This window comes from Triticum urartu, chromosome 5A (assembly GCF_056163025.1).
Source record: "Triticum urartu cultivar PI428250 chromosome 5A, HENAU_Tu73, whole genome shotgun sequence".
Lineage (NCBI taxonomy): Eukaryota > Viridiplantae > Streptophyta > Magnoliopsida > Poales > Poaceae > Triticum > Triticum urartu.
Window position 1 is genome coordinate 598,379,807 of NC_141877.1, and position 144,179 is coordinate 598,523,985.

A 144,179-nucleotide genomic window follows, 5' to 3' on the forward strand; every position below is an offset into this window, starting at 1 on the left:
GTCCAATCTCCTCACGTGATCTAGCTGGAAACAACGAACAACACAAGGGACACGAGGTTTATACTGGTTCGGGCCACTGTTGTGGTGTAGTACTCTATTCCAGTGTGTGGTGTGGTGGATTGCCTCAAGGGCTGATGATGAATAGTACAAGGGAAGAACAGCCTCGCGAGAGGTGTTCTTGAGCTGGTGCAATGAACTGCTTGGGCGAGTTCAGTCGCCTCTCTCTCTCTCTCTGCTAGGGTTCTATCAGATCTCTAGCCGTCTCTCTTTCATCCCCCTTTTGGGTCTCTCTTCCTTCTGTGGTGGCTATCCCTATTTATAGAGGCCCTGGGCCTCTCCCCAAGTAATGAGCGGGAAAGGCGCCAACAATTGGCCATTTTGAAGGGGAACATCTAGTACAAGTTATCCTGACCAAAGGTGGTCTTCGGCTGCCAAAAGCTCCGGTGATGACGCCGTCTTGGGCTCCACGGTGACCTCCGTCCTGCCGCTCTGTTGGTCTTGGTCTCGTTGCACCGGAATGGTAACCTTTGCCCGATGCCTTGGCCTGTGCTTTCCCCCTTTGCACCAAAGGGGAAACAAGGACACTGCGCAGGCCGGCGCCCGCCTGGTCTCGATCGTCATGGCTTGCGTCACGGGCTCCTCGCGAGGTACCCCTGCCTTGATCTCTCCGCCTCCTCGCGAGCCTGCCTGATGAGGCTGCCTCTGAGGAAGCTTTCTATCATCCGCCTCGCGAGGCTTGGCCCCTCGCAAGGGTCTTGAGCTTGAGCTGATGAAGATGGGCCGCGCTGGGCCCCCACTTGAGCCATGCCGCAGGCAGGCAAGTCTGGGGACCCCCATTCCCAGAACGCCGACAGTTACAAAAGACAAGTCCCAAGTGCTTTGCAAGCAATAAACACTTGGCACTTGGGGGCTAATGTCTATCAGCGCAAAATTTTCAAAGAGAACGGCTCTTTCTAAAAAAAGTCCCAAGTGTTTTATAGGCAACAACACTCGGCACTTGGGGGCTAATTCATATTGCTTGACTTTTTTCTACAAATAAGCCGGATAAGCTGTCAACAGTCTCAGCCGAATCATGAGGGCTATACGGTTCAGTTCTATGCAGTAATTACTAGGACCGGCTCATTCATACTGATTAAACCGGCCCTTGGGGGCTACAAGTGCAAATTGAAATATTATAAGCATCCGTTTTAGTAGCAAATTGGACTTGGAGGGAGTCTAAGACAGAGGTTTCTAAGATATTCTAAGTCTATAGATCACCCAATATTTTCATAATCAGCAGACTTGGAGGCTAGCAGGGTATATAACTTATATAAGCCGGAGAACGCACCTCATATTTTTGGTGCATCTGCTTGACCATCTCAATTTCTTAATCCCGGGTAGAGTGCACTTGACTGAGATAACCAGATAAAACTTCACTAATACTCAGGTGAGCATAGTGGGAGACGTCAAACCTCACCTTCTACCTTTCCATAACTTCTTGTTTAGCAGAGTGTCTGGCAAGAACAGTTGGGTTCCTCGGTTCAACAAATCTGGTACCAGTGATTAAAACATCATCACTGTCTTTCTTTAGCGGGTTAGCTGAGCTTGACGGTTCAATACTTGATGTATCGATAGCAGTTTCGTCTGCAGATGGTTCAGGCACATCCGGTTGACCATTGGAGGCAGGGTCCTCTGGTTGTTCAGCGTGTGCTAGCACAAAAGTTGACTGCTCCGGGTCCTCAGGATGTTCTCGTAAAAGGTTTGGCTGCTCCGGTTCAGTGGTTTTTGGATTCTCAGCCGGCTTAGTCACCTTCGCTTTCTTGGGCTTTGCTTGACCGCTAAAAAAGGATTTAGACAAATCAGTATAATAATGCATATGTAAAGATATATAAGAAGGGTAGTTATTTTTACCCGGGGCGGTCTTGAAAGCCGGCAGCTGAGTTTGTGATGAATCACCAGAGGATCGGGAAATCTCCTGCAAAGATAGAATCAAAAATGAGTAATGAAAGTAATTCATTGAACAAATACAAGGGTTGAAGGTCAAAGAGAACCTCGTTCTGGTGTTTCCGAGGAGTCTTTGGTAAGCTGGAAGGTAAATCGTCATCTCCACCAGACCGGGTCTATCGGCGGCTCTCATGTTGCTGTCGTTTCAAAAGAAAATGAGGATCTAAACAAGGGGTGTGAAAACCTTACTTTACGGGTTACTCGCTGAAGTTTCTGCCTTGGTAAAGGTTCTGAGTCGGAGGAAATGATATTTACCTCTTCTTCAACTTCCTGCCTGGCCCCCGTGTCATCCTGGCAATATTCAGTGTCAATAAGGTGGTTAAAAAATAGACCAAGAGAGTCAAGGGCTACCTCCGACTCAGAGGTGTCATCTAGCTTGAGTAACTCAGAGGCGGTTGGCTTCTTCTTCATTGATTTTCTGACGGTTTTCTTGGCGGCTATCACAGCAGCTCTAGCTTTCTTGGCAGCCTCATGGTCATACTTGACTTTCCAAAAGTCAGATTTAGCCTGTGGAAGGATAGCATGTTGAAATTCATGCAAATGTTTAAACTGCTGAAGAAAAAGAAGTCAAAGGGTTTACCTTTGGCACCGGGTTAAGCTTGCAGAAAGGATTTAACCCCACTATGCTGCAGTCTTCATACTTGCTATTGACAAGAGTGGTTGCCATTTCCACAATGGCTTCTTCTGTCAGACGCAGGGAACTATGCTGTAATGGATCATATGTTCCTCCGCTATAGTTATACATCAAGCCAGACCGGCGACTCAGAGGGATGATCCGCCATGCGACCCAACAACGGATCAAATCAACTCCAGTTAAGCCGTTTCCAAGTAAGGCTTGAACTTTTTTGATTGTAGGGATAAGTTTCTTGTGTTCAGCGGCAGAAAGCTTATCAGGAAGTTGCTATTTGGCGTCAAGACGATCAGCACGGTAACCCGGCATTGGGTTTTCATCAGACGGTGAGGAATCCTTGCAATGAAACAATATCTGATTCCAGTCCTTAGGATGGCTTGGCAGAACTACAAAAGGGAAGATGGCATCCCGTCTACGTTGAATCGAAATCCCGCCAAGTTCTAAGCTGGGACCATTGATGTATTCATTCTGGCGGTTCGGGTAGAAGTATTCTCTGAAAAGCTCCACAGTAGGTTCTTCTTGAAGATAAACCTCACAGAAAACTTGGAAGTTGTAGATATTTGATATGGAATTGGGTCCGATATCTTGCGGATGAAGGTTGAAAAAATGCAGAACATCTCTAAAGAATTTTGAGCGGGGTGGTGAGAAGCCCCGATACATGTGGTCAGTGAAAACAATAAATTGACCATCCTTCGGCTGAGGTTTCACTTCAGCCGGGTCAGGAGCGCGGTAATACATGACACTTTTTTCCAGCAAGTATCCAACAGTGACAAAGTCTTTCAAAGTACTTTCAGTGACTATGAAAGGGACCCGGTTGCAAGTGGTCATCGTCTTTGGAGGCATGATGAAAGGACGATCTAAAAAGAAATAATTTGCCGGATCAAGTTAGTTGGTGGGATTAAAAATCAACAACTACAGAGCATGTTTATAATGGCGTTTTGAGTGGGGGCTAATGATATATGAGGTATAGGTAAGCCAGCGGAGTAAGCCGCCATGACCAAGATATTCAAGAATGACCAAAAACAAAATTGGCTAAGTACTGAGACAAACAAGTTCCACAGATGGAGGTTACAAATTTGGATCTACCGCTGTTTAGAAAAAGGGATAAATTCGTCTATAAAAGGCGACAGTGGAAAAAACAGAGAAGGCCTAGAAGAGATCTATCACGGTGGGGACGTGATCTAGTATTAAAACAAGTGCTAAAAACTACCACCGCGCAAGCTTTCCATATCTTTTGGACCTAATACCTGGATCTAAATAGAGGAAAAGAAGGCTGATGATGAACGTGGATGAACACCGAAGAACACCGATGAAACCCTAATGGCAGATTAGTGATGAACAGAGGAAGACTTACTGGAGCTGTAAGAGTAGGGGAGTTGCACCGCAGTTCTCTGGTCTTCTCACGGTGATGCGGCGGCCGGAGTCGAGGATGAGGACGGAGGTCGATGGCGGCAGGGTTCGTACAGGGACTATGCGTTGTGAGGAAGGAAGGAGAAGGAGAAGAATGGAAGATGGCTTTCGGGTCCTATTTATAAGGAGACAGAAACAGGCAGGAGCGAAAGACGAGGAGGCCAAATGATAGTTATCCAGCTAATTGGATGCCTTGATTTTCGAGAAGACATTAAGATAAAGATCCGTTAAGATGACGTCGTGGCGGGTTTCCGAAAATCTAGGAGATGACGTCATGGCGGGTTACAAGGTTTTCGCAGCGGGAATGAAAGGATCTTTCTAAGTCTTGAAGGTTGACATGAACGAGTCCAAATCAGCCTGGCGCCTAATGTTGGGGATACGACTATTAGGTATGACCCGCCCGGGAGGGGCCGGGTCAACCCTATGAAGATTCATCGCAATGAAGCCCAAGGTCAAATGGCGATTCATAGATAGGCTTAGTAGAGGGCCCAGACCCAAAGGCGGCTTAAAGCCCATGACTATGAACCGCCATATATGTAAACTTTGTATTGTATGGCATGTGTAAAAGTTCACCGAGCCGGATACGTTGTATAAGCCGGCCGGGACTCTGAGGGCCGTAGGGCGTCTACCCGTGTATATAAGGGGACGACCTAGCGGCGGCTTAGGGCAGGAAAGAACAGATCGAGAGCCGGGTAAAGCATAATTGATCCCTGCTCATCGAAACCCTAGCAATACCAACCAGAAAATTGACTAGGCTTTTACCTTCATCGTAAGGGGCCGAACCAGTATAAACTCCCCGTATCCTTTGTCCTGATTAACCCCTTTAAGCTAACCTCAACGCGATGGCTCCACGACTAAGTCCTCACACTAGGACATTTGTCGTGACAATTCCACGACAGTCTGTACTCTAACTAATAATTAATAAAAATGGTTGTATGCATTATTTGATGCAAAGGCCGGGGTTATCCTCCTTTCTGGAAAAAAATATGAACTTCCACATTTAAATGAGATGCATATTGATGGGAACGAATGAGTGCTACCTATGCCTGAAAGATGTGTTAGGTAATGTGTAGCACCTCCAAACAGGCCCAATGGATGCAAGAAAATCCTGTTTGGTTGCTCACTGGTGATTCATGACCCACAAGTATAGGGGATCTATCATAGTCCTTTTGATAAGTAAGAGTGTCGAACCCAACGAGGAGCAGAAGGAAATGACAAGTGGTTTTCAGCAAGGTATTCTCTGCAAGCACTGAAATTATCGGTAACAAATAGTTTTATGATAGGACAAATCGTAATGGGTAACAAGTAATAATAGTAAACAAGGTGCAGCAAGGTGGCCCAATCCTTTTTGTATCAAAGGACAAGCCTGTACGGACACTTATATAAAGCAAAGCGCTCCCGAGGACACATGGGAATTGTTGTCAAGTTAGTTTTCATCATGCTCATAGGATTCGCGTTCATTACTTTGATAATTTGATATGTGGGTGGACCGGTGCTTGGGTGCTGCCCTTCCTTAGACAAGCCTCCCACTTATGATTAACCCCTCTTGCAAGCATCCGCAACTACGAAAGAATAAATTAAGGTGAACCTAACCATAGCATGAAACATATGGACCCAAATCATCCCCTTACGAAGCAACGCATAAACTAGGGTTTAAGCTTCTGTCACTCTAGCAACCCATCATCTACTTATTACTTCCCAATCCCTTCCCCTATACTAGGCCCAAATAATAGTGAAGTGTCATGTAGTCGACGTTCACATAACACCACTAGAGGAGAGACACCATTCATCTCATTAAAATATCGAACGAACACTACTGCAGGATGCTGCTAATGCGACACTGATACGTCCATTTTGCATAATGCTTTTATATCGATATTTATTGCATTATGGGTTGTTATTACACATTATGTCACAATACTTATGCCTATTCTCTCTTATTTTACAAGGTTTACATAAAGAGGGAGAATGCCGGCGGCTGGGATTCTGGGCTAGAAAAGGAGCAAATATTAGAGACCTATTCTGCACAACTCCAAAAGTCCTGAAACTTCACGGAAGATGTTTTCCAAATATATAAAAAATACTGAGAGGAAGAACTTCACCAGGGGGCACACCCTTCCCACGAGGGTGGGGCGCGCCCTACCCCCCAGGGCGCGCCCCCTACCTCGTGGGCCCCCTGGTGGCCCTCCGGTAGCCATCTTCTGCTATATGGAGTCTTTCGATGGGAAAAAATCATAAGCCATCTTCTCGGATGAAACTCTGCCGCCACGAGGCAGAACCTTGGCGGAACCAATCTAGGGCTCTGGCGGAGCTGTTCTGCCGGGGAAACTTCCCTCCCGGAGGGGGAAATCATCGCCATCGTCATCACCAACGCTCCTCTCATCAGGAGAGGGCAATCTCCATCAACATCTTCATCAACACCATCTCATCTCAAAACCCTAGTTCATATCTCGTATCCAATTCTTGTCTTCAAGTCCGGGATTGGTGCTAGTAGGTTGCTAGTAGTGTTAATTACTCCTTGTAGTTGATGCTAGTTGGTTTAATTGGTGGAAGATCATATGTTCAGATCCTATATGCATATTAATACCCCTCTGATTATGAACATGTTTATGCTTTGTGAGTAGTTACTTTTGTTCCTGAGGACATGGGAGAAGTCTTGCTATTAGTAGTCATGTGACTTTGGTACTCGTTCGATATTTTGATGAGATGTATGTTGTCTCTCCTCTAGTGGTGTTATGTGAACGTCGACTACATGACACTTCACCATTATTTGGGCCTAGAGGAAGGCATTGGGGAGTAATAAGTAGATGATGGGTTGCTAGAGTGACAGAAGCTTAAACCCTAGCTTATGCGTTGCTCCGTAAGGGGCTGATTTGGATCCATATGTTTCATGCTATGGTTAGGTTTATCTTAATACTTTTGTTGTAGTTGCGGATGCTTGCAATAGAGGTTAATCATAAGTGGGATGCTTGTCCAAGTAAGGGCAGAACCCAAGCACCGGTCCACCCACATACCAAATTATCAAAGTACCGAACGCGAATCATATGAACATGATGAAAACTAGTTTGACGATATTCCCATGTGTCCTCGGGAGCGCTTTACATCATATAAGAGTTTGTCCAGGCTTGTCCTTTGCTAGAAAAAGGATTGGGCCACCTTGCTGCACCTTATTTACATTTGTTGCTTGTTGCTCGTTACAAATTATCTTATCACAAAACTATCTGTTACCACTTATTTCAGTACTTGCAGAGAATACCTTGATGGATACCGCTTATCATTTCCTTCTGCTCCTCGTTGGGTTCGACACTCTTACTTATCGAAAGGACTACGATAGATCCCCTATACTTGTGGGTCATCAAGACTCTTTTCTGGCGCCGTTGCCGGGGAGTGAAGCGCCTTTGGTAGGTGGAATTTGGTAATGAAAAATTTATATAGTGTGCTGAAATTTACTGTCACTTGTTACGATGGAAAGTAATCCTCTGAGGGGCTTGTTCGGGGTATCTTCACCCCGACCAGTAGAGCAAAGAGTTGCTCCTCAACCTACTGAACCTACTGAAAATGAATATGATAATGAAAATGGTTGCTTTGAAGTTCCTTTGGGCATGATAGAGAACTGCTAGCTAATCCTTTTTTAGGAGATGGAACAAAACATCCTGATGAACATTTGATATATGTGGATGAAGTTTGTGGATTATTTAAGCTTGCAGGTGTACCCGGAGATGTTGTTAAGAAGAAGGTCTTCCCCTTATCTTTGAGGGGAGATGCATCGACATGTATAGGCTATGTGATGATATGAGGTCTTGGAATTACAAATGATTGAAATTGGAATTTCATCAGAAGTTTTATCCTATGCATCTTGTTCATCGTGATCGCAATTATATATATAATTTTTGGCCTCACGAAGGAGAAAGCATCGCTCAAGCTTGGGGGAGGCTTAAATCAATGTTATATTCATGCCCCAATCATGAGCTCTCAAGAGAAATGATTATTCAAAAATTTTATGCTCGGCTTTCTGGTAACAATCGCACCATGCTTGATACTTCTTGTGCTGGCTCTTTTATGATGAAGACTATTGAATTCAAATGGGATTTATTGGAAAGAATTAAACGCAACTCTGAAGATTGGGACCTCGACAATGGTAAGGAGTCAGGTATGACACCTAGTTTTGATTGTGTTAAATCTTTTATGGATACTGATATTTTTCATAAATTTAGCACTAAATATGGACTTGACTCTGAGATAGTAGCTTCTTTCTATGAATCTTTTGCTGCTTATGTTGATCTCCCCAAGGAGAAGTGGTTTAAATATCATCCTCCCATAGAAGTAAAAGTAGTTGCACCTATTAAAGTTGAAGAAAAGACTCACTTATAATGATCCTATTGTTCCTACTTATGCTGAGAAACCACCTTTCCCTGTTAGGATAAAGGATCATGCTAAAGCTTCAACTGTAGTTCGTAAAAGCAATATTAAAACATATACACCTCCTGAGCAAGTTAAAGTTGATCCTAATATTGCTATTGTTAAAGATCTCTTGTCTGATAATATAGATGGGCATGTTATTTATTTCTGTAATGAAACTGCTAGAATTGCTAAACCCCGTGATAAAGATAAACCTAGACCTGTGGTAGGCATGCCTGTTATTTCTGTTAAAATAGGAGATCATTGTTATCATGGCTTATGTGATATGGGTCCTAGTGCTAGTGCAATACCTTATTCCTTATACAAAGAAGTTATGCATGATATTGCACCTGTTGAGATGTGAGATATTGATGTCACAATTAAACTTGCCAATAGAGATACTATTTCACCAATGGGAATTGTTAGAGATGTTGAAGTCTTGTGTGGGAAAACTAAATATCCTGTTGATTTTCTTGTCCATGGTTCCCCACAAGATAGCTTTTGTCCCATTATATTTGGTAGACCCGTCCTAAATACTGTTAATGCTACCATAGATTGCAAAAGGGATGTTGTTACTATCGGTTTAGATGATATGACTCATGAATTTAATTTTTCTAAATTTAGTAGACAACACCGCGAAGAAGAATTACCTAGTAAGGATGAAATTATTGGTCTTGCATCTATTGCCATACCTCCTAGTGATCCTTTAGGACAATACTTGATAGACCATGAAAATGATATGTCTATGAATGAAAGAAGGGAATTAGATGAAGTATTCTTTAAACAGGAACCTATTCTGAAAAACAATTTACCTATTGAAATCCTAGGGGATCCTCCTCCACCCAAGGGTGATCCCGTGTTTGAACTTAAACCGTTACCTGATACTCTTAAATATGCTTATCTTGATGAGAAAAAGATATATCATGTTATTATTAGTGCTAACCTTTCGGAACATGAAGAAGAGAGATTATTGAAAACTCTGAAGAAGCACCGTGCTGCTATTGGGTATACTCTTGATGATCTTAAGGGCATTAGTCCCACTCTATGTCAACATAAAATTAATTTGGAAGAAGATGTTAAACCAGTTCGTGATCATCAACGCCGACTGAATCCTAAAATGAAAGAAGTGGTAAGAAAGAAGATACTAAAGCTCCTTGAGGCAGGTATAATTTATCCCGTTGCTGATAGTTAGTGGGTAAGCCCTGTCCATTGTGTCCCTAAGAAGGGAGGTATTACTGTTGTTCCTAATGATAAAGATGAATTGATTCCTCAAAGAATTATTACAGGTTATAGAATGGCAATTGATTTCCGCAAATTAAATAAGGCTACTAAAAAAGATCATTACCCCTTACCTTTTATCGATCAAATGCTAGAAAGATTGTCCAAACATACACATTTTTGCTTTCTAGATGGTTATTCTGGTTTCTCTCAAATACCTGTGTCAGCCAAAGATCAATCAAAGACTATTTTTACATGCCATTTTGGTACTTTTGCTTATAAACGTATGCCTTTTGGTTTATGTAATGCACCTGCTACCTTTCAAAGATGCATGATGGCTATATTCTTTGACTTTTGTGAAAAGATTTGTGAGGTTTTCATGGACGACTTTTCCATCTATGGTTCTTCTTTTGATGATTGCTTGAGCAACCTTGATCGAGTTTTGCAGAGATGTGAAGAAACTAATCTTGTCTTGAATTGGGAAAAGTGCCACTTTATGGTTAATGAAGGTATTGTCTTGGGGCATAAAGTTTCTGAAAGAGGTATTGAAGTTGATAAAGCCAAGGTTGATGCTATTGAAAAGATGCCATGTCCCAAGGACATCAAAGGTATAAGAAGTTTCCTTGGTCATGTCGGTTTTTATAGGAGGTTCATTAAGGACTTCTCAAAAATTTCTCGGCCTTTGACTAATTTATTACAAAAAGATATACCATTTGTTTTTGATGATGACTGTGTAGAAGCATTTGAAATACTTAAGAAAGCATTGATCTCTGCACCTATTGTTCAGCCACCTGATTGAAATTTACCCTTTGAAATTATGTGTGATGCTAGTGATTATGCTGTAGGTGCTATTCTAGGACAAAGAGTTGATAAGAAACTAAATGTTATTCAATATGCTAGTAAAACTCTAGACAATGCTCAAAGAAATTATGCTACTACTGAAAAAGAATTCTTAGCAGTTGTATTTGCTTGTGATAAGTTTAGACCTTATATTGTTGATTCTAAAGTAACTATCCACACTGATCATGCTGCTATTAAATATCTTATGGAAAAGAAAGATGCTAAACCTAGACTTATTAGATGGGTTCTCTTGCTACAAGAATTTGATTTGCATATTGTTGATAGAAAAGGAGCTGAGAACCCCCGTTGCAGATAACTTGTCTAGGTTAGAAAATGTGCTTGATGACCCACTACCTATTGATGATAGCTTTCCTGATGAGCAATTAAATGTCATAACTGCTTCTCATACTGCTCCATGGTATGCTGATTATGTTAATTACATTGTTGCTAAGTTTATACCACCTAGTTTCACATACCAGCAAAAGAAAAAGTTCTTCTATGATTTGAGGCATTACTTTTGGGATGACCCACATCTTTATAAAGAAGGAGTAGATGGTGTTATTAGACGTTGTGTACCTGAGCATGAACAGGAACAGATCCTATGCAAGTGTCACTCCGAAGCTTATGGAGGACACCATGCTGGAGATAGAACTGCACATAAGGTACTGCAATCTGGTTTTTATTGGCCTACTCTCTTCAAGGATGCTCGTGAGTTTGTCTTATCTTGTGATGAATGTCAAAGAATTGGTAATATTAGTAGACGTCAAGAAATGCCTATGAATTATTCACTTGTTATTGAACCATTTAACGTTTGGGGCTTTGACTATATGGGACCTTTTCCTTCCTCTAATGGTTATACACATATTTTAGTTGTTGTTGATTACGTTACTAAGTGGGTAGAAGCTATTCCAACTAGTAGTGCTGATCCTAACACTTCTATTAAAATGCTTAAAGAAGTTATTTTTCCAAGATTTGGAGTCCCTAGATATTTAATGACTGATGGTGGTTCACATTTTATTCATGGTGCTTTCCATAAAATGCTTGCTAAATATGATGTTAATCATAGAATTGCATCTCCTTATCACCCTAAGTCTAGTGGGCAAGTAGAATTGAGTAATAGAGAACTCAAATTAATTCTGCAAAAGACTGTTAATAGGTCTAGAAAGAATTGGTCCAAGAAACTTGATGATGCATTATGGGCCTATAGAACTGCATATAAAAATCCTATGGGTATGTCTCCGTATAAAATGGTCTATGGAAAAGCATGTCACTTACCTCTCAAGCTAGAACACAAGGCTTATTGGGCTATTAAAGAACTTAATTATGATTTTAAACTTGCCGGTGAGAAGAGGTTATTTGATATTAGCTCACTTGATGAATGGAGAACCCAAGCCTACGAAAATGCCAAGTTTTCTAAAGAAAAAGTTAAAAGATGGCATGACAAAAGGATACAAAAGCGTGAGTTTAATGTAGGTGATTATGTATTGCTATACAACTCTCGTTTAAGATTTTTTGCAGGAAAGCTTCTCTCTAAATGGGAAGGTCCTTACATTATCGAGGAGGTCTACCGTTCCGGTGCCATAAAAATTAACAACTTCGAAGGCACAAATCCGAAGGTGGTGAACGGTCAAAGAATCAAACATTATATCTCAGGTAATCCCATAAATGTTGAAACCAATGTTATTGAAACCGTAACCCCGGAGGAATACATAAGGGACACTTTCCGGAACGTTTCAGACTCCGAAAAGGAATAGGTATGTGGTACGGTAAGTAAACCGACTCCAAAACAGTTTTGAAGGCAATATTTCTCCGTTTTGGAATATTTAGAAAAATAGAAAAATAAGAAGCAGTCCGGGAAGGACACGAAGCCTCCACGAGGGTGGAGGGCGCGCCCTACCCTACTGGGCGCGCCCCCCTACCTCGTGGGCACCTTGTGTGCTCTCCGGACTCCGTTCTCGTACACGACACGTATTTCGGTCGGTAAAAATTCATTATATAATCTCCCGGGGGTTTTGACTCCTGTATCACGCAATTATCTCCTGTTTGTGTTTCGACTTGTTGCTGCTGCAGATTCGAGCAGGATGTCTTCACAAGAGTCAGTCGGGGAGAGCCGGGTGTCTCATCCGGCACCGAGATCAACGACAAACGATCATGTTGACCCCTTTGGGCCAGCAACGGAGGAAGAGATGGAGGCTGATTTGAAGAGGATAGATGCCATGGAAGAGGATCAAGAAGTCACTTCCCGCCTCCAAGATGGATTCACAATGGGAGAACTGGAGAGCTCAGCTATTCCAAACTCGGTTATCCCTTCCAATGTTAGATTTCTTTCTTATGAGAATATGAAAAAGAGTGTCACTGGTTCTCCCGCAGCTATGCAGCACCCTTGGGTGCAGGGAGCTTTGGCTGTTACAGGAAAACTCCGAAAGGAAATAATGGACCTCAAGCAGCAAGTCAACAAGCTTGAGGAGGAGAACCGTATCTTGAGGGGCATCATCGCCAAGAATATCACATCACCATCCCCGAAAAAGGAGACATAATCACCTGGGTATGGGCACTCCACTTGGCAACTGCCAAGCTTGGGGGAGTGCCCCGGTATCGTATCATCATCACCTTTATCTTTACCGTTTTTCTTAGTTCGATCCTTTTGATAATAGCTTGATCTAGTAGAATAAAAGTTCTTAGTATGATCTAGTCGTGAGTTTTGCTTTATTATCTTTCTATGTAATCGAGTTCGTGAGCTATATAATAAAGATTAGTGTTGAGTCAAGGGCTTGATTATTTTGCCATGATCCTAAGTGAATAAAAAAAGAGAAAGAAATAAAAAGAAACAAAGAGATAATATGAGTCTTATGGAGAGTAATGAGCTCACATAGAAAGAGTATGATGAATAAAAGTTATTGAGGGTTGACAAACACAGTTTTGGTCATCGTTGCAATTAATAGGAAGTAATAAAGAAAGAGAGGTCTTCACATATAAATATACTATCTTGGACATCTTTTATGATTGTGAGCACTCATTAAAATATGACATGCTAAAGAGTTGACATTGGACAAGGAAGACAACGTAATGGGTTATGTTTTCTTACATCTGAGATAAATTATATTGTCTTGGATCTTCCAACATGATGAGCTTGCCTTTTCCCCTCATGCTAGCCAAATTCATTGCACCAAGTAGAGATACTACTTGTGCTTCCAAATACCCCTAAACCAGTCTTGCCATAAGAGTCCACCATATCTACCTATCGATTGAGTAAGATCCATCAAGTAAGTTGTCATCGGTGCAAGCAATAAAAATTTCTCTCTAAATATGCATGATTGATTGGTGTGGAGGAAATAAGCTTTATACGAGCATGTGATATGAAAGTAATAAAAGCGACATACTGCATAGTAAAGGTTCATATCACAAGTGGCAATATAAAGTGACGTTCTTTCGCATTAAGATTTTGTGCATCCAACCATAAAAACGCATGACAACCTCTGCTTCCCTCTGCAAAGGGCCTATCTTTTACTTTTATCTCCTACATCTCATAAGAGTCATGGTGATCTTCACCCTTACTTTTTACATTTTATCCTTTGGCAAGCACAATATGTTGGAAAGATCCTGATATATATGGCTAATTGGATGTGAGTTTTCATGAACTATTACTGTTGACATTACCCTTGAGGTAAAACGTTGGGAGGCAAAACTATAAGCCCCTATCTTTCTCTATGTCCGATTAAAACTCCATTCCCATAAGTATTGCATGAGTGTCAGCAATTGTGAAAGATTATATGATAGTTGAGTATGTGGACTTGCTGAAAAGCTCTTATACATTGACTCTTTCCTATGTTATGATAAATTGCAATTGCTTCAATGACTGAGATTGTAGTTTGTTAGTTTTCAATGAAGTTTACGATTCATACTTGATATTGTGATTGAATTATTACTCTAGCATTAGAGATTATATGACAAGAATTATATAAGTTGTTGTTCTAAGAATGATCATGATGCCCTCATGCCCGTATTTTATTTTTATCGACACCTCTATCTCTAAACATGTGGACATATTTTTCAATTTCGGCTTTTCGCTTGAGGACAAGCGAGGTCTAAGCTTGGGGGAGTTGATACGTCCATTTTGCATCATGCTTTTATATCGATATTTATTGCATTATGGGCTGTTATTACACATTATGTCACAATACTTATGCCTATTCTCTCTTATTTTACAAGGTTTACATAAAGAGGGAGAATGCCGGCAGCTCGGATTCTGGGCTGGAAAAGGAGCAAATATTAGAGACCTATTCTGTAGAACTCCAAAAGTCCTGAAACTTCACGGAAGATGTTTTCCAAATATATAAAAAAATACTGAGAGCAAGAACTTCACCAGGGGGGCCACACCCTTCCCATAAGGGTGGGGCGCGCCCTACCCCCCCAGGGCGCGCCCCCTACCTCGTGGGCCCCTTGGTGGCCCTCCGGTGGCCATCTTCTGCTATATGGAGTCTTTCGATGGGAAAACAATCATAAGCCATCATCTCGGACGAAACTCCGCCGCCACGAGGCGGAACCTTGGCGGAACCAATCTAGGGCTCTGGCGGAGCTGTTCTGCCGGGGAAACTTCCCTCCCGGAGGGGAATCATCGCCACCGTCATCACCAACGCTCCTCTCATCGGGAGAGGGCAATCTACATCAACATCTTCATCAGCACCATCTCATCTCAAAACCCTAGTTCATCTCTTGTATCCAATTCTTGTCTTCAAGTCCGGGATTGGTGCTAGTAGGTTGCTAGTAGTGTTAATTACTCCTTGTAGTTGATGCTAGTTGGTTTCATTGGTGGAAGATCATATGTTCAGATCCTATATGCATATTAATACCCCTATGATTATGAACATGTTTATGCTTTGTGAGTAGTTACTTTTGTTCCTGAGGACATGGGAGAAGTCTTGCTATTAGTAGTCATGTGAATTTGGTATTCGTTCGATATTTTGATGAGATGTATGTTGTCTCTCCTCTAGTGGTGTTATGTGAGCGTCGACTACATGACACTTCACCATTATTTGGGCCTAGAGGAAGGCATTGGGGAGTAATAAGTAGATGATGGGTTGCTAGAGTGACAGAAGCTTAAACCCTAGTTTATGCGTTGCTTCGTAAGGGGCTGATTTGGATCCATATGTTTCATGCTATGGTTAGGTTTACCTTAATACTTTTGTTGTAGTTGCGGATGCTTGCAATAGAGGTTAATCATAAGTGGGATGCTTGTCCAAGTAAGGGCAGCACCCAAGCACCGGTCCACCCACATACCAAATTATCAAAGTACCGAATGCGAATCATATGAACGTGATGAAAACTAGTTTGACGATATTCCCATGTGTCCTCGGGAGCGCTTTACATCATATAAGAGTTTGTCCAGGCTTGTCCTTTGCTACAAAAAGGATTGGGCCACCTTGCTGCACCTTATTTATTTTTGTTGCTTGTTGCTCGTTACAAATTATCTTATCACAAAACTATCTGTTACCACTTATTTCAGTACTTGCAGAGAATACCTTGCTGGAAACCACTTATCATTTCCTTCTGTTCCTCGTTGGGTTTGACACTCTTACTTATCGAAAGGACTAGATAGATCCCCTATACTTGTGGGTCATCAGACACTATGATCAGAGACCCTTCGATGAAACTGTGTGCGATGCAATAATCACAAATGGTGGTGTAAAAACTGTCAAAAAAGGTGCAAAACGTTTGTGATGACGGATGCATCAAACACGGTTCGGATTTTTAGTTGCGTGTGTGATGCAGGGCATACGGTTCAGTTCAATTAACTGTTTGCGATGAGGAGGAACAAAAGAAACAGACAGCCAGATGAAGGTGTGTGCGATATACAGCATACGGTTCACTCGGATGAACTGTTTGTGATTAGGTAACACAAAAGAAACGGGCAACCAGATGAAGGTGTGTGCGATGTACACCATACGATTCAATCGGATGAACTGTTTGTGATTAGGCAACACAAAAGAAACGGCCAGCCAGATCAAGGTGTGAGAGATATACGGCATGCAGTTCACTCGGCCTTGTCATCAGTGTGTGACCTTTGTGGCAACCGTCCACTCCCCACTAGCCTCTTCTTGTACCGTGGCAACTGTCCACCGCCTCTTCGCCTTTCCCACTCGATTTGGAACCGCTGTCGCACGCTCTTCCTCCCTCCATTTTCCTTCACCCTCCCTTCTGTCATTGTTCGATCATCTTCTCCATGGAGGGAACAGGCCGGAAACGACCCCATTATTCTTGCCCCGATCTGAAAGATGACATGGTGGAGGAACTCATTGATCGGTGCGACGTCATCACCTCGACTAGCATGGCAGGTTTGTTCAAGACCATTCTCGACTCAACTAATAACATCATTACAAGCAACCCAAGGGTCCAGGAGCGGTTTGATCTCCCCTATCTTCTTCGTCGTGACCCTGCTGACTGGCGCGTAGACGAAGGAAGACTCGCCTTGTGCAAGTTGATCCCGCTTGATAATGATATGTGTGATGTTAAGATGCCATCGCTTGAGGGCAAGGCTAGGGCAGACGCAAATGGAGATTGGGTTGTTTATATTGGGTATAACTGCGAGTGGGAACTTGTGAATGTGTACACTCGTCACCGGGTTCCACTTCCAAAAATCTCAGACTGCCCAGAGGTTGAGTACACCGGTATTCTACGTGAGTTCAAATACGATCATGGTGACTATCGTCTACGGAAGATAGCAATTTGTCGAGTTCCCAACTGCTCTTGGGATTACACGAACTATGAAGTTCTTGCTATCTTCGACAAGCTTGTTGCCATCCTTACTTCCACGCCTCGATGGATATTGCTCAAAAATCAATTTATGTACATGGATGAGTACTGTGATGCAATTCAATACTAGGGTCTTGTGTTTGCTGCCACCACTCGTGGCATTGTTTTTGCATGGAATCCTGATGCTTTCGGTATGTTTGTCTTCCACCGTAATTATAATTGTTTCATCCACATGCATGCGGGTTAGCTAGTTTCCCTTTACTAATTAACCTTCTTGTGTTTCCAAGGTCCTGTGAACATTCCACCACCTATACTTGAGAAAAATTATAACCAAGGGGGAGATGACGATGCTGATGATCACGAGCATGAGGACGAGCAAGACCCATATACTCAGTGGCGCCTGGCAACTTATTCCGATGGATCACCTCTTCTTGTCTGTATACAGGGCACTGCTGATGTTACTAAGGAAGCAGGTGTTGTCTCGCATAGTCGCACTCTCCGGACCTATTCCAACATCCGTTGCAGGGTATTCGGGATGGATACTAGTGTACTAGCGCCAACACCTTCTCCCTGGTTCAGTATTGAATGTATTGGAGGAAACTCGCTCTTCCTTGGACAAAACTATGCAATGATGGTGGAAGGCGATCCAGCTTCTGTTGACACAACATTACTACCATTTATGAGAAGCAACTATATCTATACCTCGGACATTGCTATGCTCCCCTACCATCCCAATATGGGTCCTGACATAGGCCGCTTCAGCCTGGATGATCAGTCATGCATTGGTCTCGAGATTGACAGTAGCTGGCCCTTCCCAGAGAATCACTTCTGGTTCAAAGCAAGCGTTTCCAACACCGACGAGTGGTTGATCTGAAGTTCATTTCACACTTTGTTATTTGTTGTGTGAGAAAAACTTTACTTTACTAGAATGTTTTGTTGGAAATGATCTATAATCCAACGTGTATCCTCATTGTCGTTGTGGGTTGATGACTTGTTGTATATAATCAATGGTACATTTGCATATGCGTCTATCAACTCACGCCTGCTAGTGGTGTCCATATAAACAGTGCTAGTGATTTTAGTTTCAAAAATTAGATAGTGCTAGTGATTTTTAGCTGCATATTTTGACAAATCTCAGTGTCACAAGGTTGACAAATGGCAATGTTACTAGATAAACAAATGTCAATCTTTCCAGTTTGACAAATGGCAACATACCCAAAATGACAAATGCAAATCTTACCCAATTGTTTCTACGTGGTTGCACACGGATCATGCAAAACAATTGTTTGCGTTGAAGGGATGCACAAATCCCGCACTGCGGGGGAAGACCATAGCTCTCACTTTGCATACGGGTGTTCTATCTAAAACGTTTACAATCAAGAGCTGCAGAAATCCTGCTCGGCACATTTTCCCTTGGCTTCCTAGGGAAGTTGTTGGTTTGCATACGGGTGTTCTAACTAAAACGTTTGTGATGAGTGTTTTATATTTAAATACCATTGATATTTTTTCAAAAGAAAATCGTTTGATAAGTCTGTACATTAAGAGAAAAAAAAGCAAGTTCGTTCAAACCATATCTTTTATTCAGTCACACTACGAATTTATATTCATATGATCGAGAATTCAAGATACTATATTAAACCCCAAAAAAACTATTTCCGGCGGCGGCGGAGGCGGCGTGCCGCGTCGTCGTTGTCGTTGTCGTCCTTCGGGACGCCGTTGTTGAAGCCTTCAAGGCAGCACAAAATGTTCTTCACTTATAAATCAAACATCATGTCGTCTGATACGTCCATTTTGCATCATGCTTTTATATTGATATTTATTGCATTATGGGCTGTTATTACACATTATGTCACAATACTTATGCCTTTTCTCTCTTATTTTACAAGGTTTACATGAAGAGGGAGGATCCCGGCAGCTGGAGTTCTGGGCTGGAAAAGGAGCAAATATTAGAGACATATTCTGCACAACTCCAAAAGTCCTGAAACTCCACGAAAGTAAGTTTTGGAATATATTAAAAATATTTGGCGAAGAAAGTACCAGAGGGGGGCCAGCCACCGTCCACGAGGGTGGGGGGCGCACCCTACCTCCCTGGGCGCGCCCCCTACCTCGTGGGCCACCTGGCAGGCCTCCGAGGCCCATCTTCTAGTATAAGATGTCTTTTTCCCTGAAAAAAATGAGAAGGAAGCTTTTGGGACGAAGCGCTGCCGTCTCGAGGTGGAACCTTGGCGGAACCAATCTAGGGCTCCGGCGGAGCTATTCTGCCGGGGAAACATCCCTTCGGGAGGGGGAAATCATCACCATCGTCATCACCATCGATCCTCTCATCGGGAGGGGGTCAATCTCCATCCACATCTTCACCAGCACCATCTCCTCTCAAACCCTAGTTCATCTCTTGTATCCGATCTTTGTCTCAAAACCTTAGATTGGTATCTGTGGGTTGCTAGTAGTGTTGATTACTCCTTGTAGTTGATGCTAGTTGGTTTATTCGGTGGAAGATCATATGTTCAGATCCTTTATGCATATTAATACCCCTCTGATTATGAACATGAATATGATTTGTGAGTAGTTACGTTTGTTCCTGAGGACATGGGAGAAGTCTTGTTATAAGTAGTCATGTGAATTTGGTATTCATTCGATATTTTGATGAGATGTATGTTGTCTTTCCTCTAGTGGTGTTATGTGAACGTCGACTACATGACACTTCACCATTGTTTGGGCCTAGGGGAAGGCATTAGGAAGTAATAAGTAGATGATGGGTTGCTAGAGTGACAGAAGCTTAAACCCTAGTTTATGTGTTGCTTCGTAAGGGGCTGATTTGGATCCATATGTTTCATGCTATGGTTAGGTTTACCTTAATTCTTCTTTCATAGTTGCGGATGCTTGCGAGAGGGGTTAATCATAAGTGGGATGCTTGTCCAAGGAAGGACAGTACCCAAGCACCGGTCCATCCATATATCAAATTATCAAAGTAACGAACGTGAATCATATGAGCATGATGAAAACTAACTTGACGATAATTCCCATGTGTCCTCGGGAGTGCTTTCCTTTATATAAGAGTTTGTCCAGGCTTGTCCTTTGCTACAAAAAGGATTGGGACACCTTGCTGCACCTTGTTTACTTTTGTTACTTGCTACCCGTTACGAATTACCTTATCACAAAACTCTGTTACCGATAATTTCCGTGCTTGCAGAGAATACCTTACTGAAAACTGCTTGTCATTTCCTTCTGCTCCTCATTGACTTCGACACTCTTACTTATCGAAAGGACTATGATAGATCCCCTATACTTGTGGGTCATCAAGACGCTTTTCTGGCGCCGCTGCCGGGGAAATTGACTACACTTCGGTCGATACTGCATGCCCTATGTTCAGTGCCACATGATAGGCCGGAAATTTGGATTACTGCTAGCAGGGGTGGAGCTAGAAAATTTTGTCAATGAGTTCACTCATTAGCTCATGCTGATGATTTGGTACATTTTAATCAAGTGTAAAGTCTAATTTCAAACTACGTTACAACAAGCGCCTTTTCAACAAAATCATACAAAAACAAGAGTACAACACTCAAAGACGGTGTAACAAACGAAAAACATGATATTGATTATCACATATATTGATTAAATTTAAAACGAAGGAGTGCAAGACATACCAGTTGGATGAGATTATAAAATGACTTATTTTTATTTTATAAATAGGTAGTACCGAAATAACTTCATAGCTTCAAGTGCACCTTCTCATCTTGCTGGAACTTTGGGAAATGACAAGTAGCTCTGGAAGGAGGGGAAACCGTTCCTGGTTAATATAGAACATGCTTTCAACAATTTTTATTTTGGGATAGACAACAACTTGGCAAACCAAGAATTTGGCTAGCAATTGAATAGCTACCAACCTATACTTTGCCCATCCCACAGAACTTGTCGAAAGTTGGCAAGTCATGGAGTTGCCAAATGTTGGCTAGCCAACTTTCTGGCTACGGACCAATCATGCTCTTAATTACGTGGTATGAAAGAGCTGGCATAAATTATGATTTTGTTGGGCTATGGATGTCGTTGTGCTAAATACAAAAATCTGTAACTTGTTATCGAAAAATAGCCACGCAAGCAAGGACTGATTATTAACAAAACAAAGACATATAGTAGGTAGAAATCTTTTTTCTAATGCAGTACAATCACGTATGCTTATATACACACATCTTTATGAACGCAGACACACACCATAGTTTTATGAGCATCTTTGTGATACCGAGTCGGCATAACATCTTCTTAAGTTTGACGAAGTCACCACCACAGGCATCATCGGAGAGTCTGAAATAAATCAAAGAAAATACGGGCACAATGCTAAGTCTATGACTTGAACCCTGATGAATTAGCTTCACACACGTAAAAAAAATCGTAATCATCTGAGCTACGCTCGGTTCACATGTAAAAATTGGTTTAAAAAGCCCCCTCAACAGAAATTGGTTTAAAAAGAAGAGAATGATCGTGACCAACTTTTATATATATATACCGAGAAAAAAGTAGCCTTTGAGGGGGACTTGCGTTTTCTTTCGTTCACCGAGGAACGTACCCACCCATCGACGCTGCGGCCCAACTAACTCAACTCCCTGCCGATGATGATGAGTGGCATCCATCCATCCGTGATGGTTTGATGGCACCACCGCCGACGGCGAGCGAGCGAGCGGTGCCGAGTCAAACGACGAGAATAGTCGCCCGCGCGTGCCGTAGGCCCTCCTCTCCTCTCGTCACCGGCGGTCGGCGCCCGCCTCGAAACAGCCGCACCGCTCCATCCATCTGGCTGTCCGGATCACGTCTCCACCCGACGACAACGGCGACGAAGCTGGGATCGGGTTTCCGTGCCGTGCGTCAGGGTTGACGCCTGCCCATCGGGATGAACAGGATCAGCCCTGCCTTTTGTCTCTCCGCACGCATTGACCTTTGGCTTTACTACTTGCTAGTACCAGCTCCTCGCGCAAAGCAAAACGCGGGATGTGATGTGATGTGATGTGATTTGACCCCTACGCTTTTGGCCTCCTAGACCCCCCTTAAAAAAACACTCTACCATGATCTCCTTTTTCATGCGCCGAGGTTCGATGTAGGAGTAATAAGTTGAACAAAACCTAAAATGTTGGCCTAGGAATAAGAAATCACTTTGTACAAATGTCTATTTATGAAGTCCGCTTTTAAATTACTTCCGCTTTTGGACCTCATTTGGATTTACCTCGTTTCACTCTCGCTACTCCTGTAGCGCAGCATACGCGCCGACTTATCCTACCTTCGAAAAACGGCCGACCATCATTTGCCCTCCCTCCAAAAACAATCTCGCCGACAACGGTTTATCCGCCTCCTTCGCGACCGGCACTTGGATACTTAGCCATCCTCTACCCACCGCCTTCTCCTCCCACTCTACCCAACCCATAATCCTAATCTATCAGGTCATGCTCGATGGTTTACTATCTAACCCGAGGATAGGAACCACTTAGAGCATCTCTAGTGGATGGTGTAAATTTGGACGTGTATATCTCCATATACACATTCATATACACCTTGCTAAATTATACACCTCCCAGTTTTTCAGTGAAACGTGTAAATTAGGACGTGCATATTAGAAACGAGCGTGGCTTGCTCGTGCATATTTCCACGCCTTGTACCGCCGTGGCCTGGGCGTGGATGTTTACACGCCCTTTTACACGAGTCGCTGGGAGCAGTTTTTCAGCTTACATCGTGTATATTTGCTATACACGTCCATATAGATGATCCACTAGAGATGCTCTTAGCGGGAGTGGCCTCCGTAGAATTGGATGTTCGTTGCTCTTTGTTGCGGGATTTTCGCACGAACGACTCCAGGGATGATCGCTTCCCACCGATGTGACCCCTTTCTCCACCAAGAACACCTACTATTCTCGGATGATTATCACGCCAACATTTGTAGAAAATATAAGGGTGCCACGAGCAACTAAATGGAAGATTTAGGCGGCAAAAGTCTACGCATAAAGTACTGATATAGTAATGATAATAATAGAAGCTAACCCGAAGAGGAAAGTAGAGAAGCCTCTAAAGAGACGCCTCATTGCCTTGCGCTTGGTGGATGGGTTGGGATTATTACAATGTAAAATCCACATCTTTGTTGGAGATCATTAAGGCGGTGGTGATAGGTTGGTGATGAAGGTGAACGCCTCACCCCTCGTCGGTGCAGAGACATGAATGAGTGATAGCGGTGCTCAACAAGAGATAATTAAGGATGGTAAGTGTGGTGCTAAGAAAATGCCATTTTGTGGGTGACAACTCAATTAGACAATAGAGTCGTAACTCAAACACATTTATATTGGACTCATAGTTTTCAATGTCATGTGGGGATACAATTACTTGCTGCAAAATTCATGTAAAAAACTAGACACTTATATTCCTTGATCTATACAAACTTTTTTTTCCGTGTGGCCATTATTAGCATCTTGAAAACAAAATGAGCAGTATAACATAAAACTCTATACTTTTGCTCCTTTTATTATAAAACACAAAAACTCCATAAATATAGTTGTTTTTTAATGCAAAAATATGACTTTCTTTTTCTTTCATATAAAAAAGACTCCATATCTTTTGATGAATGGATTGGGATTACAAGGTAAACTCCATATCTTTTGTTGGAGATCGCCGAGGACATGGGCAAGTGCGGTGCCCAAAAAAACATCGTTTCGAAGGTGACAACCGGAATAGACAATGAAGTTTTCATCCAAATACATTTCTCTAGACTCGTATTTTCAGAATCATGTGAGAGTAGAACTATTCACCGTAAAAATGTTGTAAAAACAAGATATTGATAAAATTTTATCTACACAGTCACCTTTTCATGTGGTCTTTATCAGCAACTCAAAAACAAAAGAGTAATAAAGCACAAAAACTATACGCTTATTTATCAAAACATTACAGAACACAAAAGAAAACCGAAAAAAGGTTTTGCGAAACAAATACTCGTATACAGTATAATTTTCTTTTACATTTAAATGGTCTCTGATACGATGGGCCCACATGTAAGCCCAACCCGCAAAGCATCCGACGCCGTGTGATGTAATCTTCTCCGGGCGACGAGGTGGAGAGTGAGACGACCCACTCGCAGCCAGAGGATAGGCAGCATTGCACGACGGCCATGTCGTCCTCGCCTCTAACCGCCACGCCCACCCCTCTCCTTCCCGCCAAATCCAAGAGCCCGCCGTCGCACCACCCGCTCCTCCCCCACCTCCCGCACTGCACGAGCCTCCGGGCGCTCGCCCAGCTCCACGCCGCCGCCGTCAAGTCCGGCCTCGGCGCGCACCCGGCCCTCGTCACCAGGCTCCTCACGCTCTGCACCGAGCAGGGCGCGGCCCCGGCGCACCTCGAGTACGCACGCCAGGTGTTCGACAGAATCCCCAGCCCCGGGGACGTCGTCTGGTACAACACGCTGCTGCGTGGGTACGCGCGCTCGGCCGACGGCGCCGCCGAGGAGGCGGCGCGGGTGTTCGTGCGGATGCTGGAGGAGGGCGTGGCGCCGGACACGTACACGTTCGTGTCGCTGCTCAAGGCGTGCGCGGCCGCGCGGGCCGGGGAGGAGGGCCGGCAGGCGCACGGCGTGGCCGTCAAGACCGGCGCCGCGGACCACGAGTACGTCCTGCCCACGCTGATCAACATGTACGCCGAGTGCGGGGACGCGCGGTCCGCCCACGTGATGTTCGGCAGGGTGCCGGACGGGGACTGTGTGGTCTCGTACAACGCGATGATCACCGCTGCCGTCAGGAGCAGCCGGCCCGGGGAGGCGCTGGTGCTGTTCCGGGAGATGCAGGCCAAGGGGCTCAAGCCGACGTCCATCACGGTGACTAGTGTGCTCTCGGCGTGCGCGCTGCTGGGAGCACTGGTGCTGGGGAGGTGGATCCACGAGTATGTCAGGAAGGCAGGGCTTGACTCTCTTGTGAAGGTCAACACTGCGCTGATCGACATGTATGGGAAGTGCGGGAGCTTGGAGGATGCCATTGATGTGTTCCAGGGGATGGAATCAAGGGATAGGCAAGCTTGGTCCGTGATGATCGTGGCGTATGCTAACCACAGCTACGGCAGGGAGGCCATTTCACTGTTCGAAGAGATGAAGAAGCAAGGGATAAAGCCTGATGCGGTCACATTCCTAGGCGTGCTCTATGCCTGTAGCCATTCTGGCATGGTGAGCGAAGGGCTACAATACTTCGACAGCATGAGAGAGTATGGTATAGTTCCTGGGATAAAGCACTATGGTTGCGTGACTGATTTGCTAGCCCGATCAGGTCAGCTTGAAAAGGCTTACCAATTCATTGATGAACTGCCGATAAAGCCCACCGCCATCTTATGGAGGACGTTGCTTTCTGCCTGTGGAAGCCATGGAGCTGTTGATCTTGGAAAACGTGTCTTTGAGAGGATTCTCGAGCTGGATGATACTCATGGTGGTGACTATGTAATATTCTCGAATTTGTGCGCCAACACTGGGGAATGGGAAGAGATGAACAGGGTAAGGAAGCTGATGAATGAAAAGGGGGCGGTAAAGGTGCCTGGCTGTAGCTCAATTGAGATAGATAACAGGGTTCATGAGTTCTTCGCAGGAGATGGAAGACACCCACAATCACAAGATGCATGCCGAATGGTTGATGAAGTGATTGAGCAGCTCAAACTTGTTGGTTATGTCCCTAATACGTCTCAGGTCTTCCATGTTCAAATGGGTGAGGAGGAGAAGGCCACAAGCCTAAGATACCATAGTGAGAAGCTGGCGATTTCTTTCGGGCTTTTAAACACATCTCCAGGAACTACTCTCCGTGTTGTCAAGAACCTTCGTGTATGTCCAGATTGTCATTCGATGGCAAAGCTTGTCTCTATGCTCTTTAATAGGCGGATCATACTCAGAGATCTAAATCGTTTCCACCACTTTGAGGATGGGGTCTGCTCTTGTGGAGACTACTGGTAGATTTTAGGAACACAATTTTTGTTTCACTATGCTCTATCTCTGTTGTGTCCATTCAGGTACGGTCAACTTCTATATGCATGCCAAACTAACTGACAATTGAAGAGTATTTTCAAATACTGATGGCACTGAACAATAAGAACTAACCCAAAGTTTGTTACTGGACATGTACTGTTTAGTCATACCCGTGCCAAATACCATAACTTCCTGATGGCCTGAGTTGCATGTTTTACCATGATCCTTGCAGAGCATTACTATCTGTTACAACCTTATAGGTATAGCATTAGTGTATGCAGACAACCTCCTACATTCTTGTAAATATTCTAAAGAAAATTCTATGAGAAGATGGAACCTATTTGATAGGGAGTTGACATGTGCATCATACTGTGAGGTTGTGAGCTAATATAGGAGTCTATTGGCAGATTGCAGTACTACTTCTTAGCATGAATGTAATTGATTGCTAACATGGGAGTCTGTATGCAGTTATAGTTCTCTATTAGCTGTAACAGTCCTGACATTTTCTTTTCTTTTCCTTTTTGTTCTATTTGTTCTGATATACTGTTTCGATGGAGCTTGAACTTGGTTGTACCGAACTGTTTATTTCCTTTTCTCAACAGAAAGATGTATAACACTTGTGGTGTTGAAAAATAATGTTTCTAGTTGCATTTTGTTTCTTTATAAATCTTAATTTTTAACTTGAAAACCCTGTTTAGTTAATTCGACGATCATACTATGCTCACCTGATTTATTATTCATTGAATGCAATTCCCCATCACCAAAGAACTAGCCATGGACAGGATTGCATGGAAGTAGCTATCCACGTGCCAGAACCATGAGTTGGTTTCGAGATCTTTATGGGTTTCAGCTCTAGCTTACCCCAACTTTAACTAAAGGCTTTGTTGTTGTTGTTTAATGCAATTCCCCATTTTTTTAACTATAAGTACATTTCTTTGATATTTTGAAGTCTTACTGCAAATGCAGCTAGTTGGTATGGGGTATGGGTTCAGGGACACCTTTTCTCCAAATTCTGTAAAGACTGAATACCTGAACTCAATGCATTTTGCATATACCTTGCAAACTTGTCAGTTAATTGACACCCCTCTCATTTTTAGTTATTTACCATTTTCACATCCCCACTTGATAATGCACAACAGCAACTTAAAATCGTTTCCTGCCATCTTCTTTTCATATTACTCACATATTATGTCAAGCCCATAAGCCCAAACAGGTGATTCTGATGGTGTTAGTTTGTTCATTTCATGATTGTTTCACTCAGTTTTCTGAGGTTCATATCTTCCCCGATGTATAATGATAAAACAATGCCATCTGGACCTTAAAATGTTGTTAATCTTATTTTGTTGTCAGCACTATTACTGTTGCACATGGAAAGAGAGGAAAACAGATGTTTTGTCACTTTATTTTATGAATAAAGTTGCTATGTATTCTACAGATTAGCCCGATGATTTTCTCCAACTGACCAGATCCATTCTAGCAATGCAGATCAGCACCGTGCCCTGCTGTGGAGTTAGATCATATCTTACATGGGATAATTATCAGATAATAGTAGTCGAAATGTTAAAATGTTTCCAAGGAAAGGAAAATACTAATAGTTGTTTGGTACACAACTCTGCCCCTCGAACTGGAAGGTCATCAGCCTGACAAAAGCAACATGAAGCCTCAGGTTGTGAATAAGTGGTTGTTTCTACAATATGATTGAGCCTTCGATCCTCAATAGCCCAAATTGTTAGAAAAATGTGGATAGCGCAAATAAGCTGTAAAGCAGAGTCACATGGGCTCTGTTCATTCCACGGAAGATGGTGTCATGACACCGAAAACACATATAAATGTGTCTAGTCAACATTACCTTAGTTAATTGGCATTGAAATTTGAAATAGTCTGGCTGCTCCATTCCAGCATTGGAGGTTAAAATGTTGCAAGATTCTGACTGCAATGCAGATTCAACAAATCTTGATGACATGTCCGGTAGGACCATCAGACCATCTGTATATCTTTATCTCTGTATGATGCTAGATTTTTTTACCTGATTTACTGGCAACATTTGCTATGTAAGTTGGTATTGCATGAGTTGATTGGTTCCCCTTGTACTATTCAGGTGAAACTGGAGCATGGTCTGTAGTCTGCTTCTATAGTATCACTGTTACACTCACATCCCAAGGTTGAATTCATTGTGTCTGTAACATTTCTGGGAAGGGGACTTTGTGATTTTTTTTTGTTCTCATTATAACTCATAGGAGATTAGGACATATGCAAAACTTTTTGGTAAACCTAATCTTCTACTGAATGAAATCAACACTTCATCATATACTGTGCTTTTAAGGTTCAGGTTGGTCATACATCTCTTTCTTGCATGTGCTGTCCTAATAAAACTCGTGGTATCGCCTACCAGTACATGTCTAAGAATAGTCATAACTGAATTAGATCTCAGACCCCATGTTCCTGCTACCAGCATAGAATAGTGTATCAGTTCGGTCTTCGGCATCATCATTTCGATGTTATGTCATAAATAGGGTAGCAAACCACATTGTTTAGATGACTGAAATGAATGCTTGCCAAATCAGCCACCATTTATACATCCTGAGATATGTTTAGATTGCCGTGCTTCATTTAACTTGATAGACTGACCTTGCCGTATGAACATGACAATGCATTAGGTTACCTACTATCTTGGTGGATTTGATTATCACATAACTTTGTCTGCACCTTCATGAGCGGTTACTTAAATAACGAGGTAAGAACGCCATCATCTTTCTTTATCGATTATTCTAGGGCAAGTTGCATGTTTTACTTGGTCCAACAGCTGGTTTAGTCATATCCATAGCCACATTTTCTTTTTCCTCTTCCATTATCTGCAAATATGTTGAGTATTTGCCTCGTTAACATACGCCAGCTTGTCATTAACTCAACCCATCAATGATGAAAAGGTCAGTTATGCCATGCTGCACGGCCACTAAGTTTCATGTGTTTTATTTCGATTTCTTGTGGCTATGTTCTTCAGTCGTACCATACATGTTCTTGCCACCATACAAACAGTTCCCGTCGCTGTTGCCCGTCTCTGAAAATTAGTTGACATACTGTATTATATACTTGATAGACTTTGAAACAGTACACCGTAATCTTTCAGTTGTCTGAGCTTACTGTGCTGCTGTGTGTGACAAGGTCAAGCGGCAAAATTCACATGGGCTGGGTGAAACCATGAAGCCGTCTTGTTCGAGTGGATTGCGGAAAGGAACCCCGGCCTGCCTGGAGCCAGCAAAGATGAAGGGTAGAAGAAGCTTCTTGCCCTTTGAGTTGATCAACCAACGAGTAAAAGAAACCCCTCTTTGCAGCTGGAATCCATGAACGGGTACTCGCTTTTTATTAATTCTTCTCTGACCAATCGTTATCAATTGCGTTTGTGCCATTACTGTTCATAATTTGGTGGTACCCTAGCTAGAATCTTACTTACTTTATTGTCTATGTTTTTTCCCATTACTTGCTCCGTCCTCTGTTTTTGTAGCTTCCTTTTTCGACAAGGACATCCATATCCTTTTGAAATGGAGCTCTTTGGCAGGGTTTGATATCCGAGCTGCCAGATGGCATGATATTATGTGCTTTTTATAAATCCCCAGGGTTCATATGTTTAACACTTTGGGTTATTTAGTTTAGCCGAAGAGTCGTCTTTTAAACCTTTACAGAGAAAAACAGTGATAGGCTCCCTCTTTTCCCACTTTTAGCAGTGGTCCTAAGTCCTAACAACTAATTCTGAACTGAATTCTGACATAGCATGGCCCCTCAACTAACTCCATCCCAGATCGATCCAACTAATAACTACACCAAGTTTTTGCAGAAGCCACACCGCCAAATTAGCGCATTATTGTCATATGATTATGCAGGACTAGTAGACTGTTAAACAATTGTTTCTTGAAACGAGGAAGGAACAGGTAAAGAACACTGAAATGATTCTTTGCCTTTCAGTTGAGTTCTGTAACGCAAATCTATCAATCCATTGTTATTTCTTGTTTCCGAAAAATAAAGATTACAGTATATACCAAATGTGTACATTTTTATCCTTTCTCACGGCACAAAGGCAGCAAACAGTTACAAATTGCAGTATTGCCGTCTGCCACGTATCAGTACATCGGCGGTGGAGGCGCATACATCGGCGGTGGCGACGATTGCCCGTGCGCGGCACACTGGGCCGGCGGCCGGTGGAGGAACTCGATGCACTGCTCGCCGGGCCGCTGGTCGGGGCGACCTGCGATGCAGTTCTGCCGGTCGTCGATGTGGGGCACCTCCAGGCACCGGTGCGGCTCGCCGCAGAAGAAGTTGTGGGAGTAGGTGAAGTTCTTGAGGTTTGGCAGCGCGCAGATGCTCTCGGGGATCTCGCCGGCAAGCATGTTGTTCGCGACGTTGAGCTGCTCGAGGGCATGCATATTGCCGATGGTGTCGGGCAGCTTGCCGACGATGCCGTTGGAGCTGAGGTCGAGCACGGTGAGCTTGTCCAGCTTGCCGATCTCCGGCGGGATGCAGGAGGAGATGCCGCTGTTGAGGAGGATCAGCTCGTTGAGCGTCCCGGCCATGTCGCCGATGCTGCTGGGCAGGCACCCCCCGACCCGCGGCAGGTTGGCCAGCACGATCACCGACGCCGTGGAGCTGCTGAAGTTGGCCGGCAGCGTGAACTCGAAGTTGTTGTTGTTGATGAAGAGCGCATCGATCTTCTTCTCGAAGATGGCCGCCGGCACCTCGCCGCAGAAGTTGTTAAACCTTGAGAGACGACATGGACAGACAGACAGCCAGTTGTTAAACCTCTGTGAAGTGCGGCGCAGGATCGGAGGTACAGATGATGATGATGATGATGATGATGATGCGTGCGTACCTGATGTCGACGTACTGGACGTTGGGGAGGCAGAGGAACTGGGAGGGGAAGTTGCCGGTGAGCTGGTTGTTGCTGACGTCGATCTCGTGGAGGAGGTGGAGGGAGCGGAGGGCGTCGGGCAGCGCGCCGCAGAAGCGGTTGGAGTTGAGGTGGAAGACGGCGAGGTCGGAGAGCAGGCCCAGCTCCTCCGGCAGCGTGCCGGCCAGGTCGCCGTGATTGAGGTCCACGGAGGCCACGGTGCGCGCGCAGGGATCGTCGGGCGCCGTCGCGCAGTAGACGCCGTAGTAGCTGCACACGTCGGGGCCGCACCAGTTCTTGGTCAGGTTCTTGGGGTCGTCCGTGATGGCCTTCTTCAGCGCCTGCAGCGCCACGTACGCCTTCTCCAGCCGCGAGTTGTTGGTCGCCGGCGCCGCGGGCGGCGCCCCCACCGGCTGCGACGCCGCCAGCAGCAGCGGCGACGCCACGACCACCAGCGCCAGGAGCACCGCCGCCGTCGACCCCATCATCGCCATAGGTAATGGAATGTCTGCTGCTTCTTTTCTTGGGATTTGTGTTGTAGCATATGTCCTGCCGTGCGTTCAATTCGGCTTATATAGCCGGCCGGCGCCTTGCTCCTCTTATTATTCCTTGGGTGTTCGTTGGCGGCGAGTGCATCGTTTGTTCATGTTCGCTTTCTTTCTCTCTCTCTATCTCTCTTTGTTTAATGATGATGTCCGGGTATCATTGGCGCGCATCCAAAACTAAAGCTTCGGTTGACCGCTTCGTTTTCGTTTTCGCGACGCGATTTTGTTCATACTGCGGATTTTGGCGGAGTGGGTGATGGGTGATCGTCCGTCTTTTTTCCTGCCTAGCAAATTGACTTTTGGCTGTCGTGTGCCTTTGTGCTCGACTCCTTGGCCCTGAGGACACGGTCAAAGACTGACTGATGCCTGCACTCAGTGACAAAATCCCACTGACCGTGTTCTTCAGAGTTAGTGGCACCAACAGAGCACACACATAAAGTATTATGCATCTGTTATTGGTGATGAAATTAGTGCACATAGTAAGATGCCTTGTCTTTATGAAGTTTTGCATTTCCTTTAAAACTCTTTGTCTTCTATTGCTTAGCTTCATTCATTAACTGCGCGCACTTCTGGCCCCAACTTGCCTTCTGATTTAGATTCTTATTTATCTCGCACGGTTGCATCGTGTTTGTTAATGGAAATCCTCACCCATTCACAACGCCATTTCCTTGCAATGATGTTGATATATCTATCTATCTATCTCGCCGGTCTTGATTATGTGTGCTAATCATGTTCTTTTAGTGCTGGATCAAATGATGACCTGCCCCGGCAAAGTATTAGTTTTATATATACTGTACTACTCTACACATGATCCTTTCCTTTAACTTAACATGCGAGAAAGAGAGATATGCCTTTGGCTCTAGTTATTCCCCGTGTTTGTCGGCCTTTTTATCGAATCTTCTTTGGCTCTTGTGCTTATGTATAATATGCTTTCGCCACCCAATCAGCACAAACCACCGAAATTATGTGTGGCCTGCACGAATGTTGACGACGGGGGCTTCATCGATTCTTCCTGTTTGCCATAGTGCAGAGGCGCAACTTTGTTGGCCTTTTCGTCTTGCATTCACTATTCGGTGCCGGTGGTCATCATTTTAAGCTACTGTTAGGAGTCTACTACTTCTGATAGGCATATAATATCTGTTATCCTAACCTTTTTTCCTGTGATGAAAAGCATCTTTTGTTCCACCCTAGCTAGGACAAATTCTTCTACTTCTTCCATTGACATTTGGGTTCGTCCGAATTCGACAGGATTTGAGGATGGTTGACATTTGACAGTGCAAGATTATCCGTTATCAGCTTAATGTTCAAACTCTTGTTAAGGACAGCTGGATACCCCCTTCGTCTTTCATCACGAGCAACCAGTGAACCAGAAAGTCTACCGAGAGAGTAGGAACCGTAGTTGTTGTACTGAAACTATGGGAATCATCGTAGTTTAGTGGTGGTGAGGTCACCTCAGGCCCGTCTGCAGTTTTCTAACACCACGAACTGAAAACCGTCGTCCAGTAGCTGTCACGGCTCGATCGAAACGTAAACAAAGAATCACCACAAAATTATACAGTAATAGAAACCCAAACAAAGAGAATATCTACTAGCAGGAACCATAAATCGCAGGGAATATATCCATGGCTGAAAAAACAGCACCCCTGTCTGTTGATGCAGGGTAGCATACATATACTAATAGATTGGCCTGCATGAGAATCTCTGTTCTGGATGGTGACTGATGTCGTAATGCAACCATCTCCATTAGTTAATCACATCCTAATTGTGTTTTCGGTCTTTGATTGCCGATATTAGTTTGCTCTTAATCTCGCATGATTCTGCGGTTTCGTGTGCCGCGGGAACCTCGACGTCACCACCCGGTTCTGCACCGGATTCTGACGTGACTGGCGGCTGGCTGGCTGCTGCTGCCGTTAGTCGTCGCCGGCCGGCAGCCGCATCAGGTGGCACGTCGGGCTCTCTGGATCGGCCGCTGGTGAGGTGAGATGCTAAGGTGCTAACTCGTTTTCCCTAATGATGTGATGCATTTTATATCACCCTGCATATGATTTATGATCACTTTAACTAATATATTCTGTGGAAGGTCTACGGGGGGCTTAAGCTCACCTGACCACTTTGATTATATGCAGTGTCTTCAACTACATGTCGTAATCCAGTACCGGTTCCTCATCGGTTGAACATCCTTTGCCGGGCTTGATTAACACAAGAAACCTGTGTATCTTCTAATATAATACAATATAAGTTTTATTTTGTTCAATTTGCCCTTTATTTATCATTAAGCAATTGCATGTTAAGTGTTTGACATGGCCATTTCAGCTAATTCGCTCCCTGTTTTCAATTGATGTATTCTCTTCTCATGTCTGCCGCATGTTTTCTTTGACCAAATAATGCCCACAATGCTTAATTATTCAAAGGGGCCCCACTATCATTGGGGACGATTCTCTTCATGGGAACTAGGCAACTATAACTATGGCATGAGGTTGTTTAACCTAAATGTTGTTGGGTGATGGGTCATCTAGATTCTGAGATGTATATGCTCCTTTGCTCATTTAATATGTAATATCACATTTCAGACATGTATGTTAATTTGAACAAGAAAATTCTGAAATTTATAGTTGTACAAAATGCAATAGCTAGTTCCCCTTTTTTTCCTCTATAAAGTTAAGCTTAAATATTCATTCATACACAGAGCTATGTTTTTTCTCAGAAAAGGAGATTGAAACCCCCTGCCCCTGCATCATTGCGATGCACACATCTATATTTATTTAAAATGCAAGTAACATCATGCAATACCCGTACAACACAAACACACCGAGGAGGAAAAAAAGCCACAACCAACAATGATTATTAAAAAGCAGGAACATGTGCCTACACACATAGTATATATCTAAACCGTCATCCAAACCAGTTGAGCGTATTATGTACGACGTCTCCCATTGGTTGCATCCAGTGCTATAAGCTTTTGTACTTCCACAGTTTAAAATAAGGACCACAGATTCATCTTGCATCTCTGAAAGTTCATATATAGGTTTTGTGTTGAAGAGAGCATGATTCAGACTTACTGTGGGGCCACTTTGAACCAACCGTGATTCCAAGTTATAAGTTGTGAGAAGGGAACGTATCCGGCGCACCCATCCATGTAGTGCTACTGATGCATTCGATGATGTAGCACATTTTAAAATATTTGAATAATCTGGAAAGAAAATCTAGCACATTAACACAATATCAATGTATGTTGTCATAAAGTTTTATATCTGAAACATTGATTGAAATACAAAATGACAAATTTGACATCAATGTGATAATGAGCCAAATATAAAGGTAACTTATGGTATGTATTATTCAGTGTTGAGTTTGTCATTTTAGCTATGTTTCAAATTTTGCGACAACAGACATTGATGTTGTGAATGTGTGCTATTTTATAAAAAAGAAAATCAAACATTCTAATATGTGCTACAGGAGTATGATGCACCAAGTGCACCGGATATTCTTCCGTTGCGAGGAGAATGTATCCGGTGCATCCATCCATGTGGCCCAAGAGCATCTCCAATAGATACCCCAAAAGTTAGTGCCCTAAAAAGGATTGTACGTTAGGAGAGATTCATAGCAATACATTACGATAAACCTAACTCTATGGCGTAGCTTGAGGCTTGCAAAAGTCATTGAAGTCATCACCGGACGAGATATCCACCACCCTGGTGCAGAAGGATCGGCCTCATGGTCATTGATGGTAGATGGCTTCACCTCCTCGTCGAAGAGCTCCATCTCGAGCTGTTCGAACAACTCATCGACCTCGACTTTGATCCGGTGATCCTCCTCCCCATCTTGTAATTTATTGCGTCGTGCCTCCTCCTCCTTGAAGTATGCAATGTTTCGCGCGAGGAGCTCTGGATCGGCGTCAACGAGCTTCGCTATGTAGAGCACATCGTTGGCCTCGACGTTATGCTGCGCCTCGGCTTGGCGGTGATCCTTCTCCTCCTCATGGCACACGATCCGAATGGGACTATGGGAGGGACGAGGAATTCCGTGTAATCGGCCTTCTCAGGGAATTTGAGCACCGCTGGGCTCTGGCCGTATCAGTGTAGCTAGTCGGGTCGTACGCCCGTGTGGCCAGCTCCGCGGTGTCGAAGGTGCATACCAACACTATACATGGTTTCTACGGGTGGTGTCGTTCACCTTTGTTTTGAGATTCATGCTATATTTTGGAGAATGTATGATTGGAAGCGGAAGGCAATGTAAACCTTGTCCCTCTCTCGCTCTAAAAATATATAGTATATGCACGCGTGTTGGAGGATAAGACGCAGTCTCTGCAGTTCCATGTCGAAGAAGACTGTAAAACGCGTGCATGTTCGCAACTTGCGCATTGTATATGGAAACTTGTGCAAACTGCTCCGTTGCAACTTGCAGGAGATCAGAAGCTTCTTTTTTACTTTGACGTTCGTTCGTTTGTCTTTGGTGTGAGTGCAGTCCGTCGTTAGTAGGAAGGAAAAGCGGGAGTCGACCATTTCCATGACCTGAAGATTTGGTTGACGTGTGCTCAACCACTGCATGCTCACCAACCACTAGTGCAGGAGACCGAGACGGGCCAAGTTGATCATTACGTGCATGCATTTGTTTTTTTACTACTACTAGTACTATACTACTCCCTACGTAAATTAATATAAAAATGTTTAGATCATTATTTTAGTCATCTAAACATTTTTATATTAGTTTACGGAGGAAGTAGTAATTATTGTAGCGTGTTACCACTGCAACTTGCACATCGTGTGTTTAGTTTTTCTGCGGAATCTTGCACATAATGTTTGACAGTTGTTGATGGTTGGCGACGGCAACAGTGAGATCATCGTACGCGGAATACAATTTCAGTGACTGCTTGTGCACGCTCGTCTAGCTGCAAAGTGCAGACTCCACCTGAGAGCGCACCTTCCTGCCTGCGAGCCAGCGAGTACGTACACTACCCCCTCTTGGCCAGCATCCACGGTTTATTCTTGCCTCATCTTTCACCATCCTCCTTTTCACTGGTCTATTTCCGCCTCACCTCCCACCACCCTGTCTCACTCGATTTTCTCTTCTTTCCATTAAAATGCCAAATCCCACTAAAAAAAACTACACAAGGAAAAAAACGTACACTGCCACTCCTCCCTCGATCCAACTTCTGCCTCGATTTTTTTCCCGGGGCGTCGTTGTGGGCCGCCGCCGCCATTGTGGAACCAGGGTTCCCAGCCTCCTCCTCCGCCAACTTCAGAGACCACCGCCGCCATCACGGAACCCAAGGTCAGGGCAAGACTCAAGGGAGAGCGTGGTTGTGGGCCGCCGTCACCGCCATCACGGAACCCAAGGTCAGGGCAAGACTCAAGGGAGAGCGTGGTTGTGGGCCGCCGTCACCGCCATCCCGAAACCCCAGGGCAGGGCAAGACTCAAGGGAGAGCGTGGTTGTGGGCCACCGTCACCGCCATCCCGGAACCCCAGGGCAGGGCGTGGTCGCGATGCGGGCAGCGAGGAGGGGCGCAAGGCCAGTGCCGGCCGTGCCATACATGAAGGAGGAACACATGTATTTATGTTATGTTCGTCTTCTGGAACTTTATGCTTCACCTGTCCTGAATCATAGGTATACCGATACATATATTGATGTTGTCAGATACATAGCTGAATGATATTGTTGGGCATACATATCTGAATGTTATAGCTATACAAATACTTGAATGTTGTAGCTATACAAATTGTACGGAGAAAGTGATACTATTTAAATATCAACAGCGCCATTTTCTTTACCCATTCTTTGGTTGAAATCGTTGTTTGTTCTCAGGGAGAACAAATCTTACATGGATGTATCTGGTGCACGGGGGCAATTGATGCTACCGGCGCAGCGGTCCCCCGTTGCACATTCAAAAACGTTCGAAAAAATCCAAAAACAATTTAGTACATTGACACAACATCAATTTATGTTATCAAAAAAATTCAAATCAAAATTCGAAACATTGCTTGAGATACAAAAATGACAATTTTGACACTTAATAGTACATAACACAAGTTGGGTTTCAGTTTGGCCCATTAGCACACTGATGTCAAATTTGTTATTTTTGTATCTCAAGCGATATTTCGAATTTTGATTTGAATTTTTGTGACAACATACATTAATGTTGTGCCAATGCACTGATTTTTTTTGAACATTTTTGAATGTGCAACGGTCCAGTGCATCGGTAGAACCAATTACCCCAGTGCACCAGATACGTTCCCGAGATGTATCTGCACCGGGGCAATTGGTGCTACCCAGTGCACCGGTCACTGTTGCACATTCAAAAATGTTCGAAAGATATGGGAAAAAATTAGGGCATTGACACATCAATGTATGTTGTCACAAAAATTCAAATCAAAAATTGAAACCTTGCTCGAGATTAAAAAATGTCAAATTTGTCACTATATAGTACAGGGTCAAATTTGTCATTTTTTATCTCGAGCAATGTATGTTGTCACAAAAATTCAAATCAAAATTTGAAACCTTACTTGAGATTATAAAAATGACGAATTTGACACTTTACTATTTAACAACCACATGAAAACAAATATACGAATTCCATATTTTCCCATCTACAAAATAACAAGTTGTATATATAAAAAAGCTAGCCAGATGGATTTATCCAAGTTGCATATACATGCTTTACATGTGGATAAGGCTAAAACTCGAAGTCAACAAAGTTCTACTAAAAAAATCTCTTTTATCAAATTGCTCTTTTGCTAAACTAAGTAAGGAAAAAAAACTAATATATTATTTTGGACTAAGCATTAATTTTCCTTTTAACTGTAACCAATGATGTATTATTTATATAGTTAGGGACGCATACAATCGTTATACATAAGATAAGTACAACTAGTTTCATTTTATTTTCTCTACTCTCAACGCTTGACGCATAAGCCACAAGGATGATGCAAAAATAAATATGATATACACAAAATGATAGTTCACACATCAATCATGAGCAAAAAAAAAATCATTGCAATATTTGATTTATGGATTGCATGGTTTTACATAGGTTGAACTTATCCACAACATATGCTTACTCCCTAAACTATTTTTAGGTTTGCCTAACAGTCATTACCACGTGAAAGCTCCTAATTGAGCTGATAACTAGTGTTGTAAAAAGTAAAGTAGAAAAAATGAACCCGTTGGCATCTTAAATGTGCGACACTCTTTTGTTCGAGAGATCTCTATTTGAAAACTATCTAATAGATTTTCCCAAATTATTAAAAAATATCTCATTGCATGTATCAATTATACTCATTATACAAGTTTCTTTTTGCCGTGCTTTGCTATAGAAATTTTCATCCTCACGATAACCTATTTTTCCATGATGTCATAAAAAGGTTCGATTTTCCATGCTTAAAAAAGTGACGTCAGATTCTTAAAAATCCGGTTCTTCTTCGGTTTTCAAGTTTTTGTTTTTGAGAACTCTTTTTGTAGGGAATTTTTTAGAACTCTTCGGTTGTCAAGTTTTTGTTGTTGAGAAGTCTTCGGTTGTCTTTTTTTTTGAGGGCTAAGTCTTCGGTTGTCAAGTTGTACATTTACCGGCGCGGGGCTCTAACTGGGCCGCGGCCCACAAGGCCGAGCTGGGGCATCTCTGCTCTCCTCTTTGTCTCTCCACTGCCCCCTCTGCGCCACCGTCAAACTTCGCCGCCGGATCCGAGCCCGTCCGCCGCCGCACGCCTCGGCTCTCACCCGGACCTTCCAATCTACTCCGGCAGCACAATCTAAGCTTCGTTCCCTCGCGGGTATCGCCCCGCGTAGCCAGCAGGACCCAGGCGAGTGCGGCACGGCAAGGCGGCGTGGCGTGCGCTCAGCGCTCGCCGGGCTGCCGCGGTAGAGCGGCAAAGCAGGGCACGCGACCAGGCGGCACGGCAGGTGCGGGATGCGGTTCCTCTTCTCTAGCTCTCTGCCGTTGATATCTGAGTTTTCCTTTTTTTTTTCATTCAGTCAATGCACCAATGCAGCGTTCATTAATAGAATACCTCCTTGTGAGTGGGAATTGTTGCCTTTGTGGAGCTTACTAATGGTGCGAACTAAACCTGATGTACATATATTAACACTGTTATTGCATAGCAGTGGCCACACCTCATAAGATTTGTCCCGTGTGTGTGACTGATTCCTTCAACACCATGAAATGCTTAGTGAAAATGCCTTACTTATGCAGAATTATGCCGCGGCCTGCTCCTTTCTTGATCCACTCATCCATAGTTAAATGATCCTGTATTTACATCAGAAATACTTCTACCGGTAGCTGTAGTTTTTGGGATGCGACCACAAGTGTTCCTGGTTTCATTTTGTTTTTCTTGTTTTTATTTCAGGGGATCACAGGCTTGCAGTTTTCTTGAACATTCTAATCCTAATATGACTCCATGAGTTGCGCCTTGGCAGCATAGAATGATTCTGTAATCATGTAGTTGCCTCCATGGCTCTTAAGGCTGCATCTTGCATACGGTTTTCAAGACTGCGCCTGCTGTCGAGCAGGCTAACATACTGTTCTTGCTCGGATTTGCCTGCTTCTCGTGCTTCTGGGGGTACAGCGGGGTCCACTGAGTTCGAATCTGCAATCCGGTCGCTCAAGAACAACAATCTCCGGCCAGAGATACTGACCCGTGTTCTTGATTCTACTTCAGATTTGAACTTGGCCCTTCGGATATTTAAATGGGCATCAAGTCAGAGGATATTCGCTCATACGGCTGACACATATGCCTGCATGATCTCCAAGCTCGGTGTTGTTGGGAACTGTGATGAGATGGACAGCCTCCTAAAGGAGATGATTAAATTGAATGCCCCTATATTGGACAAAATCTTGAACGATTTAGTTCAGTTCCTGAGCAATAAGAACCGTTACGATGAAGCCTTGCTGGTGATTCAGAATGCTTGCTCTGGGAAGCTCAAGATCTCAGTGTCATCTTGCAATGCTGTGCTGTGTGGTTTAGTCAAGGAAGGGAGGGGTTTGCGACCATTCATTCGGGCATACATGGAGATTGTGAAGGCTGGGGTCCTTCCTGATGTGGAAACCTTGAATTGGTTAATTGAGGTGTTGTGTGAAGCTGGTAAATTAGACCTGGCATTGATTCAGTTTGACAGGATGAGCAAGAAAAGGTGTACCCCTAATAGCCGTACTTTCAAGATACTCATAACAGCACTTTGTTCTCACGGCAGAGCAGATGAATCGATAGAACTCTTTGAGAAGATGATGCAGCTGAGATGCATCCCTGATAGCTGCTTTTATGTTCAAGTGCTGCCCCTATTTTGTAAGTTCAATAAACCCAAGGAGGCAAGTAAATTGCATCAAATGCTGAAACAAGATAGCCTTCAGTTGGACCTACATTTGTATAGTGCCTTGATTAAATGTTTGTGTGAGAACCAACTATTGGATGATGCTGTCACAGCATTTAAAGAAATGACAGCGTCAGGTCATGCACCGATGACAAATACGTATGTGAATGTTGTAGATTGCTACTGTACATTATCCCAGTTCCACAAAGCTGTGAGTTTTCTTGAGGTAAATGATGTCGCAGAAACAGAACCGTATAATGTACTGTTGAGAGAGTTATGTAAAACAGGCACCTTGCGAGATTTAGTTAGCTATCTTGAGAAATTTCGCGCAAGGGGGCTGGTTGATTGTCGCTCATGGAACATAGTTATCACCCAGTTCTGCAAACAAGGGAACATTAGAGGAGCATCTGAGCTTATTGGTAGAATGACAGTTTCTTCTTTTACAGCTGATGAGAGTACTTATTCTTCTGTTGTATCTTGTTACTGTCAGTTAGGTTTGTACAGGACTGCCCTAGATATGTTCAGAAGAGCCAGTGTTAGCAATTTGGTACTGAATTCAGATTCTTTCTCGCAACTGGTAGAAGGTCTGTGCCACATGGAGCGGATCAAAGAAGCTGTTGAAGTTTTTAAATATCACTGCAAAAGAGGTTGCAGCCTTACCAATGAAGCGCTTGATATACTAATCCAAGTGAGTTGTATGGCTGGAATGATACGTGACGCAATCAGAATGCGTTCACTAGCTGTTTGCACTGGCACTTCTTGTGCATTTTCAACTTATAACACAATTATCCATGCACTACTGCATTTGAAGAAGGAGAAGGATCTGTTGCTTCTCCTTGCACAGATGCTGATGGAAGGTTGTCTATTGGACAGCTACACATACAATGTTCTTGTGCGTTGTTTCCTTACCAAGGAGACAATTCTTGAGGCTGCTCTGTTGTTCAACAAAATGGTGAATGATGGCTTTGTTCCTGACCAAGAGACATTTGAACTATTAGTCCCTGATATGGCCGTGTTTTCGTTACTAAGCAGGGTTTCAAAAAGTTTACTGAAAGTGGCAAGTATAGATGGAATGGCAAGCCCTAGAATTTATAACATTATCATTTATGGCCTTATCAAAGAAGGCTTCAAAAGTGAGGCATGTAAGTTTTTGGATCAAATGCTAGACAAGGGATGGGTACCTGATTCCAAGACACATCGTGTGTTAGTTGGGACAGTTGATGGAGATGAGCCTAGAGAAGTTGACAATTCCTTCCAAACAGCTGATGATGACACTGTAAGCAATATACTGTTGGAGGGTCTAGAATGAGAGTCTTGAACAAAACACTATTTCTCCATATAGTGTGCGGTAGTATTACAGGCCAGGGAGAGACTTTTCAAGTTTTCAGGCGGTTACGAATATGTGTTGAGACTAAATGTTGGATGCTCAAGCAACTTCAGCGCTGATATGAAGGTTGTTGAAACTAGGAATATCTGCAGCTGGCAAGATGGTGAGTGACTAATGTTCTTTATAACATCATGCAGTTTTCACACATTCGTTGATGTTGTAGTCTAGTGCTCTATATATTTGGTCTATACTTATTACATTTTGTGAACGTACTCCCTCTGATCCAAAAAAATGTGTCGTGGCTTTAGTTCAAAATTTCCTTGCTTAAGATACTGCAAACATATATATGTTTTGCTGAACAATACTATATGTGGACATAAGTCCCTGCGAAGAAGATATTCTGATCGGGATGGTATTTCATCCTGATCAGAATATCTTCTTCACAGGTAGGTATGGTGCCATGGCGTGATTGTGTCGTCTGCTCAGCGGGAAGACGGTACGGTGGTGGAAGGAAGATAGCAGCAGAGGAGAAGAAGTTTTGAACAGTGTTGGATAAACGAGCGCAGTGTGAAATAAAGGGCACTTTGGGCTATATGGAAATACAGTGAAAATCCACTGGCACACAGAAATTTCGGGCGACTTGATGAATAGCTGGCCTCTTTTCTCCATCACGCATGCGCGTCCCTCAAGGAAAAAGACACTGTCAGTGCCAGATTTTTCACATGAAGCAAGAAAAATAAATTCTCCCATCTCGCTTCTTAGGCCCCGTTTGGAATGAAGGAATTTTGCAGGAATTTCGTAGTAATGGAATCCTATAGGAAATTTTTTCTATGTGCCCTTTGGATTGTAGGATTAGCTTTGAAAATTCCTATAGGAATTTTTCCTTTACTTTATACTATTTTTTTAGGATTCTAAATACTTGCTCAAACCTCATTTTTTTCACTTCCTTTGAGAAGTCCAATGCAACATGTGTCTTTATCTCTCCTTTTCTGTCTCTTCTAAAGAAACAATTTCTGCAAAATTCCTGTGGAGCATCCAAACAACTATGTTGTATAATTCCTGCAATTTAGAATCATGTAGGAATCTACAAGTCATGACTTGCAATTCCTGCACTTTTCCCCGTCCTATGTTTACGGGGCCTTATTAAGCATGCATGGGATCTTAGGAAGGGATCAACCAGCAAAGCAGAAGCACTTCACCCTACGTTTGCGAGGAAGAAAATTAGTTTAGGCACGAGGGTCGAGAAAGGTTAAAGTTATACTGTGTGCTTTGATTATTGTGTTAATCTGGAGACAACAGGGAATTAATCTACCTAACCCAAGTCTGCACGTAATCAATCTGCTGGCTTAGTGTAACTTGCTGGTGGCTGATCAATCACATGGATCAAACAATATACCAAAGGTCCGAAGCCAACTTCACACTCCATCTTAGCTAGCCTAAATTCTTTTGCGCCCACGAATCTTGCTGCCCCACACCATGCATCCACGCCGCTCTCTGACTCTGAACCCGGTACAATCTTCTCGACTAAGTCATTCGCTGGATCGCACGCGAGGTTAATCTGGCAAACGATATATTAGTACATCTGGGTCGCGTAGCCCCTGTACGCACCTTCTCTAGTTCAGTGCTTACAGTACAGGTTGGTGACCGCGAGCTTGATCCGTCTGGATTAGTTGATGGATCGCCGTCATCACTCCATCCAGCTCAGTGCGGGTCCTGGCGATGACGGCCTGATGAGCTCCGAGCTGTACCTTGCCGTGTGCGGAGGCAAAAAGGAGGAAGCCATGGCGCTGCTTCTGCAACTAAACTCTGGTAAGGCTGCTCGTTCCTTACACACAGTTGAGAGTTTTTTGAATTGATTTTGGTACCCAGTGAGTTGACATTTCCAATGGAATTTCATTCAAAATGCGTGGGAACCCATATGTTTGCATCGTTACTCTCAGGTATACACCAGGTCAGCGCAGAGAGGAACAATGTTTTTCATTTAGCCGCAGATCAAGGGCACGACGAGCTGATCCGGAAGCTCTACGCCAGCTTCGGGGACAAGAGCTTACTCTCTTCCCCCAACTCGGCTCTGGACACGCCGCTGCACTGTGCGGCGAGGGCTGGCCATGAGATGGCTGTGTCTCTCCTCGTCCAGCTCGCTATGGACACTGGAGACCAGAGCATCTTGTGCTGCAAGAACGAGGCTGGGGACACGGCCCTGCATCTAGCGGCAAGGCTCGGCCATGGCACGGCAGTTGAGGCTATGGTCTCCACAGCGCCAGGGCTGGCCTCTGAGGTTAACAACGCTGGCTTGTCGCCGCTGTACTTGGCAGTGATGAGCAAGTCGGCACCCGCCGTCAGGGCAATAACGACCAGATGCAGCGACGCGTCGGCTGCTGGCCCGAGCTCGCAGAATGCTCTGCACGCTGCAGTCTTCCAGGGCTCAGGTCAGCTAGCGACGAGTTCCTCCTTGGTGTTTGTAGTGGACTCTGAAAGTTTATGCAGATTTGTCAACCCTTGACTGATATATCTGTACCATCTGAGCATTGTCAGAAATGGTCAGCCTACTACTGGATTGGAAGCCATCTGGCCCATCCCTGGCAAGCAAAGCTGATGGCACTGGCAGCACTCCGCTCCATTTCGCTTCGTCTGACGGTGACCGCTCCGTCGTATGTGCCATCCTGCGGGTCGCGCCGCACGCTGTGCGCATGCGGGACTCAGCCGGCCTCTCCGCTCTCCATGTGGCGGCGGGAATGGGCCATGCCCATGTGGCTGAGGCGCTGATGAAGGCCTGCCCCGATGCCGCCGAGCTCCGGGACGACCGCGGCGGGACCTTCTTGCACGCCGCTGCCAGGGGAGGCCACACCAGGGTCGTGTCGCTTGCCATGAAGAAGCCGACGCTCCGCAGCCTCCTCAACACACATGATGAGGATGGCAATACGCCGCTCCACCTCGCGGTGGCCGCATGCGCGCCCAGCGCCGTGGAGGCCTTGATGTGGCGTGGTGAATTGTGTGCCGACGTCATGAACAACGAAGGCCAGACGCCGTTGGATCTCGCAGCTAGATCGACCAGTTTCTTCTCCATGGTAAGCATATACTCATTGAGAACAGCCATTGCTTGGAGTCTGCATCAACTAACATCCGTCGTTAATTAATTCGGTTGTCTATATGAACATTGTTGGACTAAAGTTTACGAGTACGGTGCAGTTGGCCTTGGTGGTGACGCTGGCCACGTTCGGAGCACAATCTCGTCCTCAGAGGCGGGACCATGTAGAGCAATGGAGGGGCCGCGACATAGCACAAGGGATTGAGAAGATGTCCGACAGCCTCGCAGTGGTCGGCGTGCTCATCGCCACTGTGACCTTCACCGCCGCCAACAACGTGCCGGGTTCCTATGAGCAAGCTGATGACACGGCACCCGACAAGAGGGTCTTCAAGGGCATGGCGGTGCTACAGGAGAAGATCCTCTTCCAATTCTTCCTGATCCTTGACAGCTTTGCCCTGGTCACCTCCGTGCTCGCGGTGGTCCTTCTCGTCTTCGGGAAGGCGTCGCGCTCTGCGGGGTCGTGGAAGAGCTTCGCGGCGGCGCTGCACTGCATATGGGTGTCGCTGGTCAGCATGTTTATTGCCTTCTACGCAGCTCTCGCTGCAGTGACAAGCACGGAGGCGCTCTACCGCATCATCTACCACGTCATATACATCGGCTTCGCCCTACTATATGGCACGGTCGTAACTTTGATCGTGCCGGTGTCGGCCTGCACACTTTGGAAGGCTCTCTGGTGCACCGTCGTGAAAGGAAGGCACAACGTCCTCGGGAGGCGTCTCAAGCAGCAGTATCCAGTCGCCCGCGCTTACGCACCCCACCTGATTCTTTTCATGGCAACAAATTACGTAGCGATTGCCGGTTTCGTCGCAGTCTCTATCTTGAGTGAACAAGCCGCCAGAGAGGCGAGGCATCCTGGGGCACCTGCGCCGGCGCCTTCCTCTGCTCTCCTCTCCTAGGAGCAGCATCCAAATTAGAAAAGTATACTACTGGGTGCTAAAATAAAACCAGGTTAGTAATTTGGTACTACTTAATTCAGAATCTTTCTCACAGCTGGTAGAAGGTTTGTGGCACATGGAGCGTATCCAAGAAGCTGCCGGAGTTTTCAAATATCACTGCAAAAGAGGTTACAGCCTTACCAGCGAGGCGCTTTGATATACCAATTCAAGGGGGTTGTATGGCTGCAATGATCCGTGACCCGATCAGAATGCGTTCACTAGCTGTTTTCACCGGCACTTGTTGTACATTTTCCACTTAAAACACAATTATCCAATATCCATGCACCACTCCGTTTGAAGAAGGATAAGGATATGTCGCTTCTCCTTGCACAGATGCTGATGGAACGGTGTCTATTGAACAGCTATGCATACAATGTTCTTTTCTGTTGTTTCCTCGCCAAGGAGACAATTCTTCATGCTGCTCTGTTGTTCAACAAAATGGTAGATTATGGCTTTGTTTCTGACCAAGAGACATCTGAACTGTTAGTCCTTGACATGCCCATATTTTTGTTACTCCGCAGGATTTCGGGAAGTTTACTAAAAATGGTAAATATAGATGGAATGACAAGCCCTAGAATTTATAACATTATCATTTATGGCCTCATCAAAGAAGCCTTTAAGAGTGAGGCGTGTAAGTTTCTAGATGAAATGCTAGACAAGGGATGGGTGCCTGATTCAAAGACACATCTTGTGTTGGTTGCACCATTGATGGAGAAGAGGCTACATGAGTTGACAATGCCTTCCAAACAGCTGATGCTGACACTGTGAGCAACATACTGTTGGAGGGGCTAGAATGAGAGTTTGGAATGAAAAAAATATTTTCTCCATAATGTGTGCAGTATTACAACCTTACAGGCCAGGTATAGCCTTTTCAAGTTTTCGGGCGGTTATGAATATGTATTGTGGTTAAATGTTGGACGCTCAAGAACCTTCAGCTCCGACATGAAGGTTGTTGAAACTAGAAAGATCTGCAGCTGGCGAGATGGTGAGTGAATAATGTTTCATATAACATCATGCACTTTTCACACATTCGTTGATGTTCTAGTCCTTGATATATCTGTTTCATACTTATTACATTTTGTGAATGTACTACTCCCTCCATTCATAAATATAAGTCTTTTTAGAGATTCCAATACGGACTACATACGGATATATATAGACATACTTTCCGTATGTACTATGTAGTACTTATATTTAGGAACGGAGGGAGTAGATTTCCTTGCTTAAGATACTGCAACAATATATGTTTTGCTCAACAATACTATATGGACGTAAGTTGCTTCTTGATGTGTCCAGTTATTGTAGTTCACCCTGATCAGATTATCTTCTTCACAGGTTGGTATATTGTCATGGCATGCTTGCGATGACTATTCAGTGGGGATACGGTCCAACGGTTGAAGGAAGATTAGCAGCGGTGGAGAAGAAGTTTTGAGCAGTGTTGGATGAACGAGATCAGTGTGAAATATGGGGCACTTTGGGCCATACAGAAATACAGTGTGAAATACTACATCATTCAACTGAAATGGGCAAAAATGAGCATAATGGCATTTTTGGGGCCGTAATTTGGAAGGAATTCCAGTGTCATTTATCCAGGGCATTATGCATGAATGATTTATTTTGGTGTTGGAACTAGAGCGATAGGAGGACATGCATGACGCAATGGTGAAGTACTCCCCATTTGTGCCATGAGGTCCTTCCCTACACCACCTGGTATGGGAGCTTCTAGCACTGAGTCTATCCTTTCGGAACTGAAGTGCTAGATTTAAGGCATGTTCGAAATTTCACCAGCTCCACGAAATTCCAGAAACTATGGAGTCAGAAAATAACCGCTTCGTAGTTTTCAACTGCAGTTCCATTAACTCCGGAAGTGGAGTTGTGGAGTGGAGGCTCTCCAAACAAGGCCTTAGCATTTTAGGTTTAAGATTGATGTGGTGTTGAAACGTGTTGGCCTTGTCATCACTGCAGCCCAGTCGAGGTCGGGTAAAGGAAGGAGCTTGTGACAGCCCACAACGTCGTTATCTCTACTCTTATACTCCCTTCGTCCAGAAATACTTGTCATCAAAATGAATAAAAGAAAATATATCTAGATGTATTTTAGTTATATATACACCTCTTTCTATCCATTTTGATGACAAATATTTTCGGACGGAGAGAGTAAAAAATAGAGTTGGTGATGATGGTGTGCCTGTCATCCTGCAGTATAGGCCGTCTGATTTTATATCTGACGGATAAGAAGGAAACTATGGCAATTTTGCTAAAAAATACCCACACCCCTCTCCACATTGTAAATAAGGCCTCCCCTCATTCATCCTTTTCTCTCACAAGATAAACTAGTCATATAAATGCATCTTGATGTTCCGTGCAACGCATAGGCATCTTGCTAGTGTTCAATAAAATCTGAGAAAACCCAATTACACTTGTACAACATGTGCATACCATGTTACCCTAAAAAACATGTGCATAGCATGTCGTTTTTTTTATCCAGATCCAACACGTAACTTGAGAAACAAAAAGACGAATCCTACCGCCAGCAGCCAGCCGCCACAGTGAATCACTCACGGGTGCTCTTCGAGCCGACCCGACTTTAGTATGAACATGCTTCATGTATAGTGTATGTAATATAAAGTCATAATAGTCTTTGTCTTCGTCGGCATCTCGTTGTAGTCCATCTTGCTCCATGTCGTAGGCCACCGAAGTCCGGGGTCCACCGAAGTAACATATAAGATACACAGTATAGGGCATATGTTTGATCATCGCCTAAAGGGATCACGGTTTGATATTATATAGCATGGCAGACGGACATGGATGTAGGGTCATTGATGGGACTCTAGCATATCTATACTAAGCATATATGATAACAGGTATGGTATCAACAGTAGTAGTAAAGACAGGCTATGCAACCATAGTAGCAAAGACAGGCCCACTACGCATGCGTCCACACGCCCATGCAGCAAGGCATCCCTAGTCGAACATGTCCATGGGAGAGGCGGTTTTCTGCCGAGATAGGCGGCCGACGGCGGCAGCTCATGCCGCAACAAAGGCAAGAGCCGAGCCGACGAGCGAACGACGACTCTCCTCGGTGGGGCACAACGATGCACCCCCTCAATTGAAGCATGGGCGCGGCAGGCGCCGCTTGTGCCAGACTACCACTAGCCTTTGCAGGGTCATCATCCATGGGAATGGACACCGGGACCCCTCCGGAGCAGGGGGAGCTCCCAGGCTAGCACGCACCGGGCACGCCAGGGCGAGGAAGTCGTCGAACTAAGGCTCCCAGGCTCCACCGCGCGCCGTTCTCGAGGTCCGCCCAGTGGAAGGCCGCCTGGGAGGGGCACCACGACGGAGAGCAACGGTCCATGACACTTTTGGTGGGTTTATTCGCTCGGATGCTGTTGCTGAGTCGCTCTATGCGTTAGCTTCGCTAGTTCATTTCGTTTTTGCCTTCTTTTCATTTTTTACTTTTCATTTTTTGTTTTCTCTGTTTCTTCACAACTTTTCTTCCCTTTTATTTTTTTCTTTGTTTTAATCCAGTTTTATTGTTATTTCATGAGTTTCCTTCGTATTTAGCCGTTTTAAATATTTTTCCGTCTATTATTTTCTTTGTTTTATTGGTTTTTCTTTCTTTTTATTTTTCTTGATTTTTTGTCTCTTTTCCCGGGTTTCTCCATTTTTTGTTTCATTTGTTTCCATTTTTTTCACCTGTTTTCTCTGGTTTTTCTTTTCTTTTGTTTCTTCCTTGGTTCTCTTTTTCCTTCGTCATATTTCAGTTTCCTTTTATATAACACATATCAAAATTTTTTAGTGCACTATATACATTTTTGTAGTACACGTGAACCATCTTGTGGATACACGTTGTACATTTCTCAAATGCACTATGTATATTTGTGCTTAAAGTACATGCTATGAACAAATTTTTGAATACATGACCAACAATTTTCAAATACACGATGAACATTGTTTATGGTCATAAACATTTTTATATACTGCACGAACATTTTTTTAAATACATGATTAACATTTTTTCCAACATATATTTTTTATGTTTACATTTTCCATACACGTTTGCAAAATTTTCTGTATAGATCACGAACATTTTTAATACACGTTTAACAGTTTCCAAATACATGATTAACATTTTTTTCAAACTTATATTTATATGTCTAATTTTCTTATAAACAAGGTACACTTTTTGCATACATCAGGAACATTGTTTATAAAAGCTTAACATTTTCCAAATGGTTAACATTTCTGAAAACTAGTATTTTTTATGTCTGCTTTTTCTATATAGATTGTATATTTTTTGTACACATCATGAACTTATTTATATACATGTTTAAAATATTTCAAATATATTATTTTGTTTTTTTCATTTATATGGTTTGATATCTACTTTTTCCCATAAACATTGTACATTTCTAATATACACCTAGAATATTTTCAATGCACGTTTAACATTTTTAAGTACATGATTTACTTTGTGCAATTCTTTATGCAAAGTGATTTTCATAATAGATATATTTAGAATATTTCTAAATAGAAGGAAAAGTAAAAAAAAAGCAAAACTTTGATAGAAGAGGACGATAAAAAAGCGCTATAGTCATATCTGGTCCCTGCTGGGCCGGCCATTCTGGGCGGCGGTTTGTAGCGAGGCTGGGCTAGGTCTCGCTTCAAGCGATACAACAAAGTTGAGGCATCCCTAAAAGAAAAAACAAAGTTGAGGCGGGTGTGCCTACCTAGCGAGACGTAGGGCAGCCTCGCCTGAAGCGAACACCAGACTGCCGCCCCAGCGCGTCAGGCACAGGCCACAACCTTTTTTCTGATTTTTTTTTCAGTTTCTATGTTTTTGTTGTTTGTTTTATTTTTTGGATTTGGTTTATACTTCCAAATTTTCTAAATGTATATATTAAAAAAATTACATAAAACATTTTTTAAAATCTAGACCATGCAAAAAAATATGTTAATCATGTTTTTAATAAATGTGTGCGGAATTTCTAAAAAATTTATTACCATAAAAATGTTCAGCGTGTATTTGAAAGAAATGTTGAACATGTTTCAAAAAAGTGTTTGTAACATGTTAAAAAAATGTGCATCATGTATTCGAGAAAATGTACAATGTGTATTAAAAAACAATGTTTCACGTGTACATTGAAAATGTAGACTGGGCACTAAAAATAATTAGACATGTGTTGAACTAAACCTAAAATGAAGAAAACCAACAAAGAAACATAAAGGAAACAAAGAAGAACGAGAAAAAACAAAATAAAACCAAAGCATAACGAAGAAAAAAAAGAGGACATGGGAAGAAACAAAAGATAACAACAAAAAAGAAAAAAAAAGAAAACTGGAAAAAACAAATGCAAAAAGGCAAAAAAAACTAAAACGAGAAGAATAAATGAGCCGGCCCACTATCTATGCAAGGGAGAAATACCTTCATGCGAGGGGAACATGTATCTCACTATATGCGAGAAATAGCTCCCGCGCATCCAGGTAGCCATGCGCCTAGCAATAGGCAACATGTAGCCGCACCCACCAGGCCCAACCCATCTCAGCCCAGCACGTGATCGCCCCTCACACCGCCTTAGGCCATGGTGGGCCGTCCCACTGCACATGCGTCCACACGCCCACGCAACAAGGCATCCCTAGTCGAACATGTCCATGGGAGAGACGGTTTTGTCACAGGACAGGCGGTCAACGGCAATAGCTCACAACGCAACATAGGTAAGAGCCGAGCCGGTGAGCGAACGATGACTCTCCTTGGTGGGAGCACAACCATCGCACCCCGCAACTAAATCCTGGGCGCGGCAGGTGCCGCCTGTGCTAGACTACCGGTAGCCTTTGCAGGGTCACCACCCACGGGACTGGACGTCGGGACCCCTTCGGAATAGGGCAAGAAGCTTCCGGGCTATCATGCATCGGGCATGCCAGCATAAGGAAGTCGTCGAACTTAGGCGGCGCCAGCTTCACCACGCGTCATCCTCGAGGTCCGCCTAGCGGAAGGGCGCCTGAGAGGGGCACCACGAGGGAGAAGTACGGCCAATGATGCCCGCCGTAGGCAGGGGTACCATGGCGGTGGCATAAGCCATCTCACCGGCGGCAACGCTACCCACTCCTAAATTGTATTATGCAAATATTGTGCAAACAAATAGAAAAGAATACCCTAGAAGCATGCACGCATGGAATGGAATCCAAATGGTCATCCCGTATCAAAATTCAAATCCCAGCAAACAAAAGGTGCTGATAATGGCCTAATGTCAAAACTGCACTAGCAAATGGAAAGGAATTACAATCACTCATACTCCATCTGTGCCAGACATTTTTTGGTGTTGCATATGGCATAAAAAGTCGTCATATATTTTGTTACAGAGGGAGTACCCTTTTTTTTGCGAAAAAACTTAGTATGATACTGTTTCTAGTGGAAAAAAATATGATGATCCAACCACAATGATTAATGGTATTGCTAAAGCAAACTTGGAACCAAAAAAAAAAGAAGCAAATGATTACAACATAAAAGGAGGTACACTGTACCAATAAAATCACCCTCTGAAAATTAACCTACAGTTTTGGCATGTAGGCAGAGAAGAAGCCAATGACCACCCTCCGAAAAGAAAGAAAAATTTCTTGCTACCTCTACACACAAATGTCAAGGGCCAATCAAACCTACAAAGATAATCAAATTGATATACTATTCAAGATTAACTAACAATCTAAACCGCAAAAAGAAAATCAAAGCAATGGATGTTTTTTTTACCTACACTGTTCAGGCTCATATAAAAAAAATGAAGCAAGTTTTTATTTAATTTAGTATTGTATAAAAACCCATGTAAGTATATCATTGCAAAAAACAAAAATCACCTTGGTAATGTTTCTAGTCTCATATAAAGTTGGCAAAGTGTTTAGTTAGAGACCACAACCTCTAGTCTTGTAACATAGCTAGGCACCATAAAATGATAGACAAAATTCATAGAAGAGAGTACAAAAGAAAAAGAAAAAAGAATCACGAAAATAGCAGAATATTATTCTTGGCTCAAAGGAAGCAGTCATTACAAATCATCCAAGTACAATAATACCTTCCCCTCAAAAATAAAAAAGTACAATAATATTACTTATTTATTTATTTGTTGTAGAGCATCATCTCTACGTTTTTCTTAGCACAGCATCATCTCCACGTACGGAGAGAAAGGCGGTAGAGTCTAGGCCCGCAGAGCGATGGGCTCTGAGCACGCAGTGTTACCGGGCCACAGAAGCACGTTGACAAGGGCCTCCGCCTGGGCCCGTGTGGTGATGTGTACCCCCGGAGCTCCGCCGTCTCTGGCGACGCCCACTGGCCGCCGTGCTGCCTGGAGATGAGCAGAGCGCACGACACGGTCCTCCACTGGACCACAAGCCACTGCTGCGGCTTGAACGTGACTCCGTTGACCCAGTTGTCGGATATGCTCTGCTGTATCGGGGCGAAGCGAGCGCAGCGGCCTCAAATATTGTCACCACAAGCGTGGCCACGGCGCGCCGCATGCACCCGTCGTCGGCGTCCGGCGCATAGTCGGCGGCAAAGCCAGAGAGGTGGGCGATTGCCCGAAGCGTGGTCGTCCGGCCGAGTCGGAGCTGCTCCAAGTTCTTGTGGCCGCCGAAGCCGACCAAGCCGGTGTAGTTGTCGCTGGACGGCAGGACTGTGGCCGAGGGGATGAGGTTGGCCCGGTTCTCGAAGACGAACCAGGCACCCGACTGGGCCGCGAAGCCCACCACGTACAAGTTGTCCCCCCGGACTGCCAGCATGGCCACCTGGTTCCCGGCGCCGTGGACCTCGAGCATAATCCACCGACGAGGCGGCTGTGGCAGGGTCTGCCGGGCAAGAACAGGCCGGTGGAAGGCACTTCTCCCGCTCCCCCAGTGGACAGCTCGAGTGAGCACGTCCTTGGGACAGTGCCTGTACGCCGGGCCCGTCCGCGCGGCGAAGAGGTTGCACGAGACACGATCGTAGGGCTTGTACCACTTCCTGCGCGTTCACAAAAAAGAAAAAGAGATCAAACGTACTAGTCAGCATCGATCTAGAATGAGGCAGCAAAACAAAAGCAAGAGATGAACTGGGCACTCATGCTCGTGGATCGAGCGGGTCGGTCGCGAACGTGGCTGCGTCACACACTGCGAGCAACATGGCCCCGATGAAGAGGGCCTCCACCATCCAAACTCGAGCAGCGGCCGGCATCCTCTCGACGACGATCCAGATCTACTAGCTAGCACCGGTAGAAAAAGGGCTTGTTGTTCCGGTTCGTAAGGGTCTTTTGTCCCGGTTTTGGAACCGGGACTAAAGGGTCGGTACTAATGCCCTGTCCCTTTAGTCCCGATTCAATCTAGAATCAGGACAGATGGGCCTCCACGTGGCATGTGCGCGGGGCCCAGACAGGAGACCCTTTGGTCCCGGTTGGTGGCATCAACCGGGACCAATAGGCATCCACGCGTCAGCATTTCTGTGGTTGGGGTTTTTGTTTTTTTTGAAGGGGGGGGGGGTTTGGGGGGTTTTGGGGGGTTAATTTAGGTGTTTCATATATTGTGTTAACTAGCTATAATTAATAAAGAGAAGTGTCCTCTCTTATGTCCGTACTTGATCGACACTACGTACTATACATATGTATAGAGAGGACTAGATACACTAGCTAGCTAGTAAGCAAACGAAGGAAACAGAAGATCGTCATGAACATATATGCATACAGAGAGAAGTGATATCGACCACCTCTCCTTCTCCGAGAGATTGGTCGAACAACAAGTTCTCGTATATCTATCCGACACTACCGGCTACATATATACAATAATTATCTCTTACAAATATAATCATACGGACTCAGGGTTCACATAGTATTCTCCGTCTTCAGGGATCACGTGGTCAAGAAAGAATGCCGCCAATTCCTCTTGAATTGCTCGCATGCGAGCTGGTGCTAGGAGTTCATCCCGCTTCCGAAACATCTAATTTAAAGAAGGGGGTCAATACATATATATATGAATGAATGAAACTCAACACAAATGATGATAATAAAATAAAATTGTGAATGTTGTTATTTACGTACTTCATATTGTTCGTCAGTGTAGTCCCGCTCACAGGTCGTGTGGCGGATGGACTCGCAAACGTAGTATTCACAGAAATCATTCCCTTGTTCCTGCCACAACCACTTTATAAGAAATAGAGGTCAATCAAACTGATAAGCAAGAATGTCAAATGGTATTGATGAAACTAGCACTTGAATGACTAGTAGATACGCGGAACATGCTACTATAATACTTACTTCGGATGTCTAAATTGCAGCTCCTTCGGCAGTCCCGGAGCTTTTCTGGTGAATTTTCTCCAAACCCTGCCGAACAAAGAAAACAATTACTTGATATATCAGGAAATGAACAAAGTTGCTGATATGGTGGATAATGATCGATTTAACTTACTTCTCGAGTATTTGAGTCATGTCTGCATAGTCCTGAGGATCTTTTCATCTTGAGTCTAAGACGGTTACTAGTCCCTGCTCAAGCTTAATCTCTAGGAGTGGAAACTGCACACGCATGCATAACTCGTCAATTACATTACTATAACCTTGACTAATATATAAGGGAAACCGAATACGCACAAGACAGTAACACTCACTTGAAGTTGTAAGGAAAGAGTATTATATCTTTGTTTTCATTTATTACCAACGATCGTAGCAAGTTGGCCTCGGTAGCTGCGGCACGAAATTTAACCTGAGTTGCATCTATGAGATATGTGTTAATGAACCCAATATCACCGACTTGTCTTTTCTTCAATTCGGCGATCTTTAATCTGCATAATATAGTGAGGATGATTATAAATACATGCAATGAAAGAGCTGAGCTATATAGAGAGACTTAATGACAGAAGTAGTACTACTTACAGACAGTAGCAGGCGACCGTTGTTTTATCGAGGGCCAATTGATTGAAAAACTAATAGAACTCCTCAAATGGAACAGGCAATAGTTCAATTCCAACGAGGTCATGCTCCTTTTCTACTTTCACATACAAAGTACTCCTCCCCCCAGAGTCTCTGCAGATTTTCAAGTACCAATCATGCAATCTTCGCATCATCGTTGATAGAGATCTTTCATCTTTGACGAGAGGCTTCCCGTACTCGTATCTTTGTATCTGCACCTCCATGGGTTCATAATGTACATCGTCGGGCAGGTAATCTGCAAGATTGCTATAACCGGGCACCATCCTCGGATCATTAGCGACGTTGTGGCTAGGCACCTTGAGCGGGGGGCACGATTGCTTCGCTTGTTCGCCGAGCTGGGCAATTTGTTTCCCAGCTCGTCGTTCTTTCAGCCTTTGATCACTGACAGTACTTCCCGACCGCTCCGCTTCGGCAAATTCCTTTCCAATAATGCGCTCATAGTTTCCTTTCGGCGGAGACTTGGGTGGTTTTGTCAGGGCAGCCAGAGTGTGCTTCGCTTTCACCGGATCTACCTTCTCATCCGGAAGTGGATGTCTCTTTGCTTTCAACCCTTGAAACCAGTCATCCACTTCGGTTCGTGCGATCTCGGCGTTCTCCTCCGGGGTCCTCTCATATGGTAACTTCTCTGGAGTCTTCAGAGAAGGACCGAATCTGTATGTCTTCCCGCCTCTGGCTGTACTGCTAGACGCCGGCCGAGCAGACGGAGCAGTTATCTTCTTTACTTGCTTACGAGGCGGAGGAGAAGGACTACGACACGCCGGAGCAGCCGGAGCGGCGGCAGGTCTCTTCCGCCCTTGCTGACGAGGCGGAGAAGGAGGAGGCTGGCTGCTCGGGCGCGTCGGCGCAGGCGGAGAAGGAGGCGGAGTGCCGCCACGCGCTGGAGAAGGAGCCGGTCGAGTGCCCTGATCGTCACTCGCCGGAGGAGGAGGCGGTGGAGGAGGCGGAGTACCCTGACTCGCCGGAGGAGGAGGCGGTGGAGGAGGCGGAGTGCCCTGACTTGCAGTTCGGAAGGTTGATGAGCTCCTTCCGCCATAGGCATGGAGTCTTCAGAGCAGACCCCAGCCTAGTCTCTCCTTCATCGGTAGGGTGGTCAAGCTGGAGGTCCTCAAATCCCTCCGTTATTTCATTCACCATCACCCTAGCATATCCTTCTGGAATCGGCCGGCAGTGAAAAGTTGCGCCGGGTTCAGTAGGATAAACAGAGCCAACAGCCGCCTTGACCTTCAAATTCATCCATTGCGTCATAAGGTGGCAATTTTGAGACTCCAGGATAGCATCCACGGGATAGCTGGCAGGAGCCGTCAAGGCATGCTCCGGCTGAAGCAGCTCGGTGGAAGCCACGCTGCTTCTCCACTGAGATGGCGGGGTAGCTTCGGGGGAAGCTTCGGCAGTACGTTTGCTGCGATTTGCTTCTCGTTCCTCTATCACTTGTACCCTTGCTTGCAGCACCTGCATCTGGGTCTGCTGCACTTTTTTCCTTCTCTCATGGGATTTGTAACTGCCTGCGTCCGGAAACCCAACCTTTCACGGAATGGAGCCTGGGGTGCCTCGTGTCCGTCCAGGGTGCTCAGGATTCCCGAGGGCCATTGTGAGCTCGTCGTTCTCTCTGTCTGGAAAGAACGTCCCTTGCTGCACTGCTTCGATATAGTGCTGAAGCTTCCTGACTGGTATGTCCATTTGATCGTTCGTCCAAATGCACTTCTCTGTTACAGGGTCCAAGGTTCCGCCAGCCCCGAAGAACCAAGTCCGGCAACGGTCTGGCCAGTTAATTGTCTCTGGTTCGACCCTTTATCAACCAGATCATTCTCAGTCTTGGCCCACTTAGACTGGGCTACGAGGTAGCCACCTGACCCCGTGCGATGGTGATGCTTCTTCTTCGCAGCATTTTGCTTGTTTGTCGCCGACATCTTATTACTCTTTTCCGATGTCTTGTGGGCCACAAATGCGGGCCAGTGATCTCTGATCTTCTCATATCTGCCCTTGAATTCTGGTGTCTCATTATTTTCGACAAACTTATTCAGCTCTTTCTTCCACCTCCTGAATAGTTCTGCCATCCTCTTAAGAGCAAAAGACTTGATTAATTGCTCTTTAACTGGCTTCTCTGGATTATCCTCTGGCGGTAGGGTGAAATTTGACTTCAGCTCAGTCCAAAGATCATTTTTCTGCATATCATTGACATAAGACACCTCAGGATCTTCTGTAGCCGGCTTAAACCATTGTTGGATGCTGATCGGGATCTTGTCCCTAACCAAAACCCCGCACTGAGCAATAAATGCGCTCTTTGTCCGGAGGGGTTCAATCGGTTGGCCGTCGGGCGCGATTGCTATGATCTCAAACTTTTCATACGAACTCAACTTTTTCTTCGGGCCTCGTCCCTTTACCGAAGTTGTGCTCGATCCGGAGGGCTAGAAAAAAGAACAAAGACTTAATTAATATGTGTACATACCAAAACAATGAATGCATCAATTAGCTAGTCAGCAGAAGCTTAACTAATATATATACCTGGCCGGACTCGGTTCGGTCACCGGAGACGTCATCACGGTCTCCTTCTTGCACCGGCGTTGGGTCACCGGAGCCGTCCTCACGGTCTCCTTCTTGCACCAGCATTAGGTCACCGGAGCCCTCATAATCAGCTGCTTCCAGACCATCAGTCTCGTTGAGAAACAATGAGCAGATGGCATCACTTCCTCGTGCGATTATGTCCCCCAACAACTCTTCTTGTACTTCGTCTCGGGCGGTGTCCATAGTTTCTACAAATATTGAGAACATGGCAATTATTATTCAAACATGACAGATGGATATATTAGTGGAAAAAACGTAGAACTAATATTAATTAGTGGCCTCGACGCTGCTTCTCTAGGGGTTGGGGTGGCCTCGCCGCTGCTTCTCTAGGGTTTGGGGTGGCCTCGACAACGCTTCAAGGATAAAAAAAGAAGAGGAAGAAGAAAAAAAGAGGAGAAGAAAGAATAGAGGAGTAAGAACTCCTCTATTCTTTCTTCTCCTACTCCTCTATTCTTTCTTCTCCTCTTTTTTTTCTTCTTCTTCCTCTTTTTTTTATTGGGAACGAGGGTCGTCGAGGGTCACCGAGCGATAGAGGAAACCCTAAATAGCAAGTATCGTGGGTGTGAGATACATGTGGCCGTCGGTGTCGGACACTACATCCACGTCCCACAAGTGACGTGGGCGTCGAAGCCCGCGCCACTTGTGGGACGTGGATGTAGTGTCCGACACCGACGGCCACATGTATCTCACACCGACGATACTTTCTATTTAGGGTTTCCTCTACCGTTCGGCGACCCTGACCCTCGACGACCCTCGTTTCTGATAAAATAAAGAGGAAGAAGAAAAAAAAAGAGAAGAAGAGAAGAAGAAGAAAAAAAAGAGGAGAATTCTCCTCTCTTTTTTTCTTCTTCTTCCTCTTTCTCCTCTTTTTTTCCTTATTCTTCTCTTCTTCTCTTTTTTTCTTCTTCTTTCTCTTTATTTTATCGGAAACGAGGGTCGTCGAGGGTCAGGGTCACCGAACGGTAGAGGAAACCCTAAATAGCAAGTATCGCGGGTGTGAGATACATGTGGCCGTCGGTGTCGGACACTACATCCACGTCCCACAAGTGACGTGGGCGTCGAAGCCCGCGCCACTTGTGGGACGTGGATGTAGTGTCCGACACCGACGGTACATGTATCTCACACCGACGATACTTTCTATTTAGGGTTTCTCCTCTACCGCTCGGCGACCCTCGACGACCCTCGTTCCCGATAAAATAAAAAGGAAGAAGAAGAAAAAAAGAGGAGAAGAAAGAATAGAGGAGAAGATCTCCTCTATTCTTTCTTCTCCTCTTTTTTTTTCTTCCTCCTCTATTCTTTATTCTCCTCTTTTTTTTCTTCTTCCTCTTCTTTTTATCCTCTTCTTCCTCTCATGTTCGAGAGGGTCGCCGAGGGGTCGGGAGGTTGCCTAGTGTCAAAGAATTCAACAAAACCATGTCTTCATCATTAGGCGAAAGTAACAGGTGCATGATGGTACGAAGCTCTCCAAAGTTATTTTGGAACGGAGTCCCAGATAAGATAATTCGCTTTTTGGTACAAAGTTCAGCAAGAACCTTCCAAATATCGTTATTTGGAAGGCCTTTGCTGAAATTCATACAAAAAGGCAAATTATCCTATCCGGGACACCATTCCAAAATAACTTTGGAGGACTTCGTCATGCCCTGGTTACTTCCGGCTAATGATGAAGCCATAGATTTCTTCAATACTTTGACACTAGGAAACCTCTCTCGACCCCTCGGCGATCCTCGACCCCTCGAAACCTCGATGACCCTGGACCCCTCGACCCCTCGATGACCCTAGAGCCCCTCTCGACCCCCTCATGTCAAAGTTATCGGGTAGGGGGTATATCGACAACGACATACCCAATACATGCATACATACATACATATCACATGCATCCATACATATATGAACAAAATTAATATCTACTAATTAACAACCTAAATAAAAAAACTAATACATATAGGAAGAAGAAGAAAAAAGAAGAGAAGAAAGAATAGAGGAGAAGACTTCCTCTTCTTCCTCTCCTCTTCTTCTCCCTCTTCTTCTCCCTCTTCTTCCCCTTCTTCCCTCGACCCCCTAAACTAGTTCTCAACCCTAGACCCCCTAAACTAGTTCTCGACCCCCCCTCATGTCGAAGTTATTAGGGAGGGGGTATATCGACCCCCTCATGTCGAAGTTATCGGGGAGGGTTATATCGACCCCCTCCTGTCGAAGTTAACGGGGAGGGGGTATATCGACAATGACATGCATACATGGAAAAAAATGCTATCCATCTATACATACATAGCCACATACATATATACATGGAAATAATGCTATGAAAAAAAATATGAACAAAAAATGCTATGAACAAAAAAAATAATACACATAAACAAAAAAAATACATATATGAACAAAAAAAATAATACACATATATGAACATCTATACATACATATAGCCACATACATATATACATTATATATACGTACAAAAAAATGAAAAAAAATGATAAACATGTGGCGGCGGCTCACAGCAGCGAGGTTGACTGGCGAGGGCGACGGCGGGGGCGGCGAGGGCGTCGGCGAGGGCGGCGGATGGCTCGGGGAGGAGGGCGGCGAGGGCGGCACGGGCTCTGGGAGGAGGGCTCGGGGACGACAGCGAGATCGGGGGCGGCGCGGGTTTGGGGACGGCGGCGAGCTCGAGGGGCGGCGCGGGCTTGGGGACGACAGTGAGCTCGAGGGGCGGCGCTGGCTCGAGGGCGGCGCGGGCTCAAGGGCGACAATGGCTCGGGGGCGGCGCGGGCTTGAGGAGCGGGCGGTGACGGCGATGGCGACCTCGGGGCGGCGACGGCGAGCACGGGCAGCCTGGCGGCGTCGTCGGGGCGGGATCGAAGAAACTGAACCAAAATTTTCACAAGTGTGGCTTATATAGACGGAGCATTGGTCACGGTTCGTGGCACAAACCGTGACCAATGCCCCCCTTTAGTCCCTGTTGGTGCCACCAACCGAGACCAAAGGCCGCCCCAACCGAGACCAAAGGCCTCTTTTCAGCAGCCTAAAGGGCGGGAAGCGGCAGCCTTTGGTCTTGGTTGGTGGCACCAACCGGGACTAAAGGGGGGCATTGGTCACGTTTTGTGCCACGAACCGTGACCAATGGCCCCCTTTAGTCCCGGTTGGTGCCACCAACCGGGACCAAAGGCCTTGTGCGGCTGCTGCGTCGAAAGTTTAGTCCCACCTCGCTAGTTGAGAGGGGTGCACAGTGGTTTATAAGCCCCACTGCCGCACCCCTCTCGAGCTCCTCTCCATTGCAGGCTTACGGGCCTAATTTTCACTACTATGCCTGTGGGCCTCCTGGGCCTCCTGCGGGCCTGAATCCTGGCCCTTGGATGGGTTTCTAGTCGTATTCAGGCTGTGGGGGCCTATTAGGTGGCATTTTTTTGTTTTTTTGTTGCTTTATTTATTTTCTTTTATTTTTTGCTTCATTTTTTAATTCTTTATGCTTTTAGTTTTAGAAAAATTATAAACTTTTTGTTAATGCCATTACTTTTCAAATTTGAAAACACTTTTTTTGTTTTTTGTTTTCTTTGTTGCTTTATTTATTTTATTTTGTTTCTACTTACAACAAAATACTTATTGTTGCTATTTTGTTTCAGTTTTTTTGTTTTGTTTTCTGCATTATTTATTTTCTTTTGTTTTTTGCTTTATTTTTTGTTCTTTTTGCTTTTAGTTTTAGAAAAATTATAAACTTTCTGTTAGTGCCATTAGTTTTCAAATTTGAAAACACTTTTTTAGTTTTTTTGTTTTCTTTGTTGCTTTATTTATTTTATTTTGTGATTAACTTTACTATAAAAATAGTTTTTTCCTATTTTTTGATTTGTTTTTTGCATTATTTATTTTCTTTTGTTTTTTGCTTTAATTTTTAATTCTGTTTGCTTTTAGGTTAGCAAAATTATAAACTTTCTGTTAGTGCCATTAGTTTTAGAAAAATTATAAACTTTCTGTTAGTGCCATTAGTTTTCAAATTTGAATAGTTAAAATTTGAATTCTTTGAAAATTGTTTGAATCACAAGTTTGTGATTAACTTACTAAAAAAATGAGAATAGATGCGCTTATAGAGAAAATTCAACCTAAATTCCTAGTAAATTTTTATGAATTTCAGAGAAATTTACTATGAATTTAGGTTAAACTTTTCTCTATTAGGGCATCTATTTTCACTTTGAGAGAAGCTCAACAAGGCAGAGAGGGAAGGGCTTATAAACCAGTGTGAGCCCCCTTCGGTTGGCGAGGTGGGACTAAACTCTGCTCGCAACGAGGACCAACCCTTTAGTCCCGGTTTGTGGCACAAACCAGGACTAATGGTCATGGGCCAAGGGCGAGGAGCAAAATTATAAACTTTCTGTTAGTGCCATTAGTTTTAGAAAGTTGAAAGTTAAAAGTTGGCATGGGCCAGGGACTAATGGTCATGGTATTACGAGGGCCGAACCATAAGACATGAAAGCATTTCAAATGAACTCTGAAAAAGTTGAAAGTTGGCATGGTATCATAATTTCACCCACATAGCATGTGCATATACAAAACGGACAATGGTAGCATGTTCGTGTGTTACAAAGTTGGCATGGTATCATCATAATAGTTGTGGGAGAAAGTCTTCACTTTTTCTTCGCTTGTGTCATTTGCTTATTGCGCCGTAACCATGGATAATCTTCATTGTTTATCAGGATGCTTGGGTCAGTCTTGACATTGAAGGGAGGAATTTCATTAAACTTTTCATAATCTTCAGATATATCTGTCTTGCCGTCCACTCCCAGGATGTCCCTTTTTCCTGAAAGAACTATGTGGCGCTTTGGCTCATCGTATGATGTATTCCCTTCCTTATCTTTTCTTTTTCTTAGTTTGGTAGACATGTCCTTCACATAGATAACCTGTGCCACATCATTGGCTAGGACGAACGGTTCGTCAGTGTACCCAAGATTTTTCAGATCCACTGTTGTCATTCCGTACTGTGGGTCTACCTGTACCCCGCCGCCTAACAGATTGACCCATTTGCACTTAAACAAAGGGACCTTAAAATCAGGTCCGTAGTCAAGTTCCCATATGTCCACTATGTAACCATAATATGTGTCCTTTCCGCTCTCGGTTGCTGCATCAAAGCGGACACCGCTGTTTTGGTTGGTGCTCTTTTGATCTTGGGCGATCGTGTAAAATGTATTCCCATTTATCTCGTATCCTTTGTAAGTCAATACAGTCAAAGATGGTCCCCTGGACAACAAGTACAACTCATCACAAACAGTGTTGTCACCTCTGAGACGTGTTTCCAACCAACTGCTGAAAGTCCTGATGTGTTCACATGTAATCCAGTCGTCGCACTGCTCTGGGTGTTTGGAGCGCAGACTGTTCTTGTGTTCATCGACATACGGGGTCACCAAGGTAGAATTCTGTAGAACTGTGTAGTTTGCTTGAGACCAAGAATATCCGTCCCTGCATATTATTGAGTCTCTTCCAAGAGTGCCTTTTCCAGTCAGTCTCCCCTCATACCGCGATTTAGGGAGACCTATCTTCTTAAGGCCAGGAATGAAGTCAACACAAAACCCGATAACATCCTCTGTTTGATGGCCCATGGAGATGCTTCCTTCTGGCCTAGCGCGGTTATGAACATATTTCTTTAGGACTCCCATGAACCTCTCAAAGGGGAACATATTGTGTAGAAATACGGGCCCCAGGATGACAATCTCGTCGACTAGATGAACTAGGACGCGCGTCATGATATTAAAGAAGGATGGTGGGAGCACCAGCTCAAAACTGACAAGACATTGCGCCACATCACTCCTTAGCCTTGGTACGATTTCTGGATCGATCACCTTCTGAGAGATTGCATTGAGGAATGCACATAGCTTCACAATGGCTAATCGGACGTTTTCCGGTAGAAGCCCCTCAATGCAACCGGAAGAAGTTGCGTCATAATCACGTGGCAGTCATGAGACTTTAGGTTCTGAAACTTTTCTCTGGCATATTTATTATTCCCTTTATATTCGACGAGAAGCCAGTCGTGACCTTTATACTGAGCAGGCATTCAAAGAAGATTTCTTTCTCTTCTTTTGTAAGAGCGTAGCTGGCAGGACCTTTATACTGCTTCGGAGGCATACCGTCTTTTTCATGCAAACGTTGCAGGTCCTCCCGTACCTCAGGTATATCTTTTGTCTTCCCATACACGCCCAAGAAGCCTAGCAGGTTCACGCAAAGGTTCTTCGTCACGTGCATCACGTCGATTGAGGAGCGGACCTCTAGGTCTTTCCAGTAGGGTAGGTCCCAAAATATAGATTTCTTCTTCCACATGGGTGCGTGTCCCTCAGCGTCATTCGGAACAGCTAGTCCACCGGGACCCTTTCCAAAGATTACGTAGTGTAAATCATTGACCATAGCAAGCACGTGATCACCGGTGCGCATGGCGGGCTTCTTCCGGTGATCTGCCTCGCCTTTGAAATGCTTGCCTTTCTTTCAACATTGATGGTTGGTCGGAAGAAATCGACGATGGCCCAGGTACACATTCTTCCTGCATTTGTCCAGGTATATACTTTCAGTGTCATCTAAATAGTGAGTGCATGCGTGGTATCCTTTGTTTGTCTGTCCTGAAAGGTTACTGAGAGCGGGCCAATCGTTGATGGTCACAGACAGCAACGCCTTAAGGTTAAATTCCTCCTGTCTGTGCTCATCCCACGTACATACACCGTTTCCATTCCACAGCTGTAAAAGTTCTTCAACTAATGGCCTTAGGTACACATCAATTTCGTTGCCGTGTTGCTTAGGGCCTTGGATGAGAACTGGCATCATAATGAACTTCCGCTTCATGCACATCCAAGGAGGAAGGTTATACATACATAGAGTCACGGGCCAGGTGCTGTGATTGCTGCTCTGCTCCCCGGAAGGATTAATGCCATCCGCGCTTAAAGCAAACCATACATTCCTTGGGTCCTTTGCAAACTCATCCCAGTACTTTCTCTCGATTTTTCTCCACTGTGACCCGTCAGCGGGTGCTCTCAACTTCCCATCTTTCTTTCGGTTTTCACTGTGCCATCGCATCAACTTGGCATGCTCTTCGTTTCTGAACAGACGTTTCAACAATGGTATTATAGGAGCATACCACATCACCTTCGCAGGAACCCTCTTCCTGGGGGGCTCGCCGTCAACATCACCAGGGTCATCTCGTCTGATCTTATACCGCAATGCACCGCATACCGGGCATGCGTTCAGATCCTTGTATGCACCGCGGTAGAGGATGCAGTCATTAGGGCATGCATGTATCTTCTCCACCTCCAATCCTAGAGGGCGTACGACCTTCTTTGCTGCGTATGTACTGTCGGGCAATTCGTTATCCTTTGGAAGCTTCTTCTTCAATATTTTCAGTAGCTTCTCAAATCCTTTGTCAGCCACAACATTCTTTACCTTCTACTGCAGCAATTCCAGTACGGTACCGAGCTTTGTGTTGCCATCTTCGCAATTGGGGTATAACCCTTTTTTGTGATCCTCTAACATGCGATCGAACTTCAGCTTCTCCTTTTGACTTTCGCATTGCGTCCTTACATCGACAATGACCCGGCGGAGATCATCATCATCGGGCACATCGTCTGGTTCCTCTTGATCTTCAGCAGCTTCACCCGTTGCAGCATCATTGGGCACATCATCTAGTTCCTCTTGATCTTCACCAGCTCCCCCCGTTGCAGCATCACCGTATTCAGGGGGCACATAGTTGTCATCATACTCTTCTTCTTCGCCGTCTTCCATCATAACCCCTATTTCTCCGTGCCTCGTCCAAACATTATAGTGTGGCATGAAACCCTTGTAAAGCAGGTGAGAGTGAAGGATTTTCCGGTTAGAGTAAGACCTCGTATTCCCACATTCAGTGCATGGACAACACATAAAACCATTCTGCTTGTTTGTCTCAGTCGCATCGAGAAACTCATGCACGCCCTTAATGTACTCGCGGGTGTGTCTGTCACCGTACATCCATTGCCGGTTCATCTGCGTGCATTATATATAATTAAGTGTCCAAATTAATAGAAGTTCATCATCACATTAAAACCAAAGTGCATACATAGTTCTCATCTAACAACATATAGCTCTCCAGAGCATCTAATTAATTAAACCATACATTGAAACTATGTAAAACATTTCAATGCGAAAACAAATGCGATCATAATCGCAACCAAGGTAACAATTGATCCAACGGCATAATGATACCAAGCCTCGGTATGAATGGCATATTTTCTAATCTTTCTAATCTTCAAGCGCATTGCATCTTTCTAATCTTCAAGCGCATTGCATCTATCTTGATCTTGTGATCATCGACGACATCCGCAACATGCAACTCCAATATCATCTTCTCCTCCTTAATTTTTTTTATTTTTTCCTTCAACAAATTATTTTCTTCTTCAACTAAATTTAACCTCTCGACAATAGGGTCGGTTGGCATTTCCGATTCACATACATCCTACATAAATAAAATCTATGTCACGTTGGTCAGCATAATTTTCATAAACAATAAATGAACCAATAGTTATAAAGATAATATATATACCACATCCGAATCATAGACAGGACGAGGGCCGACGGGGGCGGATACCAAAACCATTGCACTATATAAGATGCAATAATAAAAGTAAGAAAATAATACAAGTATCTATGTAAACATACAAGTAAGAATATTTTTCCTTTCAGAAAGAAGATAAAACAAGAGGCTCACCACGGTGGCGTCGGTGATGAGCTCGGCGCGGGTGATCGACGGCTGTGAAGACGGGGACGGGGCGTGACGGACCGCTAAACCTAGACAAATATTATGGAAAATGGAGCTTGAAGGTCGAGCTTGGAGAGGAGAAAGCTTAAGTAGTGTGGCTCGGGCATTCCATCGAACACCTTGTGTGCATAGGAGGTGAGCTAGAGCACCACCAAGCCCTCTCCCCCTCGGCCAGAGAAAAACAAAGCACTGGGGTGCTCTGCTCGCGAGCGAGGGGTATATATAGGCACCTCATTGGTCCCGGTTGGTGACATGAGCCGGGACTAAAGTGGAGCCTTTGGTCCCGGTTCAAGCCACCAACCGGGAACAATGATGGTGGGCCAGGAGCGAGACCCATTGGTCCCGGTTCATCCCACCAACCGGGACCAAAAAGTCCAGATGAATCGGGACCAATGGCCCACGTGGCCCGGCCGGCCCCCTGGGCTCACGAACCGGGACCAATGACCCACGTGGCCCGGCCGACCCTCTGGGCTCACGAACCGGGACCAATGCCCACATTGGTCCCGGTTCTGGACTGAACCGGGATTAATGGGCTGACCCGGCCTGGACCAAAGCACTGTTTTCTATTAGTGTAGTGATATGGATGGATGGATGGAGTGAGCGAGTGAGGATGGGAAATGACCGAGACGACTGCATCATTATATAGGAGGACCAACGCACTGCTGCTTGCTCGCTGGCTCGTTTTTTTTTTTTGAACAAGCTGGCTCGTTGGTTAGGTTTCTTCATTTCACAGAACATTGGCACCTTGTTTCAGAGCCCAGCTGGTTATGCTAGAGTAGAAATTCGAGAACATGCATCACAGCTCATTTAAGAATCCCGTGGTTATATTAGGGTAGGCATTGGTTACATTTCTTTCTTAGGCGAGCCATTTTTTTTTCTTTTGGTGTTTGTTACTTGCATTCTTTCTTGGGCTAGACATGGTAGGCAGGTAATGCACACAAACTTTTTACAACTCTGCCTCCCCGCAAAAAAAAGAGTAGGTTTACTTGATATGTTAGCTAATCAGCTGCTTAAGCTGGTTGCTTATATAGTTATATGCATGTACTCCTCGACCTTGCCGTGGCACACACAGCATAATAGCACCCTTGCTAAGCAAACACATACATGAACTGCTCTCACTCCCAAGTACTCCCTCCGTAGTGATCTAAACGTTCTTATATTTCTTTAAGGAGGGAGTACTACTATACACACAACCTCGGTAACACACTTACATCGTGCGCAACTTTCTTCATCTTGAATCGGACTATTTTTCTATGACGGTAGAATTTTAATGGAGCCAACGAATTTACTGCGAATGTATCACCACTATAATTAAGCATTCAAACTAATCATCGCATGGTGGATGCACGGTCCATTAATACTAAAGGAAACAGAGAGAAAAGGGGAGTTATAAAAGTAAACAAAATTCCTTGTAGACCATTGGTTATATTTCTTTCTTAGGCTAGTCTCCTTTTTGGACGTTTGTTACATTCTTTCTTGGGCTAGACATGGTAGGCAGGTAGTGAGGTAGGTACGTAGTTTGTTTTTGACACAAACAAGTTATACCACTCTGCCAATCCCGTCCTTCTTTTGTTTCCAAGTGACCCTCTTTTTTAAATCAGGTTTTGTTGTTTTCTTTCTTCCAATTGCACTTCATATTCTGGAGCAATTGCATTTTTTGTTTTTATAGACAGTTGTGGATCTTAATTTTTCTTATCCTCTTTGCATAAGTGAATAGTATTTCCATACTCCTCGTATTTGTATAGGCCACAAACAGTCATATCTTTTGACGTATTTTTCTCTTCACATGCACAAGATATAGCATAACCTACATGACCCTGATTTTTTTTGAATAATTTTTTTGGCAATTTTTTTCCGATAACTTGGAAGCGAGATTTTCTTCACAAGCACATGATATATAGCATAACCTATATAACATAACCCTGGTTTTTATCAGAGTAGACATTGGCTACATTCCTTTGTTAGGCGGGTCTTTTTTTAATGTTTGTGATATTCTTTCTTAAGCTAGGAATGGTAAGCGGGTAGGCGATTACACGCGAACAAATTATTCCACTCTACTACTTTGGTCCTTCTTTGTTTTTAGTGTGGTTGCACTTTCACTTTTATTTGCTATCATTTTTTTTTAAAGAACGTGAGGAGGGTTAATATATTTATTTTGTTTGTTCCAATTGCACTTCATTTTTTGGGTGCAACTACACATTTATTCATGCAATTGCATTTTCTCTCTGCGTAATTTCCCTTTCATGGCGGGGTTAAAAAAAAGATTAGAACTTCAGTACTTCAATCAGCCATATGTTCTAGTCGCGTCCAATATATATCACTTTATTTTTTATACTGGTAGGCATAGTTGTGGATCTAGATTGTTTTTATCCAATGAATAGTATTTGCATCCTTATCATCTTTGTATAGCCACAAACAGCAATATTGTTTTTGTTCTTCACATGCACAAGATATAGCTTAACCTATATGCATAGCCATGTCTTTTTTCCAATAACTTGGAAGCGAATTTACATAGGCAAAAATGTCTAAGGGAATTTTACTTAGAGATTTCTTCTTCACATGCACATGATATAGCAGAACCCTGGTTATGTTAGAGTAGACATTGGTTACATTCCTTTTTTAGGCTACTCTTTTCTTAGTGTTTGTTACATTCTTTCGATCTTAAGCTAGACATGGTAGGCAGGTAGGTGGTTACATGCAAACTAATTATACCACTCTGCCAGTTTGGTCCTTAATTTGTTTTTAGTGATGTGACACTTTCACATTTTTATGATTGTCTTGTTTTGTTAAAAAAATGAGAAGGTTTAATCTATTTATTTTGTTTGTTCCAGTTGCACTTCAATTTTTGGCAACTACACATTTATTCATGCAACTGGATTTATCTGGTTATGTTAAAAAAAGGAGAAGGGTTAATCTATTTAATTTGTTTTATCCTATTGCACTTCATTTTGGGACAACTACACATTTATTTGTGTAATTGCACTTTCATTTTTGTAGGAGCGACGACTTAATCATGTTCTCCTGAAGGGTGAAAGTGATTATATCAACTGAGTTTGGCCCAACGTATAGGTTGTGCCATAGGATTACATGCAGGCACACCAGCCATACTTCTATTTGTACTCCAGGAGTATCAGATACTCGAGAGTGTGGGAACCCCACCCCCTTTCTTCCGTGTCACACCCACATGTCGACGGAGGAAAACAAGTACTCCCTCCGTAAAGAAATACAAGATTGTTTCTTACTTCAAAGTGTGAGAGCATTTTTCTGCTTGCTTTGAAAACTCTGGTCTACACCAATTTACTAAGATGACTAACCATCAATGAAAGAAACAGGAGGGCATGATGCGTTGATACAACTATGCTCACTTGCTTGCAAAAATTGGGGTCATTTGAAGGATGTTCAAATATAGATCATGTTCAACGGAAGGTGTTCGGGTAGAACCAGAAGGCTCCGAGAGCACGTTGTTTATCGACACCCTTGAAATGGTCCCAATTTTATTTCATGGCCTTGTATGACCAACTCAAGGCATCATGCCAAGTTGTTTAGGTTTTTGACAAGTTTTGCATGTTTTGGAGTTTTCTTGGTGAAAAAAGATTGATTAATGCCCAGACGTGTCACAACATACATACGATGTCGGAAGTCATTCAACCCTAGCATGCATGCCTACCATGGACATGCCAACCTAGTGGCAAAAGCACAAGGAGATTTTACTCTTTGGTGTCAATTAGGCGGTCTATGTACTAATAGGTTTCATGTTACGTAAGGTCATTTCAAAGATGTCCAGAAGGCTCACTTGGAGAGCATGTTTATTCTTACATACGTCAAATTAACCAAAAATTATAATCCATGGCCTTGTATGATTCAGGGCACCAGGGCAAGTTGCTTGGGTTTTTTTTACATGTTTTGCATTTTCTGAAGTTGTTTCGGTGAAGAAAGGCTGATAAATGGTTGGACGTGTCACAACGTGCATACGCTATCAGAAGTTATTCAAACTAAGCGTGGATCTCTAATATGGACATGCCGACCTGTTTGCAAAGTTGAGGTCGATCCTATAATTTCTAAAAAAATATCATGTTCAACGAAGAGTTTTCGGATAAGCCAGAAGAGTCCGTTTGGGAGCGCCTTCTCTCGACATTCTTAAAAAATTCCCAACCATTGATGAAAATTTTGAACAAAATTAGCAAACCATGTACTTTTTTTTGAAATTTATCAACTTTTTTTTGCAACACAAACATTTCTTAATTTGAGAACAAACAAAATAAAAATGGAAACATTTTATGAAATTCTAGAACAATTTCTAAAATTACAAACAATAATTGAAAACAAGAACATTTTCAGGTATTCCATATTTCTTTTTAAATAACAGATTTAAAAAATAATAATAATAAAGTTCAACAAGGAGATAAATGAATTAACTTAAAAAGCGAAAAAACAAAAAATACAAAAGAATAAAATGATTAGGCCTTGGCCAAACTAGGCGACGGCATCGCTCCAGCCAGGCGCCTGTTCATGAATTTGATAAAAGGTCATCGATTTTGGAAAAAAAATGTTCACAATTTTTTTAAAAAAGAATCCAAGATTTACAAAAGAAAATCATTAGAAAAAGTTGCACTGGAAATTGAAAAAGATTCACAATCTAAGAAAAAGTTCACAAATTTGATATTATTTTAATTTTAAAAGTTCACGCCTTTGAAAAATAATAAATAAATTTAAAAGAAGCACCTATCTCCTACAAAAATGACGTATGAAAAGGGACAAAGCAAATATACAGATAAGCTAGTATGGCAGAGATAATTGGATAGATGACACTCCAATTCCTTCCAAATTACTGGTCCAAAATATACCATTATGGTCATTTCTTGTCCATTTCACATGAATACTTCTCATGTTTTTCAGACTGTGTAAGGCCCATATTCTTCTCCACTACTATAATTTCCCTCCTGCACCGGATTATTTCTCCCACGAGCCCCAACTCCTTACCTGACGACACCCTCTGTGCACTGGACCATACCTGCACCATACTCAAATTGTCAAGAAGATCATTTAAGTCAAAAAGAAATTCAACATGTTGCTATTTAGCAAATGAATTTTTTTGCAGTAGCTTGAGCAACCAAATTCCATCACATGTATAAATGTAAGTACTCATTAAAAAATTACTAATTTATTGTAGCTATTCTGGTTTCTGGTAACAGAAGTCAGAGGGAAAAACCATCTCTTTCAAAAATAAAAAGAAAACTACAAACCACAATCTTACAACTGCATCCTGCAAGAAGCAACACCTAGAAAAATTGAAGCAGTAAGAGGCACAACTTTATGCAGAAAATGCGGAGTGCATAACTTTATGCAGAAAATGCAGAGTGCATAACTTTATGCAGAAAATGAGTCACTTAATTTCGTCTCACATGAGCTGTGAATAAACCATATTGACTTGACATACCTAACTAGTAAAGTAGTAAGTACTCTCAGGAGACACAAAGCCTTAACTTGCATCTTTTGGGGCGGTAATTAATTTTCAGTATCTAATCTTATTTCAGTTCTAAAAAGAAGTTCCCATTCTAATTTATAGTCAACAGAAAAGGGGGCAAAAGATACAAAATGGCGATTGTATTTCTTTAGGTTTTACCTTCCATGCAATCAATTAATCCCAATCTTGACATTTACTACCCTTTCATCAGATCGAGCCTTGTTCCTCCCCCAGAACCAACTCTCTGAACCGGATTATGCAGTCCATTGCCCGCTCAAATTCGCTGCTCTCCAGAGCAAAGCTGAACCGGCAGTAGTCTGGTATCCCGGTCCATTTGCTACTGCTTATGCAAAGACCAGTGGATCTAAGAACGGCTTCCCTAATGTTGCAGCCGTCGAGTTCGCCTTCAAAACCGTCTATCTTGAATGATCTGCTAATGTAGGCCGTCGGTTTCGCCAGCATCGAGGTACCTCCATCACCGCCGACAACATCCCACCCACAGCTCTCAAGTGTCTGTAAATTGCAGCAAAAAAAGGACACCATGTCAAACCCAAAGTCCTCCTTGAAGCTGTGCGAAAGTATGTCTACCTAGTGGTAGCAATTAGAATTTTAGGTGATAGCATGGACTCAACTAACTTCTGGATGCAGTCAGTGCTAACAAAAATTCAAGTTACTCAAGTTAGGGGCTACGATTCGTCCTATATTTATCTCTGATCTAAGATTTAAAAGGGAATGCCAAGACTGATAGAGCGGTTCAGAATGTTACAGCTGCTAACCTTCGTTAACTTGTTGGCACGTTTCTTGAGTTTCTCCCTTTGCTCCATGATGATATTAGAGAATTTCCCCTTATCAGCTGTGAATAATCCATATGCACTTGACATACCTTACTATGCACCGGAGGGAAAGCAAAAATTGAGAGGGAAGTTCAGAGTGTTACAGCATGCTAACCTTTTTGAACTTGTTCGAACCATTCCTGAGCTTTGTCCTGTTGCTCCATGATGAGACTATAGAAGGGACTAGAGAAGTGCCCATCCCACTCGTTTTTAAGATCCAACAGTTTTCTAAAAGCGTACTTCAGTGTCTTATGTGGCTGACTCAAGCTTCCGAAACTAAGTTCCACATTGGGTGGCTTACTACAAATCAGAAACCCAAAATCAAGGCCAGACGCTGTCAGCTGAAGAGACAGCTCTCCGAGCATGAAATAAGTTAGTGTGGAACATAAGCAAATGTCATAAGATAATGTACTCAAATTCCACCGACTCCAGCCATCAGTTTGAAACTCAAGACCGGAAAAGGAGCACAAACAGAGACCAGATCTTTTATCTCGTTATCACTATAAAGGAAACCAGAAGGGTTGATTGTAGGGCCAGAAATATACACCCATGGACGGAATACATTATTGTTCTCAATGGCATCCTCTAGAGCTGCATCTAGAGCCATCGGCTCAATCTTGAAGCCTGACTCTACATTTGTTGGAATTGTCAAGGTTTTTGCGTTCATAAACTTCGCTGCTGCGACATAGTGTCCATTTGTGCCCATGGGGAAAAAGAAGGTGCCTTGTTCTTGCACACAGCAAATGATAAGCTTGTTAAAGAGTGCGAGACAGCTGCTGCCATATACAATTTCCTTACGGTAGGCGGACTCTGCAATATCAGGACAATCGTCTCCTGGTAAACCATAGTTATTTCCCACCAGCTTTTCAATGCTAGAACGGACATCAGCTTCAGAATCCGTGATGTTCTGCCTCACAAAACTTTCAAAAATGGAGGCTTTCACTGCAGAAGGTACTGACAAGAAACTGCGGTCTAAATCCATATGAATGACACTACAATCCTTTGACTCGGGAACAAAAAATTCAGCTTCTTCTAGGGTAGTCAGAGCTGAATTAGAAAATCCTATTATCTTCTGAGGTGTCACTTCTGCAGGTTGCCTCTGAAAAATGAGCAAGGGAAAATAATTGAAAGCAAGCAAAACAAAAAATAAACATTAAAATCAGCAAGTATTCCATAGGGCCCCTCTTTCAGGGAGATTTTCTGTAGGTGTCTGGACATATTATGATGAAAAATAATCAAGCATCCTACTGCTAAAACATTTAGCTGTTTACTGTGAGTAGGTGTTATCCAACTAAGTGGAGGGACTAATCCAAGATTCAGAAATTAACTGACTTATGCTGAGCGGAATGTCCATTAAAAAAGAGTCCCTCCCTCCGTTTTTGTATAGAAGGCCACTATCCCATTTCTTAGATACCAAGAAAACAAAGTCAACTAATAAATAGCACAATTAATTGTACAGAAAAACCTCCCGTATTCCGGGCTAATTAAACATGTTGCATCTGGTGCCTCTTTCTCTATTGCTGGATGCAACGTTTGCATTAGTAAGCACCATTGTACGAGGCAAGCATCTAATCAGTTCTTATAGGGAAGAGATAGTGGCCTTATATAGATGCAAATTGTATTTTTGATAGTGGCCTTGTATTTAAAACCGGAAGGAGTATCAGACATGAGATGTTACCATCAGGTCAAGTAAGGTGAAGAACTGGACAAGGAAAATTCTGCTTACCTCTTGTTGTGCATGCTGGTCGCCAATTTGAAACGCCAGCAGCTCATGGAGAAGACATCCATAATAGTGCTGGCTAATCACAGAAGTATGTCCTTCCAATATCTCAATAGTTTGTGACAATGCCTTACATACAGCTGCATCCTCGGAAATAGCAAAAGCAACTTCCAGATCAGAATAAACCTGCAATTTTTAATCCAAAGTAATAAGATAGAGCATATAGAAATGAAACCTTTAGATGATGTTCCTATCATAGGTGTAAGACTGCACAGAAGTTCAAATACAGTTCCAGGGCTGCAAGTCCCCTTCATGGAAAGAACACTGCTAAAGTACGATCTACTACCTTCGTTCCTAAATATAAGTCTTTTTAGAGATTTCAATATGGATTACATACGGATGTATATAGACATACTTTAGAGTGTAGATTCACTCAATTTACTCCGTATGAAGTCCATATTATAGAATCTCTAAAAGGACTTATATTTAGGAACGGAAGGAGTATTTACTCACGGTCATCTTATGATGTACTCCCTCCGTCCCAAAATAAGTGTCTCAACTTTGTAAGGGAGTACTGGATTATCCATTGATCACATCCCTCATCTGGGGCCGGTCCAGGGTGAGGGAGATCAAGTTGTTTAACTCGTCATAACTAAATCATACCCACTCCGTCCAGAATTACTTGTCGCTCAAGCGGATGATAGTGCTAGATACATCCGTTTGAGCGACCGACAAGTAATTCCAGACGGAATGAGTACTAGTTAACATGGCATATGTGTAGTCGTTCCATAATGGATAAAACAATTTATGTGGCAAGTTACAGGCACCTGATTTTTTACTAGACCACACAGTATAGCTGCATGCGAAGGTAGGGTGTTTCCAGCAAGATATTTCAGCACACCATTAGAGTTTGGCAAATTAGATAACTCCAGATGCTCTGAAATGTCCAGGAATAAGCGAGAACCAACATCTTGTGTTGCGCTTAGTAAGTTCACAAAAGCTGCACTGGTGACAACCTCAAAATGAGCTATGCCAGTAACAACAACCTGAGGCTTCAGCTTCCTGACCAATTCAATCAGCAAATCTGACCGGCATGGCGCTTCAATTACAGTGACTGTGTCTTCAGCACGGTTACAATCTGCCCTCCCCTGCAGTGTCAAAAGGAAGCAGTAGGATCAACATTCTTGAACCATCATTTTTCTTCACAGGATAGGCATGTATTTTCCACTGTTCCCGTTAAACAAGATAACTTTGAAGGCAAAAGAACATATCACTACTCAGTTCAGATCAGATGTTGCTCAAACAAGAAGTGTTGCATAACATGCACAAGCTGCCAATGCATGCGTGCGTGCGTTTTTGTTGGAGAGAGAGAGAGAGAGGTACCTCGATTGCTGAAGATATCAACCATCGCTTGGGCAAGTGTCTGGTCAGATGTTCATCAACAATCGCGAGTGATGGTGAGAACAGTCGAAGGTAATTTTCTATTGCCACATCGCGGGAAGGGAATACAACAACATCCTAGTGTACCAGGAAAGAAAAAGAAAAAAGTATCATATGAAGCAGAAGGTAGAAGCACCGAATAGCTTGATATTGCAAATTTATAGTATAACCAGACATAATTGTAAATGAAATGGACACAAAGCCTTACTTCAGGAGTTAATGGGATGTGGTGGTAGCTCTTCATAAATTCAGCGACAATATTCCGAAAGTTTAAACATCCAGCTGGAGGCTCACAAGGATTGGGCTTATCATCCTTCAAAAAATGAGCTAGGTATACTAGGAAGGGAATCTTTTCATCGGCAACAGAATCATCATCAAAAGATAAATCGAGCGAGCTGCTGACTTCATGAAGTCCATTTTTAATACTCTCAAATAGTTTCTTCACCTGAAAATTCTCTGAATTAGTACTATTTGCGTTGGTATATTATTGCTTTTATAAAGCTAAAGACAACGCAAAGAAACCTGGTTAGGTTGGCGAAGTTGACAGCTATACACGGAGAAAGCATGCGAAACACGGCCACCAGATTTCATGTATGCCAAGGCAGTGCGTGCAGAGACAGGTTGATCCCCATGAAGATCCATGAAGAACTCAAAATGATGTGGATAAATTTTCTCAATTTCAACTAAAGCTGAAATATCCGCATCAGAAGCCTGTAAGCAACCCAGCTAGTTGGTAATCAAAATAAAAATGCCGTTGCCAAAATAGAATAAGCAGGTAGATGAAATTTATAGGCCCTACTAAATGTTGTTGTGCAACTCGAAATTCTTGACCAAACACGAGGATAATGCTGTCATGGAAAATATTTCCTGATTAATTAATATTCTCTTTCACAGCATTGCTACCTGCATAATGTTTGTTTGCCAGAGCTTATTGATGCATAATCCACGGCGTAGAAGTACGCGTTCACAAACACCTTCACCTGGTCGGCCTCCCATGTTGAATATCATAATACCCATAGGTTTTATGATAGCTATCCCTTCTTCAACTGCCCGAGCAATCAACCCGAGGCCAAATTGGTCCTCAACAAAATCCTAGATGCAATAACACATGCAACAAGTTTACAAGCATACCAATAATAAAAGGATGTCAAAATAGAACAATCAGCCAACATACGAATATATTGATTGATTAAAAGTACGTGCTATCAAATTGTTAGCAACTGATCAGAACTTCTCTATTTAATTTTAAAAAGATGAAAAGCGAATACTACTGCTAGAAATTCCAGTATTCTAGAAAAAAACTGCAAATAACTCCACATGAAAGAGTGGAGTAAAATCGTGTTTGTAGTTATAAGTTGTAACACGAAGTCATGCAATAGCTGGAAGTTGAGGTCAGGACTCAGGAATGAATTAGTACTGCCCAAGAAAGTGATTCTACGTACATGTACAGTGGTTAATAAGAGAAAAAAAGTCCATTTTACTACCCTGAACAAAGTTGGTGGTTCACATAAAACCCTGATCTTTATTTCGGTTTTTTTTACCCCCTGAACAATCTCATACCGGACAAAATCAGTCCCTGGGTGGTTTGACTTGACTGATTGCTGACGTGGCAATGGTCAATGGGCGGTTTTGACCTGCAGGCGAGTCTCCCTCGTCACGCTGGGTTGAGACAGAGGAGCTCCTCCCGAGCCTCACATCGCAGTTGCCTCCATCCGAGCACCGCGCGCGACCCCGCCGCATCTGGATGACGCCGGCGACCGTTAGAGTTCCAAGCTGCTGCCCTGACGCCCTGCTTCTCCTTTCTCCCTTCTCTTCCCTCTCCCTTCCCGCACATCTGAACTCACTGAGATCCACCCTGCCCCCCAGCATCCATGGCCGTGCCGTCCGCCGCGCCCACCCCGCGTTCCCCTCGCTCGGACTCATCCGCGGCGGCCGACGCATCTGCCAACGCCGCCCCGTCCCTGGACTTCGGCGACCCGGCCTCCCTCGCCGCCCTCCGCGACCTCACCGATGTCGGCGCCGCGACCCGCCTGCTCCACGAGTGCGTCGCCCACCAGCGCGCCCTCGACGCCCGCCTCAACGCGCTCCTCGCCCACCGCCCCGACCTCGACCGTGCGGCCGCCTCCCTGCTCCGCTCTGCCCCGCCGTTCCTCCCGCTCGCCGCCTCCAACGCCACAGCGCTCAGGGAGTCATCCTCCTCCACCGCCGCGCTCACCGAGGTGCTCTCCTCCCGCATCCGCCACCTCGATGCGGCGCACTCGCGCGCCGAGTCCGCCCTGGCCCGTGTCGAGGCCGCGCTCGACTGTTCCCGCGCGCTCGACGCTGCGCGCCGCACCCTGGAAGCCAACAACCTCGGGGCCGCCGCCACCGCAGCCCATGAGTTCCTGGCCATCGACGCGCGGTTCCCCACTGACGACAACCTCCGCCGCGACCTGCTCGACATCAAGCGCCGCCTCGAGGGCTAATTTCCTCACCGAGCGCCCCCTGAGTCACTGCCAAGCGGGTCCCATTTCCTAATTAACCATGGGCTAATTTCCTGTTTCACTTAAGTTAATCCTCATGGCCCCACCCGCAGGTCAAAACCACCATTGACCAGCGCCACATCAGCTGCATGTTGAGACAAACCACCCAAGGGGGTCTTTTGTCCGGTTTGGGATTGTTCAGGGGGTAAAGGGAACCGAAATAAAGATCAGGGGGTAATGTGAACCACCAACTTTGTTCAGGGTAGTAAAATGGACTTTTTTCTTAATAAGATAGTCTTATCTTAAGCCTGACATGTACAGTGAGCAACACTAAGGACTCCTTGTGGCGACTAGAGTCTTCGGGCCGCTTCTCGACCAAGTCCCTCTATCAAGTGATTGCCCCATCTACGGCTCCGGAGCCGTTTAGTTTGATTTGGGATATCCGCCTCCCATTAAAGATCAAGATCTTTCTCTGGCAGTGGATCCATGGTCGCTTGCCCTCTAGAGTTGAGGTGCGAAAGCGCAACGGGCCTGGCGACGGCATGTGCCCCCTCTGTGGCGTAGCCGAAGATGCTAACCACATCTTTTTCTCTTGCATGACCGCCCAGTTCCTTTGGTCCTGCTTCCGCGACGTGGTTGGAGGAACTTGGTGTAACACCAACTTCCCCAACTTGCTGGCGGAGATTCAGGCCTATGCCCCCCATCACCGCTACATTAGGTGGCTTTGTGTTGGGGTGCTAGCCTGGACCCTTTGGACCATTCGTAATAGGCTTGTCATACAACGCTCTCCTCTCCGTCGTGCGACCGACGCCATTTTTAAAATGTGTGGTTTCTTGCAACTCTGGCGGCCGCTTAGCTGCATCCAGGATCGGAACGCCATCAACACTCTCATCTCCGACATTCGAGCGATGGCCTTGCGTGTGGCGCCTCCGCTTCCGCCGCCTCCCCCAGAGCCAGATTAGGCGTCCAGATGTCTCCGGTGTGCCGGTCTCCTTTTTTCTTTTCTTTCTTTGGGCTTGTTGAGCTGTGCCCTCAGCATTAACCCTGGTACCTTGTGTCGTGCCTGTGTGTGTGTTGGACCTCCGCGCCTTGGGCGTGCTGTGACTGAACTCGTTTACCTGTTTGTGGCTTGGGCGGTTTGCTTTATATATAAAGCGGGGCGAAAGCCTTTTTCGGTAAGCCTGACATGTAATTTAGAGATGGCAATGAAAATATGATGTAATGGGTTATCTCGTAGTCTTATCTCTAATAAGTAATAACTAGATGAACCTAAATATGTGGCGAGAGATACCGTTGCTAACAGATCGCCTCTTAATTAAAAGAAGGCCAGCCTTTTTTCTAGTTTATCTCTCCTCCACCTCGGCATTTATCCTACGTGGCACTCCTAAGATAGCACCATTGTATACGTCCTACTATATCCATCGTTAAGTCTAGTGGCCCTTGCCTATGTAGACTGCTAGCTGTCCTTCAAACCATCCGAAGTTAAATTAATTATACTGGTGGAACCAAGGTATCAGTACAGTTGTACAAATCACATATTACTTCTAAAAATTCGTTTATCATATAAGGGGTAGAAATACACACCAACAAGTAAGTGACATGTTCTAAACACATTTTGTTTCTTCTAATCTGGTTATAACAAGGTGGTAATTACGGCAAAAAAATGCTCACTCTTGATCCTACTCCAGATAGAAAGACAACGTGACGCCATTGTCATTAGCTAAACTGAGTGGCTCAAGTGATAACGATGCAAAATGTGTCTTCCAACTCACCTGAAGAGCATAGTAGTTTCTCAAGGAATACAAAAAATCCTCACTAGAATTTTCAGTGATAATGTTTGACATGGCCTCTGGATTGGGATTAAGAATCTGAAAATCAGATTGTGGGAGTAAGAATTTTCCATCAGTCCTGGTCTAATATAATTTTGTTTCACCAAATATAGTAACTGACCATACCTGAGGTATGCATCCAACAATGTGATCAAGTTCTATCTTGTTGTCTCTACAGTATGCAAGAAGATCAGACTCATGGAATTCAACTTTATCAAGTAATGTTTTCCCCTCCCCATCGTAGATTGGAAGACCATCGTCGTCTAGTGCATTCAAGTAAAGATTTATCCATGCAATCTTGATAACCCTTGGGTTAATATCCAGACCGTAGACCTTCAAAGAAACAAACAATGCTCAGCTTGGGTTCTGACGGAGACAAATTCCTGGTCTATTATGGTAATGTCGAGCTAAGTACAAAGTAATTCAGTTAACTGGCATGTGCGACTCAAAACTAATTTCATGTTATTTTCCTCTTATCCCTTTCAAAGGACAGACTGTTCAACATGGTAAGAATAATGTGTAGTGTATATAGACTAGTTCCTTGCTTAAAACTTGGAGGAAATAATGTCAACGGATATTGTTTCCTCAGATGTACCAAGCAAGTTAGACTGTTGGTGGATTACTGAAAGTCTAGAAAGTGGTGTATCATGAAATCGGAGTAAACATATCTAACTGCTGCAGCTCCCACTTCTGTAACAATAATGTCTGACTGTGGCAGCTCCCACTTCTGTAATAATGGTAGTAAGATAAAATATCCACAGAGAAAGAGGGGGAAAACCTTCAACGGAGACCACTTTTCTGCAAGCGCGATGGATATCCAACCATTGCCACATCCCAGCTCTGCGACTATCTTATCCTTGAAAGCAGGATCTGGATGCTGATTGAGACCCTCGTAGAAAGTGAAGGACTGGTCTTCAGGAGTGAAAATGCTAGGCATCTCCATCATTGTTAGCATATTTCTTTGCTGGGATCCTATAAGCATTTGAAATTTTATCAAGCTATGAAAAGCAAATAAATATTAAATACTGGATGTTTTTACCGCTGCGCCAAATGAAGACAAAAGTTAATGCTTTATGCACACAAAACGTAACAAAGAATCATATCAGACCCAGACTCCATACAATGTAAGAAAAAATTTAATTGCAGTTTTTCCAGTGCAAAGACTGGATCTATATACAATTATTAACTAAAGATATAGCTGACAGATGTCCTATTTAGTTGTTATATATGCCAATAGACTGCAACACTCATGTGTCATGCTTTTATTCTTATGATTATAGGTTGAGTAGGATTGTTCTCCCAGAGAAGAAACTAGTAGAAGGAAAAAAAATAGATAACATGCCCCTCAAAATATGTAGCTTAGGTCCTATATTAGTTTGACAACACGTTTGCCCCACTCATATGTCGTGCTTTTATACTTATGGTGATAGGATGGGCAGGATTGTTCTGCCAAAGAACAAATTTGAACAACCAAATAGATAACTTTTCTCTTCAAAATTTACTGCTTACACACAGATATGAATAAATCTGTAGCTTACACAGTAGACATGAATAAATGATGCTTAGAGGCCATCAAAATTGTTGGGAAATAGTGAATTGTACACGGAGTACAAGAACAAAAATACTCCTCTACATAAATCACTTGATCAATGTCTCACTGTGTTATAAATTCCAAGAGCACGCACGAAAATGCAAAATGTCGAATTACTGGAGTCTGGTACAAATCCAAGAACGTCATGCTCGAACAAGAAACGAACTACACAAAAACGGAAACAAGAAAAAGAAAACCAACTTGGTAGTCAGGTAGAGATTAGAGACAAGGTTTTAGTTATGATCGAATTCCTGATCGACGGGCCAGATGCAAAGGGATCAAGATTACGGGGTCTTGACGGCCAGATCGGCGAAAGACATGCGGGTCGAGGACGGGTGTGTAGGGAAGGGGGCAACCTTTGAGGTGGGGTTCGAGGACGACGTCGCGGATGCGGAAGTTGAAGGCGCGGGGACATTCCTCATTCCCGGAGACCGAGGTTACGCGGCGGCGAGGAGACGGCGGGCCGCGGATCGGGAGGCGGGGTCCTGGAGGCGCTCGAGCACGGCCTCGGCGGCGCCGTAAGCCGCGTCGCCTGATGCCGCGCACGACGCCAGGAAGGACTCCACATCCATGCGGCCCTCGATCGGCACGGGGCCCCTGGTTTGGTTAGAGTGGAGGAGGAGGACGCCGCTGCTAGTAGAGGGAGGATGGGCGGCGACGAGACGAGGTGCAGAACCGTAAACTAGAACACGACACGATTCACACTCACGCGACTGGGGTCAGTAGTCTACCCAGTCACGGTGGTCAACTGCACAAAGAAATGGGAGCGACTATTCAACACGCGCCCTGCAGCATATTCTTCGTCGGTCAATTTTCCACCGGCCGTTCGATATTCATCCAATGGTCCTCAGCATTTTCTTCTTCCTCCCACTTCGCCTTCCTCCGATACCCCCCCCCCCCCCCCCCCCCCCGAGCCGCCTCCCTCAGACCTGGGGGCCGCCAACAGGGCATGTGGGGGCACACAGGGGTACCACCTACCGCTTCTTCGTTCCTACGGCTTTAGAGCATCTCCACTCGCGCCCCCAACAGCCCCCCCATAGGCTGAGTTTTTTCGCGCTGGCACCGAAAGAACCCCCCAGTCACGCCCCTAGAAACGACAAAATTTGCCGGCTCAGCCCATATTCTGGCCCGGCAATTCCAGGTCGAACCCAGCGCACTAGGGGGGGGGGCTTGGGGGTTCCGGCGGAAGGAAAACCGCGCCTGGACCACCACTGTCAGACGAAAAAGCATGTCGCACTTCCAGATTCTGCCCTCCTCCATCCCCTCCCCCGCACACACGCCCTTCCGCCGCCGTGCCGATCTCGGCGCCGCCTACCCACTCACCGCCGCTAGAAATGCCATTCCCCCGCCAGAAAAGAGAGGGTTCACCGGACAGCCTTCACCCCGCTCATGGGCGAGCTTTCCGGCGCTCTGACCACAAAGGGCAGGGATACCGGCGGCTGCGCGCCTATCACGCCCGCCAGGTGTTCAGCGATTTGTCTGCTCGGCGATGGACTCGGATGATGAGGAGGCGTTTGTGCCGCTGCTGGAGGAGGAAGCCGAGGCGACGCCCAGGACGAAGAGCACCTCATGGTCCTCACTGCTCTGGCTGGCCTGTTCGCGAGCAATGCAAAGCCTTCACGAGGTGGCTCGGCGCCAGGCCGGCTGAAGGCAAAGCAGAGGCATCGACTGGAAGGCTACTACTTGCTCTACACCGACTACTTCGTCGACGCTCCACTGCACGGCGACAAAGTATTTCGGCGCCGTTATCGGATGAGCCGAAAGCTCTTCCTCAGGATTGTGAACTGCATCCATGAGTTCGACGGCTTCTTCAAGTGCAAGAAGGATTGCACCGGCTGATGTCGCTTGATATACGTCGGTGTTTCCCCAAGGAATAAGGGAGGATGCAGCACAACAATGGTAAGGTATTTCACTTAGTGATGAGACTAAGTTTATCGAACCAGTAGGAGAACCACGCGTAACTACATAAACGATACCTACACACAAATAAAAAATATTTGCAACCCGACGCGTTAAAGGGGTTGTCAATCCCTTTCGAGTAGGATAGGATAAGATTGTAGTAGATTGATATATGCAAATAAAAGTAAATAAAACGCAGCAAGGTATTTTTGGGTTTTTGATAATATACATCTGAAAATAAAAGAAGCAAATAAAAGAAAGGCAATTGGCAATATGGATCTGAAAGTATATGATAGAAAAATAGACCCGGGGGCCGTAGATTTCACTAGTGGCTTCTCTCGAGAAAATAGCAACGATGGGTAGACAAATTACTGTTGGGAAATTGATAGAAAAGCAAATAATTATGACGATATCCAAGACAATCACTACTCTAGGATGCTGCTAATGCGACACTATGATCAGAGTTCAGAGACCTTTCAACGAAACTGTGTGCGATGCCATAATCGCGAACGGTGGTGTAAAAAACCGTCAAAAGGATGCAAAACGTTTGCGATGGAGGATGCATCAAACACGGTTCAGATTTTAGTTGCGTGTGTGATTCAGGACATACGGTTCAGTTCAATTAACCATTTTTGATGAGGAGGAACAAAAGAAACGGGCAGCCAGATGAAGGCGTGTGCGATGTACAGCATACGGTTCATCTGGATGAATTGTTTGTGATTAGGCAACACAAAGGAAATGGGCAACCAGATGAAGGTGTGTGCGATATACAGCATACGGTTCACTCGAATGAACTATTTGTGATTAGGCAATACAAAAGAAACGGTCAGCCACATCAAGGTGTGTGTGATTGAGGGCATGCGCTTCAGAAGGATTAACTGTTTGCGATTAGGCAACAGAACAGAAACAAGTAAGCCAGATAAAAGTGTCTGCGATTGATGGCATGCACTTCACATGGATGAACTGTTTGTGATTAGGCACAACAAATTGAAATAGTTAGATAGATCAACGTGTGTGCGCTAGATGGGCACACCCATTCTAATTAAAAGAAGCGTGCGCGATGATAATAACGAGCGCACACGGTTGTTGGAACAAGACGTGTGCTGACATTGCCTATTGCGGTGCACCCTATGGTGCAAACGCCACGTACGCGGCCGAGAAGGCGTACGTGCCCACGTTACGCCTTCCGGAAATAGTGCTGCACTTATAACCGTCAGTAAATTTTGAGCATGCGTCCCGTCACAATTTTTTTAGAAGAACAGGGAGGCCGCGTCCCGTCACATTCCAAATTGCAAACCTGTTCACACCGATCAAAACCTAAACAGTTTCTCACTTAGGAGTGTATTACTACGCGGTTATAAATACTACTACTTCAAGATGACTGCACATTCCTCCTCAACTCCTCATCCACAAAAAGTCAAAAACAAACAAGTCATTCATCATCGTTCCCTTGCGTCCGCCATGGCCAGCATGAGTTCTGGGTCGAGAGATTGCCACCAGGGAGAGGCGAGCCTGAAAGCGGAAGCACGAGAGATGTCCCGTCTCACCGCGAAAGCAGTCAACATGTCCAGCCGCATGGCCGTAGCAGCGGAGAGGTCCCGCCGCACCGTCGAAGAAGCACGGAGGACCCGCCGCACCGTCAATGCAACAGACTGGTCCGATTGCGTCGCGGAAGCAGAAGAGATGTCCCGCCGCGCCGTGAATGCAGCAGAGATGTCCTCCCGCGCCGCGGCGGCTTGGGAAAATATCTCGCGGGCAGGCGACGACTCCTACATGCGCATGTGTGCCCTCGTCCTTAGGAAGATGGATCGGATCTCCAGGTGGGCGAGGTTGCAGGATGACCTGAAAGCCTCGTTTGAACAATCTACCGACGTCATCCGGCAACTAAATGAGAGCAATGCGAAGCTCCGGGCTGAGTGCGACCTGCTGAGGGCGAAGATCGTCGGAAGTGCGGAGCAGTAGGAGCAGACCACTGCCTTGTTGAAGAGGACCGGCTTCATCGTCGAGAAACTTATAGACGAGAATGCCATGCTGCACATCGAGTGCAGAAGGCTAGTGGAGGAATCCATGGATGCTCTCAAGAAGCATCTTGAGGACAAGAAAGAGCTCGTCGCCGCTTGCCGCGGAGACTAGTTCCCGCAGCCTGCAGCAACACATCAAGAAAGTAGAGATCAGCGAGCCAAATCGTTGTATTCCTTCTTCTTTTTCCCTTGTGCATTTCGGGCATTGCCGCATGGACAATTATTATCCAATGTCTTCGTCCTTATATTCATCTTGCTATAAGTCGCAGTCGATGCTATATAGGTCCGTCGGATCTTACATCGAGATCCGTGCAAAGCTTTCTTTTCAGATTTTCATTTTTCTCTCTTAAATCTCAGTCCAGTGAGACATATAGCCACGCCGTATAACAGGTGCTCGGGCGCCATTAATGGAGACGTTTGGAGGGAGGTGCACGACGGGTAGCGGCCAAAGGGCTCTCCTCCCGATGAGCACGTGCAGGGGTCTGATCGTGATACGTCTCTGTCGTATCTACTTTTCCAAACACTTTTGCCCTTGTTTTGGACTCTAACTTGCATGATTTGAATGGAACTAACCCGGACTGACGCGGTTTTCAGCAGAATTACCATGGTGTTATTTATGTGCAGAAACAAAAGTTCTCGGAATGACCTGAAACTTCATGGAACAACTTTCCGGAAATAATAAAAAATCCTTGCAAAAGATGAAGGCCAGGGGACCCACCACCTGTCCACGAGGGTGGGGGGCGCGCCCCTACCTCGTGGGCCCCCTGGAGCTCCTCCGACCTCAACTCCAACTCTATATATTTGGTTTCGGAGAGAAAAAATCAGGGAGAAGGATTCATCGCATTTTACGATACGGAGCCGCCGCCAAGCCCTAAAACCTCTCGGGAGGGCTGATCTGGAGTCCGTTCGGGGATCCGGAGAGAGGAATCCGTCGCCATCGTCATCATCAACCATCCTCCATCACCAATTTCATGATGCTCACCGCCGTGCGTGGGTAATTCCATCGTAGGCTTGCTGGACGGTGATGGGTTGGATGAGATCTATCATGTAATCGAGTTAGTTTTGTTAGGGTTTGATCCCTAGTATCCACTATGTTCTGAGATTGATGTTGCTATGACTTTGCTATGCTTAATGCTTGTCACTAGGGCCCGAGTGCCATGATTTCAGATCTGAACCTATTATGTTTTCATCAATATATGAGAGTTGTTGATCCTATCTTGCAAGTCTATAGTCACCTATTATGTGTTATGATCCGTTAACCCCGAAGTGACAATAATCGGGATACTTACCGGTGATGACCATAGTTTGAGGAGTTCATGTATTCACTATGTGCTAATGCTTTGTTCTGGTACTCTATTAAAAGGAGGCCTTAATATCCCTTAGTTTCCATTAGGACCCTGCTACCACGGGAGGGTAGGACAAAAGATGCCATGCAAGTTCTTTTCCATAAGCACGTATGACTATATTCGGAATACATGCCTACATTACATTGATGAACTGGAGCTAGTTCTGTGTCACCCTAGGTTATGATTGTTACATGATGAACCGCATCCGGCATAATTCTCCATCACCGATCCATTGCCTACGAGCTTTCCATATATTGTTCTTCACTTATTTACTTTTCCGTTACTATTGCTATCATCACTACAAAATACCGAAAACATTACTTTTACCACTGTTACCTTTTGCTACCGTTACCACTACTATCATATTACTTTGCTACTAAATACTTTGCTGCAGATATTAAGTTTTCAGGTGTGGTTGAATTGACAACTCAGCTGCTAATACTTGAGAATATTCTTTGGCTCCCCTTGTGTCGAATCAATAAATTTGGGTTGAATACTCTACCCTCGAAAACTGTTGCGATCCCCTATACTTGTGGGTTATCAAGACTATTTTCTGGCGTCGTTGCCGGGGAGCTAGCTCTATTCTTTGAGTCACTTGGGATTTATATCTGCTTATCATTATGAAGAACTTGAAAGATCCGAGAACTAAGATTTATCCCTCAACTACGAGGGGAGGTAAGGAACTGCCATCTAGCTCTGCACTTGATTCACCTTCTGTTTTGAGTAAACTTGCGACACCTAAACCTGCTTCTGCTATTCGTTCTGATATGTCGCATGTTATTGATGATGCCACTTCTGATATACATGATACTTATGATGAAACTACTTCTATGCTTGATACTACTATGCCACTTGGTGAATTTCTTGATGAACAACTTGCTAGGGTTAGAGACAATGAAAATATTGAATCTGATAATATTGATGAAAGTGATGATGAAGACTTGCCTGTTATTCCTAAGCTTGCAAAGATAGATACGAACTCAAGAGGTTATTAGCTAAATGGAATCAGCAATCTCTTAATGCTAGAATGAAACCTGACCCTGCTTTTGCTACTTCACCTATCTGTGTTACTAATAAGGATTATGAATTCTCTGTTGATCCTGATATAATTACTTTGGTTGAATCTGATCCTTTTCATGGCTATGAATCTGAAACTGTTGTGGCACATCTTACTAAATTAAATGATATAGCCACCCTGTTCACTAATGATGAGAGAACTCGCTACTTTTATATCCTTAAAATATTTCTGTTCTCATTAAAGGGTGATGCTAAGATATGGTTTAATTCCTTGATCCTGGTTGTGTGCGTAGTCCCCAGGATATGATTTATTACTTCTCTGCTAAATATTTCCCTGCTCATAAGAAACAAGCTGCTTTAAGGGATATATATAATTTTGTGCAAATTGAAGAAGAGAGTCTCCCACAATCTTGGGGAGGCTTCTCAAGTTACTTAATGCTTTACCTGATCATCCTCTTAAGAAAAATGAAATACTTGATATCTTTTATAATGGACTAACCGATGCCTCCAGAGATTACCTGGATAGTTGTGTTGGTTCTGTTTTCAGGGAAAGAACACCGGATGAAGCTGAAATTCTATTGAATAATATGTTGACAAATGAAAATAATTGGACACCTCCGGAGCCTATTCCTAAACCAACTCCGAAGAAGAGGGGTATTCTATTTCTCAGTCCTGAAGATATGCAAGAGGCAAAGAAATCTATGAAGGAAAAAGGTATTAAAGCTGAATATGTTAAGAATTTACCTCCTATTGAAGAAATACACGGTCTTAATTTACCGCATGTTGAAGAAACATATGATCTTAATCCATTACCTATTGAAGAAACTCATGGTCTTGATAAACCGACACAGGTAGTAAAGGTAAATTCTCTCTATAGATATGATAAAGCTGAAATCCCATTTACTAAGTTTGCTAGCCCATGCTTAGATGAGTTTGATAAATTTATGGCTAAGCAAGAAGATTTTATGCTTATTTTGGTAGACAATTGAAATACAATTCAAATATGCTTGAACACTTGGGTGATTATATGGCTAATGTCAAAGGTGAACTTAAACTTATTAGTAAACATGCTTCTATGGTTACCACTCAAGTAGAACAAGTACTTAAAGCTCAAAATTATTTTCTCAATGAATTGAATAGTAAGAATAATGATAATGCTGTTAGAATTATGACTAGAGGTGGTAGAATGACCCAGGAACCTTTGTATCCTGAAGGCCACCCTAAGAGAATTGAGCAAGATTCTCAGAGAAATAATATAGATGCACCTAGTCCTTCTAAAAGGAAGAAAAAGAAAAATGATAGGACTTTGGATGCTTCTAGTGAACCTATTGCTCAAACACCTGAGAACCCAAACGATGTTTCTATTTCTGATGCTGAAACACAATCTAGTAATGAACCTGAAACTAGTGATAATGCTAATAATAATGTTTATGATGATGCTCAACCTAGTAATGATAATGATATAGAAACTGAACCTGCTGTTGATCTTGATAACCCACAATCAAAGAATCAACGTTATGATAAGAAAGACTTTGTTGCTAGGAAACACGGTAAAGAAAGAGAACCATGGGTTCAGAAAGCCATGCCTTTTCCTCCCAAACTGTAACACCCACGATGCGGCTATATCTCCCATGTGTCGGAGCACGACTTAGAGGCATAACCGCATTGTAGGCATGTCGCAAGAGGGGTAATCTTTACACATCCCATGTACTGAATAAGAAAGGGATAAAGAGTTGGCTTACAATTGCCACTTCACACAAAACATAAATATAGCATTACATCATCCAGAATACAAACAAGGTCTGACAACGGAACCAAAATAAAAGAAGACTACCCCTAATGCAAAAGATCCCCGATCTCCCCAACTGGGCTCCACTACTAATCAACTGGAACGAAACAACACAACGAACACGATCTTCATCGAGCTCCTCCTTGAGCTCGGTTGCGTCACCTGCACGATATCATCGGCACCTGCAACTAGTTTTGGAAGTAATCTGTGAGTCACGGGGACTCAGCAATCTCACACCCTCGTGATCAAGACTATTTAAGCTTATGGGTAGGAAAAGGGTAGTGAGGTGGAGCTGTAGCTTACGTAATTCTGTTTATGCCATGTCCAGTTTTCTGCTAAGTCTGAATCTGTTAACGAATTTTGCTATGTTTACATGGGTGCCATCATGTCTTATGATCCTTTTTGGCTTATCGTCAGTAAGGGACTTTTGTTATATGCTTTGAGTTGATTCATGCCATGCCTTTGTTTGCTATGATCTGATCCTGTAGTATGTTGTTATCTTGCTCTAAACATTGCTTCTTGATGTTAATTCCTGACATGCTAGTATTTTCACTAAGTCTGTGATGCTGATATCTTTTGCACTTTTGCCATGCTTGTTTGAACCCGCTCTTGTGTGAATTAGCCGTAACTCAGTGTTCATCTTTTGTCAAGCATCTTGAGTGGATCATTGCCATGTGCTTTGTTGTTATGTTGGAATGCAGTAGCTTAGTTTCTTGTTGCATTCTAGATGGCATCATGTTGTTAATCACAAAATCGTGCCATTATTGTTTTGCTTGCCTTTTGCAAACCGTGCATCCGATTCCGGTGATCTTTATATCGATTTCGACCGAAATCAACTAATCTTTCCAGCGGCACTCTTGGTTTGCCAAGTTGAGGCCTGGCTCAATCTTTCCCTTCCGAAGCACGCATATGCATTGCATATTACATCCCGCATATCATGCCATGTTTTGCATCATGTTGCTTGCGCATTGCACTGTGGTTGATTGTTGTTTCCTTTGCTTGTGTTCTTGCCTTGGGTAGAGCCGGGAGACGAGTACGTGTTCGAGGAACCCGTTGAGTACGTTTACAAGGATCAAGCTTTCGTCTTCTCGGAGAACTTTGCAGGCAAGATGACCATACCCTCGAAATCACTTCTATCTTTGCTTGCTAGTTGCTCGCTCTATTGCTATTGCTATGCCGCGATACCTACCACTTGATATATCATGCCTCCCATATTGCTAAGCCAAGCCTCTAACCCACCTTTCCTAGCAAACCGTTGTTTGGCTATGTTACCGCTTTGCTCAGCCCCTCTTATAGCGTTGCTAGTTGCAGGTGAAGATTGGAGTTTGTTCCATGTTGGAACATGATTATTGTTGGGATATCACAATATCTCTTATTATATTAATGCATCTATATACTTGGTAAAGGGTGGAAGGCTCGACCTTATGCCTGGTGTTTTGTTCTTGCCGCCCTAGTTTCTGTCATACCGGTGTTATGTTCCTTGATTTTGCGTTCCTTACGCGGTTGGGTTATAATGGGAACCCCGAGGGTCATCTTTATTTTAACCCCCCGGGCCAGTGCTCCTCTGAGTGTTGGTCCAAACTAGAGTCCTTTGCAGCGCCCCCTCGGGGAAACTCGAGGTTTGGTTTTAGCTGTACGGAGCACTCATCCGGTGTGCCCTGAGAACGAGATATGTGCAGCTCCTATCAGGATTTGTCGGCACATCCGGGCGGCTTTGCTGGTCTTGTTTTACCATTGTCGAAATGTCTTGTAACCGGGATTCCGAGCCTGATCCGGTCTTCCTGGGAGAAGGAATATCCTTTGTTGACCGTGAGAGCTTGCGATGGGCTAAGTTGGGACACCCCTGCAGGGTTTTGAACTTTCGAAAGCCGTGCCCGCGGTTATGGGCAGATGGGAATTTGTTAATGTCCAGTTGTAGAGAACTTAACACTTGACTTAATTAAAATGCATCAACCGCGTGTGTAGCCGTGATGGTCTCTTCTCGGCGGAGTCCGGGAAGTGAACACGGTTCTTGTGTTATGTTTAACGTAAGTAGTTTCAGGATCACTTCTTGATCATTTCTAGTTCACGACCGTGCTTTGCTTCTCTTCTCGCTCTCATTTGCGTAAGTTAGCCACCATATATGCTAGTCGCTTGCTGCAGCTCCACCTCATACCTTTTACCTTACCCATAAGCTTAAATAGGCATGTGGGGTGTCTGCGCGCTCGATGCACTCAACACAACACAAGGCATTGCATGACAAACTAAGCATACTAACAGCAAGAAGACATGATTATGAAGCTAACCATGGCAAGAACAATCTCATAGCATGCATGGATCAACTACAACAACCTCGGCAAAATTGATTAACACGTAAACAATCTGCCGGGAACATTTTATAGCAAAAGTAGAGCAAGATTGAGTCATTCTAGGGTACTCCATAATTGCAAACAAAGACATGGATGGATAGAGCATAACAATATCTCAAAATCATCCTTACTGAACATGCTCAAAAGAGGCATGGATCACTCTGTAGCAACATGAATACATGGCATAAAAATAACATCAGGGAAAATGACTTAGAAGAATTCTAAGTCCCTGAAATCAGCAACATCACGAGGGCTACTTTGCATGCTTGTGCTAGTCACCACATTGCTCACAAAAATACATGGCTTACACCCCTGTAAATATGGCATGGCATATAACAAAACACATGTAGGGCTCAAGTTCATAGGAGGCACACATTAAATATGGCAAAAATGACAAATGTCCATATTCTGTTAAGAAACAGAAACTAACATTACATAGCACTCTTGCAACAGCATTTAGGGCATCAAGATGGACTCAAACAAGCATGGTGCAATGGAATGAAATGAAGATGGCATCTAGACGAACAATTTGATATAACACATGAGCAAAACGGAGCTACGGATGATGAGATATGGCATGTTGAGCAGAGCTAGAAAATGTCACAGATCTGGGGACTTGGAATTTTACCTCCGCGAAAAGTCAACGCGGGATGAGGATATCCGGGACGTGGGGAGGTGCCGTTTGGTTCGAAGGGCTGGTGGATCTCGTCCCGATCCGGGGTGGCGGATCCGGCGACGAACTCCGGCGAGGGCGGCGGCCTCCGGCGAGGTCGAGGCCGACGAGGAAGGCGCGGGGAGCGGTGGGCGACCGGCGGCGGAGCTGCGCGGCTCCGAGCGGCGCGGGCGGCGTGCGAGAGGCGGCGGGGCGGGGCCGGCGAAGGTGGCGGCAGCGGCGAGGCGGCTCCCGCACGAGCGGTGGCGGAGCCCCAGACGGCGCGGACCGGCCAGGCGGTGGGGCGCGGATCGGGCCGGGAGGGCCGGATCTGGGCCTCCCGGGCCCGCGCGGTGTGGAGGAGAGAGGGAGGGCCGGCGGGTGAGGTGGCGCGCGGGGGTTGGAGGAGAGCGGCGGCGGGGCGACGTGGCGGCCTACGATTGGCCGGGGTGAGGTGGCCGGCGGACATGTCCGGCGCGCGGAGGAGGAAGAGGGCTAGGGTTCATTTGCGCGAAATTTTGAGGGGAGCCATATATTTATAGGTAGAGGGAGCTAGGAGAGTCCAAATGAGGTGCGGTTTTCGGCCACGCGATCGTGATCGAACGACCGAGAGCATGGAGGGGGTTTGGATGGGTTTTGGGACACTTTGGAGGGGTGTTGGGTTGCAACACACACGAGGCCTTTACGGTTCCTCGGTTAACCGTTGGAGTAGCAAACGAACTCCAAATGGCACGAAACTTGACAGGCGGTTTACCGGTGGTATACCAAGGCCGCTTGGAAAATCTAGGTTCATTCCGAGAACGTTTAATGCCCGCACACGAAAAGAGACAAAAGGGGACGCTGGAGGACATAGGAGCGCCGGATTGCAAAACGGACAACGGGGAAAATGCTCGGATGCATGAGATGAACATGTATGCAAATGCGATGCACATGATGACATGATATGAAATGCATGACACGCAAGCAAATGACAAGGCAACAACAGCGAATAACTGGAAGACACCTGGCGCAACGGTCTTGGGGCGTTACACAAACCATCCAAGAAAAAGGATGATGAGGATTTTGAGCGCTTTGCTGAAATGATTAGACCTATCTTTTTGCGTATGCGATTAACTGATATGCTTAAAATGAATCCTTATGCTAAGTACATGAAAGATATTGTTACAAATAAAAGAAAGATATCGGAAGCTGAAATTTCCACCATGCTTGCTAATTATACTTTTAAGGGTGGAATACCAAAGAAACTTGGAGATCCAGGAGTACCTACTATACCATGCTCCATTAAAAGAAACTATGTTAAAACTGCTTTATGTGATCTTGGAGCCGGTGTTAGTGTTATGCCTCTCTCTTTATATCATAGACTTGATTTGAATAAGTTGACACCTACTAAAATATCTTTGCAAATGGCTGATAAATCAACTGCTATACCTGTCGGTATTTGTGAGGATGTGCCTGTTGTAGTTGCAAACGTTACTATTTTAACGGACTTTGTTATTCTTGATATTCCCGAGGACGATAGTATGTCTATTATTCTTGGAAGACCCTTTTTTGAATACTGCAAGGGCTGTTATTGATTGCACTAAAGGCAACATCAGTTTTCATGTTAATGGTAATGAGCATACGGTACACTTTCCGAGGAAACAACCTCAAGTTCATAGTATCAACTCTATTGGAAAAATTCCATCGATTATATTTGGAGGTTTTGAATTTACTATTCCTACTGTCAAGAAGAAATATAATATTCTTATTATTGGGGATGTGCATATCCCCGTTGAGGTAACATAGTGTTATTCGAAATTTCTTCGGTTCCATGTTATTCGGAATGAGTTTGTTAACAAGACCTGATCAACCTTGTTAGTGGATTCCTTTTGACGATCATGAGATGGATGAAACTAGAAGGCACAACCTTCTGTACCCTCCTTTTACTTTCTGTTATTTATATTAAATAAAATAAAAATAGTATTTTCTGTCTGTTATCTAATTATCCGTGCAATATAAAAATACCCAAAAAAGTTCTCCAAATGCCCTGAAATTTAAATATGATTTGTTCTAGAATATTTGAGAATATTTGGCACTCAGAACACAGCAGGGGGCCATCCACCTGGCCACGAGGGTGGAGGGCGCGCCCCCCTGCCTCATGGGCCCACAGTGGCCCTCCTCCACTTATCCTTTCACCCACACAGTCCTTCTTCCTCCCCCAAACACGAATATCTAGTTCAAACCCGAGTCCAAGCTCATTTTGCTGCCATTTTCAATCTCCTTGCTCAAAGCACCTCTCACAAAATTGCTTGGGGAGATTGTTCCTTGGTATGTGACTCCTCCATTGGTCCAATTAGTTTTTGTTCTAGTGCTTTATTCATTGCAAATTGTTGCTGCCTAGGTGACCAGGTTCTTGAGCTTGCATGTCAAATTTATATGGTTCCAAGTAGTTTTGATGCATGATATAGGCCCTAGGCACTTGTAGGAGTAGTTGATATAAATATTATTGAGTTTGGTTTACTTTTATTTTGAAGTTACTAAAAATTTTAAGAATTTTTCAGAGGAAGAAATATGCTTAGGAAAATGTTCCAAGGTGGTTCTTCAAGGAAGCAAGGACCCAGGCTTGCAATGCGTGATGCTGATGATGAGCCACCAAGAAACGCTCCAGTGCGTCCTTGTGAATGGCATTCGGAAAACTTTATGGATCAAGCGGGGATTAAGGAAGAATTTAACGCATATTTCCGTAACGCTGATCTTGTGAGCTTCGAGGAAGAGAAGTGCAGCCAGTATCACCATCTCACTAGTTCCTTTGTGAGGAGGTTTGAATTTTCATCTTCACGTAATTCTCCAACTGTCCTGTTTGATCTTTATGAAAATTCTTACACTATGGACTTAGAGGATTTTACCACTTCTTGCAAACTTCCACAATGGGGTAGTATCAGGGATCCTCGCAAATCTGAATTTAGAGATTTTCTTGCTAGTATAACTGTGGGAGAATCTAGAGATATAACACAAGCCACTATAGGGAGCATTCACTTTCTTGTTATACATTATTTTTCTCTCTTCATAGGTAGATGCATTAATGGTAAAGATGAGGCATGTCACTTGTGTGTCCCTGACCTCAGTATTCTTAGGAGTGATGTGTTAGGAGAAAAATCTTATAATTTGGGAGCCATTGTTGCACGTAGGTTGCATCTCAATAGATTTAATGGAGATTTCTTTGGTGGAATTTATGCAACCCACATAGCTAATTTTCTTGGTATAGCCATATGCGAAGATGATATTGAATTACCCCCTGCTTACCTAGACTTTAATGCTATGGTTCACCACCAGTTTGTCGAGAGGAATGAATCACCTCTCCAGTATCGACTAATCTTTGACAGATGTCGTGCTTTCCATATTACTTTCCCTGCTCATGCCTTCTTTGATTATTAGGCAAAAGGAAGATATGTTATTACCAGAGAGGAGGCAGATGAGTACGAGAGGAGGGCGGAGGCTGCTCGTCGCCATGCTGCAGCTCAGGAGGCGATAGCCGCTGCATCTCACTACGACCCCAACTTTTACTATGGATATCCGCCAGGCCAGCCGTCGCCATAGACCAACTTAGGCCATAAGCCTAAGCTTGGGGGAGTACGTATTTCTCACCGACATTACATTTATGTTCACACACTCATTGCTAGATGTCGGTGCTCATACTTTTTCATTGTATCATCCATGCTAGTTTATTTCCTTTTTATGCTTTCTTCTTGTGTGTTTGATAAACCTTAAGAAAAACCAAAAAATAGTTGTAGCTTTTAATTAGTTTACTTTCCATGCTTGTAGTAGTAATTAAAAAGAAAACCCAAAAGATTTCTTGTTCTTCTTTTACTTGTTGGGAGCTTTCCCGTGTAAATAGTTTTATTTCTTTTCTTTTCTTTGGGGGTCGATAGGAGAAGACCATAATTAAATTGTTGAAATAGCTCTTGTATGCATTATTGTTGATCTGACAATAGAGCCCATATTGCCTTGTCTTCTCCTGTTTATTGAATGCTTGCAGATTCCAGCTTAGTCCAATGCACGTGCACTATTACTATTATTCACATCGTTCGGTCGTGCAAGTGAAAGGCAATTATGACGATATATGATGGACTGACCGAGATGAGAAAAGCTGGTATGAACTCGACCTCTCTTGTTTTTGTAAATATGATTAGTTTATCGTTCCTGATTTAGCCTATTATGAATAAACATGTTTGCAATGGCAACTAGAAATCATAGTGCTTATGCCATGCTTGATTAGCTATGAGTTATAATGGTTTACCTTGCGTGCCAACATGCTATTAAAATGGTTGTGATGTGGTATGATAGGGTGGTATCCTCCTCTGAATGATTTAAGTGACTTGACTTGGCGCATGTTCATGCATGTAGTTGAAACAAAATCAACATAGCCTTCACGATATTTATGTTCATGGTGGATTATATCCTACTCATGCTTGCGTTCGGTGTTGATTAATTTTAATGCATGTTCATGACTGTTGTCGCTCTCTAGCTGGTCGCTTCCCAGTCTTTTGCTAGCCTTCACCTGTACTAAGCGGGAATACTGCTTATGCATCCAACTCCATAAACCCCAAAGTTATTCCATTTGAGTCCACCATACCTACCTATATACGGTATCTACCTGCCGTTCCAAGTAAATTTGTATGTGCCAAACTCTAAACCTTCAAATAAATATCCTGTTTTGTATGCTTGAATAGCTCATGTGTCAACTAGGGATGTCCGTATCTTCCATGTTAGGCGGGTTATTCTCAAGAGGAGTGGACTCCGCTCCTCACTCACGAGAAAATGGCTGGTCACCGGGATGCCCAGTCCCATGCTTTATGCAAACTAAATCAAAATAATTGCAAACAAAACTCCCCCTGGGACTCTTGTCAGTTGGAGGCACTCGTTGTTTCGAGCAAGCCATGGATTGATGCTTGTTGGTGGAAGGGGGAGTATAAACTTTACCATTCTGTTTGGGAGCCGCCTATAATGTGTGTAGCATGGAAGATATCGCCATCTCTTGGTTGTTATGTTGACAATGAAAGTATACCGCTCAAAATATTATTCACCTCTATTTCAAAACCGAGCTCTGGCACCTCTACAAATCCCTGCTTCCCTCTGCGAAGGTGTAGGATCGAAAGTATGTCTAGAGGGGGGTGATTAGACTACTTGACCAAATAAAAACTTAACCTTTTCCCAATTTTAGTTCTTGGCAGATTTTAGCTAATTTAGGACAAGTCAAGCAATCATCACATAATTCAAGCAAGCATGCAAAGAGTATATAGGCAGCGGAAAGTAAAGCATGCAACTTGCAAGAATGTAAAGGGAAGGGTTTGGAGAATTCAAACGCAATTGGAGACACGGATGTTTTTCCCGTGGTTCGGATAGGTGGTGCTATCCTACATCCACGTTGATGGAGACTTCAACCCACGAAGGGTAACGATTGCGCGAGTCCACACAGGGCTCCACCCAAGGGTAACGGTTGCGCGAGTCCACACAGGGCTCCACCCACGAAGGGTCCACGAAGAAGCAACCACCCACAAAGGGTCCACGAAGAAGCAACCTTGTCTATCCCACCATGGATATCGCCCACACAGGACTTGCCTCACTAGCGGTAGATCTTCACGAAGTAGGCGATCTCCTTGCCCTTACAAACTCCTTGGTTCAACTCCACAATCTTGTCGGAGGCTCCCAAGTGACACCTAGCCAATCTAGGAGACACCACTCTCCAAGAAGTAACAAATGGTGTGTAGGTAATGAACTCCTTGCTCTTGTGCTTCAAATGATAGTCTCCCCAACACTCAACTCTCTCTCATAGGATTTGGATTTAGTGGAAAGAAGATTTGAGTGGAAAGCAACTTGGGAAGGCTAGAGATCAAGATTCATATGGTAGGAATGGAATGTCTTGGTCTCAACACATGAGTAGGTGGTTTTCTCTCAGAACATATGAGTTGGAATGGTGTGTGTGTTCTGATGGCTCTCTCATCGAATGAGAATGAGGTGGAGGGGTATATATAGCCTCCACAAAAAATCCAACCGTTACACAGTTTTCCAATCTCGGTGGGACCGAATCAATAAACTCGGTCGGACCGAAAATGTAAACCTAGTGACCGTTAGAGATTTTCGGTGGGACTGACATGCAACTCGGTAGGACCGATATGGTTAGGGTTTGGGCATAACGTAATCTCGGTGAGACCGATTACACAAACTCGGTGAGACCGAATTTGGTAATTAGCTAACCAGAGAGTTGGTCAGGCAAACTCGGTGGGACCGATTTGCTCTTTCGGTGAGACCGAAAAGTTACAAAGGGGAAACACTGAGTTTACATTGCAATCTCGGTGGGACCGATTCGCTCTTTCGGTGAGACCGAAAAGTTACGAAAGGAAAATAGAGAGTTTGCAATCCCATCTCGGTGAGACCGAGATCCTTATCGGTAGGACCGAATTGCTAGGGTTTGGTAGTGGCTAATGACAAGTGAAACTCGGTGGCGCCGGATAGGAAGAATCGGTAGGACCGAGTTTGGCTTAGGGTTTAGGTCATATGTGGATATGGGAAAGTAGTTGAGGGTTTTGGAGCATATCACTAAGCACATGAAGCAAGAGGCTCATTAAACAACACCTCATCCCTCCTTGATAGTATTGGCTTTTCCTAAAGACTCAATGTGATCTTGTATCACTAAAATATAAAATGATGAGTCTTGAGCTTTTGAGCTTGAGCCAATCCTTTGTCCTTAGCATTTTGAGGGTTCCACTTTCACATCCATGCCATGCCAATCATTGAGCTTTCCTGAAATAATCATCTTGGAATAGCATTAGCTCAATGAGCTATATGTTGTTATGAATTACCAAAACCACCTAGGGATAGTTGCACTTTCAATCTCCCCCTTTTTGGTAATTGATGACAACATATAGATCAAAGCTTCGACAAATGATAATAAGCATGAAATATATCGTCGCTTTCAGAAGTATGTGATAAGTAAGAGCTCCCCCTAAATTTGTGCATATTTAAAATTTGCTTTGGACTGCAAATGCACAAAGAGTTAGAGTCATGGGTTACTCTTCCATGTCACATACATCTTGGTGGAGCGCTTAAAATGATAAGAATGAAATACATGCACTCATCACCAAGAAAAGTGAAAGATCACATAAGATGGATAAGATAATAGCATTCATCAAGCATTAAGTGTAGCTTATGATCAAACACATGATCATCAATGTCTCACAAGCATAGTATCTCAGGCACCCAAAAGCAAACAAGTTCGAAAAAAACCAAATAAAGCAAGAGAGAAAAGCAACACTCTCTCTCTCTCTCGAAGCCTATGATCTATACATCTTCTCCCCCTTTGGCAACAAGTTACCAAAAAGTTCCTAGAAAATGCATAGCACTAGATCGACGCTCAGGCTTGATCTTCAAGTGGTGGTGGAGTCCGGATCACTCCAAGGACGAAGGCTTCGGTAGATGCTGAAGTAGACGCTGGAGTTGGAGCTGAAGTAGATGCTGGAGCTGGTGGAACTGAGGCTGTGGCTGGTGCTGAGGTGGTGGCTCTTGTGTCAGCAACTGGCACGGCAGATGACCTCGGGCCTCGTGGCACTCTGGCAAAGGCATGAGTGGTAGTCCTGCCTCTCCTCTCCTGCATGTCCTCCTGGAGCTGCTCCACTGCAGACTGAACTTCCGTTACCTTGACATCCAAGTCATAGAACTTCTGTTCCATGATTTTCTCTAGGCTCTGCTGATTCTGAGTGAGGGTGGCCAGACTTTGCTTAATCCTCAGCGTGGATGCAATCAAGTAACCAAGCTGCTCTTGTTTAGTCTTCAAGAAATATTCAGATGCCTCCTCTTGAGTAGGCATCTTGGCAGCTTTCTCCTTCCTCGCCTTCTCCTTCTTTGCGTATGCTTGGGCAGATGATGGCTCGTTCTCAGTCATGACAACTTGATTGTCCTCGAAATCTGGACGGATGGGCAGGTGTTCCTTGTCCAATAGATATATGCCCGTGCCCATCTTGGAGTTGATGAGCTCCTGAATTTGAGGGGCATATCCGCAGCTCCTCTTCTGATCTGCTGCAGTCCTCTTGATAGTTTCCACTATGAGGCTCATCACTTTGAACTTCTGAGGCACATGAAACACATGTAGCAAGTTGATAGCATGGCCTCTGATCATCTTGTGATCACCTGACTTGGGCAATAAGGTGTGCCTCAAGATCCAATTGATAGTCGGGAGCCCTGACAGAAGGTAATGTACTGAGCCAAATTTGAAAGTGTCAAGTGCTTCATTTGGGATCTCCTTGTACATATTGGACATTGAGTTGTGGTCCATCTTCTTCTTGGCATATATGTCCATGTCATCATCATGCTCTTCTGGGGCATTAATCAACTTCGCCCATTCCTCAACAGTGGATTGGTACCTCGTACCCTCAGACATCCATGTGATCCTCCCATCTGGATAAAAGTGTGCCGTGGAGTAGAATTGCATGATCAGTTCCTCGTTCCACTTTGTGAGCTTCTGCCCAACAAAGTCAGCTACTCCACAAGCTATGAAGCTGTCTTGCACTCCAGGATAGTGCTCCTCATTGTCCTTAATGTATTGCCAATCAACCCATCGCATATCACAGACAATGGGCTTCTTATCTAGCAGCACTGTCTCATAAAAATCCTGCTGCTCCTTGGTGTGAAACCTGTAGTCAACTGCTGTCCTTCTCCTTGAAGCACACGGGTCTGCTTCTCTCCACTTCCTCAGCCCTGAATCTCTCCTGAGCTTCATATCCTCAGCCATAGGATGAGCATCGTTGTGGTATGGGATCTTGGGCTTTAGCTTTCTCAGGACATTCTCTTCCTCTTCTTCTGCAACAGTCTCAGGCACTGGGGCCTTGTTCTTCTCAGCTGCAGGAATGCTTCTTGTATTCCTCTTTGGCTTTGGCTTTGGAGCTGGCTTGGCCTTGGAAGCAGCTCCCCCTGATTTTATGGCATCTCCCATTAGCTTGGGTGCCTTGGGCGCTGGTGCAGCTACCTCTTCTTCTTCTTCCTCTTCCATGATGGAAGCTTTGCCAAGCACTCTAGCCACAATCTTCTTCACCCTTTCCTTTCTTTTCTTGCCCTCAGCTGCAACTGGCTCTATGGGCTTCTCAGTTGATATTCTGGCCTTTGACATTGGCTGCCTGCCTGCTGGCCTTTTGATTTTCAGACCTGGCTTAGTGCCTTGAGCTGGCTCAACTCTCTTGGAAGTGGCCTCTTCCTCTGCCACATAGTCTTCATCTTCGGAATCAGAAGTCCTCTTCTTCCTCTGTCTCGTGGCAGCCTTTGGCAAGTTGCTAGGGGTGCTCCTGCTGCCTTCATCAAAAGAGCTGGAGGGACTAGTGCCCTCACTCATCACCACTTGCTGTTCTGACACATTCTGGCTATCACTTTGATCAGACATGCTGCACTCTGACTGCTGACCCTGTGAATAGATTATAGATGAGATAGAAAAGATGAGCATCACAAAATGCAGAGATTTTTGCAAAAGAATGATCCAAAAAACTTAGTTTTAGTTTCCCACTGAAATCATCTCGGATCTACCGATTTTTAAACTCGATGATACCGAAGCAGTTTTGGAACCTAAACTAGTGAACTCGGTAGGACCGAGTCACAGTTCGGTGGCACCGAGACTGCTAGGGTTTCACAGAGTTCCAAAATCGGTCACACCGATAAGTAATTCTTGGTCAGACCGAGTCTCACTTGTGAAATGGCATAAGCCAAATCGGTGGGACCGAGTTTTTCAACTCGGTGGGTCCGAGATGGTTTCGGCGGAAACCTAAACCTAGAATTTTCGAATCAAAGCTATTCTACGGGCGTTTTGACTGGATAGGAGTGTTTCAATTGTGGCAAGAATCATGAAGAACACAATGTGCTAGGAATTGGACGGGGAATAGCACTGTGATCAAGTCCATACCCTAGTTCGGCGAAGACTTGCTACGGCGGCAACGGCGGGGCAGAATTCCCGTTGACGGCGACGGAGACCAGCGACTGGAGGCGGCTGGCGGCGAGAAGACGATCCGGAGACCACGAGGGCAGAGCAGGCTATCGCGCGGGGAAGGGGTTTGGAGAAATTTCCAAAATTTTGCCCGTGACTATATATAGCCCGACCCTGTCGGTGTGACCGAGTGGAACAACTCGGTGGCACCGAGATTCATAACTGCAAGCAGTTACTGAAACTCGGTGTGACCGAAATGTTCAAATCGGTTGCACCGAGATCGAAAACCTAGATCAACTTAATGATCTTGGTAGGACCGAAAGTGGAGTATCGGTCAGACCGAGAATCATAAAGAGGTTTTGGAAGTTTATGTCTATGACGAATCGGGGACTCCGAGCGCTCCTCACACAGAGTGGTTCGAATCTGACTTGATCAAATTTTGTGATGCAGCATGAATAGAGTTTGAGACGAGAACAACATAGATAGCTAGAGGAGGTTCTTAGGCATTCTTGTCCATCCACTTGGCAAAAGAAGATAAAACCAAACAATCAAAACAACAAGTGGATGTCCTCGAATGAGTAAAATATGCAACCAGCATGCTCACACAATAAGATGGCAAATGAAATATGTGATAAGGCATGCACAACCAATTCTAGCATCTATCAAGCAATTTGCGATGACTAGGTCATCTATATATGAGTATATTGACTTAGGAGTCAAGTGAGAGCACTTGATCATAGGTCATACTCATCGTTTAAGCTCAAGTGGGGTTACCACTTTTACATAAAGCATTGTTTTGTTCACATCTTTAGAGTTGCTTTTGCTCAAGTCTTAGAGTAAAGCTCCCCCTAGATGTGATATCCCCCCTAAGAGGGATGAACTAACCTTGGGTTTTGTTGATGATGACTTCATGTAGATATTGAAGATGTGGATGCTCAATGTTGATGTAGATCTCTTGGAGCTATCCATTTGAGTGAATTGCACTTTCAATACCTACATGGGTTAGTCCCACAAGGAACAAGCAAGGATATCCATAGACATAGAGTGATGCACATAAAAGATGATGTCCATGAAAACTTTTATATTACCTTGTCCCTTGTCTTACCAACAAGAGGGTTTGTGACTCCTTGAACTAGTGCAAGATGTAGAATTTGATTGCACTTGTTCTTGCCAAAATGATAAGAGTGAAGTATGTTGGCGGAGTCACCCTCAAGAACTCTCTAGTTCTTCTTCTTTTGGATCCACATCATCTTGATGGGAATCCTTGGAGTTGTAGTCGTACTTGATGAAGTGGAACTTGAAGTAGTCTTGGGAATCCACTTGACTAAGGTCTTTGGAGCTTCTTCAAATGCATCAATTTCCTCTTGAAGCTTGTCCTTGCCTTTTTGCTTGTAGTCTTGTGGTGGAAGATCATCTTGAGCTTGTGTCCCCTTGAACTTCTCTTGTTGAGGGACAAACTTTGTCTTGGGGTATTGATCTTCTTCCCACTCAACTCCATTGGCATTGAACTTTCATTCAAAACCAACACCTTGATTCTTCCGGTGCATTCCTTGCTTGCGCACAATTTCCTCGAATTGCTTACTCCCGGCAAGGCTTTTGTACACTCCTTTCTCTATAATTCCCTTCAATAAACTATTTTCTTGCTCAAGTGTAACTTGGCTAAGAGAATCATTAGTGGAATCAAGAGAGCTACTAGAAGTAACAATATTGGATTTAGCATGATCATTGTTACTACTAGAGGAAGAATCTTTCTTGTTCTTGTTGCTAGACTTGACTTGAGGCATGTAAGTGGATAAGAGTAAATGCTTGGCAATGTAAGAAGAACTTTTCTTGCGGAGATCATCATTGATTGCTTTTAAGAACTCATGCTCTTGCTCAAGATTGAGCTTTTCAAAGCGTAATTTCTCATGAGCTCTTAAAAGTTCTCGATGATCTTCAAAGATGGTTTCATGAGCTAACTTAAGAGTGTTTAGTTCTTTAGTTAGAGCCTCAATCTTATCCTTATCATTGTCATTCGTTTTATCTTGATTAGCATGTTTAATTGACATTTCATCATAGTATTCATCACTAGAGTTGTCAACAAGCAAATCATCACCTAACAAGTCATCTTCATCACTATTGAAATCAACATACTCGGGGTGTGTTACCTTAGGACCTTTGGCCATGAAGCATCTTCCAATTCCTTCATTTGGCGAGTCAAATATGTCGTAGGAGTTGGTTGACACAAGTGCTAGACCGGCAACACCTTCATCTTGAGTATCTTTGGAGTCGGAGTGATAACTTCTCTCAGAGTGGCTGTCGGAGTCGGAGCCGGATACCCATTCACCAACATGAGCTTGATGTCTTCGTCTTGTGTAGCTCCTTGATGATTTTTCCTTCCTTTCCGAATCCTTGCTTCTCCGTGAGTATCTTCGTTCATAACGATCATCTCTACTCCTTCTCTCTCTTGGTGGTGATCCTTTGCTTCTTCTTTTTGGAGAATCTTCTCTTCTCTTGTAGGGAGCCGTACACTCATTGGAATAGTGTCCGGGTCTTCCACAATTGTAGTAGTTTCGCTCTCGACTAGAAGATCTTTTGTCATTGTAGGACCTTGACTTGGAGCTTCTATCTTTGCTTCCACTCTTGTAGAACTTGTTGAAGTTCTTCACTATTAAGCTCAATTCTTCATTGAAGTCTTGTTTCTCACTTGATGATGTAGGGGCTTCACATGAGGCTTTATAGGCACCACTCGATTTGTTGTGAAGTTCCTCTTTATCCTTAAGTGACATCTCATGAGCAACAATTCTTCCAATCACCTCCGTTGGCTTGAGATCTTTGTAATTGGGCATCATTTGGATCAATGTGCACACGGTATCATATTTTCCATCCGAGGCTCTTAGAATCTTCTTGACGATGAATTTATCGGTCATCTCTTCACTTCCTAAGCCGGCAATCTCATTTGTGATGAGAGCAAGCCTAGAGTACATTTCAGCGACACCTTCACCATCCTTCATCTTGAACTTGTCAAGTTGGCTTTGAAGCACATCCAACTTGGATTCCTTGACGGAGTCGGTACCTTCGTGCATATCAATCAAAGTGTCCCAAATTTCCTTCGCATTCTCAAGGTGGCTGATTTTGTTGAATTCTTCGGGGCACAATCCGTTGAAGAGAATATCACAAGCTTGAGCATTGTATTGCAACATCTTCAACTCATCCGCGGTAGCTTCACGGTTTGGTTCTCTCCCATCAAAGAAGTCACCTTGCAAGCCAACACACACAATAGCCCAAACGGCGGGGTTATGTCCAAGAATATGCATTTTCATTTTATGCTTCCAACTAGCAAAATTAGTACCATCAAAGTAAGGACCTCTACGGTGATAATTTCCCTCGCTAGACGCCATACTCTCCTAGGTTGTGAAACCAAGGCTATGACCACCAAAGCTATGAAGATCAAAGCAAATGGAGACCAAAGCTCTGATACAACTTGTAGGATCGAAAGTATGTCTAGAGGGGGGTGATTAGACTACTTGACCAAATAAAAACTTAACCTTTTCCCAATTTTAGTTCTTGGCAGATTTTAGCTAATTTAGGACAAGTCAAGCAATCATCACATAATTCAAGCAAGCATGCAAAGAGTATATAGGCAGTGGAAAGTAAAGCATGCAACTTGCAAGAATGTAAAGAGAAGGGTTTGGAGAATTCAAACGCAATTGGAGACACGGATGTTTTTCCCGTGGTTCGGATAGGTGGTGCTATCCTACATCCACGTTGATGGAGACTTCAACCCACGAAGGGTAACGGTTGTGCGAGTCCACACAGGGCTCCACCCAAGGGTAACGGTTGCGCGAGTCCACACAGGGCTCCACCCACGAATGGTCCACGAAGAAGCAACCACCCACAAAGGGTCCACGAAGAAGCAACCTTGTCTATCCCACCATGGCCATCGCCCACACAGGACTTGCCTCACTAGCGGTAGATCTTCACGAAGTAGGCGATCTCCTTGCCCTTACAAACTCCTTGGTTCAACTCCACAATCTTGTCGAAGGCTCCCAAGTGACACCTAGCCAATCTAGGAGAACCACTCTCCAAGAAGTAACAAATGGTGTGTAGGTAATGAACTCCTTGCTCTTGTGCTTCAAATGATAGTCTCCCCAACACTCAACTCTCTCTCATAGGATTTGGATTTAGTGGAAAGAAGATTTGAGTGGAAAGCAACTTGGGAAGGCTAGAGATCAAGATTCATATGGTAGGAATGGAATGTCTTGGTCTCAACACATGAGTAGGTGGTTCTCTCTCAGAACATATGAGTTGGAATGGTGTGTGTGTTCTGATGGCTCTCTCATCAAATGATAATGAGGTGGAGGGGTATATATAGCCTCCACACAAAATCCAACCGTTACACAGTTTTCCAATCTCGCTGGGACCGAATCAATAAACTTGGTCGGACCGAAAATGTAAACCTAGTGACCGTTAGAGATTTTCGGTGGGACTGACATGCAACTCGGTAGGACCGATATGGTTAGGGTTTGGGCATAACGTAATCTCGGTGAGACCGATTACACAAACTCGGTGAGACCGAATTTGGTAATTAGCTAACCAGAGAGTTGGTCAGGCAAACTCGGTGGGACCGATTTGCTCTTTCGGTGAGACCGAAAAGTTACAAAGGGGAAACACTGAGTTTACATTGCAATCTCGGTGGGACCGATTCGCTCTTTCGGTGAGACCGAAAAGTTACGAAAGGAAAATAGAGAGTTTGCAATCCCATCTCGGTGAGACCGAGATCCTTATCGGTAAGACCGAATTGCTAGGGTTTGGCAGTGGCTAATGACAAGTGAAACTCGGTGGCGCCGGATAGGAAGAATCGGTAGGACCGAGTTTGGCTTAGGGTTTAGGTCATATGTGGATATGGGAAAGTAGTTGAGGGTTTTGGAGCATATCACTAAGCACATGAAGCAAGAGGCTCATTAAACAACACCTCATCCCTCCTTGATAGTATTGGCTTTTCCTAAAGACTCAATGTAATCTTGGATCACTAAAATATAAAATGAAGAGTCTTGAGCTTTTGAGCTTGAGCCAATCCTTTGTCCTTAGCATTTTGAGGGTTCCACTTTCACATCCATGCCATGCCAATCATTGAGCTTTCCTGAAATAATCATCTTGGAATAGCATTAGCTCAATGAGCTATATGTTGTTATGAATTACCAAAACCACCTAGGGATAGTTGCACTTTTAGAAGGGCCTATCTATTTACTTTCATGTTGAGTCATCATCTTCTTATTAAAAAGCACCAGTTGGAGAGCACCGCCGTCATTTGCATTCATTATTGTTAGTTTATATTGAGTATGACTTGACTGGATCTCTTTTACCATGAATTACAATTTCTAGTCAGTCCTTGATCTTTAAAGGTGCTCCGCATTTATGTTTTGCGGTCTCAGAAAGGGCTAGTGAGATACCATCTTGCTATATCATATTATGATTGTTTTGAGAAAGTGTTGTCATCCTAGATTTATTATTATTGCTCGCTAGTTGATTATGCCATTGATATGAGTAAACTTGAGGCCTAAGCATTATTGTGAATGTGGTTAGTCATAATCTTTGCTGAAAACTTGAATGTTGGCTTTACATATTTACAACAACAAGAGCAAACAGAGTTTGTAAAAGTTTTTCTTTATCACTTTCAGTTTATCAACTGAATTGCTTGAGGACAAGCAAGGGTTTAAGCTTGGTGGAGTTGATACGTCTCCGTCGTATCTACTTTCTCAAACACTTTTGCCCTTGTTTTGGACTCTAACTCGCACGATTTGAATGGAACTAACCCGGACTGACGCTGTTTTCAGCAGAATTACCATGGTGTTATTTATGTGCAGAAACAAAAGTTCTCAGAATGACCTGAAACTTCACGAAACAACTTTTTGGAAATAATAAAAAATCCTTGCAAAAGATGAAGGCCAGGGGGCCCACCACCTGTCCATGAGGGTGGGGGCGCGCCCCTACCTTGTGGCCCCCTAGAGCTCCTCCGACCTCAACTCCAACTCTATATATTTGGTTTCAGGGAGAAAAAAATCAGGGAGAAGGATTCATTGCGTTTTACGATACGGAGCCGCCGCCAAGCCCTAAAACCTCTCGGGAGGGCTGATCTGGAGTCCATTCGGGGCTCCGGAGAGGGGAATCCGTCGCCATCGTCATCATCAACCATCCTCCATCACCAATTTCATGATGCTTACCGCCGTGTGTGAGTAATTCCATCGTAGGCTTGCTGGACGGTGATGGGTTGGATGATCTATCATGTAATCGAGTTAGTTTTGTTAGGGTTTGATCCCTAGTATCCACTATGTTCTGAGATTGATGTTGTTATGACTTTGCTATGCTTAATGCTTGTCACTAGGGCCCGAGTGCCGTGATTTCAGATCTGAACCTATTATGTTTTCATCAATATATGAGAGTTCCTGATCCTATCTTGCAAGTCTATAGTCACCTATTATGTGTTATGATCCGTTAACCCCGAAGTGACAATAATCGGGATACTTACCGGTGATGACCATAGTTTGAGGAGTTCATGTATTCACTATGTGCTAATGCTTTGTTCCGGTACTCTATTAAAAGGAGGCCTTAATATCCCTTAGTTTTCATTAGGACCCCGCTGCCATGGGAGGGTAGGACAAAAGATGTCATGCAAGTTCTTTTCCATAAGCATGTATGACTATATTCGGAATACATGCCTACATTACATTGATGAACTGGAGCTAGTTCTGTGTCACCCTAGGTTATGATTGTTACATGATGAACCACATCCGACATAATTCTCCATCACCGATCCATTGCCTACGAGCTTTCCATATATTGTTCTTCGCTTATTTACTTTTCATTGCTATTGCTATCATCACTACAAAATACCAAAAACATTACTTGTACCATTGTTACCTTTTACTACCGTTACCACTACTATCATATTACTTTGCTACTAAATACTTTGCTGCAGATATTAAGTTTTCAGGTGTGGTTGAATTGACAACTCAGCTGCTAATACTTGAGAATATTCTTTGGCTCCCCTTGTGTCGAATCAATAAATTTGGGTTGAATACTCTACCCTCGAAAACTGTTGCGATCCCCTATACTTGTGGGTTATCAGATCACACGCCTCCCGTACTCAAATAGCTACCCCGCATGGCACCTACTAGCCAATAAAAAAAGGGACGCGTGGCCACATGTAATTGGTAAGTCGAGCGCCCACGGTTTCAATAATACTTGTGTTTTCGATTTGTAACGTGACAGTTGTAAGTGCATCTAGTGTCCCTTAGTGATTTTGGTGTATTGAAGACTTATAGGTTAAGGGACTGATGCATTTGTGAGTGTACACAGGTCTATAAGTATATGAGAAGTTTGATATTTACAGGGAAAGTCGACCCCTAAAAATGAAGTTCTTCGACTGAATACTTTGGATTTCTGAAGACTTACTGAAGACTTTGAAAGTGAAGAAATTGGTGTAATCCTGAAGACTTGATATTCATTCGAGGAACATGAAGCATGAAGACTTTTGTTTTTGTAGTTTCATTTTCTCTTTCTTGAGTCATAGGAAACATCGTACTGTTAAAGGGGGTCGAGGAAATACTAAGGAAAAATTTCCAAGTGATGCTAAACTCAAATCCTACACCTACCAATCCCTTCGAGTGAAGCCATTGGAAATATCATACAGCTCAGTGTCGGTGTACTAGAGTAGGGGTACCCTAGTATCCCGAACTTGTGCACGGGCAGTCGCAGCATCCCGCGGCAAGGCTTGCCGGGTGACCGCCAAGATCCTCCGTGGTTCCTTTGGAGCCATTCAAGAACAAAGTGTCCAAGTCAAGAAGACAAGACCCCGACAAGAGGAGCTTGCCGGGAAGGCCACTCAAGGCATTTCAAGGAACTTGCCGCGGCGCACCACGCGTTCCGGCAAGACCCGGTGAGCGACAAGCTCCCGGACACGACAAGACAACGACCGCGGCAAGGCGTTTGCCGTGGCAAGCCACCTCTCCGCGCCCGCGCTCCAGCACATCCACCAACGTGTCGCTCTGGGGTCCTTCCAGGCGTACGTGGCGGAAGGTTGTGCAGCTAGGGACGTGCGGTGGCAAGCGGCGCTGACAAGATCGCCATCGTGGCGAACGGTGGCGTCCCTGGCGGTCCCTTTTCGCACTGTTTAGGCGACACAGACGGGCATTTAAGACCCTTGTCCCCTGCCGTCGGGGTTAGGTATGATACACTGTAGCAGGTAGCTGTGCCTACCATAGCACCTTTCCATTTTTGCCCTTTACCTCCGTTGCCACCTGTCAGTAGCCCCTTGAGCATATAAAAGGAGGCCCATGTGCAACGTAGAGGGGGGGGAGCCAGTTTGAACACTCACGCTCGGTCTTGCTAGCCGCTGGTGTGTACTGTAGCACTCCGCGCTCCCGAGCTAGAAATCAATACAAAACCACAAAGCAGGAGTAGGGTTTTACGCATCCGTGTGGCCCGAACCTGGGTAAATCGCTCGCGTGCTTCGCCTCGATTTGCTCTTTGCACGATCTCCGCCCCCGCCGAACCGAAAGGGACCCGGCCCGCCGGTCCCATAGGTGCCCGTGGATCAGTACCCCAGCATCTTTGGCGCGCCAGGTAGGGGGGGCGTCGAAGTTTTGTGAACCAGATCCGGCGTTCTCGCGAGCTAGATCTTCATCGTCTTCATCAACATGCCGCCGAAGAAGAAAGTTTCGGAGGCAGCTGCTCCGTCCGCGCCGAGCCAGCCACCGCCGGAGCCAAACGGTTGGTGGGGCAGGCACCGGCGGAAGGACACGCGTTGACGAGGGAACTCACGGTGCTGCCAGGTCCCAGGACAAGGCTGCGCTGCCCATCGGCGGCGTAGCCGGCTCCCACAATGACCGGGCACACTCCAAGACCTCGGCGTCCGTGCATGCACCGCGCCCATCTCAGGAGGCGCGGGACCGGCAGCGTCATGGTACTCACGGTACCATGCGTTCGCTAGATCAAGATCGAGCTGGTGGATCTCGGAGCGCTCAGGACCACCATGCACGTCAACCTGCTGGCGCGAGCGAGACACGGTCGCCTGGACGAGATACTGCTCCTTCTAACATAGTTAGAAGTCCGAGCATATCCCGCTCCTCGCACCGTTCGCCACCGCCACCCGCCACCGCAGCAGAAGCTTTGGCGCGAGCTCAGCTGCTCCTAGACTACCCTCCAGCGGCGGACAAGATCGACGACTGGAGGGCCACTATCCAGAATCTCATCGGCTTCGCCAACGGCGATACTCCACGGTAGCCGAGCACGCCTCAGCCGCGGCAAGCCAGCCAGGCACGAGCCAGAGACGACAAGACTGGTGGGGGTGCAACTACTGTGCACTCTCCACCCCGAAGGCCAAGATCGCCGACTTGCCGGGTCCACCTCGACAGCGACTCCACCGCGTCGTCAGATCCGCGAGCTTGTCGCGATCAGTGCCAAGTTCTTCAAGAACGACAACAAGAAGACGCTCGTACTCGCATCGAGCGCCGGAGAGAAGCGCGGCATCAATCAGACCAGCGCGCTGGGCCCTCTGTTGACATGCATGCGCCAGGGGAACCAGGCGACTTGCCGTACGCGGTAGGTTGCCCTACGTTCACTCGTGAGCTGCGGCAAGTCCAGTGGCCCAGTACGAAGAATTTCAAACCAGATGTACCAGAGAAGTACGACGACAAGTCGCATTCGTCGGAGTTCCTCAGCATCTACACCATCGCGGTGCAGGCTGCTGGGGGGCGGGACGATAAGATCCTTGCCAACTACTTCCCGTTGGTGCTCAAGCCCAACGTTAGGTCCTGGCTCATGCACTTGCCGGACAACTCCATATCCTCCTGGGCTGATCTATGCCATCAATTTGTCGGCGCCTTCACAGGCGGCCACAAACCTCATGGCCAAGAGAGTGATCTTCATCTGCTCGTCCAGAAGGAAGGAGAGCCCCTGCGCAAGTATATTCAGAGGTTCAGCCGTGTACAGTACAACATCCCAGACGTCCACCCCGCCGCGGTCATCAGCGCGTTTCATCAGAACGTGCGTAACCACAGGATGCGGGAGGAGATGGCGATGTGCAGGATCAGAGACGTCAGTGAGCTATATGCCCTGGCCGACAAGTGTGCACGCGCTAAGGAAGGGAGGAGACTCCCCGGAGAGAAGACGGGAGCAGAAGGATCTGACAGTGAGGATATTGCCCCGGCAAAGAAAAACCAGCGGCGGAACAGGAAGAAGAAAGGCAAAGAGGTGCTAGTCGTTGAGCAGCCCGGCAACGAAGGTGGCACCAAGAAGGCCAAAGTTGGTAGCTCCGGCAAGGAGATTGCCGCGTGTGCCAACTGCCAGGCTGTGGCAGCCGCCGACAAGCAGGACGGCTCCGACAAGCAATACTGCAAGATTCACCGTACCAAGGGCCATGACCTCCAGAGCTGCAAAAAGGTCGAGCAGCTTGTCCAGCAGCAAAAGGCTGAGTACGAGCGGCGAGACAAGGAGAGGGCCCAAGGTGGCGCTGCAGAATCTGGCAAGAAGCGCGCCGGCCGAGGAGGACGCCGCGGTAAGGCCAAGCAGCGGCAAGGAGACAGACCTCCCCGCGGCCGCGACAACGATGAAGACGACGACGACGAAGACATGGATGATGTTGAGACCAGTGAGCAGGAGTTTCAGAAAGCCACAGAGGTCTTGTGCGTTGACGGTGGTGCTTCTCTGCATACCTCACACCGCCGACTCAAACAGTGGGTGCGGGAAGTTAATGCAGCAGAACCACCTATCGAATCACGCAAGCTTCTGAAGTGGTCCAGCACGCCTATCATCTTCGACATTGAGGATCACCCTGATCGCACAACTGCGGTCGGGTGTTTGCCGATGTTGGTATCACCAACTATCCGCAACCTCAAAGTCACCAAGATGCTAGTTGACGGCGGGGCCGGCTTAAACCTGATCTCCTCCGCTGTACTCCAAAAACTCCAAATCCCTGACAGCGAGCTCGAAGAGACCGGCACATTCCAAGGAATCAATCTGGGAAGGAGCAAGCCGAAGGGGAAGGTCACGCTGCCGGTAACATTTGGCAGCAAGCTAAACTTCAGGACTGAGAAGGTCACATTCGACGTTGCCGATATTCCATTGCCTTACAATGGGATACTTGGCCGTCCAGCACTCGCCAAGTTCATGGCAGCCTCTCACTACGCATATAACATGCTGAAGATGCCAGGCCCGATAAGCGTCATTTCTGTCCCTGGCGACAAGAAGGATGCTCTTATCTGTGCCGACAAGATCTACCGAGAAGCAGCAGCCATGGCAGATCGCAATCCACTTGCTGCTGAAGCTCCCGGGGGGAAGAAGACCAAGTCCGGCAAGAGTTCTGATGCCCACTCCGGCAAGCGCACCTCTTCGGAGTGCTGCGCTGCCGTCGAGGACGCACCATCGAGCTCCACCGGCAAGTGCAAGAAGACGATGGCAGCTCCGCCAGAGACGAAGAAGGTATCCGCCAAGGAGGACGGCACTGGTGGTACCTTCACCATCAGTGCCACGCTCGACCCTAAATAGGAAAGCGCGCTCGTTACTTTCCTGCGGGCGAATGTCGACGTGTTTGCATGGCAGTCGTCTGACATCCCCGGTGTTCCCAGGAAAGTGATTGAGCACCACCTTGCCGTTTGTCCCCATGCGCGGCCTGTCAAGCAGAAAGTCAGGAAGCAGGCAGTGGAGCGCCAAGAATTCATTGTAGAAGAGATCAAGAAACTGGAAGCAGCAGGCCTTGTCAGAGGAGTGCTCCATCCCACGTGGTTGGCCAATCCTGTAGTCGTGCGCAAGGCAAACGGGAAATGGAGACTTTGTATCGATTTTACCGATGTTAACAAAGCTTGTCCCAAAGACCCATTTCCTTTGCCGCGCATTGACCAAAATATTGACTCCATAGCCGGATGTGATTTGCTCTCATTTCTTGACGCATACTCAGGATATCATCAGATCTTCATGGCAGAAGAGGATGAGGAGAAGACCGCATTTATTACTCCATGTGGCACGTACTGTTTCGTACGGATGCCTTTCGGATTAAAAAATGCTGGTTCGACATTTGCAAGAGTAGTCCATGTTGCTCTTGAGCCACAAATACACAGAAATGTGGAAGCCTACATGGATGATATAGTGGTCAAGAGCAAGGACAGAGCAACCCTGATTCAAGATTTAGACGAGACCTTTGCAAATCTGCGCAAGATCAGCCTCAAGCTCAACCCAGAGAAGTGTGTGTTTGGAGTTCCCTCCGGCAAGCTTCTCGGGTTCTTCGTGTCTCAGCGGGGAATTGAAGCCAATCCCGACAAGATCAAGGCCATTGAGCAGATTGAAGCACCAAAGCGCGTCAAGGATGTACAGAAACTTGCCGGTTGCGTGGCTGCTCTCAGCAGGTTTATCTCTCGGTCTGCTGAGCGCGCCCTGCCGTTTTTCAAATTATTGAAAAAGGCAGGTCCAATGAAATGGACTCCGGAAGTGGAGGCTGCGCTGCAAGACCTGAAGAGATACCTGTCCTCCCCTCCAATACTTGTCGCACCTAAGCCACAAGAGAAGTTGCTGCTGTACATAGCGGCAACCAATCAAGTGGTTAGTGCTGCGTTAGTAGCCGAGAGGGAGGCAGATGATGAGCCAGCAACCGCGGCAAGCGCATCCAGCGACAAGCAGGGAGCTTCCCCGACAAGCTCTGGTCCCGACAAAGATGGATCTGCGCAGATACACGACGAGATACACAAGAAGATGGTGCAGCGCCCAGTTTACTTTGTCAGTTCCCTTCTGCAGGGGGCTAGGTCAAGGTACTCTGGTGTGCAGAAATTGCTTTTCGGCCTTCTCATGACCTCGAGAAAGCTGCGCCATTACTTCCAAGCACATGAGATCACAGTTGTCACTCGCTTTACGCTGAAGAGGATACTGCAGAATCCAGAAGCGACAGGCAGGATTGTTGAGTGGGCACTGGAACTGTCAAGCTTTGGCCTCAAGTTTGAAAGCACTTCAACTATCCAGAGCAGAGCATTGGCAGAATTCATAGCAGAATGGACGCCAACACCAGATGAAGAAATTCCAAAAACGAGCATCCCCGACAAGGAAGCAAGCAAAGAGTGGCTGATGTACTTTGATGGTGCCTTTTCGCTGCAAGGCGCCGGCGCTGGCGTGCTGCTTGTCGCACCCACCGGTGAGCACCTCAAGTATGTAGTCCAGATGCACTTCCCCAAGGAGCAAGCAACGAACAATACTACAGAATATGAGGGCTTGCTTGCCGGTCTCCGGATCGCGGCAGACCTTGGGATCAAGAAGCTCATTGTCAGGGGTGACTCACAGCTTGTCGTCCGCCAAGTAAACAAGAGTTATCAGAGACCGTTGATGGAAGCTTACGTCGACGAAGTGAGAAAGCTAGAAGAACACTTTGACGGCCTACAAATGGAGCATGTTCCAAGAGCTCGGAACGCCATTGCAGATGGCCTGTCAAAGTGTGCCGCACTTAAGTTACCTATGGAACCAGGGATCTTTGTGCTCAAGCTGACTCAGCCGTCCGTAACGCCATCAACTGGACAGAGCAAGAAGAGGAAGTTGGTTTCTGGTGACTATTTGCCGGCAGAGCTTCCCGAAGCCGCCGCCAAGAAGGTCCCCAAGATCAACGCCAAGAGTGCTGAGGAGCAGTCTGCTCCGGCCGACCCTAGGGTTGGTTCCGTTGAAGCAGGAGCTCCCGACAAGTTTTGCTCCAGCAAGCTTGCCGGGGAACGTCACGCTCCGGCAGAGCCGCAGGTTCTTGCCGTAGAAGCGGATATTCCCGCAGCAGTCTCCAAGATCAACACCAAGAGCGCTGAGGAGCAAGATGCTCCGGCAAGCCCTAGGGTTTGTTCCGTTGAAGCATAAGCTCCCGACAAGTTTTGCTCCGGCAAGCTTGTCGGGGAACGTCAAGCTCCACCAGAGCCGTAGGTTCTTGCTGTGGAAGCGGATGTTCCCGCAGCAGCAGATTTGCCTTTAGTCCTTGTTGTCGAGCCACAAGCTCCAGCATGGGCACAGCAGATTGTCCATTTCCTTCAGACAGGAGGACTTCCCGAAGAGCAAGAAGAAGCGGAGAGAGTAGCCCGGCAGTCAAGTATGTACCAGTTTGTCGACAAGACACTGTACAGAAGAAGACTCAACGGTGTGAAATTGAAGGGTATTCCCCGGGAAGATGGACAAAAGCTGTTGGCAGAAATACATGGAGGCATATGTGGTCACCACATTGGCGCAAGAGCACTTGTCGGTAAAGCTTTCCAGCAAGGTTTCTTCTGGCCAACAGCCCTCCAGGATGCAACTGCACAAGTAACCAAGTGTGAAGCGTGTCAGTTTCATTCCAAGCAGATACACCAACCATCTCAAGCTCTCCAGACGATCCCTTTATCCTGGCCATTTTCGGTCTGGGGGCTCGACATCCTCGGCCCCTTTCCCCAAGCTGTCGGGGGCTTTGAGTACTTGTACGTTGCAATCGACAAGTTCACAAAGTGGCCGGAAGTGGAACCAGTGAGGAAGGTGACAGCACAGTCAGCAGTCAAGTTCTTCAGGTCGATTGTTTGCCGCTTCGGGATCCCTAACAGGATAATCACCGACAATGGCACGCAATTTACGAGCCGCACCTTCACGCAGTACGTCCAAGATCTTGGCGCCAAGGTCTGCTTCGCTTCTGTTGCTCACCCGAGAAGCAACGGTCAAGCGGAGAGGGCAAATGCTGAAGTGCTGCGCGGGCTCAAGACCAGAACTTTTGATAGGCTGCACAAGTGCGGAAGAAACTGGATCGAGGAGCTGCCGGTGGTTCTTTGGTCGATCAGAACGACGCCAAATCGAGCCACTGGACAGACACCTTTTGCTCTAGTCTATGGAGCAGAGGCAGTTATCCCCACGGAACTCGTATACGGGTCACCTCGAGTGCTCGCTTATGATGAGCTCGAGCAAGAGCGGCTGCGACAAGATGACGCGCTGCTCCTTGAGGAAGACCGTCTTCAGGCTGCTGTGCGAGCTGCTCGCTACCAGCAAGCTTTGCGCCGCTACCATAGCCGCAAAGTTAACGCCAGAAGTCTCGAGGAAGGCGACCTTGTTCTTCGGCGCGTTTAGTCCGCCAAGAATTCCAACAAGTTGACGCCGAAGTGGGAAGGCCCTTACCAGGTGAAACGAGTCACTAGGCCTGGCGCTGTCCGCCTTGAGACCGAAGATGGCATTCCGGTGAGCAACTCCTGGAACATTGAGCATCTTCGTAAGTTTTACCCGTAAGGCGCGGTTGTCGGAACCTGTTCCGGCAACCACCTTTTGTACAAGTCTTGCCGCTGTTGCATGTAATCCTTTGTACAAAGCCGGGCGCAGATCCCGTGCATAAGTAAAGCTCATGTGCTCCGCACATTTTGTCAATTTTATGCTTTCTATTTTCTGGCATATATGATCTGACACTTTGTGCAGCACCTACTCCACGGTAAGCAATAACGAGCCGTAAAGCTCCATATCTGTATTGTCTCTTCTTCCTTTTGAAAGCAAGGTTCCCCTCGCCCACAAGTTTGCTGGGGGGAAAGGAGAAGACGATGGATGGTATGGGCCAGGCGTCGTTCAAGAAAGTTTTGCCTTGCCGGGAAGCAAACAACAGAAAAGCTAAGTTGCCAAAGTTTGAGCAATCAAATTTTTTAAATTTTAAGTCATCTCCCTTGAACGACCATACTTTGTATGGGAAACTTGTGCGCGGAGGAACCAACTCATAGCTAGTTGCGCCCCTACTTTGTTTCGAGTCCGCTCAACAACTTAAGTGAGCTGCTAGAGCCCTTACTTTGCTTCGAGTCCGCTCAGCAACTTAAGTGAGCCGCTAGCGCACTTAATTTGTTTCGAGTTCGCTCAGCAACTTAAGTGAGCTGCAACTAGTTGCGACAAGGTTTCTTGCCGGTAGCGGCACCACCAGCAGGCTGCTGACGTTCCGCACTCAGCGCTCACGGCTCAGGTGCCTGCACCGGCAAGTTCCCTAAAAAGCGTGGGCAAAAACATACAAAGGAAGGAATCAAGTAAAGGGAGTAACGTTGCAATCATTGCCCACAATCAAGTTACATTACAAAGATAGCTTGTCGCAGCTCTAGCAGATTGTTTTCATGACATGATGGGCAGCGACAAGAAAAGAAGAAATGAGCGGCCTAATCTACGCGATCGCCTTCGACCCGCTTGATCCCGCTCACCTTGTCCACAATGGGTGCGACAAGGGCCTTGAGCTCCTCCAGATCAGCTTCTGGCGGCAAGGACCTGAGGATGTTGGTGAGGCGGAGGCCCGGATTGCGGAAGGCCACCTTCATCAACACTTTCTCGAGGGCTCCTGCGCAGATCTCGCGCGACTCGTCAGCTAGTTGCTTGGGGATCCTCTCTCGGAGTCGCTGAAGGGCCGTCGCCACGCCCTTGAAAAATAGGACGAGCTTGGCGCTGGGCTGGAGGTTGTCGTCGGAGGGATACCCAAGATCTTCCATCCCCAGCTGCGCCAGCTCCTTGTCGATATCTGTGGCGGCGTTCACCAGACTCTCCGTCCAGTGCATCACAGTCTCCCTGAAGGTGTTCTGGGCGGTGGCAGCGCTCTCCAGTAGCGCCTTGTCGGCCTTGATTTCCTCCTTCAAGGCCGCCTCCCGCTTCTTGGCGCTGTCCAGAGTCTTGGTCAAAGTGGTTAGATTCAACTCAAGATCCACGTTGGAGGCCTTGGCGACGCTGAGCTCCTTGCCCTTCTCGGAGAGATCGGCCTCCAGCCGGGCCACCTTCATCTTCAACTCCTCCTTGGCGGCCTCGACGGCGGCGGCAGCGTCCTCCGCTTGCTTGAGGGCTCCGCCAAGCTTCTCCTCGCGCGAGGCAAGCTCCTCCTCGTGGGCGTCGAGATTGACCTTCCGCTGCGCCAGCTCGCCCTCTTCCGCGGCTAGCTTCACAGCGGCAAGTCGCTGGCGCTCTTCGGCTTCAGCCTTCTCGAGGAGAAAGACCTTCCGCGCTTCAGCGAGCTGCTCCCGCTCCTCTGCCAGGGATCGGAGGGCTTCCCGGTGGAAACCCCCGAGCTCTTATGTGCGCTTCTCAATGTCTGCTCCCGCCTTCGCAACAAGCGCCTCGCGGGACTCCAGCTTGGCTTGTCGCGCGCGGTAGAGCGACATCAACCTGCACAGCAGCCGCTCTTCTTCGGGCTCGTTGCTGCTACTGCTTGGCGCGTCGACCAGCTTCAGCCCCGCGGAGGCGAGCACTTCTCCGTCGAAGACCTCCCCCTCGACCGGCGCTCTGGAGCTTGATGCCCAGGGAAGATTGATGAAGACGTCGTCGCCGGCCTTCAAATAAACGCCCGGCTGGGGATCCTTGGAACTTGGCGCTGCGGCTTCGGCGGATGGGTCGGCGGTCGGCGTAGCGCCTGGCGCTCCTGCGGCCTCTGGGCCGTCAGTACGATCGCCAGATTCCTCGCCAGTTGCTGCGGCGTCAGCCTTGGCGGCCTCTGCGCCGGTGGCGTCTCCAGCACCGGCAGCTTCGTTGGCGGCGACCTCTGTCTCCATCTGCTCCGCAGCGGATGGATCTGACGGCCGGAAAAGGGGAGAAGAGTCAAACAGAATCCAGCAGAAACTCATAAAGATCAAGAAAAGAAGGATCCAAGGGAAGTTTTGAAGCAAGGGGAGTACCTGCACCAGGCTCTGCGGTCGTGGTCTCCGTCGTCGGGGGGCCGCTGGCGCTCTCCCTCGCTGGAGAACCCTCCTTTGCCGGAGACTTCTCCCTCACCGGGAAGCCTTCCCTTGCCGGAGAATTCTCCCTTGTCGGGGGATTCTCCCTTGGCTCCTGGTGGGGCTGCTCGGCTCCTACACAAGTCAACAAGCAGATATCAGCAAAGACAAGTACCCATGCGCGCCTCGCCGCGGAAAATAATTCACACACTTACGCTGGGGGCTGCCATGGAGGAAAGTCGCCGGCTCCGGCAAGGTTGTCTCGGGCGCGCCACCTGTTGTCGCAGTGGGCTCGTCCTCGATGATGATCACCGGGGCCTTAGCTCTCTTTGCCGCTCTCTGGGCCAGAGTCCTAAAGAGGAACAGATTCAGGGAAAAGCAAGTGAGAAACAAGACCAACAGCAAGAGTTGAAGAAATGCAAGTACAACAAGAGAAGCTTACTCTTCTTCTTCTTCCTCGTCGGAGCTTAACGCGGAGAAGTCGAAGCTTGGCGCGCGCCCGGCGCGAGGAGGCGGAGGAGAAGCTTCCCTTGGCCGCTTGGCGGGAGCAGTGGCGGCGGTCTGAGACGACCCCGCTCCGGCTGTTGGCGCGGCGTGAGTAGCAGCAGGGACTGAAGCGGTGGTCCGGCTAGACTCCGCTCCAGTTGCCGTCGTAGCATGAGGCGCTCCCGCGGCAACGGTGTTTGCCGTGGTCGAGCGTGTCACGCGGCGTGGCGACTGTTGGCCCGCTTGCCGCTCCGCCACATCACCAACCTTGCGGAGGCGCCTTCTTGGTGGGGATGGAGGCTCTGCTTCTGGTGGGCTGTCTGAAGACGAGGTGGAAGAAGAGTCGATTTGCAACGAGCCGCTCGTGTCCTTGGCGGGCTCGCTCGGCTCGGTGTCTTGCCCGGCAAGCCCCTTCTTGCAGGCAGGCTCCCCTCGCTCAGCACGGCTTGCCGCTTCTGCTGCATCGGCCTCCTCCACAGTGAACCCGAACTCGCCCGCGGCTGCGGCTGCCACTGCCTCCTCCAGCCTAGTGACGATGAGCGCCATCTCCGCATCCGTGGTGTCGCGGGTGAGGCCGTCCTTCTCGTCGAGGCGGATTGGCACTTCCACCAAGTCATCGAAGAATTGCTGCACGACCTCGTCTGCAGGCTCCTGCCAAGTTGGCACAATCCCGTGCGAGTCGCACTCCGGCATCATTGCACGGATGCGGTCGAGCGCGGAATTGTTGCACAAAGGCACGACGCCCCCCGGCAACCTGAACACCTCGGGATGCTGGGGGTCATATTTGAACAGCTCCTGCAGCATCGCGTTGAGCTCCAGGACTGTGAAGTTGTAATTGAGGCCTGGCCGCAGCCTCATGATGTCTGCCGCGTTCTTGAACTCCCAAGTGGGCCTCCCCCGTTCCTGCAGGGGGGCGATGCGGCAGCGAAGGAAGTCTGTGCCAACAGCGCCAACAGTAAGCCCGGCAAGCCTCAGGCGTAGGATCCTGGTGATGGCAATCTTCAGCCTGGCGTCCTCCGGAGCCATGTCACTCCAATCGCTGTTGCGTGCTACTGGGATTCGGCGTCGGATGGTAAATGGCTGCGGGGTCTCCTCGTCAATCCAGCACCAATCAGCTCTCCACTCCTCCCACTTGCCGTGGAATTCTCCCTCCAGATAGGTCTCTTTCTTGCCGGGCCTTGAGATCCAGGCAATCCCGCCGGATAGAGGCTCTCCTCTCTCTACTCGGGGTATGAAAAAGTGGCGGAAGAGGGCTACGTTGGGAAGGACTCCGACAAAGTTTTCGCAGAGGTGTGCGAGAACTGCCATTGTCAGGACGGCGTTGGGGGTGAAGTCAAGGAGATGGAATCCATAGGTGTTCATGATGTCGCAGAAGAAATCAGAGAAGGGCGGGCAGAGCCCGCAATAGAAGAACAATGCGAATAAGGGGTACCCATTCGGAGCCTTCTTCCAAGCGGCGGCGGGGAGAACCTTTGTGCGCGGATGCGCGCGCGTGTCTGCTGACCAGAACAGATAGTAGTTCTCCCTCAGCTCCTTCGCGCCGAGCTTGGGGGGGAAAACGGACCGCTCCTTCCGCAGCGCCGCGAGCCGCTGCGCCTCGGTTGTCTTCACGGTCTTCCCCTTGTCGGCTTTTGGAGCCATGGCGGAAGTAGTGGAGGAGGTCGACGGCGTTGGTGGTGATAGTGGTGATGGGGGGCGGAGCGCTGCTCTCTCTCTCTCAGCTTTGGGGAGGCAAGGGAGCGGCGGAGATTTCTGAGATTGGGAACGGCAACGGGCGAGTGGGCCAACTGCCCCTGTTTCCCCTGCTTATAAACAGGGAGGGGGCGGACGTTCCGCATTTCCGAATAAAGAAACCCCCATGACCTCTCCCACGACGCCGCATTCAACGCGTGCCGTTCGGGGAGGCCGCGGTGGATACGGAGTGAGATACGGCGTAACCTGGGCCGCGCGTGCCCGTGCCCTGTTTTGGGCCTGGCCCAACAGCGCTCGGCACCGTGTATGGCCCAGGCCCGGGGGCTCCTGTCGGTGTACTAGAGTAGGGGTACCCTAGTATCCCGAACTTGTGCACGGGCAGTCGCAGCATCCCACGGCAAGGCTTGCCGGGTGACCGCCAAGATCCTCCTTGGTTCCTTTGGAGCCATTCAAGAACAAAGTGTCCAAGTCAAGAAGACAAGACCCCGGCAAGAGGAGCTTGCCGGGAAGGCCACTCAAGGCATTTCAAGGAACTTGCCGCAGTGCACCACGCGTTCCGGCAAGACCCGGTGAGCGACAAGCTCCCGGACGCGACAAGACAACGACCGCGGCAAGCCACCTCTCCGCGTCCGCTCTCCAGCACATCCACCAACGTGTCGCTCTGGGGTCCTTCCAGGCGTACATGGCGGAAGGCTGTGCAGCTAGGGACGTGCGATGGCAAGCGGCGCTGACAAGATCGCCATCGTGGCGAACGGTGGCGTCCCTGGCGGTCCCTTTTCGCACTGTTTAGGCGACACAGACGGGCATTTAAGACCCTTGTCCCCTGCCGTCGGGGTTAGGTATGATACACTGTAGCAGGTAGCTGTGCCTACCACAGCACCTTTCCATTTTTGCCCTTTACCTCCGTTGCCACCTGTCGGTAGCCCCTTGAGCATATAAAAGGAGGCCCGTGTGTAACGTAGAGGGGGGGAGCCAGTTCGAACACTCACGCTCGGTCTTGCTAGTCGCCGGTGTGTACTGTAGCACTCCACGCTCCCGAGCTAGAAATCAATACAAAACCACAAAGCAGGAGTAGGGTTTTACGCATCCGTGCGGCCCGAACCTGGGTAAATCGCTCGCGTGCTTCGCCTCGATTTTCTCGTTGCACGATCTCCGCCCCCGCCGAACCGAAAGGGACCCGGCCCGCCGGTCCCATAGGTGCCCGTGGATCAGTACCCTGGCACTCAGTCAATTTCTTCAGTGACAGAGACGAAGTTCTTCTGGTCTCTGAGGAATTTGTTCTGACTGTGGAGTTAGGAATTCGCCAGTGCGGATTGCCTACACAGTGAGGAACATGATAGCCCTGAGGAATTTATACTCAAAATTCCGACCATTGATGTGCTATGCGCCAACTGTCCCAAAATATCTACCCACCTAATGGTCATGTCATTGAAGGGTATTTATGTCTTATCATGTCGGGCTACTCCCTAGGCTATAAATAGCCGCCCCCTACAACCACTAGATGGTTGGCTGCTCCAAGAGAAACTAACACTTGTCATTTGAGAGCATCCCATCCTTCGAGGACTTTGAGTGAAAATCATCAAGTGAGGAAAACCCAAACCCAAACACCTACAAACCCAAAGTGATTGAGCATCACTGAAGAGATTGATCCTGCGTAGATCCAATGCTTGTTACCTTTGAAGACTGTGCATCTTCCAGACGGTTAGGCGTCATGGTTTAGAGCATCCAAGAGGAAATTGTGGATCGCCGAGTGACCGAGTCTGTGAAGGTTTGGAAGTCACCTGAAGACTTACCACGAGTGATTGGGCGAGGCCTGTGTGACCTTAGCTCAAGGGGAATATGGTGTGGACTAAGTGTCCTAGACTGCGTGTTCAGGACTGGGTGTCCTCAGGTTTAAGTACCTAGCTGCCCTAACCAGACGTACATCTATCACAGCAGTTGGAACTGGTCTACCAAATCATTGTCTTCACCAAGATACCTGGTTCCATTTCCTCAACCCTTCCATTTCCTCATTTATGTGTTGTGTGCTTGTTCATATCTGTTTGAAGACTTTGACTGAAGACTTTCTCTATTTCCTCAGTTCAATTTCTTTAGTCTATTTGTCTTATCTTGTGTTTACGCTTTCTGTACTCTGTGCTTGTTTTCATTTCTTCATGAATACCATGCTCATGCTCTGTTATGTTTACTTCTAAGTACTTATTCCGCTGCAAGTAGTTCTTCATTCAGGAATTTCCTCACCCTGAAATTCCTCAGTGAAGAATTCATAAAAATCGCCTATTCACCCCCCTCTAGTCGATATAACGCACTTTCAATTGGTATCAGAGCAAGGTACTCCCTTATTCTGTGTGATTTTGGTTTAACCGCCTGGAGTTTTAGTTATATCGACCGCAGGTATGAAGAATGTGACATGCCCCATCTTTGACGGTCATGATTATCCCAAGTGGAAGGCCATGATGAAGAAGTGCCTCATGGCGATGAACAGCGAGCTGTGGACCATCACCGAGATTGGACTTACCGATCTGTGCAAGATGGCGGAAGCTGATGACATTTGCAAGTACACTCTTCTAAACCTCACGGCAAAGGACGTCATCTGCTCCTGTCTGTCTCAAAATCAGTTCAGGAATATCATGCATCTCAGCCATGCGAAGCTTATTTGGGACCGTCTCTCTGAGGTCTATGAAGGTCATCGAACTCGTCATGATCATTGGTTTGAGGATTTCAAGGAATCACTCAAAGCGATGACATTCGAACCAGAATCATCATCCTCTACATCATGCCTTATGGCAAAAGGTGCTAAGGTAACTGAATGCTACCTATCCGAGTCCAGTGATGATGAATCTGGTGATGAATTTGGACCCAGTTATGTCAAACTTGCTTCCCTTGCCACTAAACAACAAAGAGCTTTGGAAAAAGTTCAATACATGTTGGATAAAAGCGATGATATGTTGGATGAAGAAATGGATTAGTTGAAAGCTTTGGTTGATAGTCTTCAGAGACTTCAGTCTAAGTTTGACACCCTTCAAAGTCATCATAACACTCTCTTATCTGATCATGAGAAGCTTTCTTATGAATTTCTTCAAAGAAAGCAAGATCTTGAGCAGTTAAGAGTGAGTTATGAAGATCTTCAGAAGGAGCATGATTCATTACTTGCTCAACAGATCAGCGCTACTCAGGATGAATTTGTTCCTCCATGTTTGAAGTGCATTGAATGTGAAACTGCTAATTATTCACCTGAATGCTCAAATACTTCCATTGCTGCAAATTCTTCAACTGCATCTGCTATCATTAATTCCTCATATGAGGACATTGCTAGTATCATTGATGATGCAGGGCTGAAGGAATTGTATATGACAGGCATGTACAAAAGCCTCAAAGGGCATCAGGCTCTTTATGACGTGCTTAAAAAGCAGATCCTCAAAAGGAACCCTAGGAAAGAGGGTATTGCCTTTGAGAGGAAACTCAATGCTGATGGGACCTACTAGAAACCTGAGCAGTATCCCAAAACCTCATGGGTTGCTGCAAAGGGACCTTCAGTGGATCCATCTACTTTATCTGGCTTTACATGTGAATCTTCATATTCTTCTGATGAGTCAATTGACTCAAACTATAAACTGTTCAAAAATCAGAATGGTGAAGTATTTGCTAGATTTGTTGGCACTAACTGCAGGAACGGTCCTCCTATGAAGAAAATCTGGGTTCCCAAAAGGTGCCTTGAAAATCTCTAGGTGAATGTCATCATGACACCACCTGTGAAGAATAGGAACCCGAGATCAAATTCTTCATATGGACCAAATTCTTCTTATGGATCCAAGTCCTCATACGGACCAAACTCCTCAAAAGGATCAAAGTCCTCATATGAACATCATCGTGCTAACCCGCCTATTTCGCATGGAAGATCTAAGGATTATGGATATGTGCATTATTATTCAAATCATTATGTTCATAAGTCCTCGAAGAATTTCTCTGCTTACTCCCATGCTTACCCTAACTCCTCTTTTGTGAAACGAAGTGAATTGGCATCTATGCCAGCTTTCTCTTATGCAGCTCGCAGAATAATGAACTCTTTGCCACCCCTTCAGATGTGGGTGGTGAAGAAAAATAACTAACCTCTTATGCAGGGTCAGGTCTCCAAACGAACTTAATCGTTTGAAGAATTTGTTGGAGACCTGAATATTCTTGAAAGGACACAAGCTAATCATGAAGAAATGAATTTTCATTTCTCACGTCCTCATACTGCTTTATATGTTATATTGCTTGATGAAATTGATATCATATTCTTCACTGATGAAGTATATGAGTTCGTAAGTTGCACTAATTCATCTGCAGGATGATCAACCCAAAGCCACTGAGTGGGTCCTCGATAGTGGATGTACAAATCACATGACTGGTGACATGAGCTTATTGATGGACTCTACTTTATCTCCATCACATCTGAAGCATATCACCTACGCTGACAAAGGCAAAAGCAAGGTATTGGGTCTAGGTAAGGTTGCAATCTCAAAGGATCGACACATGGACAAAGTCATGCTTGTCGAGTCCTTAGGGTTCAACCTCATGTCTGTCTCAATGCTTTGTGATCTTGATATGGTTGTTGTATTTGGCAAGTATCGTTGTGTTGTGATCATGGAAGCTGACAATTCTAAAGTCTTCGAAGGCTTTAGGAGAGGAGATTTGTATATTGTTGATTTCTCTACAGGACCACAACCTACTACATGTCTACTTACAAAAGCTTCAGAAGGCTGGCTATGGCATCGACGACTTGGTCATGCTGGCATGAGGAATCTACACACGCTCGCGAAGAAGAAGCATGTCATTGGCATTGAGGGTGTCAAATTCCTCAAGGACCATTTGTGTGGAGCTTGTGAAGCTGGAAAGATGACCAAGGCCAAGCATGCAGCGAAGACTATCATGACTACTTCTCGACCGTTTGAATTACTTCACATGGATCTCTTTGGCCCTACTCACTATGACACTTTTACTAATGCTGCATATTTATATGGCTTTGTCACTGTTGATGATTATTCTCGATATACATGGGTGCATATCATCACTTACAAAACTGAAGTGCAAGAAGTTTTCAAACGATTTTCCTCGAGGGCTTCAACGAACTTTGGTGTGGAAATCAAGCACATCAGAAGTGATAATGGAACTGAGTTCAAGAACACTTGTCTTGATGACTATCTTGATGAACTTGGTATTACTCATGAGTTATCTTCTCCTTATACTCCTCAGCAAAATGGCGTCGTGGAGCGCAAGAACATGACTCTTGTTGAGATGGCCCGCACTATGCTTGATGAGTACAAGACGCCTCCTCGCTTTTGGCCTGAGGCAATTGATACTGCATGCCACATCATCAACATGGTATATCTTCACAAATTCTTCAAGAAGACTGCATATGAACTCCTCATTGACAAGAAACCCAATGTGAGTTATTTCAAAGTCTTCGGTGCTAAATGTTGGATTAGAGATCCTCACCACAGTTCTAAATTTCCACCGAAAGCACATGAAGGTTTTATGCTCGGTTATGGTAAGGACTCGCACACCTACAGAGTCTTCAACATCTGTCATCACAAGGTTGTTGAAACTGTAGGTGTGTGGTTCGGTGAAACTAATGGCTCACAAAGAGAGCACCTACCTCCTATGACAGATGAAATACCTCTTGAGGAATTTATTAAGTTCAAGGCTACTGAGGATGTCATTCCTACTGAAGAATCTTCTGAAGAAGTCATTCCAGAACATGAAGAACGTCATGCTGATGCACCTGAGGAAAATGGTGCTGAAGAAAATGTTGATCAAATTCCTCAATGACAACCCGCTCATCCTCGCATTGCAAATGAAGTGCAAATTGAGAAAATCATCAGCGAGATCAACATTCCAGGTCCTCTCACACGCTCAAGAGCTTCACATTTATCTAAATTTTGTGGGCACTTTGCTTTTGTCTCTATCACAGAGCCCACTAAGGTAGATGAAGCATTTCTGGAGCCTGAGTGGATTCAAGCTATGCAAGAGGAATTGCATCAATTCGAGCTCAACAGCGTCTGGGAACTGGTCAAACGTCCAGATCCTCGCAAGCACAATATCATCGGCACAAAGTGGATCTACCGCAACAAGCAAGATGAAAATGGCCTTGTGGTGAGGAATAAGGCACGGCTTGTAGCTCAAGGCTACACACAGGTTGAAGGAATTGATTTCGATGAAACTTTTGCACCTGTTGCTAGACTTGAAGCTATTCGCATATTACTTGCTTATGCTAACCATCATGATATCATCTTATATCAAATGGATGTGAAAAGTGCATTCCTCAATGGTAAGCGTGAGGAAGAAGTATATGTTGCTCAACCCCTAGGCTTTGAAGGTCCAAAGCATCCTGACAAAGTCTTCAGACTCAATAAGGCCCTCTATGGCCTCAAGCAGGCCCCACGGGCGTGGTATGATACTTTGAAGGAATTCCTCCTGAAGAAAGGCTTCAAACCCAGTTCACTTGACCCAACTCTTTTCACTAAATCTTATGATGGTGAATTGTTTGTATGCCAAATTTATATTGATGATATCATTTTCGGCAGTACTGACCAACGTTACAGTGATGAATTTGCCTATATGATGAGTGAAGAATATCAAATGTCTATCATGGGAGAATTGAAATTCTTCTTAGGTCTTCAGATTCGTCAATAGCACAATGGCATATTCATATCTCGGGAGAAATACCTCAAGGATGTACTGAGGAAATTCGGCATGCAAGATTGCAAAGGAGTCAAAATCCCTATGCCCACAATTGGTCATCTATGCATTGATGAAAATGGTATTGACTTTGATCAAAAGGTATACCGCTCCATGATTGGTTCTTTATTGTACTTATGTGCATCTAGGCCAGATATTATGCTTAGTGTTTGCATGTGTGCTCGATTTAAAGCTACACTGAAGGAATCACACCATAAGGCTGTGAAGCATGTTCTTCGATAACTAGCTCACACACCAACACTTGGATTATGGTACCCCAAGGGCTCAGCTTTTGATCTCATTGAATATTCAGACTCTGACTATGCTGGTGATTGTGTGGACCGTAAGTCAACATCTGGCACATGCCATTTCCTCGGACGATCTTTGGTCTGTTGGTCCTTGAAGAAACAGAACTGTGTATCACTATCTACTGCTAAAGCTGAGTACATTGCTGCTGGTTGGTTCTTGCTGTGCTCAACTTCTATGGATGAAGCAAACACTCAAAGACTACGGTATCAACGCGAAGAATGTGCCGCTCTACTGTGACAATGAGAGTGCCATCAACATTGCTCATAACCCAGTTCAGCACTTGAAGACAAAGCACATTCAGATTAGTCATCATTTTCTTCGTGATCATGTGTTGAAGGGCGACATCTCCATTGAGCATGTGAAGACTGAAGAAAAGCTAGCCGATATCTTCACTAAGCCCTTGGATGAGAAGAGATTTAGCAAGTTGTGGTGTGAGATAAATATCCTAGAATGTTCGAATGTTCTTTGAAAAGGACACTTATCCTAACACTTATGCAAAATTGATGACTTAGATGTGCAACACATGAAGAAACGTTTTTCTTCAATCAATGAAGAATAACACTCTAAGTGTGAAGAAATTAACGAAGAATTTGATTCTCAGAACCCTATGATAATTGTACGCGGTGTCTGAAATCATCATTCTTATAGGGTGGGTCACGCCATCACCAAATGTTGAAAATCTTCAATTGAGTTTTTCCTCAGTTCTTTGAAATTCCTCAGTTGTTTTTCAACTTGCATTGTCTTCACTCTTTCTGATGTTTTTCTTCATTGGCCATATATATATATATATATATATATATATCGGTAATAATTTGCTACCCATAGTGGTAGCTACGCACAACCCCATTTTTTATCTCTAATTATTTTGGACTATGAAAATTAACTCTACAACGAAAATATCATGACTTTGGACCAGCCAGGGAAGCAAACATGAAATTATGCCAAAAAGACAAGCAAAAAGACCGAGAAAAGTGAGAAAAGACCCTTTCTACACATCGATAAGGCACTTCTGACAAAAAGGTAATAAAAAGACAAAGAGAAGTGAGAAAAAATCATTTCTGTACAACAAAAATGCACTTGTGCCAATGCCATAAGAAACCCGACACCTCATATATATAGAAAAGGTACTTATGCTAAAGGGTGTGTAGTTGCCACCCATGTGTGCATAGGTATCGCCATGCATAGGAAATCACCTCTCTATAATGACCTCTCATATAGAGTTTATGTCCTCTACAACATTCACTTATTGCTATTTTTTCTAGTTGCTCCTTCTACTAAGTGAATGTGATCGAACCCTTCCCCCTCTATGATGAACTCAACCCAGTCTATTCACAAATTCTTCATGTGCGTTCTATTTGAATCTCGTTCAAAATCTTCACTGTGTCTTTGTCAGCTGAAGAAATTGCGAATGAAACTTTAAAACCTATCTTATCTAAATTTTCGGCTTTGCCGCTCAAACCGTTCCGCATTCTATGTGATGTTTATCTATTCACCCATGATCGTACACGATCGCCACCTCTCTATACATGGGTGACACATGTCATGCGAATGAGAAGGGTCATGGGCACGTTCGTCCTATTTCCTCGGGCACACGGTTTTTCACTTCGGCTATAAATACCCCTCTCCCTTCCTCACTTCACTTTTACTCCGCTCGACTTCACTCCCTCGCTCGAGCTCTCAAACCCTAGCGTCGCCGCTACTTCCATCGTTGCCTGCGAGGAAGAGCTTCACTTCCTCGACCTCGTCGCCGCCGTACTCACACCGGACGCGGATTTCTTCACTCCGCCGCCGCCGTAGCTGTCTTCCTCAGCCAAGTTAGGGCGTGGAGGATCTGAACCGACAAGCTTCAAATCTACACTTCCTAGTTCATCATGTTCTTCATCAAGGGTAATTAAAAGTTACTTTTACTGCCCTTGTTGATTCTGATGTTTTCTTCAAATCTTCAAAAGGTGTTTATTCCTCAACTCTTCACACACTAAACACCTCACATATCATCTATTCTTGATCTGTTTCTCTAAGCAACATTTTTCTTCAAGATTCCTCAATTGTGTGGATTTTCAAATCTGTACAACTCTGGAACCTAAGTCAAAGAACGCTTAGTGAAATTCTTCAAGACTCATCTGGTCAATTTCCTCAAACTTGTTCTTTTTACAAAAACTTCTAAGAACGCATATGACCTCTCCAAATTCTTCACACCTATACTCTGTTCACAGTTACACATGCCTGCTGCTGAATCATTAGGTTCTCATCAACTTAAATCATTTGTAGCGTTCCTCGAAGAAAAGTTGCATACTTCTTCAGAGAACTCAATCGTTCAAAACCCTCAGCTGAAGAAAATGGCAGATGGCAAGAAACCACAGAAGGGAGGAAAGAGGCCTGAGGTCAACACTGCGTTTGAAATCCTTGAGGATATTTACAAGGATTATTGCACTCCTGATGAGGCCACACATGGCAAGGAGGACAAAAATCAGCGCAAGGTGCGCATACAAAGGATAGAGAGGAGATGGGCACGGGAATGGAGGGAGTACAGATATGTTACTCCCAAGTATATGAAGAAATTCGCTCTTAATCCTCCATGCCCAAGACCTCCATTGGCACCTGGCCAAGAAGCTGATCCCACCAGCCTCAAGCGCGGTGAGGATTATCCTGATGAATGGGCCAAGCGCCAGGCCAAGCTTGCTAGAGTAGCTAAGGAAGCAGTGAGAAAATTCAACGAAGACTCTGCTGTTGCTGCTACTGCCACTGCTGAGGCCTCTGCAAGTAAGCCCAAGAAGGCAATGCCAAAGAAGCCGGCTCATAAGCCAAGTGCTTCTACCCAAATGCCCTCACGACCAAGTTCCTCAGCAATGCCCTCACGGCCGGTTTCTTCAAAACCCTCATAGCCAATTCCTCAACCCACACCAGCTCCTCCAAAGTCCTCAGCTTCTCTATCAAAGTCCTCCGCACCTGCACATCTTGCCTCGTGCCAAAGGACAACAGGCATCTCTATTGCCCCAGGCACCTCTGTAACTTCTTCAGATCCACTGCATTCTTCGACTGGCCCCACTTTGCTGAAGACCAAGGCAACTGCTGGACGAGGCTCTCGACTAAGTCCTCAAGATAAGCAGGTCGCTTTTGAAGTTTCATCTGATGAAGACGAAGCTGATGATGAAGAACTCACTGAAATCATCAGAGATAGGCAACACAGGGCCGCTAGAGCCAAAGGCAGTGATGTGCCATTGATGCTGGATCCAAAGTTGATCCTAGATTCATTGACCTATGGCACAAGGACCCCAACACACCTCTGCCTGAGCTGAACCTCACTCCTGGTTAAAGTCATATGCCGACTCACTTCATTCAGGAAGAAAAATGGAAATTTGAACAGGGAAGGAGGGTGAAGAAAGCGCAGTACAAGAAAGAGCGCTTTCTGAAGCAAAACGTTCTGAAGCTTTCCCCTGAAGAACTTGTTGCTCTTCAATCTGAGATCAAGAAACTGAGTGATGAATTTGATCGCTACTATGCTGACTGGCTTGGAGCCAAAGTCAGATTTGTGAAGATAACTGAACAGTTCACTTCCAATGTTGTAGCCCCAACGCAACAAGAAAATCCTCAGGCTGAAGCATCTGCTCAGCCTACTGAAGAAAATGCCAGCACCGCTGATGACACTCAGGCTGCTGAAGAAAATGCTAGTACAAGGGCTGATGACTGCTTCCAGCCGCTGAAGAAATTGCCAGGGCAACCACTAGTGTTGCGCCTGAAGAAAATGAAGAAGTCAGGGCAACTGCATTAGTTGTGCCAGAAGATCTTGAACGAAATTCCTCTGCTCCTCCTGCGCCTATACCAACTCCTATCCTTCCATCTGCATCAGATGTGAAGAAGACCAAGGCTGCAGAGCATGCAGCTGTGAAGAAAAGGAAGGCATCAACTGCATTAGATTCTTCAGCTCCAAAGAAAATGAAGCCACTGACAAGTTCCTATGACAATCCAATTGATGTTGTTCCTGTCTCATCCATGCTATCAAAGGACCTTGTTCCTTTTGATGAAGAATATGTGATCCCAAGCGGATCAGATGATGACATTCCTTCTGATACTTCGTCAGAGCAGTTGGATGAAGAAATTAAAATGGATGAAATCCCTTCAACCCCAATAATCTCATCGCCCATGCCTCAGTTCACTGCTGAAGAGGCTGGCGTCGAAGAAATGAATGAAAGAAGAAGATGTGGACATTGGATGCACCACTCCAGTGTTGAACGACGACTTTTGGGAAAGTCAGCATCCCAATTCTCCTTTGTTCACACCCCTACAACAAATTCCTCAGTCCCTTGTCACTACTGAAGTACAAATGGGATCTGAAGAACCTCATGCCACACCGTCTGTCCATGAAGAAATTCCATCCACTAGTGCTAAAGAAAATGTAAATGAAAAATTGAAGTCCCAGACTGCCACTGAAGAAGAACCTGAAATTCCTCAGCCTGCGGAACTTGAGATCGAGATCCCTGAGGTTGTGATGCAATTGACTGACACTCCTCACCCCAAGCCAAAGGATCCCTTCTCGAAGAAGCAAAAATTCAAGGCTGATGACTTCTTTGGCGAGCATGTATTCTTCACTGACTACAATCCTTATGACTCTGCTCGTCTAAGGAGGAAGCATTTCTGGACTGCCAGCCAGGCCAACTTCTATTCTTCACTGCTTTTCAACAAGGACAAAATATTCTACCATGAGCATATTCCTCACGTGGACATGGAATCACTGCCTTGCTTCTCTCCTATCCTCGGTGTGCTTCATGACGTAGGCCTCCTCAAATTTTGCTCTGACATTGTTGATTGGAATGAAGAGCTTATTCTTCAGTTCTATGCGACACTGCACATCACAGGTGATCTTGAAGATATCAACACCTGGGTCTTGGACTGCATGACTGATAACACTCATTATAAGGCACCAGCCTCTGAATTGCTTCACGCCCTGCCCATCAGTCCACCCAGTGAAGGAGCTCGCTGCTTGTACCAAGAACCTGAACTCACTGCTCATTACATGCAAGTTCTAATGAAGCCTCTAAAGCCCGGCCAAGCCCCAAGGAACAAATTCTTTGTGAAGGACTTACTCTATGTGCCTAGAACAGTCTATCGCATTCTGACGAGGACAATGAGTCCTATCAAAGGCCACGACTCATCTGATGAGGAAATAGTTGGCACCATGAAGAATCTGCTATTCAACATCATTCATAGCAGTCCAGTCAATTACTATGATTTCTTCATGAGGACTCTGGCAAATGTTGCACTCTCTCCATTTGAGTTGAAGCCTTATGCTCCTTGGATTATGAGATTCCTCAGAACAAGGTCTTCACTCAACTACAAGGCTGATTTTCAGAATCACGTCAACTACCTGCCCCCGATCGAAGTCTTCAAGCAGACTTTTACCTCAACTGATGAAAAGGGGAAGGCACCTGTTGCCATTGATGAAGGCATTCGTCCATTGGATGGTCAGTTTCGCAAAGCTGCATCTTATTCCACCAATGATGACTCTGCCACTCATGACTCTGCTGCAAATGCATCCAAGTCAAATCCTCAAGCCATAGCTCGCAGGGTGATGACTGACCGTGAGCTGCTTCTTAGTCTTCACCAGAAGGTGGATCGAAACCATAAATGGGTTAAGCGTCAGTTTGGTTCTCTTCTTCACAACATGACTGCTACACATAATGCAGTGAAGAAAAACCATTACTACCTCCATGAAGTCTTCGGTCGCACCTGGGCTATCTTACCACATCTGTATGGTGAAGAAGATCTGAAGCAAATGGGTCTCAATGAGAACTTTGACTGGTCTACACCTCCAGCGAAGAAATTCAAGAAGGTCAAAGTTCCTTCCTTGGTGGCCAGCTCATATTCTTCATCCCACGATACCGACAAGTATGAAGACTTGAACGACACTGCAGCAGGCCCTACAACGACAAACGACCCCAACAACTCTGGCGCTCCTCCATCAACTTGATATTCTTCAGGGGCGTTAGTCCTCATTTTCGATCCTTTTGGTCATTAGATGACAAAGGGGGAGAAATTTGAGTTAGTCTTCAAGCGGGTCTACCTATATGGGCATTTTTTCTAAGTTACAACTCTCGTTCTTTTGAAGACTTTGCTGGATCGAGTTGTAATCTTAAACTCTATGGTGCTCTGATACTTTTCCTGAGTTTTTTCTGCATGCTTACTCCTCATTCATGTTGATGCACGCATGCTGAATTACATCAGTCATCATATTTTATCATGCATTTCAAATTCTTCATATTATATGTTAAATGCGTGTATGAATTACAAGATATAGGGGGAGATCTCCATGATTCTACTCTTCATATTATATGCACATTGATACATCTCCAACGTATCTATAATTTTTGATTGATCCATGCTATATTATCTACTGTTTTGGACATTATTGGGCTTTATTATCCACTTTTATATTACTAGCACAAATGCCAGTGCGTTGCAACAGGAAAAATCAGTTTATATTCAAGTTTATTTATAATAATATGTGCAAAAATACATTCGTTGTTCATGCAAATTTTAGTCAATTTTTTTAAGATCCAAAATTATCGAAATAGGACATGCTAATCTTATAGAATATTTCTTTACCTACATCAACATACTTCTCCTTAAAAGAAATTAGGAACTCGGTAAAGTTTAGCCAATACCAGTCACAAAATTCGGAGAGAGATAGCATACATTCGCAACAACTATTATATTTTTGGGCTTGTTCGAGTGGGGATATTTGGATATTTTCTAGATTTTAAAAATATTGTACTAAAATAGTGTTTGGGGCTCACCACTGTTCTTGTTAAAAACAAAGTCATATATGATATTTATTTTTTCGTTAACATTCTTAGTTCAACCGACAACTTAACATGGACATAGAAAAATCCCCAGCGCAGCAGGAAGCAAGCCTTGCATTAGAATGTCAACAACTGTGGTTTTGTCGGGCGTCAAAAGCTCACAAAAAAATTTTAGGTTTAGCCCCCTATGCCAAAGATACTACTGTGACCTTGTGGAGTTAGTCTGACTCATTCTTTTTTTTAATGACAACTCATATTTAGCTGGGCAAGCTCATCCCCAGGCTAGCACGGCCTCAACATGTATGTGCTTGATCTTGTCTTTCAGTAGGCTGCATCACATTGGTGCATGGCCTTATGCTGCTTCATTCTTGCCTCATGCAGTCCACCCATGCGTGGCTGGCAGCGGCTCGAAGGTCTCACACCTCTTTGAGCACACAATCGCACGATTTCCCCTCAATTCGCTTTCCTTATTTACTTTTTCAAAGGTGGCATGATTTTTCCCTCGATTATTTTCCGTTTCTTGATTTCCTTTCCTTCCTTGAATTCTCCTTTCTTTATTTCTTGGGACAACTCCTTGATAACCAGGAAACTTAAAAATGTATATAAACTGGTTATATTGTGTGCAAGAAACCGAGGTGGGACTAAACAAAACCAACCTTTGTGTCTCTATTTAACACAAAAGTGATGTAGCTAGATGGTACGTATCATCTATGGATAGACCACAGGTCATGCGTTCAAAACCCATGATGAAACACTTATTTTTTGCGTGGGCTGCCGATGTAGTTGGGCCGGCTTATAGCGCGCGGTAGGCCTGGTAGCTGGGCTAGCTTATAGCGCACGGTTCAGCCGTGTTTAATTTAACGGGCTGAGGCCCAGCCAAGCGATGGGTGAACAGACCAGAAGCCAAAAACAATCGATCGTGACATACGATGGCACTCTTGACTTATGAGAAAAAGAAAGACGGATGGACGAAGATACGAAAAAACAGGACGAACCAAAACAGGACCAAACCAAGAATACCTATTCCCTTTAATAGTAGGTATAGATTTTTGGGACTAACCTATTAACCGGAGGCCCAGCCCAGAATTGCTGTTTTTTGCCTGTTTTAGGGTTTCGAAGAAAAGGAATATCAAACGGAGTCCAAACGGAATGAAACCTTCGGGAGCGTGATTTTCTCAATGAACAAGACCAGAGAGATTTGGACCCTACGTCAAGAAAAGAAACAGGAGGCCACGAGGTGCGCCCTCCACCCTCGTGGGCCCCCTGTTGCTCCACCGATGTACTCCTTCCTCCTATATATATATCCACGTACCCTCAAACGATTAGATACGACGCCAAAACCCTAATTCCAGTGCCGTAACACTAGTAGAAAAAGGGTCAAATGTGAGACACATTAGTCCCGGTTTGTAATAGAACTGGCACTAATGTGTCCATTAGTGCCGGTTCCAACGGCTAGGCGGGAGGAGATCTTTAGTACCGGTTCATGGCGAACCTTTAGCACCGGTTCGTGCCACGAACCGGTACTAATGTGAGTGGGGCCTCTCCAGCACCTTTAGTACCGGTTCGTGCCACGAACCGATACTAAAGGTCGTCCTATATAAACCCTTCATCCACCAGCACTCTGTTCTTCCCCCTTTCCCCTCTCCCTCTCCTCTGTTCTTCCCTTCTTCCTCTCGAGTTCATCACAAAATTTGCCCCAAATTTTTCAAGATTTGCAGGCCCCCATCCATTCAAATGATCACAAAGGTTAGAAACTTTGTCCTTTCATCTCTCATTGCTAGATTAGCTCTTGCATTGGTTTATATAGTGATTAATTGTGGGTTTTAGTAATTTGGGAGGAATTATATGTGGTAGTATTTGATTTATATGCAAATTGAGGTCAAAATAACACTTAGTTTGCATATGTAGGTGTGGTTTACTTAGTGACTTCTAAATCTCCATCGTAACCACCGTCGATCGCCCGCACCACCTTGTGGTGAGCCTCTTGTTCATGAAATTTTATATAAAAAATTGATGTTTGTGTGATTTGGATATATAGTTACTCATATAATTATCTTACCCGTATGTTGTTTGTTATACATAGTGCCATGGTTTTGATATCCGTCCCCGTCGGCCGTCGTCCTTGTTATGATTTGGATGTGATATATTCTCTTTTAAAACTATTTGTTGCATTTCGTGTTTATGACAAATTATGCCCATCAAGGTGACATAGATATTTGTATGTAGGAAGTAGTTGAATCGGAAATTCCAACCGACCCTATTGTCGAGAGGTTAAATTTGGTTGAAAGAGAAAACAGGATTTGAAAGAAAAATTGAAAAGAATTGAGGGGAGAAGATGAATTGGAGTTGCATGTTGCCGATGTCATCGATGATCACAAGATTAAGATGGAGAAAATGCGCTTGAAGATTAGAAAGATTATAAAATATGCCATTCATAGTGAGGCTTGGTATCATTATGTTGTTGGATCAATTGTTACCTTAGTTGCGATCTTGATCGCATTTGTTGTTGCATTTAAATTCTTTAGCTAGAGAGTTATTTGTTTGTTGCATTTAAGTGTTGTATGAACTTTATGTATGAATGTCGGAGTAATGGGCCATGGGTAGGCCAACCCGAGCCCCATAACCTTTCAAGACATTGGGGCTGGCTGCGCCCCTCAAGACCACAGGGCGAAGAGCCGCCTCCTGGGGAGTCTACGGCAAGGAGGCCGACTGCCCGCTCACGGCCGAGTCCCAAGGGCAACTTCGAGAGAAGCCGGCTTTGGGGAGTCGGCCGGCGACTCCAACAAACCGTGACCTCATCGAAGGGGACGGGGCAGGGGCATGGCTACAATGAAGCCCACTCCCCGCCCCCTTACCAAGGGCAGGCATGGCTATAGCACGCCGTACTTGGGAAGATCTCCCTGTGGTGTGGCACTGTTGCCCGGCCGGCCCTGACATCAACACCACTGTACCGGGTCCTGCGCCCACGACGGCTTGTCTGTACGGCCTGGAGGCAGCGGGGCCCACCAGTCAGCGAGACCTCGGGAGACGGCGGGAGAACCGCCAGTCGGACCCGTCGGGAGTCGGCCGAGCCCTCCCCCGGGGCCCACGCGCCATTAATCAAGAAGAGATGGGGAGTGGCCACAGTGATCGCCCGCCAGGCGGCGGGGCTGTTGCCATGACCCCCTGACCGAGCTTGCGTCATCAGGAGCACGGCTACAGTAATCAGCAGCCGGCAAGACCCGCCCGCGGCGGACGCGGCCTGTCGGCTCCGTACTAGACCAGTCGGCAGGGCCCACCAGTCGGCGGGCCCGAGCAGTCGGCGGAGAAGTCGGAGGTCGGAGGCACTGACGGCTGGGCCTGCGCCCAGTCGAATTACCATTGTACCCCTCGGGGGTAGGCCTATATAAACCCCCCAGGGCACCCATGCAAAGGGTGGGATCCCAGTAGTTCTATACCATACCAGATAGAAGGAGAGAGCTAGCCTTGCCCTCTCCTACCACCAGACACAGCTGAAGGAGCAACCGTGTAAACACTTGACCATAGTGATCATGCGGAGACCCCGCAGAGCAGCAGTAGGGGTATTATCTCCCCGGAGAGCCCCGAAGCTGGGTAAGATTCGCCGGCGTGCATGTCTTCGCCTCATCCCGTTTCCAGGCACCGGCGACGTTCTACTCGCCCCCACCATGATAAGCGATCCGTTGGCATATGTCGCACAAAATCCCCAACATTTGGCGCCCACCGTGGGGCATGGTGCACCGCCGTCCGAAGATCTATTCTAGACGGGAACCCTTTTCCTCCCTGGCGAGCGCAGCCAGCTCCTTGGCCGAACTTGTCGGCGAGGTCCACCTCTCCGACGAACCTGCGTCCGACGCAGGCGCAGGCGGCCCCGAAAACCTCCTCACGGGCCTCCTCGATCAACTCCACGTTTCCGGCGAGCCTGCCATAGACTTGGAGTCCGTAGGCTCCACCGACCCAAAGCTGGTCGACTCCGACACTGCGTTGATCGACGCGTTCCCCACCAACGTGGTGGTCTACGATGAACCTCTCCCCCACGCAGAGAGTGACGGAAGCACCATCACTGAGGTGCTAGTCATCAGTCATGACGAGTTCCCCGGCAGAGGGGCGCCCAACTCACTCGGCGCGGCGCTGCAAGACCTAGCTGCGCCCATTCCGGAAGATGCTGACGCAGAGACGTTAGAAGCGCGCCGCCTTCAGCTTGTTGACGGCGCGAAGAAGCTGGCCAGCATGAGACGCTTGTCAGAAGCTTACCAGCGGAGATGGATCGCGCTGTTGGTGGCTCGCCGGCCTCGGTAGGGCCCAGCCACCTTGGCACGGTTCAGCACCGCGGCGTAGCCATCGCCAACCTGTTTGGGGCTAGCCGCCCCGTGTATGCCACGCCAGCGGAGAACATCCGAGCCGCCCAGGCAGCGGCGGATGAGCTGGACAATTTCGAGGGCAAAGAGCGCCGCCTCATGATGGAGCGAGTCAGCGGCTCCTCGACGCGGCCGCCGCGCAGAACGAGGCCGGCTGCCGCACGGAGGCGCTGCAGCAGCCAAACAACGACCCGCACCGAGATCAAGGCGCGATGTCTCGGACGCCGACGGGCGGTGACCGAGGAAGAAAGGACAAGGAGCCAGCTGCCAGCCACAGTCGGACTCGGATTACCATAGAGCGCGACCGAGACGGCCGCCCGAGAGCAGTGGAACGACGGGACGACTGTCCGCCTCCCCCTTCCCGCAAGGAGAGGCAAGTCTCCCTGCCGCCTGTTGACCATCCGACTCTCGGTGACCGCCTTGGCCGCCGAGAGGGAGTTGGAGAGAATGACGCCTGCCACCGGATCGACCGACTTCACCGGTCCCTAGTGCTGGAAGAAGAAGACGAGCTGGGTCCGCCTTGTTTCGGGCCTCGCATTCGGGACGAGCCCTTTCCCAGAGGGTTCACGCTCCCAAGAGACACGCCCAAGTATACCGGCTCCGTGAAGCCGGAAGACTGGCTAGTCGACTACTCCATGGCTGTCAGCATAGCAAACGGCAACAAGCGTGTCGCCGTAAAGTACGTTCCGCTCATGCTCCAGGGCACAGCCCGGACATGGCTGAACAGCCTAAAGCCCCGCATCATCAATAGCTGGGTCGACTTCCCTGAGGCATTCGTTCGCAACTTCACCAGCACGTACAAGCGTCCCCCAAGCCTCGTCAGCTCTCCTTGTGCGTGCAAGGTCCTAACGAGTCGACTCGCGACTACCTCACGTGTTGGGCTGAGCTCCGGAACTCTTGCGAGGGCATGCACGAGGTGCAGGCCATCGAGTACTTCACAGCTGGGTGCCGAGAAGGCACCCTCCTCAAGCACAAGCTCCTCTTCGACGAGCTGCTCATCATAGCGGACAAGTACGCCACAGCCGACTCCTCCATGAAGACGGAAATTCAAATCGGCACGACTGGAAAAGTAGCTCCTCAAGCCCCAAGAACTCCGGTGGCAGACGCCAGCCGGCGACAACAGCAGGGCGACAACAAGCGCAAGGCCCCGCAACCGGCTTCCGGCAGCCGGCAGGTCGCGACCGTTGAAGCCCAGCAGCCAGAAGAGCAGCCTCCGCCCAAGCGACAGAAAGGCGGCAAGCCGAACTGGTTGTCGGCCTTCTCCTACGAGCAGACCTTGGATGGACCTTGCAAGTTCCACAGCGGCGCGAAGCCGTTGAATCACACCACCAGGAAGTGCCACTGGCTCACCAGGATCGCCAAGGGAGACGGCCTCCTGCCACCCCCGCCTGCTGGGCAGCCACCTCCGCCTCCGCCCCAGCAGCCGGCAGTCAGGCCAGTCGGCGCAGTACAAGACGAATACCCTGAAGAGCATGGAGCCTACGTGGTGTTCACCAGCGTGGCTGATGATCGACGCAGTAGGCGGCTGCAGCGACAAGAGGTGAACGCAGTAGCCTCAGAGACGCCAAAGTTCATGCACTGGTCTGAGAGGCCCATCAGCTGGAGCAGGGCTGACCACCCAGAAGTGATGCCGAGTCCGGGCTCCTACGCCTTGGTCCTGGACGCCACCTTTGCCACGGACAAACGGGCCGCGCGTTTCTCGCGAGTTCTGATAGATGGGGGCAGCAGCATCAATATCCTATACAAGGACACCATGGAGAAGTTAGGAATCAAGCAAAGACAGCTTCAGAACAGCCGGACTGTGTTCCACAGCATCATTCCTGGGTTTTCCTGCTCGCCAATTGGCAAGATCCTGATTGACGGCCTCTTTGGGGACAAAGATCACTTCCGAAGAGAGTCTGTTTAGTTTGAGGTAGTGGACCTTGAGAGCCCATACCATGTGCTACTTGGCCGGCCCGCCTTGGCCAAGTTCATGGCGGTCCCCCACTACGCCTACCTCAAGATGAAGATGCCCAGTTCCAGGGGAATTCTGACTGTGGCCGGCGACTACCGGAAGTCGTCCGCTTGCGCAGCAGAGAGCAGTCGGCTGGCCGAGTCCCTGGTGATTGCAGCCGAGAAGCGACTCCTTGAGCGAGTTGTGGCGATGGCCGGCAAGCAGCCGGAGATATCGCCCGACCCGAAGGAGTCGGAAGCCGAAGGTTCGTTCAAGCCGGCCAAAGAGACGAAGAAGATACCCTTGGATCCGGAGCACCCAGAGAGGTACGCCGTCGTAGGTGCAAACCTCGACAGCAAATAGGAA

General features: G+C 45.6%; 5 protein-coding genes and 1 pseudogene across 9 annotated transcripts; 3 read left to right on the forward strand and 3 right to left on the reverse strand.

The window, feature by feature from the left end:
- The first annotated feature begins 24,290 nt into the window (after positions 1-24,290).
- On the forward strand, positions 24,291-30,016 carry OTP85 (Pentatricopeptide repeat (PPR) superfamily protein). The gene is made up of 2 exons (XM_087521963.1): positions 24,291-26,233; positions 27,675-30,016. Exon 1 carries the CDS (start codon positions 24,366-24,368, stop codon positions 26,175-26,177), a length of 1,812 nt encoding a protein of 603 aa, XP_087378089.1. The 5' UTR covers positions 24,291-24,365; the 3' UTR covers positions 26,178-26,233; positions 27,675-30,016.
- A 154-nt stretch (positions 30,017-30,170) lies between these two features.
- On the reverse strand, positions 30,171-31,688 carry LOC147973216 (leucine-rich repeat extensin-like protein 6). Its single transcript, XM_087521964.1, has 2 exons — positions 31,051-31,688; positions 30,171-30,938 (listed from the first exon to the last, which is right to left on the reverse strand). Exons 1-2 carry the CDS (start codon positions 31,560-31,562, stop codon positions 30,305-30,307), a joined length of 1,146 nt encoding a protein of 381 aa, XP_087378090.1. The 5' UTR covers positions 31,563-31,688; the 3' UTR covers positions 30,171-30,304.
- A 7,509-nt stretch (positions 31,689-39,197) lies between these two features.
- Positions 39,198-47,823, forward strand: LOC147973217 (uncharacterized). Of its 3 annotated transcripts, XR_015602817.1 has the most exons (4): positions 39,198-39,507; positions 39,951-42,401; positions 46,783-47,246; positions 47,597-47,823. XR_015602817.1 is itself a non-coding variant. In XM_087521965.1 (2 exons), the coding sequence occupies exon 2, from the start codon at positions 40,055-40,057 to the stop codon at positions 42,218-42,220; it is 2,166 nt and encodes a 721-aa protein (XP_087378091.1). In that variant the 5' UTR covers positions 39,198-39,507; positions 39,951-40,054; the 3' UTR covers positions 42,221-42,545. The 3 variants fall into 3 exon arrangements, 1 of the variants encoding a protein (XP_087378091.1); XR_015602818.1 differs by lacking the exon at positions 46,783-47,246; XM_087521965.1 differs by lacking the exons at positions 46,783-47,246; positions 47,597-47,823 and having other exon boundaries at positions 39,951-42,545.
- Positions 42,265-47,823, forward strand: LOC147973218 (protein ACCELERATED CELL DEATH 6-like). Of its 2 annotated transcripts, XM_087521967.1 has the most exons (6): positions 42,265-42,401; positions 43,939-44,047; positions 44,179-44,667; positions 44,774-45,306; positions 45,428-47,246; positions 47,597-47,823. In XM_087521967.1, exons 1-5 carry the CDS (start codon positions 42,399-42,401, stop codon positions 46,220-46,222), a joined length of 1,929 nt encoding a protein of 642 aa, XP_087378093.1. In that variant the 5' UTR covers positions 42,265-42,398; the 3' UTR covers positions 46,223-47,246; positions 47,597-47,823. The 2 variants fall into 2 exon arrangements, with proteins under 2 accessions (XP_087378093.1, XP_087378092.1); XM_087521966.1 differs by lacking the exon at positions 42,265-42,401 and having other exon boundaries at positions 42,694-44,047.
- A 5,086-nt stretch (positions 47,824-52,909) lies between these two features.
- Positions 52,910-54,458, reverse strand: LOC147973219 (60 kDa jasmonate-induced protein-like). The gene is made up of 3 exons (XM_087524609.1): positions 54,394-54,458; positions 53,741-54,248; positions 52,910-52,915 (listed from the first exon to the last, which is right to left on the reverse strand). The coding sequence occupies exons 1-3, from the start codon at positions 54,456-54,458 to the stop codon at positions 52,910-52,912; spliced, it is 579 nt and encodes a 192-aa protein (XP_087380735.1).
- A 17,829-nt stretch (positions 54,459-72,287) lies between these two features.
- LOC147973220 (methionine S-methyltransferase-like) lies at positions 72,288-83,495 on the reverse strand (annotated as a pseudogene). Its single transcript, XR_015602819.1, has 14 exons — positions 83,206-83,495; positions 82,037-82,230; positions 81,385-81,591; positions 81,202-81,297; positions 77,871-78,059; positions 77,490-77,678; positions 77,176-77,412; positions 76,911-77,045; positions 76,355-76,675; positions 75,534-75,713; positions 73,923-74,906; positions 73,751-73,827; positions 73,134-73,487; positions 72,288-72,521 (listed from the first exon to the last, which is right to left on the reverse strand). The product of XR_015602819.1 is annotated as a methionine S-methyltransferase-like (transcript).
- Positions 83,496-144,179: the final 60,684 nt, after the last annotated feature.

Bases quoted from the DNA above. Each gene is read 5' to 3' on its own strand.
- LOC147973217 (XM_087521965.1), top strand. From the start codon at position 40,055: ATGGCTCTTAAGGCTGCATCTTGCATACGGTTTTCAAGACTGCGCCTG.
- OTP85 (XM_087521963.1), top strand. From the start codon at position 24,366: ATGTCGTCCTCGCCTCTAACCGCCACGCCCACCCCTCTCCTTCCCGCC.
- LOC147973216 (XM_087521964.1), bottom strand. From the start codon at position 31,562: ATGGCGATGATGGGGTCGACGGCGGCGGTGCTCCTGGCGCTGGTGGTC. The intron at 30,939-31,050 runs GTACGCACGCAT...TCGTCTCTCAAG, and splicing joins GTCCAGTACGTCGACATCAG to GTTTAACAACTTCTGCGGCG.
- LOC147973218 (XM_087521966.1), top strand. From the start codon at position 43,912: ATGGATCGCCGTCATCACTCCATCCAGCTCAGTGCGGGTCCTGGCGAT. The intron at 44,048-44,178 runs GTAAGGCTGCTC...CGTTACTCTCAG, and splicing joins GCTTCTGCAACTAAACTCTG to GTATACACCAGGTCAGCGCA. The intron at 44,668-44,773 runs GTCAGCTAGCGA...GAGCATTGTCAG, and splicing joins TGCAGTCTTCCAGGGCTCAG to AAATGGTCAGCCTACTACTG.
- LOC147973219 (XM_087524609.1), bottom strand. From the start codon at position 54,458: ATGCCGGCCGCTGCTCGAGTTTGGATGGTGGAGGCCCTCTTCATCGGG. The intron at 54,249-54,393 runs GTGTGACGCAGC...GTGAACGCGCAG, and splicing joins GGGGCCATGTTGCTCGCAGT to GAAGTGGTACAAGCCCTACG.